This window comes from Lygodium microphyllum, chromosome 4, assembly GCF_053477565.2.
Source record: "Lygodium microphyllum isolate KBCC chromosome 4, Lygodium_microphyllum_v1.1.10, whole genome shotgun sequence".
In the NCBI taxonomy this organism is placed as follows: Eukaryota; Viridiplantae; Streptophyta; class Polypodiopsida; order Schizaeales; family Lygodiaceae; genus Lygodium; species Lygodium microphyllum.
The window spans coordinates 128,369,061-128,513,239 of record NC_141138.1 but is presented as its reverse complement, the minus strand read 5'-3'; the positions used below and the strand labels follow the sequence as shown (position 1 = coordinate 128,513,239).

The 144,179-nt window shown below is 41.5% G+C and overlaps 2 protein-coding genes across 3 annotated transcripts in view; both read left to right on the top strand.

The window, feature by feature from the left end:
* The first annotated feature begins 24,159 nt into the window (after positions 1 to 24,159).
* Positions 24,160 to 101,580, top strand: LOC148037614 (ribosomal RNA small subunit methyltransferase G). The gene is made up of 9 exons (XM_087676568.1): positions 24,160 to 24,351; positions 52,236 to 52,316; positions 52,429 to 52,518; positions 52,678 to 52,847; positions 52,951 to 53,020; positions 60,523 to 60,602; positions 60,734 to 60,796; positions 60,968 to 61,044; positions 101,185 to 101,580. Exons 1-9 carry the CDS (start codon positions 24,220 to 24,222, stop codon positions 101,283 to 101,285), a joined length of 864 nt encoding a protein of 287 aa, XP_087532694.1. The 5' UTR covers positions 24,160 to 24,219; the 3' UTR covers positions 101,286 to 101,580.
* Positions 101,581 to 143,453: 41,873 nt separating this feature from the next.
* Positions 143,454 to 144,179, top strand: part of AAE14 (acyl-activating enzyme 14) — an 18,898-nt gene continuing 18,172 nt past the window's right edge. Inside the window, exons 1-2 of one of the 2 annotated variants that reach the window (XM_087676566.1) lie at positions 143,454 to 143,760; positions 143,926 to 143,998. In XM_087676566.1, the coding sequence (XP_087532692.1) occupies positions 143,552 to 143,760; positions 143,926 to 143,998 (282 nt within the window). In that variant the 5' untranslated portion in view covers positions 143,454 to 143,551. The remainder of the gene's footprint in view (positions 143,761 to 143,925; positions 143,999 to 144,179) is intronic. The other variant, XM_087676567.1, reaches the window with a different exon arrangement.

Here is a 144,179-nt window from a genome sequence, read left to right as displayed (position 1 = left end):
GAGGTAGAAGGAAGTAGAGATAGGAGATGGAAGAGAAAAAAAAGAATAGACAAGAGGTAAACACGACAAAGACAAAGCACAATGAATTGAATCACTATGTATTGGCAGAAATTGAAATCCTTTGTCTAGCACTACTCAGAAGCACTCTCCAAGCATTAGATCTCTTGGAGCTCCTTGATAGACCAAAAAAGTGCATCCAAATAACAACTCCTTCTCTGCTACTTGGAACCTAAATCTGATGGCTTTGTTGGCTTTGAAAGGGGGGTAAAACCTCAGTACGCCTTCTCAGGGATCTCCCAAATCACTTCTTCCTCTTCTTCTTCTTCCAATTCAAAGTGTACTTTTCAGCCTGTCAACAGCGATTGTGACGCACACGATTTCGTCAATCTCAATTTGCCAAAGACCTCTAGGCATCGTGACTAAATCAACCACCCACTTAAAATGAAGAGACAATGGATATGTGGGTTGCAATCCATCCCGATGTCTTGCAATCCATCCCGATGTCTCATGGATGAATACATTTGACATGTCGTACATGTTTTCACAAAGTGAGCAACATCCTTATATATACCCTACCACCAATATCTTTCTTTGATATTTGCAAAAGTACCTCAAACACCTCAATAGTCAGCCCACAATATTTCATGAAATTCTTGCATAACATTTACTTGTGAAGCTCTATCACCCAAAACTCGCAATGGCATACCCTGTTTCTTTTTAGCATGTTTCCATTAGTATCTATGTTTTAAGAAAAACCCATAGGCTTTCCTCTTGATCTTCTTAAACTCCTTATATGACCATTCATCTCTCTTTGTTAATGTACTGAGGTATTGACCAATTCTCAGCCACTCTCCTGCATATTCATCTTCCACAAACACTTCTACACAAGATGCAAAACATCTAAAGTATCTTCTCTTTGTTGTCCAAGATTTTGTTAATGACGTAGCAACACCTTGCATTGCTAAATTTACTCTTGCAATATCATTTTCAGTGGCAAGAAAGTCATCTTCTTCCTGCTCATCCATTATACCATCTTCATTCTCATAGCGTGCTCGAGATAACATGTCTACCATTGGGTTACCTCTTCCTGCAATCTTCTGAAATTCAGGGTTCAAAGATTTGATGTATGCAATCCACCGAACCATAGCAATGTCTGGAGTAGCACAACTAGTAATCATACCCAATATTGGCAGACAATCAGTCTCAATGACTACATGAGCACCCATAAAATACTCCTTATCACATTTCAGAGGTGTCACAATTCCCCATAATTCTCTTTTAGCCCATGGATACCTTCTCTGTCGTTCAGTCAATACTTTAGCACCAAAGAGAATTTCATATATTTGCCCTTCCTCGTCATCTTGCACAATTGCCCATCCAATCCCGATTGGGCTTGTATCAACAGTAATAATGATAGGCTCTCCATGTGAATAGTCAGCCTTTCTCAATGTAGGAGCAGATTTTAAGAGTTGCTTCAATTTCTTCATTGCTTTCTGATGCTTCGTTTCCCAATGAAATCTCTGACATTTCCTCAGAAGCTGATATAGAGCATCGGCTACATGTGCAAAGTGAGGAATCCATATCAAATAGAACACACATGCTCCCAAGAATCTACTCACCTCTGATACATTTGTGCATACATCTTGCATTCTATCAATCCCATTTATTTTTGCTGGTGATGGTCTTCACCCATAGGGCCCACACATATGCCCAACAATCAAAACCTCTTCAACTCCAAAGATAGACTTTTGTCCAGAAAGAGTTAAATGCACCTCTTCTAAATGCGCCAAATTCCTCTTGCAATCCACAATATGGTCTGCAACAAATTGTCTGCGTCCATGAGCATCCATCTCTTCATTCTTTTCATCCACTGTACACCCTTTGATTGGAACATCATCTAAGAAGGGCATTGTCAATTGTGGTATAAAATCCATGAGTACCCTATTCATAGCATTTGTCATGTGTGCCACTAAGTTTGTTACACCCTGTAGGAGAGTACACATCTGAACCAATCCCAAGGGAGTCTTCATGGTTGTGATATCCCTACTTTCAATTGCAAGGTGAAATTGATCATACCCCAAGTAAAGATCACCCAAAGAATAGATCGCTTTGTCTACAAAATCCTCTGCAAATTCATTAATCACAAGACTTACACCCACATTTCTTATGGTCACTTTATTGACCGGTTGCATGTCTTGAATAAATCTCAAACACAGTAAACCAACGATTTGAGTACAAGGCTGAAGAGGGCTCCAGGATCTTCATGCGAATCTTTTCATTTAGCAAATCCATAAGCTTTGGTAAGTAAGCTTTAGGCACTGGAATAGGCCTCAAGTTCCATGGTACATGTGGCACATTAAATATGACCATAGGAGAGACAACATTTGGATCCACACAACCTATTTCAATTGGTTGAAATGCAAATGCCTTTCCATGCCTAGCCAACATATGTATAAAAAAATCTCTCTCAGCAAGGCAAAAGAAACCCTTCTGCACCAACTTTCAATTCCTGTAATGTTTCAAATGTAAACTGATGACCTATATCTTCAGGATCCCATAAGCTTGGCTACCTTGACACTTTTTCATACAAACCCTCACTTTCTGGTGGAAATGGCAAAGCAATTGGTTCACCTTTTTGTCAATTGTCTTATACTTTATCTCCACAAGTGCTTCAACCCATTGTAATCCTTCCTGCTGGAGCAAACAATGTTATAACATCATACATGTCCAAAAAACATACTGACAACACTCTATTTCCAGCCTCATTTTTCCCATGTATAATTGCTGAAATTTCAGCCATAGTGTCATTAATATTCAGCCCATAAAAGATGCCTGAAATGCCTTCATTTTCAGTTAATAGTCCCAATGCTCTCAGTAGCCTGTTTGACAACACTCTATTTCCAACCTCATTTTTTCCATGTATAATTGCTGAAATTTCAGCCATAGTATCATTAATATTTAGCCCATAAAAGATGCCTGAACTGCCTTCATTTTCAGTTAACAATCCCAATGCTCTCAGTTCCTTAGTAGCCCGTTTCATAGATATGCATTCAGCCTTGCACATAGTTTCCATAGGCTTAAACCAACATGAACTGTTTGCTATAAACTGAGAATAACCAATAGTAAGTACATGATTCATTCCATCAAGGGGTGAGTACATCCTCTGAACAATGCTACTGTAGCTCCGCATTACATCAGTGCTTAATGAAAATCTAAGTCTTTGAATTTCCTTGCATTTGGAGGCAAAGGAGACTCTTGAAGTGTATCCCAATTTCTAGGATGATTAACACAAACAGTAAGAAATTGGACTACTTTCCTCCCATCCTTGCTTCTGACTCTTGCATAAGCAAAACCATCATCAAGTACCTTTGTTTCCATATGCACTCCTGTAATATAGGGCTGTCCCAAAATCACTGCATATGAGAAATTATCTTGCACAAATAAGTGTTGCTCTTCTTGTACATCACCAATCCTCACTTTTACATTAGGACATTAGATGTGGTTGTCTCAATGTCAGACTCCAACTTATATATTGGCTGCTTGCCCTTCTTTTTGCCCTCTTGTTTGTTATCCTGTTTTGCTCCTGACTAACCTCTTCCATAACATGCTCGGGAGGTGGCTGATTTGTAGCTTTAGGTTGATCCCCACTTCTTCTTGTCATTCTTTTAGATGTCCCTGAATTATCTTCATCTCTCTTTCATTTTACTTCCACAAGTACATCCGTGTTTTGTACCTTTGCTAAATATGCATACACTGAATATGCATCTATTGGTGATTCCCAACCAGTTATGTCACGAATGTCTTGCCCTACATGAGACATTTCATTATTAGTGACCTTTCTCTTTTCAGCTGCATGCAAAGCATGTATCCATATTTCAGCCTTTAGTCCAACCATCACTTGGCCATGCATTCTATCCAATTGTAGACCAAAAGTAGAAGCATGTATTGCCGCATAAGCATTTCGAACGGCCAAGTCTTGCAACAACTTCTGCATACCTCCCTTTCCAAAATTCAAAGCAAGAGGCAATCCCGTTTCTTGTGCATGGATCTTGATATCTTTTCAAAAGACGAGCTCTCGTGCCAAGGCCTCCTAATAGGTAGCACAATCCTTTCTCTCATGCTGCAAAATATCACACCACATACGTCTTTTTCATGGCTTAGGGGTTGTTGCCTATCCCGTTTCCTCTTGTCCTTTTTCATCCAATTTTGCAACCTTCAATTGAAGATCTCGCATGCCTTTGACTAATTCATCTAAGACATCTTTCCTAACATAGGGAACAATAGTAGGTACAGCCTTAGGGTTAGTCACAGAAGCGCATGGCTTACTGGATCTTCAAACATTTTGCCCATAACAGTGGGCAAGCTAGAGACATGCAATCTTTCTCTTCTTCTATGCTTTTTCACAAGTGCAGTAATAGCTTCCTTGACATGTCTCCACTCTTTTTTCAGACTTATCAAAATAATAGCTCCTTCTCTGCTACTTGGAACCTAAATCTGATGGCTCTGTTGGCTTTGGAAGGGGGGTAAAACCCCAGGACACCTACTCAGGGATCTCCCAGATCACTTCTTCTTCTTCATCCAGTTCAAAGTGTAATTTTTAGCCTCTCAACAGCGATTGCGATGTGCTTGATTTCTTCAATCTCTCTTTTTTATGAAAAATCCCATAACTAGTTGAAAAATCAACTTGCTTTTTGCATGCCATCCTAATCTAAAAGCTTTTCTAAAATTTTTAGATTTTTACAATAAATAATAAAAATAGGCTAAAATTATCCAAAAATCTAGTATTTTTGGACCATTCGTGCCAGTCACACTAATACTAATGACTCATATCACATTGACTCTCTTGATCAATAAGATAGTTGGATGATGATGCATTCCATGCTTTTTCACACTGTGTCTGCATAGCATCATGACAGCGTTTCCCCCAAATTCTCTAGAAGTGTCTTCTCTGATGGGCTCCTTTCCTTTGTGGTGTTTTATAGGGGCCATTGTTCTGGAAAATCTAATAGAGCTTTGAGGTTATGGAAAAGAGAGACAAAGTTGAACAAGTTTTAACAAAGTTTGCATACAATTACAAAAGAGAGAGGAAAATTCAAGTGGATTTTGGTATAGTTTTTGCATATTTATGGAGAAGAGGAAAAAGCTTAGTAGATTTTGACAAAGCTTCCATGCAATTATGGAGAAGAGAGAATAAGTCGGTAGATTTTGGTAGAGCTTCTATGCAACTATGGAAAAGAAAGAAGAAGCTCCACATGAGTGTGGAAATGAAGGGGAAAAGCTCAATGGATTTCAATAGAGCTTCCGCATGAGTGTGGAGAAGAGAGGAAAAGATTTTGTGGGAGTATGGAGAAGAAATAAAAAGCTCAGTGATATGAAGAATAAGAGGAGAATTTGATGGATTTTAATAGAGATTCCATGTGATTGTGGAAAAAAGAGAAAGATCTTAGTAGAATTTGATAGGAGTCCTATGAGATAGCTAAAGAGAACAGAGAACTAAGAGAGAGATCTCCCTCTAGCTTCACTCGCGCCTACAAATTGATGTCTCCTTCAAAAGAATTATATGTATCTAAGAGGCTGACCATGTGTTCTTTATATAGTTAGAGAGGAGGTTATACCTTAAGCTTGAAGTAAGTTGTTTTTATTGCTTTTTGACATATTTAGCTCAAGTAGGCCTATAGACATATTTTACAAAAAAAGGTATTGAAAAAAGTGCAAAAACAACATCCTTAATAACTTTTATTATTGAATGGTACATAACATTTATGGTGCCAAGGTAAGTGCATTACATAAGCTCATGAAGCTACTCTCATTTGATATGTTTCTGAGAGATAGAGCCAAGTGAAGAATGAGTAGATGCATTTTCACTTGTTGCCTTAGTGGTAAAACTTTTCTATGATTAGTAAGTAAATGTTTCAACTTTTCTCACACCCGAGTCCTTAATTTGAAGGGTGGATTTGAATTTTCATTTTGCATATTGATTTTCTAATTAGCTATAGTTTATTGTGTTAGATAGATCATATAACTGAATTTTCTTGCAAATGTCAAAATCTACTTAACCCTTATAGGGAAGGGTAGAAACCCTTTGAAGGGCGTTGCAACCTTCAAACTAGAATGCTCTTAGTAGGTGGGATCCAAGAATATAAGAATGGATGACTGGATGATAGGGTGCATCTCAAGGCGACTTCCATTCAAATCTATCCCATCTTCCTACATATAGGGAGGGGATATTGCAAAGCATCTCCCTCCTAAGGCTACTAACTCCTTGGGAGGATTACAATAAACTGCGAAACCCTGGAGCGAGCAATACAAGAAACCAAGCATGAATGGACTGAGTATGCACATGAATTGATGCAAGGTAGACAATTTTTGTACTAAACTTTTATTAAGAACAACACATTTACTCTCTTATAAATGCCAAAACCAAACACATCAACCCAAACTAGCTAACAAATATTGAGGCCACAATTAGGAGGGCACTGTCATGGCCAAAATTACGAAGAGTCTCTCATGTCGTGCTGAGTCTAAACTCATATCAAAACACTATATGCAAAGCATATTTGATGCAATATTGAATATTTTCATACTATACTTAAATTAAAAAGAGTGCATTTACTCTCATATACCCATCAAAACCAAATACAGTACCTACACTAACTAAGAAATATTCACAACACATTAGGAGGACACTATCCTTTCCAAAATCAAGAAGAGATAATCCCATCATTCTAAGATAAAACTCACATCCAAAGACTAATAGTGTATAAATGAAACATAAAACAATATACTATAGTATTTTCACTCAATATCAATCAATGAGCACAACAAGACAAAAATGTTGAATACGACATCATAGTTGTCAAACCCAAATTCACTTCCAAATACAAACCATCACCTAAACACCACTCACAAAGGGTACATTGTGGCGTCTTGATTGTGCATAGGTGATCTCCAACATTGTCAAAGTTGTTTGATGCATAAATATACGTAATAAGAGCTTTGTCTAAGAACCCTAGTGAACCAAAAACATAGATGCACATAAGGCATGCACATCTTCTTTGATTCTCATAGAGTGAAATCCACGCATGAGCACCTTAGAAACTCGTAGAGATTCAAATCAAAGGCAATCCCTATCTTCTTTGATTCCACTGTTGCAATATGAAAAAAGCGGGACTCACCGTGGATGACTACAAACTCATTGACAATTTCCCTTTGTAAAAGGTGAGCATGGTCAATGCAATCATTATTTGCCTTGCTTGATTTCTTGCTCCACCTAATAATACGATCATCTCTATTGCTCATTGGGTGCACACTACAAGGCATTGTCCGAACATTCAGTACTCTATAATCCATATCCTCTGAAATAAATCTCGAGAAACAAGTTTAGATATCTCCTATATAATTAAGCACGTCCCCTTGGCTACCTTCGACACAAGCATTGAAGTTCATAGAAGCTCTAAATTTTCTTATCAATCCTTGTTAAGTTGATTATACTTAGGGACAAAACCAAAACATTTGCCAACTCTCCTTATCCTTGCATTTTCTTTGGCCCTTAAAGCATGATGCATGGACACCTTTCACCCTCCCACCTCTCATCATGAACAAAGGCCCAGATTGCTTTGCTTTTTCCTCCAACACTCCCCAACATGTGGATTGACAATTTTTTGGTGCATAACCTGAAGGGATGCACCCATAATAGATCATCCATATAATATGTGTTCAAATGGTATTTGAAAGTACCCTTCACTTACATCTCCTAAGGCAATAAAATGATCCCTTTTCCTTAAGAGCTTGTAACTTTGTTTCAAACTATAATAAAGATGTCCATTTGTAAATATAGTCTTGTAACATTATTAAATTAAAATAACCCTTTTGTTAATCACATGTGGTATTGTTATAATTTTTGAGGTGCACCCCTTGAGTGTAAGACAAATAGCCCATTTGTTCACATCCACATCACACTCTTTAGGGATGCCTCCAATAAGTGTTGTCCCTATCCTAGACCTTGGAAGAGGAATAGTGACATTCTCATACTCAGCTTTATGACTATCAACATCTAGCACAACGCTTGTAGGCATATTTATCCTCTCTCACATAATAATTTGCTATTTGGGACCACTCTATACGTCAACTATTATTTCTTGCTACTCCAGTATTGTTGGTGTTAGATCCATAAAATGCTTTCTCACTAACTCCCTCATCCCTTCCCATAAACCTATTGTGTATGTTCTCTAAGACCCAATTTAGAGCCCTCATATTTATAAGGACTTACATAGCAAGGTTCTCAACACAAGAAGACTACAAGCTAACTTGCTGAGCATATTTGCGAGTTGTTCTCGTAAATACATATTTACACTCACAAAGATTTATTGTGGGAAGAAAGTGACCACCTCCTTGACTCAGCATCCACTTTGCCCAATGTAATCCTCTCACTTTCCATGAAGAAAGTCAAGTGTCCAATGTCTACACTTCATTCTCATGTGTATGAATAAATCTCTACAAGCTAATGATTTTGTCACATGTTACCTCAATGTAAACCTCACTTGATGGTACATCCCTCCCTTGATGACATAGCTCCTTGTGTTCCTCTTTGAATTGTGGTTTAAGACATTGTTTTGTATGCTCCAATATATTGTGTTAGAAGGAGGAAGTTGGTGATTAGGGCTTTTACTATAACTCCATATGTGGGTAGGTTCTTTGATGGATAGTGGAAGTCTCATCTTTGTGTTGCACTCTTAACTATCATGGAAAAATCCTTCTTAAACCCCCCCTGATCTTTACTCTCTTTAGCTATATAAGAAGTGGTTAGGAAGCTGCAACACTGAGTTGTATTCCCTTGCAATGTGCTCACATAAGATGGTGAGAAATTTTTCCCAAAATGGATATAAGTCAAGAATTACATGTCATGAGTAAGGAAAGGTTAAGTAGTTTGATTTGCAATGCCCTAGTTGATATGATTGACTAATTAGAGAACCATGGACCTTGAGAGTAGTTTCTTTCAATACACCAAATGTAGGGCATCACAAGCACAATGATGGTGATGAAGTATTGAGCTACTTTAAAACCATGTTATACAATCACCTTGATTTACTTTTGTGAAAGCCAACCATACTCTTAGGAGCTAGAACCAAAACATGCTATGATTGTTAGAAGGGGTTGTTAAAAAGTTACAATTTGTTTCCAATGCATTGGTTGGAGGGATGCCATCTATGAGCTTGCTTTAGATGTAGTAATTGTGTGGCATTGCAAATACCACATGATGGAAATAGAGCATCAGCATTATTCTAAATGGATGCAATACTAGTTGAAAACATGTAACATTTGGTCCTTTTGTGTGAATGTAGAACAATATTATAACAATGATCTCTCTCGATACACATGTATTGATGTTTGAAGAGCTACTCATGTTGGAAGCACCAATGCTTGGGGTTGAAAGTGTCGTGCTATATATATGTTGAGCATACTCCAAGTGCTAGTGCTTGAAATTTTTGAGGTATGTTGATCAGATCATCATGTTGATCAAGTCACTATCATTTTTGAATTTGGTTGCAATGCAAAACTCAATTTTTGTTACAATCACATTAATGGGACTATGCTTGTAATCGAGTCCAAGCACCACCACCACCACAGAGTAAAGGGTAGTCATACTTAGAGCCGACATAGGTGGACATTAACATCATAATCTATAGTTAGTATTTGGAGTATAGAGTTCGACATAGTCAAAGCCATGAGGATAGATACCAAGATACTAATGAGGGAAACACTCAAATGTATATTGCTAGATGAAACAATACAATAGTCTCAAGAGAGACATAAATGATTGTGACCAAAACTCAGAAACAATCTATGAAGGGATAACAATATCTCATAGACTCAAGACAACCAATGATACATACACAAATGGCAGTACTATTGCCAAAAACTGTGGCTTAGGACATACAAGGGAGATAACTTTGCTACTGTGGTAGCACTCAAGATGCTGGTCGAAGAGACACAAGAAAAATCTAGCAGTTGAGCTTTTGATCCCTTGATCCTCTCCCAAACCTTTAGCTTGGACATGTCTCTTTCTTATATAGCATGTTGCTTGCTACAATATTTTCTCCACCCATGTGATATGCCAATGGTCTTTATTGCTCTTGCACTCGTCAAATCATAAATACACTACTAGTGGCCCTTGCTTGAAATACCACTACTACCTTTTCCTTTAATATCGGCATGCATTGTGGACTCTGACCCACATAATTACTCATTGATGTCACTATCATCCTCTATGTTGAGTGCATCATTGTGTTGGATTTGGTATGGTGCAAAGGTTGGGCGAGGAGGGCCAGCAGAGGAGAGATGAAAGATAGTAAGGGATGAGGTGGGTTGGGGTTAGGGGGAGGCCATAGGATGGGGTGCAATTGGGACGGGATGTTAGGGTTGTAGTGGGGGGGAGTGGGTTGTAATGGAGGTGATGCTACTATAGACAAAGATCCATTCAGGTCCAAAGGGGAGGTTGCGGGATGTTGTGGAAGAAGAGTTTAGCAGTGAGCTTCTCCAAGTAGATGGCTTCGAGCCAGATTTTCTATTAAAGCTAGTCACACTCGAAGGTGATCCTGGAGAGGTGGGCTTGTAATCGTTTAATTTCAAGTTTATGCACAAACTCGACATGCAAGAGGGCATGGATGTGGTGCCATCGTTTGAGGGAGAGGGCTTTGGATTTGGTCAAGGTGGGCCTGGAGCTGGTGAATAGTGGCTAACTTCATGAGGGGTCTTCAAAGAGTGGATTATCAGGATTGAGATCTTTGCCTTCATGATCCTTGCTTGGATAATCTAGATTTGGGGATTCTTTTCCCTGATCTGGGCGGAGTTCCTCCTAGACTTTTCCTTTGGGTTGGAGATGAGCACTCTGGCGTCATTTCAGTGGAGGATGGGGATTGACTGAATCTTGAATCTTGATCGAGATAGAGAATTCCTACATTCTTCATGACTTGAGCCACTTTGAACCGCCATTCCTCTAGGATGTGCTGCCACAAAGAAGGTTAGATTCCACCTTCCAATCTTGGTTTAGGTTTAGTACGACCTACTATAGCACTTGAGTTAGTTATTCCTCCTCAGCATTTCGTTACTCTAGCACTTAGTAGCAGTACTTGACCATCATCTACTACTTGGGATCCATAGAGCTAGTGCCAATGGGAAGTCAAAGAAGTCTGGAGTTGAGGATTTGGGTGAAGCATCCTCCTCACTCCAAGGGTTGGCAGGATCCTCCATGGCTATTTACTTTTGTTTTCTTGGGGGAATGGGGGGCTTTGCTCTGCTACTCCTTGCTCCTTGGGAAATTGGTTTGCAAGGATCTAGAGTGTGGGCAATCTAGACCAATTTGGGGTAGGTTGACAAGATTGAACTTGGCCACTGAGCTAGATTCAAAGTGGGAGTGAGATGGGACAACGCTGGTTGGGGCACTCTCACTTTGCCAATGGTGAAGTGATCTTTGAGCATGATTTCGTCATGGTGGCCAGGAGTTTGCATTTAAGCTTCTCCCATTGATCAATCCACTCTTGCTTATAGTTGCATTAGAGTTCCTCAATGATTTCTAAGTAAAGCAGGGTCACATCATTTGATTTCTCTTCTCTTGCTTCACGCCCTTGGAGAAAGACATTCTCCCTCTCCAATTGCTAGGCTTGGCTCCATCAATCAAAGGCCAATTGGGCCTATTCATAGGCCTCCAGTCTTTGTCGATGTTTGCGGAGGATGGCATCTCTCTATTGGAGTTTCTTGGAGAGGCTTGTGTTGGCTTGCTCTTGGGGTGGTCCATCTAGGTGGTGAGTTCTTATTCTTGGTGCTACTACTAGGTTAAGAACCCATTTATGAAGTTCACTGATGATCGGTGAGCCATTTCCTAGCCAGAACTTGGGTGGGATCATCATCACAAGTTGTTAGGATAGATTGGTGGGGAGGGATGTGGTAGTAGAGGAGGTGCTATTTGGGATTGTGAGGGTTTTCAAGTGGGGTTGGGGGGCTTGTTGTCTTCTTGAGGCTCTTCCTCCCATTGGGGCTTTTGGGCCTTAGACTTGAGGAGGCAAGTTTGGTGGAGAGGCTAGTGTGGTAGAGATGGACCTTTTTGGTGATTTGGGGGGCTAGCACTCATGGGGCGACTGGTCTGGTTTAAGGGCTAACTTTTCAATTTGTATCTCTGCTTGGTCCTCCTTTTTGAGGACTTGGTCTTTGGGGCATTGCTCCATAGGGCCCTGGTAAGGTTGGGACTCGGCTCCCAGTCTTAGGCTAAGACTGGGCAACATCCATCACAGGTGTTGAGAGATGTTTGTGTGGGGTAAGGAGAGTAGATAGGAGGAAATATCAAAGTGTTGTCCACACATCACTTTGATGGTTTTAGTGTTGGTTGGATGGTGAGCTATGCATTTCACCTTGACAAAGAGATGGTCATGGAAGAGATGGGCCCATGCAATGGGAGAAGAAGAGATATGCTACATTTTTTGAGACATTGAAGGCCTTGGCTTGCATGTTCAGTGCTTCAACTAGGAACTTCAAGGTGTTGTGCTTAGATTTGGGGGGTTCATCAGGTTGCTGAGCCAATACTCCTTATTTAGTATGGGATTGAAGACTTATTTGATGGCTACAGTGGAGAGTGTTTGTGGGCTAGGGTCGCCATGGCCAGGCAAGCATATTTTCTCTTGCACTCCTTGGTGGATAGGGTATATTTATGACCTTGAATGTGGATTATGGAGCGTAAGAGGTACTCCACGATAGGCTAGGTATCAAGGTGATGCTCTAGGTGAGGTTCACAAATTTTGTAAGTTGCAGGGAGTCGATCCAAGGTTGTGCATCATCGATATTCTCAAGGGCAGAAGGGCAAACTAGAAGGTAGCCAGGGAAGCAAGAATCAAGAAAGACGATAGGCAGAGAATGCAAAAGGGGTGAGAAGATTTGAGAAATAAGGCTATGAGCACAAGTGTTAGATGACAAATAAGGGTGCTAAAAGGGAAAGTATTTCTTAAAAGGACATTGAGTTAATGCAAAGGGACTGTTGCCAATGCATGTATGCCATATTAGCAAAACAAGCCATAAAATGGCATGATGAAAATAGGTTTTACAATATACCATGCTACTATCAAGGGCATGAGTGGGGTTCATAAATGAATGCCATGTCACCATGACTAGTGACTTCTAGATTCAAGCCAATTTGCATGCGAGTAACCAGGGGGACACAATATTTAGAATTCGATCACGAAGGAGTAGTAAGGAAATCCGATTCGATGGGAAACGGGCATTGAAAACATTCAATATGATAATGATGTGGCCAAAATTCATTGACAGGATTTGGCAATAGCTTTTCCTATAAATTGGCACTCCATCTAAATTTGAGCTTGCCCAAAAGCTTTCCCATTTAGGTCTTAAAGACTAGGTCGAGTTGACCCTTCTAAAAAAGTGATTTCTTGGAAAGCCAATCCACTTGATGCTTTTGTCGAGCTTGGACTTTGATAAAATGTAGGCATTACAGAGTCGCGGTCTTCTTCCGGTTTAGTAATGGCTTCCATCTAGAATGGAAGGGATTCCTTTGGAATGAGTCATCCTTATACCACGATTTGTAAACTAGGAACTACATAAACTAGAGGTATAATGGCTTCTAGGCCAAATGCTAATTTATAAGGGGTCATTATGGTTGTAACCTTGAAGGAGGCGTGAAAGGCCCATAGTGTTGTATAAAGATTTGATGTAGGGAAAGATCCAATTTCATTAGTTAAGATTACTGGAGTTGTTGTGGGCAAGAGAATAGTATTTTTTTAATAGGAGGAGCTAAATTTATGTACCAACTATTTGAAGATACTATGGCAATTGTACGCAACATAGGAAAGCTTGATTTCTTTTATTATCATGATATGTAATCCTAACTGGCAAGAGATTACAAATGCTTTGTTGCCTAGGTAATCTGCATATGATTGGCCAAATTTGACTATGTGAGTTTTCCATGAGAAACATAAGGACATGATGCAATTGATAGTGAAGAATGAAATTTTTGGCAAGGTTGTTGGGTACGTATTTGTTATAGAGTTTCAAAGGAGGGGCTTACCTCATTTGGACACACTTCTTGTATTAGAGCCACATTTTAAGTCATTAGAACCACAACATTATGACAAATTTGTGTGTTCCGAGCTTCTTGATAAAGAAAAATCTCATCTTTGTATGAAATCATCACTAAATGCAACATAAATGCTCTATATGGGGTATACATTAGAAGAAGCCCTTACATTGAGGGATGGCTAGTGTACAAAACGGTATCCAAAAAAGTTTATGCACGCAACTATAGTTGATAACAATGGTTATCCTTTATATAAACATTGAGATGTTGGAAAAAAGCATAATGGCAAGGGTAATGTACTAGACAATCAATGGGTTGTGCCTTACAATTCTTACTTGAGTTCCAAGTCAATGCTCATATAAATGTAGGTATGCTCGACAGTAGCAACAATAAAATATATGTAGAAGTATATCTACAAGGGCTATGATCATGTGACTATTACATTTACAACTATGCATGGTCCACATCAAATGGGAATGACATGCATGATAATGACCGACAGAATACTAATGAAATAGAGAGCTATTTAGATGTGCAATGTATATCTGCTTCTGAAGCATATTGGTAGATATTTGAATATATGATGTAATTGCATATACATTTTCCTAGAGAAAATAATGTTTATTTTTGTCGCTCTAATAATATTCACAATGCGGTCCAAAATGAGAATGCTCAAAAGACAACTCTCACAAAATGGTTTACTTGTAATGGACTACATCCTAAGGCTAACACCATTCTATATCAAGACTTTCCAATGTACTGGGTTTGGAATGTGTAAATAAAAAGTGGACAATGAGAAACCAAGGAAATACATGTGGCCTAATATATATTTGTTGCTTCTACATGTGGAGAAAAATATTAATTGTGTGCACTCCTCAGTATATGTGGGAGGTGCGCTTTATTTGAGTCATTGCATATGAATGACAATATGTTGTATTCTATGGTTCATGAGGCTTGCATGGCTAAGGGTTTTTTGCAAACTATGAAGAATGAAAACATGTGCACAATTAAGAGCTCTATTTGTGTCTATTTTGGTATTTTGTTCACCATCCCAACCTAATGTACTTTGGGAAGAGTTCTTGGTGCTGCTAAACAGAGGAATGGTGCATCGATTATCTTGGCAGAAGAGACAAAATTTTCATTTGCAATATATGGCTAATAATCAAGCTTTGATCCATATTCAAGATCTTCTGCATCAGCATGGATATACTTTGGTTGATTATGATGGACTATATGCAGTGAGTATGCAAGCCTATGCAAATCTTCTAATAATTGATAATCAGTTTATGACAGGGTAGAAGAAGAAGGAATATTCTTGGAGATGGAAAGTATGTTGAATGATGGACAAATAAGTTCCTTTGTGGCAACAATGGATGCTATTGAATTTGGATTAGGCAAAATATTTTTCTTGGATAGCCTAGGTGGTTCAGGAAAAACGTTTTTATATAGATGTCTACTTGTAAAGCTTCGTACACTCAAGGCCGCATTGCTATAGCTACAACGTCCTTTTGTATTGTTGCCTTGCTTTTGCCACATGGATGTATTACACACTCAAAATTCAAGTTGCTATTGTAACCTAATAATTTCTCTACTTGCAATTTACATGCTCAAAGTAACCTTGTAGCATTGTTAAAAGAGATAAGTCTTATTTTATGGGATGAAGCTCCAATTATGCACCATTATACTTTTGAAGCACTTGACCAAAACTCTAAGGGATAGAATGCAATGTGATAAGCCATTTGGCAATAACGTTGTCTTGCTTGGTGGGGACTTTAGGTAAATACTACATGTTGTACCAAAGGGCACTCATAAAGGACATTGTTGGTGCGACTCTATGTTGTTCTAATTTGTGGCAATATATCACTATCTTGAAACTTACACAATATATGCAGGAGGGCTATGAATGAAGATTGCTTTGTTGCATAGCAAGATAGTGGTAATGGAAAAGGTTTATCACATACTAATAGCATGTTGTAAATTCCATCTACAAAGGATCAATGTAGGACTTCATTGATCCACCACAGGCTTTCTGAGTAAATCTACTGTAACTTTTGATAGGCTATTTCAAATGGGATGTGCCACATGTCAAAACATAGCTTATGATAAGCACTTTCAATCCATCTATAAAGCTCTTGGTTGTAATAAATGCATATACAAAATTGTTCTAAAATAGAGTGTAGTCTACATGCAATTTGGGGTAAAAACAAGGCATGTCCATATAGTCTTTAGCCTGTTGGCCTCTCTTAAGTCGAGAAACTCTTTCAAGATAGTGGTTGGCCGCAAAGAGGCTTCTTCTAGGGGTAGACCTTGCCATTTGATGAGGCATTCCTTGATGGATTGAGATCGCAAGTATTTATATTGTTTCCCAATGATTGCCTTAGAGATATATTGAATGATGCATTCTTCATCTATGGGAGGCAGCTCTTTCAAATAGTCTAGTGAGGTGCCAATGAAGGGCTTCAGTTGGTTGACATGAAACACATTGTGAATCTTGGTGGTGGGTGGGAGCTCTAACTAGTAAGCCAAGTCACCAATTCTCTTTAGGATCTGATAGGGGCCACATAAATGAGCCATAGAACTCTTGTTTTTTTCCCTTTCATTCTTAAGTCTTCCACTGCATTTACACACCCATACACATTTGCATTATTGCACTTGTTCATTCAATTAATTTTCCATTTCAGTTTTATTGTGTGTGTTTTTAAAAGTATCTCACTACTGACCTCTGTGATTGCAGATATTGCTCTCTTTTGTAGAATTTATTTTCACTACAGGGCTACCATGCAGGTTTGCCTAATATATAGCTGCCCTTTTGTTGTGAATATTCTAGTACTATTATTAATCTTGTGTTTTCTATCCATGCTAGAGTTGACTGACTTGTATTATTGTCTTGCTCTCATCTCAACACATTTCACTATCACTCTTTACTAAATAGTTGATTATGTCAAGGGTGTTTTTGTATCTAAAAAAAAACTTTTGTCTCTATGTAAAAGCATATCTATGTATATCATTGTTTTGCTGATTGATTGAGCCTCATCTCTTCTTCTATTTCTCATCCCCCTTTTTCACATGTTTGACCATCAAAATGTTGAGGCCATCCAAAATTCTCCTTTTGCCTAACATAAAAGAGGGATTTTCTCTATTCTGATCTAGCAGCCCTACTCCACCACATTGCTAATCTCTTTGATCACATATTCCAATGCCAAAATGAAGGACCTCAAAATACTTGGGGCAATGAAATCCTTGAGTTCATGTCTAACATTGCCATCAACATCTATTTGTTGCTCGACTTCAAATATTCATGTTTTGTCCAAGGATAGAGCCTTCTTGCCTAAGACATATGTTAAAGAAGGTTGAAAAGCCCATCATTAGAAGACGTTATCTTCCAAATGAGCCTTGGGCCCACCAAATTTAGAGAGCCCTTTGGGAAGACCTTCCTCCATGATGACAACAAATCTCAGACAAAACCATGATCACACATCTCAATGAGGACTTGAGATAAAAGGACTTTGAGACCCAATTATCAAAAAATTCATTATTCTTGGTGAGTAAGTCCTCCTCTACTATAACACACTAGAGAGTGATTTTCTTGCAACATCTTTTGGGTATCTTTTCTCCCATTGCATCCCTTTCCATCTCAAGCTATTGCAAACACCCCTCTTCAAGATTGCAGTTAAGGTGTTCTATGCCAACAGGACCCAGATACCTTGATTTGCCAAATTTCCCCCCCAAAATAATACCAAGGAGTGAGTCCTAGCTCTTATACAACTTTTGGTTCCAATGTTTCAAGGGCATGAAAAATCTTAAAGCTAGAAAAAACAAATATTTTGAGAATTTTTAGTTTAACGTGAAGGGACCATGCAGTCTATTTCCAATTCATAATCTTCCTTCTTATATTCTCAAACACCCAACCATATTTATTTGATCTATGAGGCTACAGCTTCATGGGGAAACCAAGATACCTAAATATGAATCCTCTACTAACCACTTTGTGAGTCCAACCAAGATCCTACAAAGGGTCCTTAGTGAGACTAATCAAGCAAGATTTATGGGAGTTGATATGAAGCATGCTGCCCTTTTGTACATGTCGAGGAACTACATAGTATTTTCTAAGTTCTTCTTACTTGCTTGCAACATCATAAGAGATCATTTAGCAAACCCTTGTCCAACAAGCTGCTTCCCCCTATATCAAATACTACATTTTATGTGATCTCCTCAATCAAACAAAAAAGTGGATGAGTAGCTAAAGCAAATAGAAAAGGGCTTAAGCATCCCTACCTTACCCCTCTAAGCACATGCTAGGGCTAAACTAAGAAGTCAAGGAGCCACAGAATATTGGTAATCTAATAGGCAAGACCCATCGTAGTCATCACCCATTTTAAAAATAATCCCAATTGCCTTGTCAAAAGCCTTCTCTACATCAATCTACATCCTAAATTATTTCTACATAGGGATTCAGGCCAAAGAGTATCGAGAAAGCCTTCTCTACATATTGAGATATTGTGATCACATTGAGCACATTATCTAAAATATTCCTCCCTTTTATGAAACTTTACTGATGGGGGTCAATGTATCTCTACATTAGTAGAGCCAAACTTCTTACTAAAGTTTTGGTGAAAATCTTGTACAACATCCCCATTAAGGAATTTGGAATTCATTGGCTCAATTGAGTACAATGCTCCTACTTAAAAACAAGGGAGATAATACTTCTAGTCCAAGAATCCTGGAGCACATCTTTGGTCCAATTATCACTAATTAAGGACAAAACATGATGCTTAAGCCTAGGCTAAAAGTGGGATATCATTTCAATGGAGATTCCATCGAATCTGAGAGACTTACTAGCCCCTAAACTTTTCAAGGCCTCCTCTAGCTCCTCTAAGGTGCCTTTTATTCATACAGGGAGTAAAAGTGTTGCTTGCATGCAGGTGCAATTAGCTTTTGAACTCCCATCCCATTTTTGTAGCACCACTAGGCTCTCCCTAATCCTCTTCTTCTTGAGTGCTCATATGAACTCTGTCAAGTAGTATTGCAGGTTCTTAACAAGCCTTCTGTTGTAAATGAGGAAGAGCTTCAGTTAGGCTACATGTTTGATAAGCTAAGCCTATTGCAAGTCATATCTCTCACTCATTGAGACTCCTTGATTTGGTAGGATTTACAAACCAATCCATCAGCCCATTTGAGTTTCATTCTCTCCTTCTTATAGAGCCATATGCCTTGAAGATTAATGCACTATTGCACTTAGGAAGTAAATCTACCCTAAGGATCACGGTCCCTCGTAATAAATCCAACTCCAAAACATTTATTGCTCCCTCAACCATGTAAAGCATTATAGTTGATGTGTCTTGCATTTGCAAGTAACCCTTTTTGGGGGCTTATGAATCTACAAAATTGGAAGGAGCAGAGAATTAGAATGGCATGATATTGATTAGATTGGATACAACTGTAGTCAACCTCCATGGTGACCACCAATGGAAGCCAATCTCCATTTTGAGTGCCATATTAGTGGTCCAATCTTGCCCAATAGCCCCAATGACTCACATAGCTAAAAGTAATTAGGCCATTGCTAGTCTATGCTTTAAATCCACCAATTTTAACTAGTTCTTCAAAAATTTCCCAAGTCTTCACCTCGTCCCCATCAAGTATAGTTGCTTGCATGGAGACATCAACATCGCCAAGGACCATGTTGGTTGAAATGCTTGCCAATAGACTTGTATTGAGATACATATCTTTGAGATTTTCGCTACAGGGTTTTCCTTAGCTTGGAATCATGAAAACCATGAATAATAATTAAATCAACAAAATCCCCATCCAATGCAATTCTCACACTAGGGTCCTCCCATCCAAATTAACATATTTGAATTTAGGAGCTTTAAGAGCCTTAACAAAGGTAGCACAACAGAATTCATTGCCTTGAGCACCTCCAAAAAAAGTAAATATAATCCCCATGTGAGAGAGTGATACCATTGGATGAGTCCAACTTATGCTCTTGAATAAAGACTACATCAAGATTTCCTTGGGTAATCCATCTCCATAGTAAGCTTCTCTTGCCCTTGCCATTAACACCCTTCACATTGAAGGATGCCGGCTTAAGACTGTCTTGAGCACTCATCAATTATCACCTTTCTCCAGATTCTTGTATAGCAATCACTAAATCTTTTGGAATGATTTAATTTGGATTTTTGAGCCATAGCTAAAGAACTATTATTATCTACAAGTGAATGTATATCCTATACAAGATTTGAGCCAAAGATCCATTGCTATACTTGGGTTTCTTTTATTTATTGTGTTCTTGTTGAATCGTGCCTTCATCTTTTGTAGAATTTCTTATCTCTCTAATGCATTCTCTTTTTGTCAGAACCTTGATGGTTTTAGGCTAGACGCAACTAATCTCCTAACATCTTTGGTGAACTTGATGTGAAAGGTCGATAGAAGAGTCTGCAAGGTAACTAATGCTATAGGTCCCTTAGATGATATAAGGTAGTTATTGTAGACATTGCTATATATTTACAGCATCAACAATAACAACACTAGGAGCTAAAATCTTTTTCAAAGCATGAATTTGCATTCCAGGTTGTGGCAAGCTAGATTAAATTGTTTGATGACAAAAATGTTTCCAACTACCTAAAGATCTATGTAGAGAAGATGGGCTTCTTTGGGATCCATCTACACAAGATGAGCTAGCATTTTGTGCAACTTATGGTCCATGAGCTAAAACCACACATAAATGAGATTTATGCAAAAGATGGTACATGGGAAGAGTTTAATAAGGCACTAAAAGAAGAGTTTTTCATTGAAGACATGAGTTTGGTGACTAGGAGGACTTTCGTGGTGTGGGTTACAAAACCCAATAAAGGTCTTGCTACTCTACATAGCTTTTGTGTGAGTTTGGATGCACATTTGACCAATTGGATACTACAAAGGAGTAGGCTCTAAAAATTGTGTGAGTTTGAACGCACATTTGACTAGTTGGATACTACAAAGGAGTAGGCTCTAAAATTTGGGAAGGTAGACTTGTTTCTAGAGGCCACAAATCTTGCTTTGCACTTGAGCTTGGAAGAGGCCCTTGAAGATGAAACCATGGAGCATGGAGTAAAAATAGTGGCAAGATGTCAAGAATGTTGTCTCTATGCTTGTCAAGAGACAAAGGAGGCAGGCCAGGATGCATGTTGGGCCTATGCCTTCAACCTCTAATAAGATCACAAAGCATGTGGGAAAGTAACCAATTTCTACAACTTCTCGAGTAAAAGAGGATGTAATGGATGAATTGGTTAAGTGCATGTGTGATTTGTTTTTAAAGTTTGCAAGGATGGAAGAAAAGGGGGGATCTAAGAGCTTTGATTAGAGAAAGGTTTGTATATCGATATATATGGTGCAACAACATTGAGCATGAGCATAGGGATTGTGAGAATTACAGGGATGCATTGAAAAAAAAAAGATTTTCTTTAAGGATGGCAAGATCCACCTATACAAGATGATTTTAAAACTTAATCCAAATTTATGAAAAGGGTGGGATGCAGAAGTTGGTTTTGATCACATGGTTATACATTTTATTAGGGCACCAGTGATTGTAAAGATTGATTGTTTACCTCTTCTTGGGATGATTACGAGTCGTTCTACTCCTGATATTGCCATGTTGTGATGGATAGCATATATATAATCTATGAATCTTGAATTTGGACACATTGTAAGGAAGGATAACCCAGTTGCAAACATGTTTTCTAGAGCTAGATATGATAATGAGGAGGATGTGATGGGTAATGATGATGAGACTAAAAGTGTAGGTGCCACACTTGGGCATGATTGTCACGTTTTTGCATTAGAAACTTTTCAAAGGAGCTATATGATGGAGGGTAGCTGGCAGATTGGACAATATTTGAGTACCCTGATCAAGAGAGGTGGATGGACTGATGACAAGTTCAAGAAAATTAGGAGAAAGACATATGACTACTTTTTGAAGAAGGGCTTTCTTTGGAAGCACCCAAAGAACAAAAGAGATACCCCATTGTGAGTGGTGTATGACAAGGATACTCAATTGTAAATTATGAAAGAGTTTCATGAGAGCCTAATGGGCTTGTCACAAGGGGAGTATAGGCTATCTTTGAGAAGATGACAAAGAGATACTGGTGGAAAGCCATATATAGGGATGTTTCACAGTTTGTGTAGATTGGCAGGAATGTCAGATGTATTCTTTTAGACACAGAGATGGTTTGCATCCCACATATCCTTTTTGGATGCTTGCCACGGGAAGAAGGGACAAGTATGAAAGATTTGCTAGCTCTCAGGATTCATTAATTAGAAAGAAAACTAGAAGACATAGAGCTTGCAATGAAGAGATTGAAATAAGCTAGATTGAGGAACAAGGATAGATTTGATAAAAGTCACAGACTTAGACTAAGAGCTATAGAGAAGGGGGTTTGGATACTTGTGTATGACAAAAACTTAGATAATCAACACAGTACTATCAGAAAAGTCTCCAAGAGATACTTTGGTCCATATATTATGATGCATGCATACAATAATGCCATATACTCTCTTTTTGAGTTGGATGGAACAGAGTTGAAGATACCTATTGCAAGAAAAAGAATCAAACTATTTAAGAGAAGAGTCTCACACTTAGAGAGAGAGAGAGAGAGAGAGAGAGAGAGAGAGAGAGAGAGAGAGAGAGAGAGAGAGAGAGAGAGAGAGAGAGAGAGAGAGAGAGAGAGAGAGAGAGAGAGATTGGAACTATATAAGACTATATTGAAGAAGAAGAAGAAGAAGAAGAAGAAGAAGAAGAAGAAGAAGAAGAGGAAGAGGAGGAGGAGGAGGAGGAGGAGGAGGAGGAGGAGGAAGAAGAAGACGACATTGTGGATGAGGAAGAAGACCTTGAACTTGCTGAAGAGTAAATATATGTTATACATGCTAGAGAATGTGCAAGTTTAGAGGGGGTGGATATCACGAGGTTTTGTGCTTATAGGTTGAAAACTTACGTGATCTTTGCTAGTATCAATATTTCATATATGTGCCTATGGGAGCTACCTGTCATTGTTTATGTTGAGTTCATACTACATGCCAATATTTGTCATGACGTTGAAAGTGAAATTTATATCTAGTGTGAATGCAAAATATCTAGACTTGCTCCTGGATATGAAAGTGGTCAATCAAGTGACCTTAGGCAAGAATTTGAAGAAGTGATCAAGTGCAAAAGCTTTGGAGGCACCCTTGCTTTTTGTGACAAAATTTATGGGCTGCAAAACAAGGTGCCTTTAGCCAGGGAAAAATAAGCAAGAAAGCTCCATCTTTTGGTTGTCAATCACAAGAAGAAAGCAAGGGTTAGTTGGAAGATATAGGAAGAAGACTTGATGAGGTATATAGATGCATAAAGAGGGACTGATTTGACTATTCCATGATTGTTGTGGACTGATCTGTGCAAATGTAACATGTTATCTGCTACTGTTCACTGCTTTAACATGGAGTTCTACCTTGAATTGGGTGTGATATATATTGCTATTGGTTGTCTTGATTATAGAGATATTGTGGAAAAATTTGAGGTTGGTCTATTGTGCTGCTGTAGGTGAATCAAAATAGGGAAATTGGGCTAAGACAATAGCCTTTTTAAAACTTTAAGACATGTATTTTGATGTTTGCGAGTTGTTTTATGCTTGTTTGGGACCTAATTTTGGGCCATAGATATATTATTTTGTGCTTGGATTCTTGTATAACAATCATTAAATCTTTTGGGTTGATTTAATTTTGGATTTCTTTGAGCCATAGCCTCAGAACTATTGTCTACAAGTGGATGTATATGTTGTACAAGATTTGAGCTAAAACTTTGGTGCTACAGTTGGGTTTCTTCTATTTCTTCCTTATCTTCTTGCAAGAACTGTGTGGTTTAAGGCCAAACAACTAATCTCTCGAGAATGCAAGGCCTTGTATGATGGAGAACCTTGCAAGGTTTCCATGTGGCAAGAAATACAGACGTTTGATTTGAAGGCCACGTTTGCACTATCTATCCTTGTCCTTGGCATATTATTTTCAAACGTTTTAACGTGAATCGCTTGTGATGTCTCTCTCCACCTAATAAAATTCACAATCGCGTGTGACGACGTCTCTTTTACTCTCCACCTAACAAAATTCCCTCTTAGAGACGCCTTTGCCTTTTATGCATGTGGCTAAATAAGCTCGGGCCATCATCGTTCATTGCGGGAAACATGGCGACAGGAGGCCACCTGTATGCGCTCGACTTCGATGGAGTTCTCTGCGATAGCTGCGGTGAAAGCTCTATCTCGGCTCTCAAGGTTCCCTCTCGCGACCCTGTACACATCTACCAGAAATCATAATGACCCAGATTGTTTGATGCACTTGCTAGCACTAGCTTTTCACAGCTGCATTGGGCATGCACAATGGTCCAGCCGTTGACTGTTCAATGTAACATCATAGCACGATAATGGTGCCATTATGGATACATAGCAACAATCGAATCCACAGCATAGTGCTACAATCACATGAATGATTCCAAACTATCCTTCAACAAGCAGCCTTTGTCAAAGCTTATCTAGGCCGGGTATTTTGAGAGCCTTACACTCAACACAATGTGGTGAATCTGTATCCTGTGGACGATTATGCATATGCCTCGTGCTGGCACATGGACAAACCACGTTTGGTTGGGTTCTTAAGGGTGCGCAAATAGTGTACATGCCACATGGCATTCTATGCAGCTTGTATGGCTTGCTCGACTGCTCGGAACTATTGGAAATGACATGACAACTGCATAGAACTGTTTGACCTGATCCAGGAAATTTGTAAATATGCCCAAGAGTACTGACCGTACAATAAGGCATTGCCTGTGCTCATCCAATCCTTTGTCTTGCAATACACCACATCAATAGTCTCATCCAATATAGGGTTTCATACCAAAGCAACATTGTCTCGCATATGCTAGAAGATGCCACTCTATACTCCGTCTCTGTAGATGATGGGCAAGTGCGGGGGCTGCTTCTTACTACTCCAAGAGATAGTATTTGCACCCAAAGTGAAGCCATAACCTGTTGTTGACCTCTTGTGGTCAACAACATCTTGAGCCCAATCTAATTTTTCTAATCCCTGTAGAACAAAGGCTAAAGCTCTTGTACTTACTGGATAATAAATATCGAGGTCGGGGGTCCCCTCAGGAATTGCAAGATCCTCATTGTAGCCTTCCAATGAACCAACTTGGGTCCACTCATGAACCTTGCAAGTAAACCTACAAGAAAATGCAAATCAATTCGAGTATTAGGAGCCATATCAATGACCCGATCAATTGCTTATAGTGGGCAACATCTGTTGTCGGTGAATCTCCATGGGCCTAGCCTTTTAGTTTAGATCCATGGGAGTAAAAATAGCCTTACACCCCTCCATCTCAATAGTAGTCAAAAGCTCTTGCACGTACCAGTGTTGGGAGATAAAAATTCCCCCTTGGATTCTACTAAATCTCATGACCTAGAAAGAAGTGGAGAAGCCCCATATTTGTCATCTTCAACATCTTGTGTAGTGCCTCCTTGTTTTCTTGACCTTTTGAGCATAGTCACCTATCAAAATGAGATCATCCACATGAAGTATGAGCAATGTGTGCCCTCCAACTAAGGTATGGATATACAAGTGGGGATTAATAGAGGAACACTGATACTTTGGTTTTCCTTGGAGAAATGAGTCTATCTTCTCGTTCCAAGCACACAAAGCTTGTTTGAGGCATTAAAGGGCCTTCTTTAACTTGTAAACTTTGCCATTTGATGAGGAAAAGCCAAGAGGTTGCTCAACACAAATCTTCTTCTTCAAATTACCATCAAGGAATGCAAACTTCACATTAAATTGATAAACATGCCATCTCCTATAATTGGCTATGGCAAGAATGGTCCTAATGGTAGCCATCCAAGCTGTAGGTGCAAAGATATCATTGAAATCCACGCCTAGCCACTATGCGACTTTAGCAACGAGCTATCCCTTGTGCTTATCCAGAGTGCCGAGGTATTTGGTTTTAAAAATCCACTTGACTTCAATCACCTTCCTATGGACGGGCTCAATACAAGATCTCAAGTGCCATTTTACTCAATAGCCTCCGACTCTTGCTTCATAGCTTTTTCGTAATGTTGTGATTGCAAAGTCTCCTTCACAGAAGAGTTAGTACAAACAAGCTCGGTGGAGTGTGTTTGGTTTCTTGGAGATTGCCATGGACTATCCTATGGCTACCACTCCTTAGGAGCTCCCTCAATCCTTGCATCATAGAGTGTATTATGTAACCAATGAGAAGGAGGCTAATACTCCGCTCGCCACTCTGTTTGTGATAAAGTCTGTGGAACATCCATTGGTGTTGACTTAATGGGTGAATTTGGTGGTGAAGCAATCTCCTCCTCCATTTATGGTGGAGCCTCAAGAGACAGGCTCCAAAAGCACTAGCTCAGGCACCCAATTGTTACTCGGACCTTCAAGGACATGATAGCTAACAACCCCCTTTGTAGCTAGAAACTCCATGAATCGAATATCTGAACTCATTATACCTCTTGTGAAACGGGATCACAAAGCGTGTATCCTTGGGACTGCAAGCTATAACCCATGAATACTTTTCCTTTGGAAGCCGGCTCAAACTTATCCCTTTGTTTCTTTGGGATGTAAACATAAGCATCACCCCGAACACGGTGAAATAAGACACATTTGGTTTTAGACCAAAGTAAGCCTCAAAAGGTATCATACCAACCATGGTCGACGTAGGTGATTGATTAAGGATGTAAGCAGCAGTGGGTACTACTTTTGCCCATAGACATTAAGGCATTTGTTGATGCTCCATCATAGTTAGTGCCGTCTCAATCACAGTGCAATTCTTCCGCTCCAAAATTCTCTTGAGGTGTGTTTATATTGGCAAACTCCTAGTGAATGCCCACGATTTGCACAAAACTTGGCTAGCTCATTGGAGACAAACTTCCCTCCTTTGTTGGAACACAAGGTCTTGAGTTTCCTACAAGATTTGTTCTCCTTGAAGATCAATCGATCCTTAAAGTGTGAGAATGCTTTAGACTTTAACTCCAAGAAAAATACCCATGTCAACTTGCTAAAGTCATTGACAAATAGCATAAAGTACAAACTCCTCTTTTGCCCTTTGTGAAGCCTTGCTGGGAATTACATCTCTACGCTACTTACCATGAATGCAAGATACACATGGCAGGTGACTCATCTCAATCTCTGGCAATCCACAAATAAGCTAACCATGAGCTACCTTCTTAAGATACTTGTAGTTGAGGTGGCCAAACCGAGTATGCTATAACTTGGTCTGAGTTTGTGAAGAAAGAAGTAAAAAAGTAAAGGCTAATAAAATGTGCATCTTGTAGACTCCATTCTCCTTGTCACTTGCACAAAGAATTTGTTGAGAATTTCCATCAAGAACTTGGAAGGAGTCCTTATCAAACTCGACCATAAGGCCAAGAGCACAAATCTTGCCCATTGAAAGAAGATGATATCATATATATCCCAAACCCGGCACATAGAGAACTTCTAATGTGTGAGCACCACCTTGCCTATCTCGAATTAGTTGCATATCACCTTTGCCTTTGATAGGGATTTAATAGCTATCACCAATGAGAATTTGCCCATGCATCGGACACATACGGGCAATACTATCTGTAGAAAAAATTATGCGGCGGGAAGCACCACTGTTCACAATCCACTCACAAGGTTGTGGGGCTATCATTGCTGCATTAGTAGCTGCTGGTGTGGAATCCTCAATCACCTCCAAATGGAGAAATGTGGTTGATGAAGGGGTAGCCATTGCTCGAGTCCTTGGTAGATTTCTCCTCCTTGGTGTCCTTCTTGTCCTTGTTGGGGCAATCCTTGTTTCAATGGCTTGTCTTGCCACAAATGTAATAAGTAGACTCCTTGGCTTTATCTTGCTTGGTCTTCTCGTTCTTCTTCTTGTTGTTGTTCTTCCTTTTTTGTTGAGAAGATTGTCTTGTCAATGCCACTAACTTGGGAGTGTTTTGACCTTTGAGAGTTGTTCCTCCTGATACAAGACCATCGGAACCAACTCCTCCCACTTAAGGGTATTTGTTTGCCTTGAAGCAATCAAGGCGGAGTGGAATGCACTAAATCGGGGTGGTAACTGCGAGAGAAGGGTTATTGCCATGTCCTTTGAGGTAATCGCCTTTTTTGCGTTTTGGACTTGCATCTACAATTGCCAAAGCTTATTGATATGCTCTTGCATGGAAGCGGACTTGGATGGGTTCAACATCTGCATCTATACCTCTAGTGACACTTGCTTTATCATGGTCATCTGATTGTATAACAAATCCGATTTTAGCCATATTTCTCGAGCAACAGTTAAATGCTCGATGTGAGCTATCATGGCCGGAGTGCAAGAGAGAAATAGGAATGATTGGATGCGGCCATTCAATTTGTCCCAATGTGATTGTACCTTCACCAACTTAGCTTTCTCATTAGAAGAAAGCTTAGATGCATCATAGGGTGTAGGATGGTGTATGGCCTCAGTCATGAACTTCGTCAGATCATAGGACTCCAAGATGGCAAGCATCATTATCCCCGCAAGATGTGGTAATTACAGGGACCTTATGGTCCATAATAGCCTGAAACTCCATGTCAAGCTCCAAGGGCACTTTCACTTGAATAAATTGCACAAAAACAAGGGTAGCTCTCAGTGAACCCGAAAACACAGCTTGTTAGGGCATCCTCCGCTCATCCCAAACTTGTTTCTACTATCGAAGGCGATGAAAACTCAAAATCTGCACACTTGCAAAAAATTGGCAACTTTGCTCCTTGCCTGTGCTTCACCACTTGTCTCAACCTTGTGCGATGTGCAGCCCTCCCATTTGCTCTTTAACGCTGAAAACACAAACTTTTGTTGCACTGGAATCTCCCTTTTTAGGTATGCCCATGATCAATCAGGTCTTCAATACCATGTTAGAGTGCAGCAAATGTGGAAGCGTATGACTAGGGTGAAAGAAAATGAACATGAAGAGAAGAGGGAGAGAGAAAGAGTCAATAGAATGCAGAAATCTGTGTCTTGAGTTTCCTACAAGATTTGTTCTCCTTGAAGATCAATCGATCCTTAAAGTGTGAGAATGCTTTAGACTTTAACTCCAAGAAAAATACCCATGTCAACTTGCTAAAGTCATTGACAAATAGCATAAAGTACAAACTTCTCTTAAGGGACTTCGTCCTCATCGGTTGACATAAGGGCTTCTTTGCCCTTTGTGAAGCCTTGCTGGGAATTGCATCTCTACGCTACTTACCATGAATGCAAGATACACATGGCAGGTGACTCATCTCAATCTCTGGCAATCCACAAATAAGCTGACCATGAGCTGCCTTCCTAAGATACTTGTAGTTGAGGTGGCCAAACCGAGTATGCTATAACTTGGTCTGAGTTTGTGAAGAAAGAAGTAAAAAAGTAAAGGCTAATGAAATGTGCATCTTGTAGACTCCATTCTCCTTGTAACTTGCACAAAGAATCTGTTGAGAATTTCCACCAAGAACTTGGAAGGAGTCCTTATCATCAAACTCGACCATAAGGCCAAGAGCACAAATCTTGCCCATTGAAAGAAGATGATATCATATATATCCCAAACCCGGCACATAGAGAACTTCTAATGTGTGAGCACCACCTTGCCTATCTCGAATTAGCTGCATATCACCTTTGCCTTTGATAGGGATTGAATAGCTATCACCAATGAGAATTTGCCCATGCATCGGACACATACGGGCAATACTATCTGTAGAAACAATTATGCGGTGGGAAGCACCACTGTTCACAATCCACTCACAAGGTTGTGGGGCTATCATTGCTGCATTAGTAGCTGTTGGTGCGGAATCCTCAATCACCTCCAAATGGAGAAAGGTGGTTGATGAAGGGGTAGCCATTGCTCTTGAGTCCTTGGTAGATTTCTCCTGCTTAGTGTCCTTCTTGTCCTTGTTGGGGCAATCCTTGTTTCAATGGCTTGTCTTGCCACAAATGTAATAAGTAGACTCCTTGGCTTTATCTTGCTTGGTCTTCTCGTTCTTCTTGTTGTTGTTGTTCTCCCTTTTTTGTTGAGAAGATTGTCTTGTCAATGCCACTAACTTGGGAGTGTTTTGACCTTTGAGTTGTTCCTCCTGATACAAGACCATCGGAACCAACTCCTCCCACTTAAGGGTATTTGTTTGCCCTGAAGCAATCAAGGCGGAGTAGAATGCACTAAATCGGGGTGGTAACTGCGAGAGAAGGGTTATTGCCATGTCCTTTGAGGTAATCGCCTTTTTTGCGTTCTGGACTTGCATCTACAATTGCCAAAGCTTATTGATATGCTCTTGCATGGAAGCGGACTTGGACGGGTTCAACGTCTGTATCTATATCTCTAGTGACACTTGCTTTATCGTGGTCATTTGATTGTATTGAAAGGTGAGAAGGATCGAAGCTTGCACGCGAGCTATGGCGGGAGAGCAAGAGCAAGAAAGAGAGAGACAAGAAATGGGAACTCCATTAGTCACAATGTGTGACCGGGCCTTCCTTTATTCAAACTGTCACTAAAAGAATAAAGAATAAAGTGACGTGATGGGCGCCCGCCACCTGCAGTGTGCAGTGGCGGGTACTGTCAGTGTAGTAATACACGGGGCGGCACGGCGGAGGCGCCTTTACCCCCAACAACCTCCCACTTAAAGGCGAATCTGTCCTAGTGAGAGAGAAAAGAAAAAGAAAAGACAGTACAAATGTACATAGGTACAAGGGATGAGGAAAGGCGACATCTCATCCAACGCCCATCAACCTCCTGAGGAAGGCAAAGCGCTCAGTAGTGAGGCTCTTCGTGAGCAGATCTGCAGGATTCTCGTCAGTGGAGATCTTGACAAGATCAACAGACTTGTCCTCCACGACACCACGTATGAAGTGATACCTCACCTCAATGTGTTTCGTCTTCGCATGGAAGACCGGATTCTTAGCCAACTGAATGGCACTCATAGAATCCGAATGCAGTGTAGGTGTAGCATCAATCCCAAGGTCAGCAACTAGACGGCCTAACCATATGGCCTCCTTGCAAGCCTCAGTGGCTGCAACATACTCGGCCTCAGTGGTAGACAAAGCCGTACACTTCTGAACCCTGGACATCCAAGAGATAGCCCCTCCAGCATAGGTGAATACATAGCCAGAAGTGGACTTCCTACTATCTGCATGTCCTGCATAATCGGAGTCAGTGTACCCCACGACCCCTGTATCCTGGCTGCCATAGCAAATACACATATCTGTTGTGCCCTTCAGGTACCTCATGATACCCTTCACGGCATCCCAATGTCTGCTGCCAGGTGTAGCCATATAGCGTGCCATAACACCAACTGCATGTGCGATATCTGGACGAGTGGCTATCATGGCATACATCAAACTGCCCACGGCTGATGCATAAGGGATCTTGGCCATCTCGGCCCTCTGCTCATCTGTCTGCGGACAATCGGCCTGTGATACCTTCACATAAGAAGGTAATGGACAGCCAATAGGCTTTGCGTCCTGCATGCGGAAGCGCTCAAGGACTTTATGAATGTACTCCCGCTGTGAGAGATACAAAAGTCCCTGATGCCTATCGCGCTTAATGCGCATCCCAAGTATATGTGAGGCCTGTCCCAAATCCTTCATCTCAAAGCTCTTCTTTAGCTGAGATTTAAGAGCATCTAGCTCATCATGAGCTTTCCCTACTATCAGCATATCATCAACATAGAGTACCAGGATAAGCAAACTGCCATCACGGGCTTTCTTCGTGTAAAGACACGGATCCATAGCACTCCTGCTGTAGCCCTGTGACTGCATAAAGGCATCAAACTTATGATACCATTCCCTAGGTGCCTGCTTCAAGCCATACAAGCTCTTCTTCAACTTGCACACTAGGTGCTCCCTGCCAGGTTCTGCAAAGCCCTTAGGCTGATCCATATAGATCTCATCATGCAAGTCCCCATGTAGAAAAGCCGTCTTGACATCCATCTGATATAGATCTAAGTCAAGCTGTGCAACCAAAGCCAAGACTAAGCGCAGGGTGGTCATCTTAACCACAGGAGAGAAGACCTCATCAAAGTCCACACCATGTTCCTGCTTAAAACCCTTTGCTACCAATCTAGCCTTGTATGCCGGCTTGGGGTGTCCAGGGGTACTTTTCAGCTTGTACACCCACTTGCATGGCAAAGCCTTCTTGCCCTTAGGCAAGGCAACCAAATCCCAAGTCTCATTCTTATGCAAGGAGTCTATCTCAGACTGCATAGCCCTCTCCCAGGAGTGACTGTCACCCCTGCGCATAGCCTCATCATAAGTGAAAGGCTCTCCTGCATCTGTAACCAAAACATAATGCATAGAGGGCTGAAATCTGTCAGGTGGACGTCTATCTCTAGCAGACCGTCTCACCGCAGGCTCTGCTGCCTGTCTAACTACCTGTCCAACATCTTGGCCCTGTGGAGAAACTGCTGCAGGCTGTACTACTGGCTGTGCTGGAGCTTTAGGCTCCTCCTGAAAGATCACTCTGCGGATCTCAACCACCTTCTCAGGCTGCCTGTGCATCTTGTCTTCATGGAAGACGACATCATGGCTGCGTACTATTTTCCGCGCCTGCGGATCCCATAGGCGATAGCCCATCTCTCCTGACTCACCATAGCCAAGGAATATGCATTTAATGCTCTTTGGATCCAATTTACTCCTCTTGTCCTTGGGCACATGGCAGAATGCCTCACATCCAAAGACACGGAGATGCGCATAAGAGGGTGGCTTACCAGCCCAAACTTCCTCTGCAACCTGGAAATCCAATCCACTGGAAGGCGATCGGTTTATGACATGCACTGACGTACTAACTGCCTCAGCCCAAAAACTCGGGGGTAGGCCTGCATGGCTAAGCATAGAGCGCACACGCTTCTGAATAGTCCTGTTCATGCGCTCAGCCAAACCATTCTGGGGTGGGGTGTAAGGGGCGGTCAACTGACGCTTAATACCCCTGTCATCACAAAACTGCTCAAAAGCATGCGAGACATATTCTCCCCCATTATCTGTCCTAAGGCATTTCAGCCTATACCCAGTCTGGTTCTCAACAAGAGCAAGCCATCTCTGAAAAACTGCCAAGACATCGGACTTCTGCTTTATGGGATAAGCCCACACTTTCCTAGAAAAATCATCAATGAAGGTAACGAAGTACTTCGCGCCACCCATAGACATGCAAGGCATAGGCCCACAAACATCGGAATGCACCAATGCCAAGGGCTCACTCATGCGTGGCCTACCCGATTTCTTATGCGTAGACCTATTCTGCTTACCATAAAGACAATGATTACACGAGTCAAAACATGCATAATCCAAAGGCGGAAGATACTGCAAACTAGATAACATTTTCATTCCTTTCAAAGACATATGCCCCAAACGGGCATGCCAAAGTGATACATGTGGGATAGAGCCCACTGCCAAAACATGGTCTACAGAAGACCCAGATACAACAAGAGGATAGAGGCTGCCAGCCTTGGCGCCTCTAGCAAGCACAAGTCTGCCTTTGGTAATCTTCCAGGCAGAATCCCCAAAACAGACATGAAATCCTGCATCATCCAACTGTCCTGCAGACATAAGACTACGCGTAAGCGCAGGTACATGACGTACATCCCTGAGCAAAAAGGAACTGCCAGTGGAAAACTGCAACTGAATATCTCCACAGCCCACAATATCAAGAGACCTGTCATCTCCAAGTCTGACTGATCCAGATACAGTACGGTAAGAGTGAAACCACTCACGGTAAGGCGTCACATGGAAGGACGCACCTGAATCCAATAACCAGCACTGTGCATACATACTAGGTGTCTCTGTCAAGTGTGAAGCATCAGAAGAACTAGCTGCAAGTATAAACTCATCACCACCATCGGACTCTTCAGTCTGCGTGACATTAATTTCCTCAATCTTGACGTTGGACTTCGCAGGTACTATGCTGCGATCAGAGGACTTCTCCTGCACTTTATCTTTCCCCTTATCCTTGCGCTTCTCATTGCGCAACTCATGACACTGTGGTCTAATATGGCCCTTTTTCCCACAATGATGACAAGTGACATTTGCATTGTGTCCACGCGACTTACTACGCGACTTGCCACCACGAGATTTAGACCGACCCTTCTGCGAGTCACGGCCTCGGCCATTACCACGGTCATACCTGTCATTCCTGCCTCTAACTGTCAAAGCATGACTACCACGAGAGGCATCCAAGTTTTTGCGATTCACCTCTTCCTGAAGAAGAGCACTCTCAACATCTGCCAATTTTAGAGTAGCACTAGAGGCACAAAGAGCAGTGCGGAATACATCCCATGACTCATTCAGAGTTCCAAGCAAGAAAAGAGGAGTTACTTCCTCTCCAAAGGTGATATCCTGCGAAGTCAGGTTCTTCAGTATAGCATGGAACTGGCTCAAGTGAGCAGACATAGTCGCATTATCCTTCATGCGCAGATCCATAAGCTGCTTCAACCAGTACATCTGACTCGCCGGACTTTTCTTATCATAAAGATTCTTGATCTTATTCCATAGATCCCATGCACTCTGTGCTTCCTCAAATACATTATAATGTACCTGTTCAGTGAGAGACAATACAATCGTGGACTTGCATAGCTCATCAAGTTCAAGCCAGTCGTCAATGTCCATAGTTTCAGGCTGCTCCCCACTCAACCGAAGTGGCTTAATCTGAGATTTCTGCACCAAAACCTGCCATATTTGACTCTTCCAGTAAGAGTAGTTGGTACCATCCAACTTTGTAATGTTAAAGATGGCACTATCATGCGAAGATGATGCCATTATGCAGGCTGGAAATGCCCAAACAGTCCAAAACTGCTTGCTGTTTTACTGCAGAAACTGCCCAAAAATGACCAAAACGGGGTCCAAAGGGTGAGCAAAGTGTGCCAAAAGTTGCTGCCCACTTAGTACTAGGTGCGGTACACCAAATCAGGATATTTCAGCATGAAAAGTACACCTCAGTCCACCAATAACTGCTTGCTGTAATAAATTGCAGGTATGCAGTCTAGAGAGCAAACTGTCCCAAAATAGGATCCAATGTCAAGCAAACAATGCTAGGTCCAAAGCCGGCATGAAACGGACATAAGCAAGGCCAATGACAGTGAAAAGAACATGAGCTCAACACCAAGCATGTCAAAATAACATCTGCCAGTGAAAGGCACACCCCCAGACACTCTAGGCAAAGTGTTCCTGTAATTGCCAAAACCTGACACAAATAGGTATCTGCTCAAAGAGAAAGATCCAAATATGAGACTCAGCTCATAAGCATCCTGTGAACCAAGAGTACATCAATGCATATCCATAAAGATCGGAGTATGATCCCAAAGTCTCAATGTGTATGTAGCTGCTCAAGACATAAACTGCTCCAAATACATGTAAGTGCTCCAATAGCATGCAACTGTCAAAGGTCAAGAAAGCATGTAAAATGCTCCCACTGGCACAAAAGGCGGACAAAGCGAGCTTAGAAGCTCAAACAACCCAAGAGAAAGCACCAGTGATGAGTGACCCTGTCAATGCATCAAGTGCATCCGAGAGAGCATGACATACATGAAGCACCGGTCGTATTAACCATGAAGCAATACATAAGCCCAAATAAGCTCTCGGTCAACTCAATGACATCCAAATAGCAACCAAGATCAGTGATCAAGTAAGCCGGGAATGCTCAAATACATCCAAATCCAAGCTCCAAATGTCGGTATGGCATACACGAACCAAATAGCATATGTCACGAACCAAAGCATGTAATGCAAAAGCCTAACTGTCAAGCAGAGACATGAGGCATAGGCGGTCCACGAGCATGCCGAGTCGGTCCAAATGCCAGTGAAGACGGAGCTAATGCGAAGCTCAAAAGCATCCCATAATCTCATACATATGCTCCAAGTCGTCCCCAAATGTCAGAGACATCATGCCAAAGCTCAAAGCATACATCCGGTATCGGTAGGTAAGTGCCAAAGCATGTAAAGTACCTTCAGCCCACTGTTATTCCAGCATGTATTTACTGTTCTAAACAGTAGATTTCAGCCCCGAATTCAAGCCAAAATCATGGTCAAACCAAATGCATACATCCCCAATACATTCGGGTAGGAAATAGACCGCATATGGGCATCAAACAAGGTAACCGGAGTAGAGTATAAGCATCAAATGCCAATGCCAAGTGTGGCTGCCCTGTTTCCAGCACTGTATAACAGTAAATAACAGTCCCAAATCAGCCAATATTTCAAGCCAAAATCATGGCATAATCATGTGCATACATTCCCAAGGCACTAGGCATCATGTAGACCGCATACGGGCATCAAATAGCACAACCGGAATGGAGTATAAGCAACAAATGCTAATGCCAATGGTGCTGCCCTGTTTTCAGCCTGTTATGACAGTTTATGACAGTCCCAAATCTGAAGAAATCAGCCCCGAAAGATAAAGACCAATGCCCAAAGCTTGAATGACATCAAACATGAAGTCTATAGCCCTCTTGATCAAGGTAGAGAGCAAGAAGCAATGGCCAAGTGTGGAGCTGAAGTAGATGAGTGCTCACAGCCTGGAAAAAAATGATGCAATCTGCCCTGTTGGTGCTGAACTTGCTGCTGCTCCACATGGGCTGAAAAGGGGGTAATGGGGGGCTCAAGAAGGGCCTATCAAAGGCCTATGACAAGCCTCTTTGAGCCTTGATAGGTGTAAGGCACAATATGAGGGGAATAAGCTTCAAGAGTTTGAAGCCATGGCTGCCCTTGCTGTTTGCAACCTGTAGACTGAAATAAAACCGTGAAAGAATGATCAAATACCTCAGTATCAATGCCTTGAAGGTGCCTCAATAGGCTGGGAAGGTGCTCGGGAAGTCGTGGAGTGACGGGAGCTCGGGGAGATCGGATATGGCTGCCAGGATGGAGACCCAATGCGTGAAGCGAGTCGATGCAAAGGTCGGGAAGCACCGAGTCGAGCTCGAGCAAGAGAATGCCAAGCTCTGATACCAGTTGAAAGGTGAGAAGGATCGAAGCTTGCACGCGAGCTATGGCGGGAGAGCAAGAGCAAGAAAGAGAGAGACAAGAAATGGGAACTCCATTAGTCACAATGTGTGACCGGGCCTTCCTTTATTCAAACTGTCACTAAAAGAATAAAGAATAAAGTGACGTGATGGGCGCCCGCCACCTGCAGTGTGCAGTGGCGGGTACTGTCAGTGTAGTAATACACGGGGCGGCACGGCGGAGGCGCCTTTACCCCCAACATGTATAACAAATCTGATTTTAGCCATATCTCTTGAGCAACAGTTAAGTGCTCGATGTGAGCTATCATGGCCGGAGTGCAAGAGAGAAATAGGAATGATTGGATGCGGCCATTCAATTTGTCCCAATGTGATTGTACCTTCACCAACTTAGCTTTCTCATTAGAAGAAAGCTTAGATGCATCATAGGGTGTAGGATGGTGTATGGCCTCAGTCATGAACTTCGTCAGATCATAGAACTCCAAGATGGCAAGCATCATTATCCCCGCCAGATGTGGTAATTACAGGGACCTTATGGTCCATAATAGCCTGAAACTCTATGTCAAGCTCCAAAGGCATTTTCACCTGAATAAATTGCACAAAAACAAGGGTAGCTCTTTGTGAACCCGAAAACATAACTTGTTAGGGCATCCTTCGCTCATCCCAAACTTGTTTCTACTATCGAAGGCGATGAAAACTCAAAGTCTGCAGCAAAAGGCTGAAAATGCAGTCTTTTCTCCTTCATGAACAACAAAAACTTGCAAAAAATCGGCAACTTTGCTCCTTGCATGTGCTTCACCACTTGTCTCAGCCTTGTGCAATGTGCAGCCCTCCCATTTGCTCTTTAACGCTGAAAACACAAACATTTGTTGCACTGAAATCTCCCTTTTTAGGTATGCCCATGATCAACCAGGTCTTCAATACCATGTCAGAGTGCAGCAAACGTGGAAGCATATGACTAGGGTGAAAAAAATGAACATGAAGAGAAGAGGGAGAGAGAAAGAGTCAATAGAATGCAGAAATCTGTAGTGAATGAACGCTGAAATGAAGAAAGTAGGTTTGTATAACGGGTTGTCAAGTGCATCTCTGCTTGATGATCTCTCTCTACGTGAAAAGACATTTGAAAATGACCGGTTTCGTGCCGTTACTCGCACACTGTGTAAAAAAATCTAGAATGTGGCTTTCTTATTGATTTAGAGAGCCAATGCCATTTTAGACATTAGTGTTAGTATCCATGGTTCAAAAATATTAGGTTTTTGGACAAGTTTTAGCCAATTTTTAATATTTTAGATTTTATCTCTTGTAAAAATCCATAAAACTGTAGACAACTTCTAGATTATGATAACATGTAAAAGAAAGCATGTAGCTTTCAGCTAATTTGAGAGGATTTTATGTAAAAAGAGAGAAATCGCGCGACACGTGATCGCTATTTTCAGGCAGTGAACAACACTCCAAAGTGGGAGATGAAGAAGGAGTGATCTGGCTGAATTCTGGGCAGGTGTCCTTGTATTTTACCCCCCTTTCAGAGCCAATGGAGATATCAGATTGGCGATCTGAGCAGCATAGAGGAAGGTATTATTTTATACACGTTTTTGTCTATTAGAGTTTTATCTTCTCATAATGCAGGAATAAACTGACAGCTTCATCTCTGTTAGTATTCTTCTACATTTTCTAATTCTTTTTGGGAGTATTCTTCTATGTCTTCAATTTCTTCGAACCCCTTCTCTTCCGTCTACTCCTCTCTTTGAATCTACCTTCACCCTGCTGTCTCTTACTCCTGTGGTGGACTCTCGACACCAAACGCACCGACATCGTGTTAGGGGAAGTTTATGCTGTCATTAGAGGTGAATTCCGAAAGATATTTGGGCTGATTTGGGGCTGATATCTTCGGCCATATTCAGAGAATTAGCTACGGCATTGTTCTTTTAATTCATTTCTTACTCTACAGAAGGCATCTTGTCAAAATATGTAAGTACTATGTGCCCCTATGGCAGGGCAATGTTTGTAGATCATTCATAGATGCTTTGAGTTGAATTAAGAGGAGCTTTTTCTCTTGTTTCTTGGCTATGGTAACTTATCCTTATCAGGAACTCAATTTGAAGCTCTCTTGAAGCAAGTCTCTTTGCCCTACAAGCCTTGTAATTGACTCATAAGCTTTTGTCCCTAACAGTCTACATTGAATGTAATCATGCAAAGTTGATTCATGCTATGGCATCATGTATGAATGATGGGATGCAGAGTAGTTTATAATACATGACAGCATATTGTACTTGATTTTATAATTGGTGATTGCTCTTACAGTCAAGAAAACAAGCTTGATTTGAGTTAGAACTTGTGAGATAATACTCTTGTGATCTTTGCTAAGAACATGCAGTTGGAAGCTCTATCAACATTTTCAAGAACTTGGCTTGAAACCTTCAACCCTTCTTTTATCTCTACCATTTCCGGAGTCTAAGCTCTTGAACCCCCATACATTCTTCTCTCTCAAATCCTTGTGATTGACCGTGAAGTACCTCTTGAACCTTTAAACATTTATTGTAATCTACTTATCTCTTGAAGACACATCTCCATCTATCTTGTCCAGTTTTCTTGCCAAACCCCTGTGGTGACCTTCAACCCTACGCGCTGCGACACCAAGTAGCCTAGCTTATAGATAGGCAATAAAATGTAGATAAAAATGATCAAGTCGGCCAGTAAAAACTGGACGACTTTTGCAAAAAACAGTTGCAGCAATATAATAATAGTAAATAATACTGTGCAAATAGTGTACATGCCATGTGGCATTCTATGCAATCTTTATGGCTTGTTGGATTGCTCGAAACTGCTGGAAATGACCTGGCGACTACATAGAAGTATCCGACCTGATCTAAGAAATGCATAAATATGCTCGAGAGTGCTAACTATACAACATGACACTGCATGTGCCCATTTGGGGATGATTGAGTCTCTAACAAATCTATGGTGATGACAAGCTAGCTTAACAAAATGCCTTTTGAATACAAGGTCTTCATTTGGCAAATGTTGATTGGTGCTCTTTCTCTTACCTTTGCACTCTCCAAGGGTCGGATTTCTAATAGTTGATGTTTCTTTTTTTAGGCATTTGTGGAAACCTCTTGCCATTGGTTCCTTTCTTGTCTGGTTGTGAGGTAGGTTTGGTCGTTGCTATTAGCCGATTATTCTCGAGTGGTTGGGCTATTGATGCTTCCAAAAGATTGGACATTCTAAGTTCGTGGGTTCTGTGTAGGTTGATATGAAAGTGCTCTTTCACTTTTTATGCTTTTGGGGTTTTTGGTACATATAGACTATGAGGAATACTAGAGCTATATAGCCTGCTTGAGAGGCCGTTGTCATTGACAGCCTTGTTGCGGAGGTTGTGCGTGAGCTGAGCTAAGAGTGAAGGGAGTTGAGAGCAGTAGAGTGAGAAGAGTGAGTACGACAATTGATGTTTGGCACAAAGACTTGTGTACCCCATTTTAGGTTTTGAATATATATAAAGTATAAAGTGTAAGGATGCATTCACACCCGAACGCGGTAAAAAAGGCACGGTAAGCCTTTATTCCCAATAACCTCACACCTAAAGGCAACGTGCCTGAAGGTAGAGGAAAGAATCAACTAAGTGTATGCATGTACAAAGCTGAAAGACACATATACTATCCAACCCCCATCATCTAGCGGCAATGAGCAAACCGCTTGGTTGGAAGACCTTTCGTGAGAAGGTCTGCAGGATTATTATTTGTATGTACCTTGACAAGCTCAATGCCTTTGCTATCAAGTACATCCCTGATAAAGTGATACTTCACTTGTATGTGTTTTGTCTTTGCATGAAAGACAGGATTTCATGCTAGCATGATAGCACTCTAACTGTCACAGTGGAGGATAGGAACCTTTGTAATCCCAAGCTCTCTCACCAGGCGTGAAAGCCATAAAGCCTCTTTGCATGCCTTTGTGGCAGCCACATATTTTGCCTCTGTAATAGACAGTGCAACACACTTTTGTAGCCTAGATATCCAAGAGATTGCTCCTCCTGTGAACATAAACACATATCCTGAAGTAGACTTTCTGCAGTCAGGATGGCTAGCATAGTCTGCATCCGTGAAACCAACAATAGATGACTTCTGCTTACCAAAGCATATACATAAATCCTTTGTGCCCTTGAGGTATCTCATGATACCCTTCACTGCTTTTTGCCAGGATATGCCATGTATCTGCTAACCACTCCCACTGCAAATGCAATGTCAGGACGTGTAGCAACCATAGCATACATCAAGCTACCAATAACTGAAGCATAAGGTATCTTGGCCATTTCAGCCTTAAGCATGTCATCCACATACAATATCAAGAGAATAGGGCTGCCATCTACTGCCTTCTTGGTATATAAGCCGTGATTAAGTTGAGAACGATAAAATCCTTGAGATTGCATGAATGTATCAAATTTGGGATACCATTTGCGTGGTGCTTGCTTGAGCCTATGTAGACTTTTATTGAGTTTACATACCATGTGCTTTTTTTCCTTTGCAACAAAATTGTTGGGCTGCTGCATATAGATTTCCTCATGCAAATCACCATGTAAGAAGGCAGTTTTTACATCCATGTGTATGAGTTCCATGTCCTCAGATGCAACCAAGCCCAAGATGGTTCGCAAAGTAGTCATTTTGACTACAGGAGAAAAGATTTCATCAAAATCAATTCCATGTTTTTGCTTGTACCCTTCAGCAACCAAGCGTGCCTTGTACTTTGGCAAAGAACTAGAAGTGACTTTCATTTTGTAAACCCATTTGCAGGGAAGCACTTTTTGTCCTTTTGGCAAATGTACCAAATCGCAAGTGCCATTCTTCTGTGAGAGTGCGCTGCGGAAGAAGGAATACGAACACGGAGGGAGAGAGAGAGAGAAAGCAGAAAATAAGGAAGAGAAATCCGCATTGATTGAAATGAATGCTGAATACAAACGGGAAGGCGGAAGGAGACTGATCAGTCCCTGCACGCAGCTCACAGCGTCAGTGAGGGCACCAGATCAGGCTGATGATGATGGCAGCACCACCACGAGGGAGGAGTGTCGGAATCTGCAAGAAGACAAGTGAACAAGTGGGGAGGGGGGACTGCCTATAAGTAGGCAAAAGGACAGCCAAATGGGGGACTAGCCCCAAACCCTAAAAATGCCCTAAAATGGGTGCCCCACATCAGTGACCAAAAAAGTGGTCGGGCAGCCAGTGGCTGCCCACTAAAAGAGGCCAAAAAGAAATGCACATCCTAAGACAGCCAGTCGAGAGTGACTAGCCTCTCCCATCATAACACATGACAGCCATGTTAGAGCTCCTAATGTCCTCGTCTGACTCAGACTGAGGCTCACAGGTAGGAGATGACAAGGCATGACAAACATGACTGCTAACACCCCCTCTCAGATCTTGGATGTGGCTGAAGGCCGAAGAAGAAATAGATCCTGGGGTGGCAAGAGGAATACCAATATCGATGAAGTCTGTCGATGTAGACTGCCGCTGAAGGAGCTTCTCACGATCCTGGGAATCCCCCTCAAACACTAGGGGCCAAGGAATCCACAGCCGCATCACCAAGATCATCCCCCGCTAAAAGGGATGGGGGGTACGAGGAACCACCTGAGGAGAAGGTGGGGGATGGGAAGGAACCTGTGGAATAGAAGGTGCACAAGCGGGAACGGGTGTAGCAATAGACTGCCTCGGAGGACCTTGCATCAAAGAAGGGGAATGGAGCCTGTAAAGCCCGCTCTCCTGCCAACTTGTAGATAAGACAGCTCTTGTAAAAGAATCCTCAATAACAACGGCATGCTCGGTGAAGATCACTTGTGTGCCAAGCCTCGTAAGGCCATAAACTGAGAGGAGGGGAAGGCTCAAATCCGGAACATGTAGGGCTTGTGAAAAGGAGCTTGAAGGTCGGTCGGTAAACAAAGGCAATGTGCCAACACCACTAATAGGCACCGATAAAATGTCACCAACAGTGACTGAACCCTCTGATAGACGGAGATCCTGTAACAAATCACCTCAGGGAGTTATATGACTCGAAGCACCACTGTCCACTAACCAAGGCTGCGCAGAAGACACTGCAGCCACGGAAGAAGGATCCTCCTCCAAAGTATGGATATGAAGGAACACTGACTCATGGGTAACAGCTGGTGTAGAGGTAGAAGAAGGCTCCGATGTAGATCCACCCCTCGCTCCTGGACGAAGGTGAGGGTACTTCTTCCAGCATTTCTCCTCGGGATGTGTCCCTTTCCCACAGTGTGGGCACTTCGGTCTCTCTGAATCTGAGTCAGAGCTTGAAGAACCGTCCTTCTTCTTAGCCTTTGACTTCTTCTTATTCTTCTGTCCTCCCGAACCTGCAACAAAGACTCTAGTGGAGTCGGATCCACTAGCACTGACCTCTCTGAGTCTCTCGTCATGCTCCAAGACAAGCGGGGATAGCTCCTCCCATAGAAGCTTGGCACGGGTCCTCGAAGTAAGAAGGCTGGTGTAGAAGACATCAAACCGAGGTGATGGCAGCTGAGTCAAGAGAATCATAGCCATGTCTTCAGAAGATATCGTCCAACCGAGGGATGCAAGCTCATCCCTCATATTCTGTAATCTGTTGATGTGGTCCTTCATGGAAGGACTATCATCAATAGCGAGCATCCGTAACTTCTTTTCGAGAGATATCCGGTGGGCAAACGTCTTCTATTGATAGAGAGACGCGAGCTTTCTCCACATGTTTGCTGCAGTCTTCAACCTATGAACATGAACAAGGACAGAATCTTGCAAACTCAGATAGAGGAAAGATCTGGCTCTAGAATTGAGCCGATCCCATAAGGCTGCATGATCCATAGATGTCTCATCTGCGGGATCCACCTTAGGCCGGGGAATAGGAACAGAAACAAGCTCCCAAAGATCGAAGGAGTCCAAGATACACTCCACCTTGCAGGACCATAGAGAAAAGTTGGAGCCATCCAACCGGTCCTCTTTGGGCAGCTGAGGAAGTACGGGTACCTGTACAGGGGGTACCAAAGGCTGCATCTTCGGCCCACTGGAAGGGGCTTGCCGAGATACATGAATAGAAGGGGGACGGAAAAGAGGAATAGACTCCAGACGACGGTCCTCGTGATAGAAATCATGCCTCCGTTCAGATGAGTGTTGAGACAAAAGCTCGTCATCTAAGTCATCAAAGCCTGTAAACTGATGATAAGACATCTTCAATATCTGCAAACACCCAAAACACAAGGGAAGGTTGCTGGTGCCGAAACACAAACACCAGAAGCTCCTGAGCTGGCCGCCTTGCACAGAATGCAAGGATGATGTCAAATGCAAGTGCTAACGATGCAATCACCACAAAAAACAACCTCTTGCCTCAAAACGCAAGTAGAAATGAGGTCGCCAGCTTGGAGGAGTGCCACCAGAGGTTGAACGCAGCCACAGAAGCTGAAAACGCGGCTTGGTGGAGTGTCGCCTAGCTAGAGGAGGGCCGCCCAGGCTGAAAACGCAAATTTGGGGATGACGCCAGCAGCAAACACAAGTAGGTTGACACCAAAACAGGCCGCCTTGATCAAGGAGATGGTGCAGAAGGTGACGCCTCAGCTGTTGGAGACGTCTGTTAGCCTGCTCTTTTTCAGTCTCAGTCTGTCATCTCCTGGTTGTGAGCTCTTGTCAGAGTCTGACAGGAAACAGAGGAGCTCTGTCAGTGTGTTTTTATGGCTGCTTTAGTCAGCATGCAGCCTTGGGCATTTTACAGCCCAAACTGGGCTGTTTCTGGGCTGACTGCCCATTATTTTGGGCAGTCGGCCAGATCTGGCCACAGTCGGCCAAATCTGGCCAGGTCGGCCAGTTTGGCTGGTCGGCCAGTTTGCTGACTGGGGGCTATTTATAGCAGCCCCCCCAGTCAGTCCAGCACTTGTACTCTGCAGTTACAGCACTGCTCCCTCCGTCTCCGTCTCCGGCATTGGTGCTGCCTCTGCCTCCAGTCTGTCCTGGTTCCCTCACTGACGCTCCGGGCTGCGTGCAGGGACTGTTCTGTCCATTCCAGTGTATTCAGCATTCATCTCAGTCAGTGCAAACATTCTTCCTTCATTCTCTGCTTTCTCTCTCCTCTCCTCTGTGTTCGTGTTCTTCTTCCGCTGCGCACTCTCACATGGTATCATCGCCTGATTGAGAGCACGGAGGATGACCTTCAGGAGAGAAATACCTTACTGCTGCTGCCAACAGATCCACAACAGCCAGGCGATTGCTTCAGGCGGCTGCCAACAGGTCCATCCCAGCCAGGCGACTGCATCAGGAGGCTGTACAGCCTGCGTTTGCTGTCCACAGGGGCTGCCACGTCATCCAGCGACGCAGCAACCCTGCGTTTGCTGCCAGGCGACCTCTCCTGCTGCTGGGCGACCTCCCTACAGGCTGCGTTTTGCTGCTCTGCAGGTCGCTTCCACCCCAGGCTGCTCCTTTCCTGCTGGCGACCTCTGTCCGCTCTGTTTTCTGGTGCTGGTGTTCTTTTTTCTGGTGTTCGACATCAGATTTCTTTGGTATTTTGCAGATTGGAAGATGTCTTACCAGTTTTCAGGCTTTGAAGACTCAGAGGATGAGCTTCTCTCTCATCATTCCTCTGAGCGGAGGCGGGACTATCGTGAAGTTCGACATCGGGAAGAACCTCCTCGCACTCGTCCTTCTTCAGTCCATGCATCTCAGAGGTTTCCATCTACTGCGAAGGTTTCTTCCGTGAAGACTGCATCAGATGTGCGGATGCCTTCCTTGATTCCCTCTATCCAGGTGCCGATTCTCCCTTCCTTTCCGAAGGAAGACAAGTTGGATGGTTCCAACTACTCCCTATGGTCATGCAAGGTGGCTTGCATCCTTGATACCTTTGACCTTTGGGAGCTTGTTTCTTCGCCCATCAACCGATCCCCCGTGGATTCGTCCGATGGCACCTCTATGGACCGTGCAGCCTTATGGGATAGGCTCAACTCTCGAGCCCGTTCCTTTCTTTTTATGAGTCTCCATGATTCTGTTTTTGTACATGTTCACAGGTTAAAGACCGCGGCGGAAGTATGGACAAAGCTTGCGTCTTTGTATCAGCACAAGACATTTGCCCACAAGATTTCCCTGGAGAAGAAGTTGCGGATGCTCAGTCTTGATGGTTCTTCTTCCATGAAGGAGCACATCACGAAGATGGAGGATATGCGAGGCGAGCTAGCCTCTCTTGGTCGTCTGATATCGTCTGAGGATATGGCGATGATTCTGTTGACTCAGCTGCCATCACCCCATTATGATGTCTTCTACACCAGCCTCATCACTTCGAGGACCCGTGAGACTCTCCTATGGGAGGAACTTTCCCCGCTTGTCTTGGAGCATGACGAGCGACTCAAAGAGGTGGGAGCCAGTGGCTCCACCAAGGCATTTACGGCTGGCACAGGTGGCGGCAAGAAGAAGAAACAAAAGAAGGAGAAGGCCAAGGACAAGAAGGAGGAGGACAAGAAGGATGCGAAGGAGAAGAAGCCCAAGTGTCCCCATTGTGGGAAGGGCACTCATCCCGAGGAGAAGTGTTGGCAGAAGTATCCCCATTTGAAGCCTAATGAGAAGGACTCGAAGGCGGCCCCAGCCACAACAGAATCTGCATTTGTGTATCTCTTTGTTGAGGAAGACACTGCCCTAGCTTCTACCACACAGGAGAAGCCTTGGCTCGTCGACAGTGGAGCATCTTCACATATGACCTTCCGTCAGGATTGGCTTCAGGATCTTCGTTCCAGAGGGGGTACAGTCACCATTGGTGACAATTCTACAGTTCCTGTTCGCGGAGTGGGGACTTTACCTATGTTTTCTGACAGGCAGTCTTCCTCCGCCAAAGTTCTCTATGTCCCTGATCTGGGCTTTAACCTATTATTTGTGCATGGTCTTACTCAGTTGGGTACCCGGGTCATTTTTACTCAGGATGCAGTCACAGTGGAGGATGCTTCTACAGGTGATGCTCTTTGGACAGGTACACAGGAGGGTGGGCTTTATACGCTCACAGCCTTGGCTGCGCGGACTACCCATGAGCTTGGGCTGCTTTGGCATGCTCAGTATGGTCATTTGAACCTCGATTCTCTTCGCCGGGCTTCTAGGAGGAAGATGGTGGAGGGACTTCCTGATTTCCCTCCTCTTCACACATTATGCCCTAGCTGCTTGCGGGGCAAGTAGCACCGGCAGCCTCACCCGCAGGTTGCTTCTAGGCGGGCTACTTCTCCGCTTGAGTTGGTCCATATCGACCTTTGCGGACCTATGGGCACGGCCTCCCTTGTGAAGGCCAAGTATTTGATGCTGATTGTGGACGACTTTAGTCGTTATGTGTGGCCTTATTTCTTGGAGTACAAGAGCGAGGCGTACTCCCGTTTCTGTGAGTGGCAGGTGTTTGTGGAGACCCAAACCACTTCCAAGGTTCGTGGTGTTCGAGCTGATCACGGTGGAGAGTTTACTTCTCATCTTTTCTCTCAGTTTTGCAGGGATCATGGTATTCGGGTGGAGTATTCCCATCCGAACACACCATCAGAGAATGGTGTGGTGGAGCGTGCGAATCGGACCATGATTGAGATGGCCCGATCTATGTTGGAGCATAGGAGTCTTCCTCATTTCCTTTGGGGTGAGGCGGTGGCTACAGCGGTGCATATACGCAACCGCTCTCCGACTTCGGCGTTACAGGACATGACTCCGTATGAGGCTTTCTTTGGCAAGAAGCCTTCCGTGTCCCATTTTCGCATCTTTGGGTGCGATGCTTTTGTCCATGTGGACAAGAAGAAGAGGAAGACGAAGTTCGACTCTAAGTCGCGAAAGCTTATCTTCATTGGTTATAGCACGACCACGAAGGGATATCGGCTCTATGACCCGACGACGCGGACGGTTGAGGTGAGCAGGGATGTGATCTTTGATGAGGCTTCTGCCTCTGAGGATCCGATTGATGGTTCACTTACCGATGTTTCTTCATCATCGACGGACCCCCCCCCCCCCCCACCTTCACTTCCTTCCAGGATGCCTCTTAGCACCCCCCCTGTTCCTCCTCTTCGGCTTCCCTTTCCCCCTTGGTGGATGTGCCTTCGTCTACTACGAGCTCTTCTACCGCCACTTCGGGATCTTCACGGGATATAGAGTCTTCTTCAGATGCGGAGGATCTACCTTCACTCGGTGAGGGGGAGTCCCTCTCCGATTTGGGTGCTTTACAGGTTCCGGAGACCCCACGGTCTCCCTCACAGCCGCAGGAGTCTCTCAGGATTCCTTTATGGTATCGCCGGCTCATGCAGGATTCAGGTGTTACTCACTTTCCTGCTTCTTCTACAGGTCCACGTCGATCAGCACGTTTACAGGCCCAGCGGGACAGTTCACTATGTGTGAACTATGCTCTTATGTCACAGATTCTTCAGGATTTCGAGCCTTCCACAGTAGAGGAGGCTCTTGCACAGGATATTTGGAGACAGGCTATGCAGGCCGAGCTCGATTCCATCGAGCGAAACCATACGTGGGAGCTTGTACCGCGTCCCGCGAAACGGAAGGTGATTGGTGTGAAATGGGTCTTTAAGACCACATATCTTGCAGATGGCTCCTTGGACAAGCATAAAGCTAGGCTTGTTGCCAAGGGTTTTGCTCAGCGTGCAGGGTTGGATTACTTTGAGACTTTTGCTCCTACTGCCAGGATGTCCACCATCCGAGTTCTTTTGGCTCTTGCTGCTCACCACCGTTGGCCTGTCTATCAGATGGACGTCAAGTCTGCTTTTCTGAATGGCGTTCTTGAGGAGGAGATTTATGTTTCCCAGCCTCCTGGTTTTCTTGTGCAGGGGAAGGAGGATCATGTCTACAGGCTGTGGAAGGCTCTTTATGGCCTCAAGCAGGCTCCTCGTGCTTGGTACCAGCGGATTGACCGCTTCTTTCTACAGAGTGGCTTTGCGCGCTCCGCTTATGATCCCAACCTCTACTTCCGGGTTGTGGATTCTCTCTCGGTGTTCCTCATTTTGTATGTGGATGATCTTATCATTACAGGGAGCGACACTCAGCAGGTGGAGCATACACGGTCCATTTTACAGCAGGAGTTTGACATGACGGATCTAGGGATCCTTCACTTCTTTCTAGGTCTGGAGATCTATCAGATTGCACAGGGCATTTTTATCTCGCAGCACAGGTACATCTCCGAGCTTCTTTCGGAGTTTGATATGGCTGATTGTCGGCCTATCTCATGCCCCATGGACCCTGAGTCCAAGCTTTTGACAGCTGGAGTTCCTCTTACCGATCCCACCCGTTACAGGTGCCTTGTCGGCTCTCTTATCTGGCTGCTTCACACTCGGCCGGATATCTCTTTTGTGGTGGCTTTATTGTCTTCTTTTATGCAGACTCCTACCCAGGATCACTGGCAGGCTGCCTTGCGGGTTCTTCGCTATTTACAGGGGACTCGATCCTTTGGGATCATGTATGGAGATGGGATTACTCTTTCTGGATGGAGTGATTCTGATTGGGGAGGTGATGTGGATTCGAGACGATCCACTACCGGTTATGCTTTCACCCTTGGTTCTGGTGCTGTCTCTTGGAGCAGCAAGAAGCAGCCTACTGTGGCACTTTCTTCTACAGAGGCTGAGTATCGGGCCTTATGTTCGACCGCTATGGAGGCAGTTTGGCTCCGTCGCTTACTCGCGGAGATTGGCTTTTCCCAGACCGGACCTACGGCGCTGCGCGTGGATAACCAGAGTGCTCTTGCTCTGGCCAAGAACCCGGTGTTTCATGCTCGCACGAAGCACATTGAGGTTCAGTATCACTATGTTCGAGAGCGGATCGTGGATTCGGAGCTGGTGGTGGTCTATTGTCCTACGGCGGCCAATGCGGTTGATCTCTTTACGAAGCCGTTGTCTCAGGCCTCTTTGCTTCATCACATGCAGTTCTTGGGTCTTCAGACTCTCCCAGGAGTTGAGAGGGGGTGTTAGCCTCCTCTTTTTCAGTCTCAATCTGTCATCTCCTGGTTGTGAGCTCCTGAGAGGAGACAGAGGAGCTCTGTCAGTGTGTTTTTATGGCTGCTTTAGTCAGCATGCAGCCTTGGGCATTTTACAGCCCAAACTGGGCTGTTTCTGGGCTGACTGCCCATTATTTTGGGCAGTCGGCCAGATCTGGCCACAGTCGGCCAGATCTGGCCACAGTCGGCCAGATCTGGCCACAGTCGGCCAGATCTGGCCATAGTCGGCCAAATCTGGCCAGGTCGGCCAGTTTGGCTGGTCGGCCAGTTTGCTGGCTGGGGGCTATTTATAGCAGCCCCCCCAGTCAGTCCAGCACTTGTACTCTGCAGTTACAGCACTGCTCCCTCCGTCTCCGTCTCCGGCATTGGTGCTGCCTCTGCCTCCAGTCTGTCCTGGTTCCCTCTCTGACGCTCCGGGCTGCGTGCAGGGACTGTTCTGTCCATTCCAATGTATTCAGCATTCATCTCAGTCAGTGCAGACATTCTTCCTTCATTCTCTGCTTTCTCTCTCCTCTCCTCTGTGTTCGTGTTCTTCTTCCGCTGCGCACTCTCACAACGTCTTGACCAGCAAACGCAAGGTTGTGGGTGTTCTCCCGCGTAGATCTCAGCTCCGTGTACTCTCCTTTGGCTCTGATACCATGTGAGTGCGCTGCGGAAGAAGGAATACGAACACGGAGGGAGAGAGAGAGAGAGAGAAAGCAGAAAATAAGGAAGAGAAATCTGCACTGACTGAAATGAATGCTGAATACAAACGGGAAGGTGGAAGGAGACTGATCAGTCCTTGCACGCAGCCCACAGCGTCAATGAGGGCACCAGATCAGGCTGATGATGATGGCAGCACCACCACGGGGGAGAAGGAGTGTCGGAATCTGCAAGAAGACAAGTGAACAAGTGGGGAGGGGGGCTGCCTATAAATAGGCAAAAGGACAGCCAAATGGGGGACCAGCCCCAAACCCTAAAAATGCCCTAAAATGGGCGCCCCACATCAATGACCAAAAAAGTGGCCGGGCAGCCAGTGGCTGCCCACTAAAAGAGGCCAAAAAGAAATGCACATCCTAAGACAGCCAGTCGAGAGTGACTAGCCTCCCCCATCATAACACATGACAGACATGCCAGAGCTCCTAATGTCCTCGTCTGACTCAAACTGAGGCTCACAGGCAGGAGATGACAAGGCATGACAAACATGACTGCTAACATCTTCATGAGAGATTCCATTTCTGATAGCATTGCTTTTTGCCATTTCTTACTATCCTATTTGTCCATTGCTTTCTAGAGGCATGACGGTTCACCACAATCTGTTAACATGACATAATCAGCCACATAGTTTACTCTAGGAACAAATCTATTTGGCTGTTTTTGCACTCTGGTCGACCTACGGACCTAGTGGTTAATATATGCTGGCTGTTCATCCTGTAAATCTGCATTAACAACTTGCTGTTATGCAGGAACTTGAGACTGAATTTTTCTAATTCATAGCCCCAGTCTGGCTTTATTTTCAACACTTAACTTGTATCTGAGTGACCTGAGAATAGGTCTACTTCCAACTCACAGCCAATGTCTTGGTTTGTGCTTGTAATTAAGCTGGGCTCTCATAGTGTTTTGTTAGAGCTTAGCACAATATGAATTTATAGGCGGTAAAATACAAGACTCTATACAGATGATTTAATCTCCTTGATCGAATTCTATCACAAAAAGATTTGGTGAAACAAAATTATCAGGGAAACAGAAACAAGTCAACGCATATCCCTTGGTTGCATTTTTATAAGTATGCTTTCATCCAGTTCCATCCATTTTCTTACTCGGTTTTGAAGCTGATTTGTTCTGCTGAATCATAAGCCTAGTTTTAGAAAAATACAGACCTTACTCATCAAACAGAGTTTCATCGCTGATGGTTTGAAGCACAATCTGCTCAGTTATAACTATCAGCTCTCGCTTAATTAGAGCACATTTTTTTCAAGCATAACTATAAGCTTGGGCCTTGCTCAAGTGAGAGTATAGGATCTGCAGAAAAGTTCCTGCAGTTCCAACCACAACAGGAAACATACTGGATTACCGATTTGAAATCAACGAGTACAGTTGGTTACAAAAGGGATGACCACTCTGAAACTCTTCTGAGGCTCCCTTTCAGCTGCAAATTGCATGTGGAAATGTTGCTAACTTAGTTGAATCACTCATGTTTTGCAAATGTGGAGCACACTCTTTGGCTATGAGTTAAACTTTTTCAACTGCATCTCTTGATTGTGAAGGCTGCGAAATTGAGGTGGCCTGATGTCTTCAGTGATATAGATTGTCAGACAGAGGCATGGATCTTAGAAGCAATGCACATGGTGAGTTGAAGCATGCAGGTAGCTCTCTTATTTCATTATGGTGGAATCTGTAGCATTAAGATGCAGCATCTTTCTATACTTGATATATAGACTGTTGATTATGCATCAACAGGTTCGGCCAGTTGTGGAGACTGGCTATGAAAATGTATTACTTGTGCGCTTGTTGTTTGAAACCAAAACATCAGGACCTCATCATGCAACAGTATGTTACTGATCTTTTTCCCTTTGACTCTTGGTTTCAAAAGTCGTTAGGCTAGTTAAGGGTTTGGCAAGTATTGTCAAGGTTCTGTAATTTGTGTATGTTTCTGGTCTCTTTCTCAAATATGTATTTAACCTCCTCATTCTGTGGTGACTGGTTAAGGTAGCAGATGGTCTGACTATTGATAAGATTCTGGAGGATTGGACAAGAATAAAGCCTGTTATTATGAAGGAGTGGGGTGAGACAAGCCGAGATCCTCTAGTTGACCTTTTTGGAAAAGTTAGAGATGATTGGATTTCCGGTGATTTGCATGGTTGGATTCGTGCAAACAGGTGAGCTTGTTTTGGTAACTGAAAATGGTAATAACAGATGCATGCAGTTCATTGATGGATTTTTCTCAAAGAGGCTACTAAAAATGTCTGTGGTTGAGCGCAGGTTTTACCCTGGAGTAATAGATTCTCTCAAATTTGCGACTTCAAAATTATTTATCGTGACTACCAAGCAAGTAATGCATCTACCCGACCATTAAACCCCCCAAAAGGAAAAAGAAAGAAAAAAGAAGACCCCCTGGGCATCTTTTTCCTTCAGGACAATCAACTATGTATTTAAAAGCCTAGAGAAAAGAAAGTGCTACAAAAAAGAGAGACAGAAGAAGAAGAGAGTTTCTAACTTTCTACATGAAGTGGGGGCAGGACGGTGGGTTAGAGAGTGAGCTTATTTAAGGAGACTGAAGTCATATATGAATAATGAGACTTGAGTGTAAAGTACAAGGCAAACACTGTCTCATCATGAAGTAAAAACTGGAGCGAAATAAAAACTAAATAAAATCAGAACTTGTCTGTTAGGCAGATGGACTAAGTCCAACATGTAGATCTGCCTATGTTGTCCCAAAGGTGAAGACCTAGTGGTTGAAACTCAGTCTCATAATCTTGAGGTTGTGGAAAGTCTTGCTAGGTGGATCACTTGGTTGGACACCTAAATTCACTTGGTGTGTTTGCGAAAAACGAGCTTTTACCCACTTGAACACTTGATTGGTCCTCCTTCTTGGCTGGTCACCAAGCAGTAGGGTCCTAGTGCAACCAAGCTGCCCTGTTCATATGGCTTGTGACTTATGAGCTATCCTATCTGTGCATAGGGGCAATGCTAGCGTGGCTTTGCTCACTCTCTCAGCTAATATTTTCAGGGGGACACACCTTGTGGGCATTCTAAGTCTTAGAAAGTGCTGCCATCACACCGCCACAATGTTGTAAGGGGCACATTTGTCATATGGTCTTTCCTCTGCTCCTTCAAATCATCAAGGTCCATGTGTCTGGGTGGATGCCTCTTATGGTGGGTAGTGATGGTCTAGATCTGGCAATAATGTGAAAAGGGTCTTTGGTGGCAGTTGTGGTGAAGAAATCCATGAGCATTCTCTGCATGTGGGCTTGAAGATGCTGTATCTCTCTCTTAGGAGGGTCTCTTTGTGCTGTCTTAGTGCTCTGATCTGGTTACCCATGCCTATGTAGTATTGAACACCATGAGTTTTTTTTTCCCAGGTCATTGAGAGGTCTTCTATGTCTCTGCAAAATGTCTGTAAAGCATCTAAATTCTGCCAAAACCCTTCAGAGAGTTTGAGATGAGCAAAATGTCATCAGATGACAAGATGGGTATCAAGAGTCAAGACTCCAGCAAGGCTTGCATTTGGGCCTCCAATCTGTTTATACAGTATGCAATCACCAATTATGTAGGTGAAAGTGGGCACCCTTGCTTCACCCCAATAGTGCTAGTCACTGTCTTATAGTCCATTTGGTGCACATGCATTCTTGTCACCTGATTCTTTTAACACATATACCCCTAGTGTATATCATGTGGTACCCCAATGCCTTGTAGTCTCCTCATGAGTCATGAGCCTAGCTCGTGGTACAATGTCAAAGGCTTTGTGCAAATTTAGAAACAAGAGTAAATACTCTTCCCATGTGTTCTCCCTCCTCTACGATTGCTTAGAGTGTTAAGTATATGGTCTAGTGTTGTAAATCCTTTCAAACCAGCCTGCCCTACAGATCTTTGCTGGTGTCTCTGAGAAGTGCTTTGCTAGTAAGCCATCATGGTCTTGGCTCTCCCTATCTGCAAGCTATCATTGGATGCTATTGATTGGCCTAGGTATCACATGGTGTGGTGCATGTGGCTGTCTTGTCCATCATACAAAGCTCTAACATGAAAATTGTGCCATGTCTTAGGTGCTACAATTGACATGGTGGCCCTTTGTCCTAAGACATGTTTGAAGATCTCTTGCTATGTTGCTCCAAAATAGTTGATAGATCTCTTTCTCAAGCTTAGCAGATAGTTGCATTACTTACAATAACTCAGGCAGTAATGCACTAAATACAAACCCTAAACGCAAAACACAAAACACATAAATGCAAAACACAAGACACAAAAACACAAACACAAGTAGGGATTGGTTGTGATTACAGACTGAAGGCATGTTTTCCTTTGCATTTACTGCTCCCTTTCTCTGCTTGGCATTGTCTGTTCCATTCCGCATCGGATACTCCCTGTCTACCTTGCCCTAGTCAATTTTCTTCTGTACCGTGGCCAACGAACCCCGATTATCTTGAGGACCCCTCTTATTGGTCACCTTTATTCTAGTGGTAGATCTTCTTTTGTTTTCTTGTAGGTACAAAATTGAAGGACATCTATGGCCGACATGTATGCTATGGGGGATCATGTGGTTTGGGATCATTCGGCGGACCGATTGCCATCCAATCTCTCTTTCCTATTATATTCTTTTGGGGCTTCTAGTCCCCGATTGGCATTGATCGCATCTCCTGAGAAGGTGCCAGTCCTACCCTCTCTCTTTGCATCTGACAAGCTGGATGGGATGAATTACCCTCTATGGTTGTGCCGCATGGAGTGTCTTGTCGACGATTGTGACCTTTGGGATTTTGTTATAGCCCCTATACCTTGACCTATTGTGGGTCCTCATGATGGTATGACCGCGGATTTGGTAACTTTATGGGATCGCAGAGTCTGCTATTCTCTCCTTTTGAGTTGTACAAATTTAGTGCTCACGCATATTTGACATCTTTGCACTAGAGTAGAGATTTGGAGGAGATTGGTATCTCTCTTTTGGATCCAAACATTTGGGCATCATTTATCCCTTGAGTTGAAGCTACAACAGCTCTTTGTCGCAGATTTTCCTACGATGAGGAATCACTTCCACAGGATGGAGGAGACAAGATGAGCTTTCATTCCTTGGTACAGACATTTCTTCGAAGGACCTAGCTGTGATACTTCTCTCACAATTTCTGACCTATGATGTGTTCTACACTAGTCTTCTCACTTCTCGTAGCTGGGAGACATTCACTTGGGAGGAGCTAATTTCATTGGTACTTGAGCATGATGCACATCATAGTGAGATAGATTCTTGCGGAGCCTGTGCACATAGCTTTGTCTATGTGGTTTTATCTACAGGTATAGGACAAGCCATGCAGAAGAAAGGGAAGAGGAAGAAGTTGGAGTCATCTTCTGACTTTGATACAGCTTTTGTAGGGAAGCGTAGAGATCCCACGTGTGCTCATTGTGGGAAGACTTGGCACCCCAAGGAGAAGTGTTGGAGGATATACCCTCAGCTATATTCGGGAGCGAAGGGTGAATCCATATCAGAGTCTTCATTTACCTCTACTTCGTCACTTGCTATTTCCACTGAGTTAGTGTTTCTATACATTTATCAGATGGAGGAGTCTTCTTTGACTATCTTTTCCTCTAAATAGCCTTGGCTCATTGCTAGTGGTACCTTGAGTCCTATGACTCCCCGAGGTGATTTGCTATAAGTTCTTGGTCTGTCCGAGGGTATCGTCATTGATGGTGACATTTCTTCGGTGCGTATTAGTGGTGTTGGCACCTTGCCTCTATTGTTTGACCATCCATCAAGCTCCGTTTTTGAGGCCTTATATGTTCCTAACTCGGCTTTCTCTTTCCTCTTAGTTCATGGCCTTCTTAGACTCGTGACCCATGTTGTCTTCACTGAGCCACCCGGCCGTCTTTATTGAGGATTCTTTTACAGGAGCCATTTTTGTGATAGGTTGGTAATAGCAGGGGCTATCTATGCTCCATTCCCCTTCCTTTGTGCAAGGCCCTCCGAGATAGTCATCTATTGCCGCGCTCATTTCCGATTGTGCACCATCTATTCTAGAGGTTCCATCCCATCCCCCACCTTTTCCTGTGGTGGTACCCTTGTACCTTCCATCCCTTTCAAAGGGGGATGATATTGGTTGATGTTGTTGTGGATTTTCTAGCCCTTTGTGTTTCAAAGGGGGCTTCCCAGGATCATGAGGAGTTTCTTCAAGGTTTCTAGTCTACTTTGGGCTTTTCTTTTATGTGGCTATCTCTTTTTTTTGTCATCGAGCCATTCCTTGCCACTTGACCCTTGGTCCTTGGTGTTTCTATGCAACTTATGGTACCTTTGATAGTTCCTTGCTATCGTCTCCTAGTTGGGTTCGAGGCTTGGGGGTCACCCATCCCCGCTGATTGGAGTTTTCAGGAGTGATCTATTCGAGGCCTCTCCGTTTTCTTTGTCCTTTGGTGGCTTTCTGTTTGATCTGATGTTTATATGGAGAGGGGGTCTTGCTTCTTGACTGATGTCAAGATCTTAGAGGGGGTGTTAGCAATCATGTGTGCCTTGTGTGGTCATCTCCTGCCTATGAGCCCCAGTTTGAGTTAGATGAGGACATTAGGAGCTTTGACATTGTATTTGTTTGTCACTTTATGTGTTTTAGACACTTCAGGTGGAGGGCACGTTAGTGCATTTCTTTTTGTGCACTTTTGGCTATTTTTTAGGGGTTTGACCATATTTGGGATTTTCCCTCTTTTTTGCCTATATATAGATGGTCTGCCCTCCCACTTTTATTATCCATCATTGATCCTTTGTGATCAGCCAGTCCCCCTCATTCTCTCATCCCCTTCCTACCGCCTGGTGCCCACACTGATGTGTAGAGTTGCACGTTGGGGCTGACTGTTGCAGCCTTATACCTTCAGCCATTGCAGTCACATTGTTCCTTCTCTCTTTTGCATTCTCTTTGTCTCCTTCTTCTCTCCGTGTTCACTTTCCTCTTTCCATTGCGCACTCTCATAGCTTCTATGCTTCATTACATGAAATGGTTGGGTCTTGAGACACTCCTAGAATCTAAGAGGGAGTGTTAGCGTGCCTATTTTAGTGTTGTCAGTTTGTCATCTCCCGGTTGTGAGCTCTTGTTAGAGTCTGATAGAGACATGGGAGCTTTGATATTTTAGTATGCATGGTTACGGCACCTTTGATAGCTCCTTGCTCTCTCTTTTAGTGGGGTTAGAGGCTTGCCTTACCCATTCTTGATTGGCATCATTGGATTGATTTGTTTGAGGCCTCTCCACTCCCATTGGCATATTGTGGCCTCCCGTTGGATCAGACTTTCATATATTGAGGAGGTCTTACTTCTTGGAGGACTTTCTCAACAGTGGCACTCTTCTTGCTACCCTCGGATCCATTCCATCTTCTTTGGTCTTCTACCATGTCCAAGATCTGAGAGGGGGTGTTAGTAGTCATGTGTGTCATTTATGGTCATCTTTTGCTTGTGAGTCTTAATTTGAGTTAGATGAGGACATTTGGAGCTTTGGCACTATGTTTGCTTGTCATTTTTTCAGTCCTAGACACTTTAGGTGGAGGTCACACTAGTGCATTTCATTTTTGGCATGGTGGCATTTTATCAATGGGTGGGCTGATTTGGGGCCCATATTTTGGGCCTAGTCTAATATGAACAATGGATGAGAGGAGAGTGAGGGGGGCAAGCTATAAATAGCCAAATTGATGCCACAACTAGAAGTTAGCTCACACTGACGCTCCGAGCTGCGTGTTGGGGCTGATTGTTACATCCTTATATCATTTAGTCTTTTGTCAATCTTGTTCCTTCATTCTACTACATTTCTCTGAGTCTCCTTCTCTACACTGCATGTTTACTTTCTTTTCCATTGTGCTCTCTCACACCTTCGTAGTAGTATCCCTCTCCCTCCCTTTCTATGATATAAGCTTGGTGCCCATATGGATGGACCATAGAATACTATGGGGGTGACCAACGTCTCAAAAACGTTAGAGCTTCTTCCATCTCTTGGACCTGAACATGGGCACAATATCTCTAGTGTTTCTAGGGCAGCATACTCTCTTGTTAGGCTTGCCTCAGTGTCTTCCTTATTGAGAATCAGGGGCCCACAGAAGTAATCTCTAGATAAACATATGTAGTACAATTCACTGGCTCTCCTCTATATCCCATATCTCCCAATCCATTGTAAGGTGTGTGAATGCCATTACCTTGGGTTTTCTGAGGTATGAAGTGAGATCCCTATCCTTGCGGAGTGTGTACAGCATCCAGGTGTCATTGTAGCCTCTTTGGCATAATTTAACAAGGAACATGCCACATGCACAGAGAAACACAGGTATCAATACTCCTGCCAATGGTGCACCAGTCCTCCAAGTTTGTCTACGTGACACCTCGTCAATGTCATTCCAAAGACGGTGGATGATAGAGGGAAGCCTTGCTTCACTCCTGTGGTCCTCGTCAGACCTTCAAGTTCCTTGACATTGACTGCTAATGACTCATACAAAGCAAGGGCTCCCCATATATTCTCCCCTGGTACTCCCTTGTCTTGCAGCCTCCTCATCAATCTAGCTCTAGGGATCAAAGGCTTTTTGGAACTTTACAAAACTGCTATAGATATTGTGGGCATGTGCTCTCCCTCTTGCATAATGCCTACAATGTAAGGACATAATCCAACAAGCAATATCCTCTCTGGAGACCTGTTTGTACTCAGGATTTGGGTCCATGTCTCTCTGCCCAGGGACGCAACTCATACTTCAAGACCGGCCATACATCTTGGCCAAGAAGTGGTTGTTTCAGTAAACCGATACCTGGGACAGTTGTGTTAAGACAACTCTTTTACACTAATCATGGCTTACAGTCTACTAGAATAATTTGCTTATGTTTTCATAAATCTGATTTGTATTTATTTGTAGTTACTGGGTTTCTTCGGATCTCTTGCTTTCAAGCTAGGTATGGTGTTGTTTGCCCAAGTATCTTAGAAGCCCTTACATATGGCTTGATTAACACGTGCCAGTAAAGTTGCCAAGATATCAGGTGCATGGAAAAAATGCTCTTCTACCAAATGATCACGATCTTGTGCTCTCCCACTGTAGAGTCCCTCTATGCTGTCTCGTACCATCTCTGCTGTGAAGAAGTATGATAGACTTGGCCCAAGGAAGTGAGGGAGGGGTGGCCGCATGGGGACATGGCAAAGGCGTGATGCATAGGTATGCTGCCTCTGGTAAGGTAATTCCTGTAGCGGGTGGATGTACGGAAGAGCCCCATACCTCCCTACAGTCCTGGCCCAAAATAATTGGTACAACTCTTGCTTCAACTTCTTCTTCCGCTGTACTAGACACTGGAGGAAAGTGTAAAAGTCATTGTCTATGAAAGGGCCTCAGCTACAGTAGGTGGTGCTGCCGTCTCCTTTCTGACTCCTCACGTGGCACTGATGATTACCCCTGATTATCTAGGAGATTGTCATTAGTAGGGGCCTCTCCTTGTGCTGAGCTTTGTCCCTGGCTGTTGGAATTGTATGCTTGCACATTGGTTCTCCATGGCTCTAAAACACAACCAAGATACAACTTTTGAATCAGTAAAATCTCATGGGCAATCTACTGTCTAATCATCATAACTTGATGTTGAAAACTAAAAGAGCAAGGGATTTCAAATTCATTTTTGTAATGGAGCTGCAATTGGCATGTGAAGTTTTCCATTAGTTCTTAGAATGATTACCCTTTAATGTTTGCATGTTAAGGTGGTGATCTCTGGTCATTTGAGTTTTTTAAATTACAAGAGCTATGATTGCCATGGACTGTTTAAAATTGATCAGAAGTGTTTTTGGTTTGTGTGTATGTGTTTGAGATATTGCTTTTTGACAGCTCGTCTTTCCTCTTCTCCATTTTGTGGCACCTAACAGGCAAGGTTTGCACAGCTACTGTTGAAAGAACTTGGAGGTCTTGACTTTCCCTCTGAACTCATTTATGGGTTGGGCACAGGGTCAGAATCATCCATTTCCATTCCTAGCTGTTCTTAAAGATCAGAGTGGTGTCAACTTTTATCGGAGAGCTGTTTCTATATAGATGTAAACAGTTTAATGTATTGACATAAAGTTTTTGTTGAATGGGTAGACCAAAGGTTGAAGTGTTAAAGCAACTCCAAAGCCAGCCAGAACACAAGGACCTTACATTACAGTGAGCACTTTTTCAAAATTCCCTGTATTAAGGTCATTTTTCTTTAATGCAACTGAATTGCTGACAGGTCAAAATCCAATTAAAATAACTGTTTAAGTGCCAAGTCAAAAGGTCTATAAATCATGCAGATTCACAAACTTCTGTGTTTGGTTGTACTTTTGTGCTGTGCAGTTTTGTTGAGGACAGGTTTGTTACCTTGCAAAACGTTATCAAGGAGCCACTTCTAGACAAGTGGAACTTATACCTTGGTAAGGATCATGAAAACAGAAAGCTTTTTAATTTTGAAGTTAGAAACCATAAGTTTTTGTATGTTTGATAGCTTATATATATATATGCATGCAATATATAGGTGTGGGGCTTGGGTGCGCAAAAGTGAAAAGTAGAGGTTGGAAATGACAAGTGTAGGGACACTTGTCTCTTCAAGATGACACATGTCCTATTCTAAATGCCACGTGCTACTTTTCTAGAGAAAGAAGCTTCTAAACCTTCTCCTCTAAAAATCTTTGAAATGGTTATGAATTTGAGATAGCCATTGAAGACAAATTTATTCCTTGTGAAATCTTAGAGCCTTTGAGGTGAACAAAATTTCCATTTGAGCAACTTTCAAAAATAGTAACTTTCTAAATTTTAGGAGCTGCCAAATTTAGATTCTAGAGAGTTTCATTGATTCATGGTTTATTTATTTAATCATGAGCATTTGGTTTCATTTTTTGAAATCATTCATTGTATAGGCTTCTAGTCGATGTGACTATTCGAGTGTAAGAGTCTTAGTCATCTGAGCTTTTTGGTCAATTAGATCACCCGGCTAAACTTTTAATTTCTCTTAGTCATCTCGTCAATGATGACCTAAGTATAATTATATGGTTTTTTGGCCATTGATCACCCTTAAATAGAAAAATAAACATTTAATAATGTTTTGAAACACTTAAATAATACAAATCGCCTTTCAGAGTATATGAGCATCAAATTAATTTGAATCATTGAGCCAATATGTCTTGGCAACAATTGATATACAAAAGGTTGGTTACATCTCTTCCTTTTGAAATCTGTCTTGTCCTCAAGACGTTGCTTAAAGTATTTCAAATCCTACAGCTTTTTCATAAGCTGCAAGTGTTTTTGGATAGTCTTTAAAATACTTGTTTGTAATCCATTTAGAATCTAAATAAGAGTAATTTTTAATTTCAAAAGGGGTTTTCTAGATACGTTTCTTCCTCGTTTTCTCATCACATGAAAGACTATTCTCTTTGGTTGAAGTATCTTCTTCAGTTCATCTACATCACTTGTATCCTCTATTTCAGGTTCTAATGGTGGAGGCTTTTCATAAGGCTTTCTAGACACGTTTCTTCCTTGTTTTCTTATATAAACGCCTCTACGAACACGAATCAAACCCACGTTCTTTAGGCGTTATAGTTAATTATATATTATTTCTCGTGGAAGAGATAAAAGGATTAGCTACGTGCATGGAACAAGGACGAGTCGTAGGATTTTTGTTTACTTTAAGCGCTAGGTTGCATGCGCGAAATGATAGAGTATAGAGTTTGCATAAGATTATATGCATGAAATGATAGCTTTTACACATATAAAATGATAACGTTTTCGCATTATTTCACATAAAGTAATAGCTTTTAAACCAGTTCAGTGCATGAATAGTCATTTAAAATTCATGCTTCGCGATCATGACTAAAAGAAATACATGAAATGATAGTTTCTGCTCATAGGATGCAATTGCACTGATGGATAGAAACCTAGATCTTCATGAGATCCGGTGCATTAGGAATAAGTATAATTTCCTGCGAATTGTTTTATCGATCATGCTGTCGACTATCGCAAATGGATACGCTCCTAGCTTAATTGAAGCTGGTGACCTAACCCTAAATGGATTGTCGACCCAAGTTATGCTTGGTTATTGAAAAGGTTGTAAAACCCTTGAGTGAGTGTTTTGATACATCCAAGTTAAATTCTGATTGTGCATGCAATGGGATTGCGGTGCCTTGAAGCAAGAGGTTGTGCATTCAACTGTTTGTTAATGTGGCTTTGAATGTTAACCCAAGTGGGGTGTGATTGATGATTGCATGGCCGGGTCTGAGATGACTGATTGCCATGGAAACAAAAAGGATGTTTTCCCTAGTTATTGTTTTTAAGCTGGTTGCTTCAACTGTGGGTGACTTCCTAAAGGGATAATTAAGGAAGGATAGCGTTAGCTACCCCCCACGAACCGCCAAACCCTAACCAAGAGGGTTGTGAATCCGCACCGGGAATGTGGACCGAACCCGCCGCGAGAGGTCTCTTTGTAGAAATTACTTGGCGTAGGAGGACGCTTGGGTGCCAATGGGGCCTCTGGCCGTAAATCCCAATGCCTCCGGGCCCTACACAAGTGTTCTACGTGACTCATGATGGGATCTCGAGGTCGTGATACTAGTTACAAGGCGGAATCTTGGTAGGATAAACCTTCAGGTTTTGTTGCCAGAAGATGGAAGGATTTTTCTGCGGAGGCAAAAAGGAACTCTTAATTCTCCTGTATGGGCGGAAGACAAACATTAATCCAAAGATAAGTTAAGGAAGTGTTTGATCTTGTGTTATCTTGCTTTTGTGTCAGTGCCCTAAATTACGTAAAGGAACTTGTGACTAATGGGATTAATTAAGGAAGCTGCTTTTATGTGTCAAACATAACGTGATAGGTAATTAGATAACTAAAACAATCCCCGAGGGAAGCGTGGTGGATATGACCAATGGGTCTATTCTACGGAAGGGTGGTCTCGATTAGCTGAGAGCTTTCCTAAAAGGAAATGTTAGGAAAAAGTCGGTCTATGATCTTAGACAATGTTGACTAGGAACCCGGACTTTAGGTCGATCCTAGTGGGAATGGCCGGATAAGTTCCGTTGCGGGGTAGACTCGAGAGACCCTAGTTGGCAAACCCCGTGTCATTCTTTGGGAGTGCCGGGCGGCGTCTTGTAGATATATCTCTCGATGGACTGCTAAGACGTGTCCCGCGATTTGAGGAGCGGGCACGTTACATATAGCCAAGATATGGGACTTAAGCTTAATGGAGTACGCCCAGACTTTACACGAAAATCGTCAATGAACGTCACAAAATACTTTGCACTACCCATAGACTGACAGGGCATGGGCCCATAAACATCCGAATGTACCAATGCCAAGGGCTCACTCATGCGTGTCCTACCAGACTTCTTATGTGTATTCCTAGTGTGTCTGCCATAAAGACAATGCTCACATGAATCAAAACATGCGTAGTCAAGGGGCGGTAAGTATTGCAAACCAGAAAGCATTTTCATTCCCTTCAAGGACATATGGCCCAAACGAGCATGCCAAAGAGATACATGTGGGATGGAACCCATTGACAAAACATGGTCAATAGAGAACCCATCAACTACAAGAGGATAGAGGCTGCTAGCTTTGTCACCTCTAGCAAGCATAAGTCTACAATGGGTGATCTTCCAGGCAGAATCCCCAAATGAAACATGAAACCTAGCATCATCAAGTTGTCCTACAGACATAAGACTGCATGTAAGCGCAGGTACATGACGTACATCCTGTAACAGAAAAGTACTGCCAGTAGAGAACTGCAGCCGTACATCCCCAATGCCAACAATAACAAGTGACCTGTCATCACCCAAGTGAACTGAACCAGAGATAGTGCGGTAGGAGTGGAACCACTCACAGCATGGTGTAACATGAAATGAAGCATAAGAATTCAAAAGCTAGCACTGCGCATACATAGAGTGAACATCGGTCAACGACATAGCATCACAAGAAGTAGCTACAAGTATGTATTCCTCATCGGAGTCATCAGTCTGCATGACATTTATCTTCTCGATTTTCACACTGGATTTCGCAAGCATAGTGTTGCGATCAGAGGACTTTTTCTGTACTTTGTCTTTCCCCTTCTCTTTGTGCTTCTCATTGCGCAAAACTCATGACACTGTGGGCGTATATGACTATTTTTGCCTCAATGATGACATGTCACATTAGCATTTCTTCCACGAGACTTGTTGCGCAACTTACCACACGACTTGGACCTAGACTTCTGCGAGTCTCTGTCATGGCCATTCCCACGGTCATTCTTGCCATTACCATCTCTGCCTCTAACAGTCAAAGCATGTGACACACGAGAGGCATCCAAGTTCTTACGGTTGATCTCTTCCTGTAGAAGAGCACTCTCTACATCAGGCAAGTTCAAAATAGTAGCATGAGCACATAAGGCAGTGCGGAATACATCCCATGATTCACTTAGAGTCTCAAGCAAAAATAATGGAGTAACCTCATCATTAAAGATAATACCCTACGAAGTTAAGTTCTTGAGAATAGCATGGAATTGGCTCAAACGAGCAGACATTGTTATATTCTCCTTATGCGCAGGTCTATAAGCTGCTTCAGCCAATACATCTGACTTGCTGGACTTTTCTTGTCATAGAGGTTCTTAATTTTATCCCAAAGTTGCCAAGCACTCTGTGCTTCTTCAACCACATTATAATGCACCTGTTCAATGAGAGACAAGATGAGGGTGGACTTGCATAACTCATCAAGCTCATCCCATTCGTCATCAGTCATAGTTTCAGGCTGCTCGCCATGCATCCTTAGTGGCTTTATCTGCGATTTTTGCACCAATATCTGCCAAACTTGGCTCTTTCAATAGGCATAATTCGTACCATCAAGCTTAATCATGTTGAAGATAGCACTGTCAGTGGAAGAATAACCCATAATACAGTCTAAAAAAGTGCAGACAGTTCAAAACTGCTTGCCGTTTTTTGCTGTAAACAATCAAAAATACCACCGAAACCAAGGCAAAATGACCACGAATTGATAGCTAATGATGCTGCCCACCAAGTACCATCAAAAGTACATAAAATCAAGATGATTCAGCATGAAAATTCCACATCAGTCCATACATAACTGCTTGCTGTAATAAATTACAGCCAGGTACAATGAGGGAAAACTGTAGGCAAAATCAATGCACTAAGTCAACCACTGACTGCCAAAGCATAACCAGCATCAAGCGGGCATTAATCAGCATATGACAGTCATACGGACATCGAGCAAACACCCAAGCATGTCAAACGAATCCGTTAGTAAGCCAGCACACCCCTTGTGTAATAGGGCAAAGTGTACACAACACTGGCAAGACCTGACACAAAGAGGTGTATACTCAGGGAGTACGAAGCCCAAATCAGCCCAAGTATATGTATGTGGACCACGGTATATCAACCATGCAACATCCAAGTGAAGAAGATCCCAATCTCAGAAGACTCAAAGCTCAATAGTATAAACAACCTGCTCAATGTTTGCCAAACATCCAACGATACTCCCATTAGCACAAAAGCCGTATGGATCAAGCCAAGAAGCTCAAGAAGGGCATATGAGAGCACCAGTGACGAAAGATCCAAGATCAGACATCAATAAGACATCATGGGCATATAGGCTTTGTAGCCTCCAATTAGAGCATCCATAGATATCAATGTATCCCAAATACAACTTTGGCAAGCCAAGAAATATCCCAAGTAAGTTCCCGGAAGCCAGATGCAAGCCAAGACAAGGCATAGTAGCAATCGGCTCCAAACAATGTAAGTAGCATGTAGTAGTGGCATAGGCCAAGCATGTTAAGGCCAGTCAGACATAGGTAACATACATGTCATATGTACATCCAAGACGGAGCATCAAATGCATTCCAAAGCCAAGCTCAAGCTCAAATGAAGATCCGGAACCAAAGATAAGCTCGATGTCGTACTCGGAAGGTCAATACTTCATTGCATATCCCAAAGACATAGCCCGAAACCAATAGGCATAACCAAATTGGAGGTAAAATAACCTGTCAACCAAGGTAGCATAAATCCCAACCAACAATCAAGTGTCCGCATCCAAATCAAGACTCAATAGCTCTCAAATAGCATATCCAAGCATAAATCATGATGACCAAACATCAATACATTCAACAGGACACCCAAATGTCAACAAAGAGCATTATGTATAAGCCATCCTTGATAAAACCTTGCTGCCCAAACAATGTACAGTAGTAAATCCCTTCATAAATCGAGCTATGGAAGCTCAAACCAAGTCCCAAAGCATCTCAAAACATTGGGCAAACATCCCCAAAGTATCTGGGCATCAAATACCAAGCCTCGGGAGCATCACATAAGCTAAGAGCATGACATTTTCTTGTTGTAAATTAACTCAGATCTGTTGCAGAAAATGCTGTGATCAGAATTTGGCAGATCTGACATTGCCATCACGTCTGGAGCGTGCCAAAACCCAAAGTTAGACTCTTATCTTGCTTAAATCGGGTTTCGGATGCTCGAGATATGAGAAAAAATGGGATTTTTGAGTCAGATTTTGAAACGGGTGCAAAAAAACGTGAGCTGACTGTGGGGCCTGCTGGTTATGCTGAGGATGAGGGGGCAAATGGGGGCATACAAGGTGCCCAATGAAGCTAAGGAATACTTGCAAAGAGCCTATGAGGGCCGGGGAGAGGCAGGATATGAAATCTTACCTCGGGGGGAAGAAGCCATGGCTGGCATTGAAGCTCCAAGCTCTAGGTCTTCAATCCGGGCTTAAGTAATGCCGGGCCAAGCTCCATGATCAAGCTCTAATCCAAAGCTTTGATACTAGTTCAAAGGTGAGAAGGATTGAAACTTGCTTGGAAGTGAGCTATGGCGGAGAGCAAGAGCAAGAAGAGAGAGAGACACAAATGGGAACTCCAACAGTCACAATGTGTGACCAGGCCTTCTTTTATTCAAACTGTCACTAAAAGAATAAAGAATAAAGTGACGGTGACGGGCGTCCGCCATCTGCAATGTGCAGTGGCGGGAACTGTCAGTGTAGTAATACACGGGCGGCTAGGCAGAGGCGCCTTTACCCCCAACACTTGTTCTTCTTGGATTTGTTGTCCTCCTTATTCTTTTGGTCCTTCTCCTTCTTCCGAGAGGCTTGACCAACCAATGCCTCCGATTTGGAAGCATTCTGTCCCTTCAACTGTTCCTCTTGGTCCAAGACTATAGGAACTAACTCTTCCCACCGAAGAGTCGACTCCCGCCCTGATGCAATAAGGGCGGAATAAAAAGTACTGAATCGTAGCGGCAATTGGGACAGTAATGTGATTGCCATGTCTTTGGAGGAAATAGGCTTTCTCGCATTTTGAACCTGCATCTGAAGCTGTCGAAGCTTGTTGATGTGTTCTCGAAGCGAAGAATACTTATTCATGGACAAGGTCCGCATCTGCACCTCCAAAGAAACCCTCTTCATCAGGGTCATCTGGTTGTACATCTGATCGCGAGCTCTAGCCATATCTCTCGAGCCATCGTCAAGTGCTCGATGTGAGCTATCACGGCTGTAGTGCAAGATAGAAACAAAAAAGATCGAATCCTGGCATTCAGTTTGTCCCAATGAGACCGAGCCTTGGTCAACTCCACACGAGCATTGGAAGAGAGTTTGGACTCATCCCTTACCGAGGGTCTGTTAATCTCCTCCATCACCAGTTTCGCCAAATCATAAGACTCCAAAATGGCCGACATCATCACCCGCCAGATGCGGTAATTGTCACCATCAAGCTTTTGATCCGATGGAAGAGCTGGTAGGACAGACACCTTCTTGTCCATGATCGCCCGGAACTCCAAATCAGTCTCTGTAGACATGTTAACCTGCAATACTTGCAGTAAATTCACCGATTAGACTCCTTTCCCGCACTCCCACGCTCGCTTCAGCCTTGATTAGATGCGCAACCCTCCTGCTCGCCCTTGAATCCTGGAAACGCAGCCTTGTGTCGCGCTGAAATCTCCTCTTTAGATACGTTCAGCCCTCAGTCAGTCCATCTTCACTGCTCTGATACCATGTTAGAGTGTAGCGATGCGGAAGCGTAGGACAAAGACTGAGAGAGAGTGAACACAGAGAGAAGAGAGAGAGAGAGAAAAGGAGAGTGTAAACACAGAAAATCTGCAGTGCAGTATGCTGTATAAAAGTGCAGAAATATACAAGGGGGTAGAGGAAATATCTGCGTATGTCTCCGACTTGATGACTTCGATCTCTGTCAGCCCGAGCACAGTCTGTCTCAGCCAACAGATCTCAAGATCAGAATCTGAAAATGAATGAATGAATGCTGGAGTGTGCCACAAACAGGCTATAAATAGCCAAAAAATAGGAAATAACTGGACAAAGTCGGCTGCCGGCTGCCGGCTGCATTAAATGCAGCAGCATTTACTGCAGTCTTGCATTAAATGCAGCCGACTGCAGTAAACTGGCCGACTGTGCAGTAAAACTGTTCGATTGCAGGCTGCCACATGGCACCTGTGCAGTCTGCTGGGTGGCAGCCTGCTGACGTGGCACTACCGTACTCTGCTGTCCACCAACTGTCCACTGTCTAACAAACTCTCCTAGATGATTTTAAAGTCTTCGTCAGAAGCATACATGTTCCTCATACTAATGAAATTTGTATGATGAATCATGGACATTGCATGAATTTGAGGTCTTTTTGATAAGATATCAAGTACCTTGTTTTCCTTCCTAGGAATATATAGTATTTGAAGGTCAAATTCAGCTAAATAATTGGCCTATCAAATATGCTTCTCAGAAATCTTTGATTGGTTGAGAAAATGTCTTAGACTATCATGGTCCATCTTGATGAGAAATTCTCAACCTAAAAGACAGTGTCTCCAATGTTTTAAATCTCTAATAATGGCCATTAACTTCTTTTCATAGTAGGTAGCAGCATTCTTTTTTGCATTTTACAATCTTTGTTTGCATAAGTAATTGCATGTTCTTCCTGGTTTAAGATTGCTCCAATGCAGTCTCTTAAACCATCACATTCTACAAAGAGATATTTTGAGAAATTAGGTACAATCAAAACAGGTTCTTTGTTGATATTGAACTTTAGAGCTTCAAAAGCTTCCTTCTCTAGTTTGATCCAATGAAATACCAGTGCTTTCTTGGTTAAATCATGCAATGGTTTAGCAATCACAGCAAACCATTTAATGAATCTCATGTAATAAGAGCATAATCCCAAGGAACTTTGAACTTCATGAAGACTAGTCATTTTGACCATTGTACAATAGCCTTGACTTTTTCTGGATCCATCTGAATCCCATCTTTGGATACAATATGGCCCAAGTAGTGAATCTCTTCTAGAAAAAATTTACTCTTTTTGCCATTCACATAAAGTGTGTGTTTGCGGAGCTCTTAAAATACTATTTTCAAGTGTTTCTTATACTCTTCTTCATATTTAAAATGAACCAAAAAATCATCAAGAAAGTACTTGTAAACTTTCGATGTGCTCTAAAGATTCTTTTCATCATTCTATTAAAGATTGTAGGAACGTTGGTGAGACCAAATGGTAACACAAGAAACTCATACGAACCAAAAGTTGTCCTGAATGTTATTTTATGAATATCTCGAGGAGCAATCATTATCTAATGGCAGGCGCTCTTCAAGTCAATCCGACTGAATACTTTGGATCCATTAAATCTATCTAAGATATCATCAATTTTTGAAATGGGAAACCTATTCTGAATTGTACTTTTGTTGAGGGCCTTGTAGTCCACACATATGTGCGAAGATTTATCTTTTTTTTGCACTAAGAGGATTGGAGAGCAAAAAGGTGAGGAACTAGATCTTATTAGACTCTTCTCCAATAGCTCATTCATTTGCTTTGCAGGGTATTCCTAATATAATATCACTATGACCAAGATCTCCCATGACAAAACTCTCATGATTCACATAACGTACTATCTCAATTTGTAGTTTCCCAAGAATGGGAGTAACTTTTGACTTTATTCCTTGAAAAGTAGCACGTGACATTTCTAGTGTTCCAAACCTCTTCTTTGGTAGATATAGATCTTCAACAATTTGATGATGGATATAATGATATTTAGCCCTTGTATCAAAATGAATGAGAACAGGTTAATTAGCAATCTTATCCTAAGCCATAAAAAGTTTCATTTTCTCTGACAAAGTTTCATCCTGTTGTAAGGATTCCTTAGGTACAGCATTCGCTTGAGGTGTCTTTTGGGTTGGTTTTCCTTCTTTGTCTTATTAGGGCATTGATCAGCCATGTATTGTTTTTCTCCATAAGAGAAACATTGTTATTCTCTTGTATGTTCTGCTAATTGCTAATATTTTAGCTTCTTTTTGGATGGCAAAGGTGATGTATCTCTATCCTTATGCTTTAATTCTTGTTTATCTAACTTTTTTTGTCAAATATCTTGGTTTTTTTCCTTCGTGGTTCTTCTTTTGAGGCTTTACTAAGCATCCATGGTATATGGAGTTCTTCAGCTTCTAAGGCCATATCTGTCAGAGTGAAGCAATGCGGAAGCGAATGATCGTGACAAAGAGTGAACAGAGAGAGAAGAGAGAGAGAAAGAGACAGTGAAACGCAGAAAATCTGGAGTGAAGAATGCTGTATAAGGATGTAGAACTATACATGGGTGAAGAGAGAATATCAGTGTATGTCTCCACCTTGAAGATCTCGGTCTCCGTCAAACCTGGGAGCAATCTCTGCAGTCTGCAGCTTGAAATGTGTGAGACACAATTGACTGAGGCTGCTGAATACAAAGCCTATTTACAGGCTGAAAATAATGGCAGGAAATAATCAGGTTGGCTGTAATTAATGCAGCCAATTGCTGCAATCCGACTACTGCCACATGGCAGTTGGCCGACTGCCTACCACGTGGCACCTGCCTGCATGGCCCTGCCTATCCAGGTGATGACTCTAACACCCCCTCTCCGATCTTGGATAAGGCAGCAGACGGAGGGATTTGGAATGTCGGCGAAGTAGAGCCTGGGGAAGTGCCTTCGTAAACAAACGTGCAAGGTTGTCTTCAATCTTACAGTATTCCAATCGATGGTCTCATCCAGAAGCTTCTCTTTGATGAAGTGGTATTGGATCTCTATGTGCTTCATCCGGGCATGAAATGCAGGACCGTGCCAAGGCAATGCAACTCTCATTATCACATCGCAGAATAGTAGGACGAGTCTTGGGGCAACCAAGCTCCTCCAACAATTGCCGAAGCCACATAGTCTCACATGTGGTAGAAGATGCGGCTTGATACTCTGCCTCAATCGAAGATAGGGCTATTGTGGGCTGCTTCTTGCTACTCCAAGAGATAGCACCAGCACCCAAGGTACAACAATAACCTGTAGTAGACCGCCTTTGGTCCACATCGCCAACCCAATCCAAATCACTTCAACCTGCAAGAACAAGATTGGAAGTACCAGTATCTATTGGATAGGAAATCCCTAGATTGGAGGTTCCCCTCAGAAACCATAGTATCCTTTGAGCAGCCTGCCAATGCACCTGTTGAGGTGCACTCATGAACCCAGCCAAGAGACCAACAAAACATAGATCAACCCGTGGTGTGGAGCCAAATCAATGATCCAATCGGTTGACGATAGCGGGTAGCATTCACCAAAGGAGAATTTGAGTGTGAAGTGGCCTTCCAGTTCGGATCCATAGGAGTAGAAATGGACCGACAATCCTCCATCTCAAAAGTCATCAAGAGCGCTTGTATATATCTTTGCTAAGAGATGAAAATCCCCCTCTGAGTTTGATAAATCTTGTGGCCCAAAAAGAAATGGAGAAGTCCTAAGTCTGTCATCTCAAACTTCTGATGTAAAGCTGCCTTCGTCTCTTCGACCTTTTGGGCATGGTCATTTGTAACATCAAGTCATCAACATAGAAAACAAACAACACATAATCACCCTCGAAAGTGTGCACATAAAGTTGCGGATTGACCTAGAGTGAGAAATCACTCAATCTTCTTGTTTTAAGCACGTGAAGCCTGCTTCAGGCCATACGACCTGTAGTAGACCGCCTTTGGTCCACATCGCCAGCCTAATCGGAATCACTTCAACCTGCAAGAACAAGATCGGAAGTACCAGTACTTGTTGGATAAGAAATCCCTAGGTTGGAGGTTCCCCTCAGAAACCATAGTATCCTCTGAGCAGCCTGCCAATGCACCTGTTGAGGTGCACTCATGAACCTAGCCAAGAGACCAACAAAACATAGATCAACCCGTGGTGTGGAGCCAAATCAATGATCCAATTGATTGAGGATAGCGGGTAGCATTCACCAAAGGAGAATCTGAGTGTGAAGTGGCCTTCCGGTTCGGATCCATAGGAGTAGAAATGGACCGATAATCCTCCATCTCAAAAGTCACCAAGAGCGCTTGTACATATCTTTGCTAAGAGATGAAAATCCTCCTTTGAGTTTGGTAAATCTCCTGGCCCAAAAAGAAATGGAGAAGTCCTAAGTCTGTCATCTCAAACTTCTGATGTAAAGCTGTCTTCGTCTTTTCAACCTTTTGGGCATGGTCACATGTAACAATCAAGTCATCAACATATAAAACAAACAACACATAATCACCCTTGAAAGTGTGCACATAAAGTTGCGGATTGACCTAGAGTGAGACATCACTTAATCTTCTTGTTTTAAGCACGTGAAGCCTGCTTCAGGCCTTACGACTTGTAGTAGACCGCCTTTGGTCCACATCGCAAGCCCAATCGGAATCACTTCAACCTACAAGAACAAGATCGGAAGTACCAGTACTTGTTGGATAGGAAATCCCTAGGTTGGAGGTTCCCCTCAGAAACGGTAGTATTCTCTGAGCAACCTGCCAATGCACCTGTTGAGGTGCACTCATGAACCTAGCCAAGAGACCAACAAAACATAGATCAACTCGTGTGTTGAGGAGCCAAATCAATGATCCAGTTAGTTGACGATAGCAGGTAGCATTCACCAAAGGAGAATCTGAGTGTGAAGTGGCCTTCCAGTTTGAATCCATAGGAGTAGAAATGGACCGACAATCCTCCATCTCAAAAGTCACCAAGAGGGCTTGTACATATCTTTGCTAAGAGATGAAAATCCCCCTCTGAGTTTGATGAATCTCGTGGCCCAAAAAGAAATGGAGAAGTCCTAAGTGTGTCATCTCAAACTTTTGATGTAAAGCTGCCTTCATCTCTTCAACCTTTTGGGCATGGTCACGTGTAACAATCAACTCATAAACATACAAAACAAACAACACATAATCACCCTCGAAAGTGTGCACATAAAGTTGCGGATTGACCTAGAGTGAGAAATCACTCAATCTTCTTGTTTTAAGCACGTGAAGCCTGCTTCAGGCCATACGACCTGTTGTAGACCGCCTTTGGTCCACATCGCCAGCCCAATCAGAATCACTTCAACCTGCAAGAACAAGATCGCAAGTACTAGTACCTGTTGGATAGAAAATCCCTAGGTTGGAGGTTCCCCTCAGAAACCGTAGTATCCTCTGAGCAGCCTGCCAATGCACCTGTTGAGGTGCACTCATGAACCCAGCCAAGATACCAACAAAACATAGATCAACCCATGTGTTGAGGAGCCAAATCAATGATCCAATCAGTTGACGATAGCGGGTAGCATTCACCAAAGGAGAATTTGAGTGTGAAGTGGCCTTCGAGTTTGGATCCATAGGAGTAGAAATGGACCGACAATCCTCCATCTCAAAAGTCACCAAGAGCGCTTGTACGTATCTTTGCTAAGAGATGAAAATCCCCCTTTGAGTTTGATAAATCTCGTGGCCCAAAAAGAAATGGAGAAGTCCTAAGTTTGTCATCTCAAACTTCTGATGTAAAGCTGCCTTCGTCTCTTTGACCTTTTGGGCATGGTCACGTGTAACAATCAAGTCATCAACATACAAAACAAACAACACATAATCACCCTCGAAAGTGTACACATAAAGTTGCGGATTGACCTAGAGTGAGAAATCACTTAATCTTCTTGTTTTAAGCACGTGAAGCCTACTTGTTATGGGCCATCTCGATCACACTGCGATTCTTGTGCTCCAAGATGCCATTCTTCTGAGGGGTGTTTGTATTGGCAACCTCTTGGAGAATACCATGATTTGCACAAAACCGAGAAAACTCATTAGAAACAAATTCTCCGCCATTATCTGATCATAAGTTATTCAGCTTCCGCTCCGATTGGTTCTCCTCAAAGAGCAACCAATCCTTAAAGTTGGAGAAAGCCTCCGACTTCAACTTCAAGAAATAGGCCCATGTCATCCTGCTGTAATCATCTACAATGGGCATGAAATACAAGCTCCCTCGAAGGGATTCCGTCCTCATCGGTCCACAAAGATCGGTAGAAATAAGCTCCAATGGTGCTAAAGACCGCCTTGAAGCCTTACTGGGAACAACATTACGAGTCTGCTTCCCAAGGATGCAGGATACACAAGGCTGCTGACTCACCATAATATTCGGCAAACCTTGAACAAGGTGGTTCTTAGATGCCTTCTGAAGGTAATCATAATTGAGGTGACCAAATCAAGCATGGCAAAGCTCGGACTGAGTTTGAGAGATAAGAAGAAGAGAAGTCAAGGTAGAAGAAAACCGCAACTTGCAGACTCCATTCTCCTCATAACTTGAAGAAAGAACTTGTCTCGATCCTCAATCAAGAATCCAAAAAGAATCCACATCAAATTCTACCAAAAGGCCGAGGGCACAAATCTTGTGCACCAAGATAAGATGATATTTGAAAGCCGGCACATAAAGTACCTCAGATGCATAGGCACCACCACGCTCGTTTGGAATAAGATGCATGTTGCCTCGTCCCTGAATAGGAATAGACGAACTATCTCCAATGAGAATTTGACCATGAGAAGGCTCCAAATGAGTAACACCTGCGGAAGAAATAGTCACGTGCCTAGAGGCATCATTGTCAACAATCCACTCCCGAGTAAATGGGGCCATCAACGCAACATCAGAAGCTAGCAAGGTCGAATCCTCAACCACCTCCAAATGGAGGAAAGCATTTGACGAGGGAGCTGCTGGCGCTCCGGAATCCTTTGAGTTATTCTCCTTCTTCTCCTTGTCGGGGCAACCAGTGACATGTTTTGCCACAAATGTGACAAGTAGACTCCTTCTCTTTGTTTTTCTTAGATTTGTTGTTGTTCTTCTTCTTTTGGTCCTTTCCCTTCTTTTGAGAGGATTGACCAACCAAACCCTTAGATTTCGAAGCATTGATTCCTTTCAGTTGCTCCTCTTGGTCCAAGACCATAGGAACCAATTGTTTCCTCCGAAGAGATTGAGACCGCCCTGAATTAATCAAGGCAGAATAAAAACCACCGAAGCGAGGTGGTAATTGGGAAAGGAGAGTTATCACCATGTCTTCAGAAGTGATCACCTTTCCTGCGTTTTGAACCTGCATCTGAAGCTGCTTTAGCTTGTTGATATACTCCTGCATGCATGATGACTTGTTGACACTCATGGTCCTCATTTGCATTTCCAAAGAGACTCGCTTCTCGACGGTCATCCGATTATACATTTGATCCAACTCCAGCCATATCTCTCTAGCCACCGTCAAATGCTTTATATAAGAGAGAACAACTGCAGTACATGAGATAAAAATGAGTGAATGCGAGTATTGAGTTTATCCCAATGTGCTTGAGCCTTTGCCAACTTCGCCTTCTCACTGGAAGAGAGTCTGGACTCGTCTTGCGAAGAAGAACGATTGATAGCCTTCGTAATAAGCTCCACCAAACCATAGGACTCCAATATGGCAAGCATCATGACCCGCCGGATGCAGTAGTTCTCACCATCGAGCTTTTGATCTGAAGGAAGAGCCAGTAGGATGGGCACCTTTTGGTCCATGATCGCTTGAAACTCTGTCTTGGCCTTAGAATACATATTCACCTACAATGCTTGCACAAAACACAAAGAGCAGCTCCCTGTGACTGTGAAAATACAGCCTACTAGGGCTATGGTTCACTTGTCCCGCTCCTTCTTCACCCGTCGGAGGCAATGAAAAGGTAAAATCTGCACTTGAAGGCCCAAAACGCAGTCTTCTTCCTTCTCTGACAGCAAAAAAACAGCAGCAGCTTCAGCAAATCTTCTCTTTTTTCACATGCCCACGCTCGCCTCAGCCTTTTTCTGATGCGAAGCTCACCTATGCACACTTGAACGCTGAAAATGCAGCCTTGTGTCGCGCTGAAATTTCCTCTTCGGATGGGTCCTTCAATGCTCTGATACCATGTTAGAGTGAAGCAATGTGGAAGCGAATGACCGTGACAAAGAGTGAACAGAGACACAGAGAGAGAGAGAGAGAGAGAGAGAGAGAGAGAGAGAGAGAGAGAGAGAGAGAGAGAGAGAGAGAGAGAGAGAGAGAGAGAGAGAGAGAGAATCTGCAGTGAAGAATGTGTATAAGGATGCAAGAATTATACACGAGTGCAGAGAGAATATCTGTGTATGTCTCCATCTCGAAGATCTCCGTCTCCGTCAGCTTTGAGAGCAATCTCCGCAGTCTGCAGCCTGAAATCTATGAGACACAACTGACCGAGGCTGTTGAATACAAAGCCTATTTATAGGCTGAAAATAATGGTAGGAAATAATTAGGTCGGCTGCAATTAATGCAGCCAACTGCTGTAGTCCAACTACTGTTATGTGGCCAGCTGGCCGACTGCCTGCCATGTGGCACCTGCCTGTCCAGGTGATGACTCTAACAGTATCTTGGGTTGCTTTCAAAGCATCAAGCTTTGTCATCTTGACATCTCGTCGTATTGGTGGATGTAATCCATAGATAAACTTTCTCATTTTCATATTGAAAGAAACTTCATTAAGAGATATAGATTAAAGAGAAACAACTGCAAACTTGTTGATATATGTTTCAGCATTGTCTCCATAGCTTTGCTTCAGCTTGTCCCATTCTTAGTGCATATCAGCTTCAAAGGATGAAGGTAGAAACTTCTTGTTAAACATCTCAAACTCTTTTCAAGACTTGGGTTTCTTTCCCTTTTGAATAACTTTGAGCCATCAATTTAAAGCGACATCCTTTAGATGCATTTAACCATCCTAATCTTTGATTTTTCTATATAATCTTCACCACCAAAAGCAACATCAAGTTGTCTAGTAAAAGATAGCTTTTTGAGAATCTCTCGTACTATAGATAACGTCAAACTCGACGCTCTTTTCTCTAGGCTTGAAGTTTCTTTCAGTATCGTTTTCCTTTGCTAAAAGCATCTTTGGAGATTTAGCTACCATGGAAATAGCCAGTTCTTTGACTTTCTCATTGCCCTTCTCCATGGAGGGATTCTTGGGACAAGAGGAGGCAGCTTGTGTATGATGAGACTTTGAAGTCATTGTTTGGGTACGTCCTCGAATGATAGGTGATGTATTGCCTTTCATAGACTTAGTTGCATCAATAACATTGACATCTTTCATACTAAGATAGGCCTTGATAGTTGTAATACCATATGTCTCAAGAGCCTTCTCTTTAAGGAAATCTTCAAAGACCTTCGCTTTAGCACGTACTTTAGCCCTTCTCTCTATCAAATCTTGAATTATTGGATCGGCTTCCAGCTCCTTGTATCTTTGTATCTTCTCATGATTAGAGAAGCATACAAATACAGAGTGTTGGGAGCCTTCCAGTTGTTCACAAAAATTCTTCTCTTCGTCTCTTGACATGGTGAAAAAGTTGAGCCCAAAGATCTTGTCACCCCAGAAAAGTTCTCGCAATGACGAAGTCTTGGCATTGATACCAATATAAGTGCGGGGAAGAATATGAGAATGACAATACTTTGAACTTAAGTAACTCGATCAATTATCACCAAGAGAGAGAGAGAGAGAGAGAGAGAGAGAGAGAGAGAGAGAGAGAGAGTTTATTGAAACAAACCATGGGCACCAAGTATCTGAACAATATACAAAAGGGTTGTTTTTTTTGTTGCAAATTAGGGTTTTGAAACCCTAATTTTTGCATACTCCGAGCAGCAAGTTGATTTTCTTCTTTAGTGCTTGGATTAGATCAAGCTAAGTTGAAAGTGTCAAAAAAACATGTATGCTCTGATACCATGTCAAAAAATGACCGAGCAACTAGAGAGACAGTAGGGTTTGCAAGGAGGAACATTGAGCATGTGCGGCAAACATTGAGAGGAGAAAATAAGAGAAACTCAGATGAATGAATGAAATAGTGAAGTGAATCTGATACAAGGGTGTCGTAGCATGAAGGATGCCCTGGAGCAGGGAGACTGTCAAAGAAGCCTTTGAGTTTACAAACACAAGAATGATGAGGTGTCACCTGGAGCAGGGAGACCGCCGTTAAAGAGGAGCCTTGGAATCCACAATGTAGGGATGATGATTGGTGATGCTTGGAGCATGATGATTGCCATTGGAGGATAAGGAGCCTTTGACTCTGCAAATGCAGGCTTGATGAACATTGATGCGAGCTACTGGGGAGTGACGTCGGAGAAGAAGAAAGAGCCAGAAACTGAAAATGCAAATGTAGCAGCCTCTAATGATGAAAGTGCTAGTTGTGATGTGACGTCAGATGAAGAAGGATGAACCAGGCTGCCTAAACCCAAGCAATAGTGGTCTTTGGAGTTGTCTCCAACTGGAGGGGGAGATTTCCTATTGTAGAGGAACCACTAGGAAGTCAAAATGCAAGTAGGGCTTGGAGATTATGTGGCTTGCAAGAGGTGGAGTTGATGCCAAGAGGTGGAGTGTTGTCGCCAAGGTGTGAATGGTCGCCAGATGGAGAGGAGAAGCTACTGCCACCATAAATGCAGCCTAGGAAAGTTGGAGATAAGCACCTAGCAATAGGGATGGAAGCCGTGGAAGGAGAGAGAGAAAGGTGACAATCTCACGAAGTGAGTGAAAGAAGTGGTTGTGTTCAAGAATGAATGGAAGGTACCATATATATAGGCACGAACAGTCTCGAGTCTCGCCCACTGAAGTCTCTCGTATGGTGCTCCGACACTCTTGGAAGACCCTAGAAAGCCTTTTTGGGGTTGGAAATTGAAACCAAAAAATGGGAGTGAAGAAGGCAAACTATGCGGAATGATGTGGTTTCTCAACACCTCCCCTCAAGCCCAAAAAGAAGCACAAAAGAGGAGTGAGATGAAGAGAATAAGATCCATCCTATAATCCAAGACCACCTGAAAGGAAGCCTGTGAAGATAGTTGGGAGACGAGATGAGCAGTAGAACTTGAAACATAACCTCAGGTGAGAAGCCACTAGCTCCATTCCACCATGCCGAAAGGAAACAAAGGCCTATATAAAGTCGCACTGAAAATCCAAGGACCTCGATCAAAGATAGATCCTTTAGAGATTGGATAGAAGTAGAGGAAAGGACTGCTCAAAAGAAAGCTACTCCTCGAAAGTAAATGATGGTGGGTGAGGAACTTCGAGAGTACCAGGGTCCCCCTTTGAAACGGGAGGAGTAGGAGTCTCCTTGGAAGCCGAAGAAAAGGGAGATACCCCCTCTGAGGGCAAAGGAAAAAGATCCCCCTCTGTGAGAGAGAGGGATTCCAACTCATGGATCATGGACTTTGAGGTATTTGAGGATGAAGGAAGTATTGTTGGTTGTGCCGAAGAAGTTAGCTAGGGCTTGGAAGGAGGAGAAGCTAGAGAGTGCCTAGAGGTGTCTTCTTGAATCTAAGGAGAAGAGGGTGGAAAAGGAGAAGGCTCAGGGTGAGCCAAGGGTGGGGAACAGTTGTGGGCTCGCAATGGAGTGGACTATGCAGGAGATGCGGGACGTGGTAGCCGCTGGATCCGAAAATGGGTGGGAGAAGCCTCTACGTAAGGTGGTGGTCTCCAAGACTTTTTACCACGTGATATCTTAAGCCTCCGTTTGCTCGTGAGGACTTAGTATGAGTCGGATGCGTCTTATTGCCTTGAGCATAGTAAGCTAAGATCTGATATAGAACAATCTTGGTGGCCCAAAAAGGAGAGGCAACACAAGGAGTGCTTGGTGGAAGATGCATATACTTCGATGGGATAGGGGGCAAAAGTCGATGTCGATAATCTTCGGGGGTGTGTCTGTTCTTGTTACAAGAGGAGCATTGAGGGGATGTGCAATCTAACAGTGGAGAAGCCATGATACCATAGTGGCAACTCGTAAAAGGGGGGGTGGAAGGGAGAAGAAGGACGTCTCCCAATAACACAACGGAAGTGGAGTGATAATTAGATGTTGATGCCGATCTTGCAACCTGTCTTTGCCTTCATTAATGCAAAGGATCTTCGTAGCTCACTAAGCACCTTTGGCTCTGATACCATGTTAAGAAAGCATGTATGATCTGATACTATGTCAAGAAATGATTGAACAACCAGAGAGAGAGTAGGGTTTGTAGGGAGAAACATAGTGTGTATGGCAAACATTGAGAGGAGAAAAGAAGAGAAACTCAAATGAATGAATGAAATAATGAAGTGGATCTAATACAAGGGTGCCATAGCACGAAGGATGTCTTGGAGTAGGGAGACTACCGAAGAAGTCTCTGAGTCTACAAATATAGGGATGATGAGGTGTTTCCTGGAGTAGAGAGACTATTGTCGAAGAGGAGTCTTTGAATCTGCAATGTTAGGGATGATGACTGGTGATGCTTAGAGCAGGGAGACTGTTGTTGGAGGACGAGAAGCCTCTAAGTCTACAAACATAGGCTTGTAGACTAATGTCAGCCGCCAGGGAGTGACGTTGAAGAAAACTGAAGAGCCAGAAACTGAAAACACAAATGTAGCAGCCTTTGATGATGGAAATGCCAATTGTGATGTGACGCCAAATGAAGGAGGATGAGCTAGGCTGCCTAAACATAAGCAACAGTGGTCTCTGGGGCTGTTGCTAACTAGAGGAGCAGATAGCCTACTGTAGAGGAACCACCAGGAAGTCAAAACACAAATAGGGCCTGGAGATGATGTGGCTTGGAAGAGGTGGAATTGACACTAGGGGGTGGAGTGCTGTTGCCAAGGTGTGGATGGTCGCCAGTTGGAGAGGAGAAGCCGCTGCCACCATAAAGGTAGCCCAGGGAAGCTGGAGACTAGCGCTTGGCAACAGGGATTGAGATAGTGGAAGGAGAGGAGAGAGAGATGACGGTCTCACGAAGTGAGTGAAAGAAGTGGGTATATTCAAGAATTAATGGAAGGTGCCACATAGATAGTCTCAAGTCTCGCCCACTGAAGTCTCTCGTATGGCACTCCGACACTCTCAGAAGACCCTAGAAAACCTTTTTAGGGCTGGAAACTGAAACTAAAAAATGGGAATGAAGAAGGCAAACTGTACGGAATGATGTGGTTTCTCAACAGAAAGTGCTTCTTGGATGAGAGATAGATAGGAGAGTGGAAAGCATGTGGCTGAAATTTCAATATCAAAGCTTACTTGAAATGAAGAGAGAGACCTTCAATATATAGATATGGGGCTTGGGTGCTCAAAAGTGAAAAGTAGAGGTTACAAATGGCAAGTGTTTGCTGAAAATGACAAGTATAGAGACACTTGTCTCTTCAAAATGACATGTGCTATTCTAGATGCCACACGTCACTTTTCTAGAGAAAGAAACTTCTAAACCTTCTACTTTAAAAATCTCTCAAATGGTTAAGAATTTGAGATAGCGGCTAAAGATAAAATTGTTCCTTGTGAAATTCAAAGCCTTTGATGCGAACATAATTTCCATTTGAGCAACTTTCAAAAATCGTAATGTCCTAAATTTTGAAGTTGCTAGATTTAGATACTAGAGAGCTTCATTATATAGGTTCACAGGTTTATGGTTTGTTTATTTTATCATGAGCATTTGGTTTCACATTCTAAAACCACTCATTATATGGGTTTCTAGTCAATGTGACTATCGAGTGTTAAAGTCTTAGTCATATGAGCTTTCTAGTCAATCTGACTACCTGACTAAACTTTTAATTTCTCTTAGGCATCTCATCAATGATGACCCAAGTATACCTATAGGGCGTTTTGGCCATTGGCCACCCTTACATAGAAAGATGAATATTTAATCGTATGTTGAAACGCTTAAATAATACAAATCGCCTTTCAAAGTATATGAGCATCAAATTAATTTGAATCATTGAGCCAATATGTCTTGGTAACAATCAGGCACACACAAAACAGGCTTGCAAACTGGCAGGTAGACTTGCAAACAGACATAATCCCAGGGAGAGAAGTTTGCAGGCCTGTGAGACACAGTCACAGTGAAGCAGAAACAACTGACCTGAGAGAGAGAGAGAGAGAGAGAGAGAGAGAGAGAGAGAGAGAGAGGGGGCAGTGCAGGTCATAACTGCAGCACAGCAGGTTCCGACTGCAGCTTGTCAGGGTTCCTGAGCAGTCAGAGAAGAACATAACTGCAGCACATAAGGGCTGCATATCGGCCTACGCTATTGCTGGACTGAACACTGTATTTATTGATCAGGTAGTGGAGGCTCAAGGACTGGATTCTGATGAGGAAAAGGAAATGGTTCTGTGCACAGCGGAAATGGTATCGTATTCTGATGTGCAGCCACCTGTTAAATGCAGCAAACATTCTGTAGATGATTCCATGGTGGGTTCTAAGGGTCCTTTCCCTTCAGAGCCTCCTGTGCGCTCGTATGCGCAGGTTGCTACCCAATTTGGTGATTCCTAGGACTTGGATTGGGACCACCTGCTGGAATTTTGCCAACACTTTGCTCGGTGAATATGTTGAACATAATCATTGCAATCTCCCAAAATGTGATGCAAAGGATATTTTGGATACACATGTGGACATGTAGAAAGTGTTTTGCTCCTTGTGTGCATTTTATGAGTGTGGAGTCATTCTATTTTTCACTAGCCGAACTCCAGTACTTTCTTGGATTTGTCGGTGATTGACCTCCATATTGCACAGGGATTGTGAAAGAGATATTTGTGGGTTCCTGGGGCTTCTATGAGGTATGCTGAAATCGGTGCAGAACCGAGATGATCTATTGGGCACTTGCCTCTTTTCTCTGATAGACAGCTGGTGCATGTGCTGCCATGGAGACCCATGGCTGATTTTCAATGTTTACTCAAACAGGATTGTCCAATATGGATTACGGTGGAAAACTGCCCTGCTGTTTATTGGCCTCTCTTAACAGATGCAATGGCAGCCATTGGTACTGTTTTGGTATCTCCAAGTATGAGGGCAGCAAACTGAAATTGACTGTGCATGTTGTGGGGCAGTGAACGAAAGAGGGCCAATTGGTTAAGACTTAATTGCTTTGGTATGCATCCATTATGGTTCAAACTTAAATGGCACACTTTTGCTGGTCACTCTTTCTCCAATGGCAAACCTGGCTACTTCATGGATGAGTGCCCAGAGAAGAAGGGTGCAAGTGCTGATCACAATATGGACACAGCATGATGGTTGATGCATCGAGCATAGATGACCGACCTAGACAAATAGATTTGACTAAGGGCAAGCAGCCCATGTTACCTTTGGTTCATGATGAATCAAGATGGCTTGATGTTCAAAATAAAGAAGGCAAGAAGGTTGTTATTGAGCAGTCAACCAGTCCATTGGTAGGAGGCCAGGATTCCTTACATATGTATGTGTGTCAAAAGGATAAGTCCCGAGATGTGCCAAATGCTCCTATTATGGCTTCTTTTGGTTCTAAGTTGCTTGCACATTTGCAATTGCATACTGAGTGATTGTGGGATCCACTTGCCCATCTAGCATTTGATAAGCAGGGTAAGGTAATTACGCCATGGGATTGCATATACCTATGCTTAGCTTGATAAGCCCTCTTTATCCAGGACTGAGCATCATGGATAGAATGCTTTTGTAGTGTTAGTTGATTTTTTGAACGATGGGATACTTGGGGTGTTGGTAGAAAAAGTTAAATCGAGGTAGGATCAGCCTTGAAATTGACTTTCTTTTTGCTAATTTATGGTCACCACTTGGAATGTTCATGGGATTTGCTCTCACAGCAAAGAATATGACATGTGGCGTATTTTGCATGAGAATAAATGGAATGCATTATGTGCTATTGAGCACAAGTGTCACAATGAAGTAGGTAGAATTGTCGAATGTCATGGATTTCGATTGTTTGATGTTGGGGATGTTGAAATGTATTACTTTGGTATCCTCATGGTTGTTCATGAGAGATATCACTCGGTGCTTATGAAAAATGATATGTTTGGCCATTTTTCAATATTTGAAATTATGTTTGAAGGTGAGGTTTTATGGCTGGTTGGCGTCTATGCATTGAATGATTCCTCGCACTGATGTGACTTATGGGGTTGTTTGAAAGCAAGCTTGTCCCTTGGTAGACTGAGCTTGGTGATGTGTGACTTTAATATGTGTATTGACCTTCGCAGTCTACCTTTGAGTACTCAGCAATGGATGCACCAAAGGGCCATGCTTAGGATGATTTTGCTTTGGCCATTGTCAAATATGATCTATGGTCTTGGATTTGCCCATTAGCTTCTAGATTTACCTTTCATTCAATGGAGCCCCCTTTTCAGCCATTGTCTACCCTCTCCAGTAGGTCGTCTTTAATTGTCTGGACCCATTGATCCTAGAGCACAACTCTTGGTGGCTATAGCAAGTTATTTTTAACCTTCGGAGACTACTAAAGTCAAAACATGGCAGTGAGAAGAGTGCCATCTACTTTGGGAGGCAGCCACATCAAAATGCAACATCTTTTCTTGTTTTTTTACAGGTCTTTTGAGGGATATAGATGGTAGACTGGTAGGATTGGCAAGTTTGGATGAAGAGGGATGCCCATAGAGACTACGATGATCATCGAAGTGATGACCAAGACTGTGAAGACCCGTGTTTTGACTGCTATGACTATGAGGATCAATTCATAAGACCATCAAGAATGGCATGATCATTGTAATCGTGTAGATTGCATGGATTGATGCAAAGGCCCTAGATCTTGTGATGTAGATCGAGATGCAGACTATGATCGGTCTCCCTTCCATCCACCATCCCTTCGTATTTTCTATTACGAGGATGTGAAATTTTGATGCTTTGCTTAACATTAATTAGGTCATTACTCAAATGTGCAAAAGTGAGGTGCACATGTGATATGCAAGTTAGTTATTTCACAATGACGGGCCAAGGACCCTGAGAAGTTAGTGTGAGTGCCAAAGGGAAAAGTTGTAATAAGTTATTCTTGACAGGTCTTACCTAGTGTCAAATTTTGGCCTATAAGATTTTATTAGCCATTAATAGTAGTGGTGGTGAGATTAGGAACTAGGCATTAATTAATTAATTAATTAATGTGAGTTCAGGGGCTAATAAATGCTTAGGATTGCTTGGATGACAAATTGGCTCTTAAACATTAAAATGAAGTTTCTTAGCTAAGGCCTTTTCGATGTAACTTTATTGACATTTATTAGTTATGAGCTTATAGGCTTAAAAGATACTAAGCTTGGTCATAGCAACAAATATTGGATTATTACTTTTATGGCTATAGTAGCCCAAAAGTTGTGGCAAAAAAGGTAGGCTGCTCATGGGCCATTCACACTACCTTGATTCCCTTGTCACTTATCAAGGGTCACTTAAATGACCACTCACTTGTCTCAGAAAAAGTCTCAACTACTTGGGGTACAAGCAGAGGTGTGAACTAACATAAACATATTGACAGGTAGTTGCAGACAATTCAAAGTTCAGCATGAACACTAATAGTCAAGTCCCACAGGCATGTAGATGAAATCCTAGCACTATCAGATATTCCTTAAGTTTTAACCTGTAGACATGGAACCACATGACAATACCCACAATTTGCATAGGGTCTACTCTATTTAGAAGAGCATTTCGATGAGAGATGATCGCCATCGCAATGTATGTACTACACATTAGGATTGTTTAAAGGACTTAATTATGTCTCGATAATGTTTAGGAATTCATGTTGCTACTTCCACATTTGCCATGAATTTTGTATTTGTTGATCAATCCCAAGGTTAAGTTTTCCCCTACTAGATTGGATTCATGACTTGGCATTCTTGCCTTTTTTATTGCTACTCCTCTCTTTATGCAAGCCCTCAAATAGCTCTTCCAATCTTGGATCCCTTTTCTTTGTAGAAGAAGATGGCTGATTTGATGATTACTCTTCATCTATTTTTGCAAGCAAAAGGGTGAAGATGTATGACTTTGCATTGATTTCTTTTCTCAATTTCTTCATGGAGACGAGTTCTATATATTTTATTGAGATATTGGCAATCACACCCAGCTTAGCCTCTTTGTATGGAGCAATTGTGGGCTCAGGATGTAGAATCCCATATGCAAAGTGGTAGAAAGTGCAGCCCAATCTATCCCTATAAAGCATTGTACTTGCTCTCTTTTTTAATGTAATGTCATAGTATTTTTGTCCTTCCAGTAAAGTATCTGTGTCATTGTCAACACACAAGATTGTGTTTATGAGTCCAAGTCTCAATCTTGGAACCTAATTCACTTATGTGGCAATCAGTCTTAATGTCTATGTCCTCATGAGCTTACTCTTCCTCTTTCAACCTCCATAGCCATGTCCTAGATCCATGCATTTCAACATGGTATCAGCCCAATTAAGCATGGCCTAGCTCATCTCAGCTTCCTTCTTTGCTCTTCTAGCTCTTCTTCATCATTGCTCCAACTGAAGGTCTCATCTTCCACCTCTATTTCCACTTGACCTTCTTGGCAGCCATAGCCACCAGCATGTGCTTACCTTGCTTGGAGCTTTCATATCACTCAAACCAAGCCATATCTCACTGATTTTCCTTCTGGATAATTGTTCCCCTACTTCCTAAGATTCTCTTCACACTTCAATGTAGTGAATCGGTGGACTATACTTCCAACATTGCAAATTCACCATCGTTGCCTTGTTTGTGCCTGTTCCTGTTTGTATTGATGGCGTGTTGCGCGTAGGTTGTAATCTTGATATCTACCATAGGGCAATTAAAGAACTACACCCAAGCCCTCTCCCACTCAGAGGGTTTCCCAAATAGGCATCTCTATAAGGTGCAATAAGCAAGAAGAGCCAATAAAGGAGAAAAATGAGGATAAAGAAAAAAGTAACACTCAAAATAGAGAGTGTGACCACCTTAACAAAGGAAAAGTAGGTTATTGATGCAAAAGAAAAAATGTCTACTCTTAAGATGAGGGAGAAGGGAACTACTAAGGTTGGAGAGTACCCAAACCCCAACCAGCAACTAAAGGTTGTGGATAAGGTCAAGGAATGGATAAAGGAAGCATAATCTCACTTACAAGATATTAAACATATAATTGAGGATGAGATCAATGAACTCTCAACCATGAGCCTACCAATCTCTCTCCCATGTACTTAAGAGCAGGAGAGCCAACATCATCACACGCATAGCCGCATAGGCAAAGCATGCATACCATGAATAGGCAAGCCATCCAAGAGCATTGGTAGGAAGCCCATGAAGCAGAGGAGGGAAAGATGATTGGCAATTTTCTAACTACACTTTTCAAGGATGTTGTTTGCTGTTCCTCCCTTCCCCACATTTACAAGAATATTCCAGATCCCATCTAGCTCTACTTGCATAGCTATCAACTCTTGTTGAGTATCCCATGTGTGGTCAAGAAACTTGCTAAAGGAACTAGTGCCTTGAGCTTTTAATGCTTGGAGTTTCTCTTCCATTCCCTCATTTGTAAATTGAGTGTCGAAATGTCAAATGCACAATCTTGTTGAAGTTCTCCAAGGAGTCTCAAAATTCCTTTAGGACAGCTGGTTAGGTAGATAGGGTTATCCATGGGGCTTGAGCGGAAATGTATTCTTTCTTGATTTGTTAGAGCTATCACTTGATTAATGAGCTCATGTAGTAGAGTTCTTTCAATGATTGATCTTCCAGTTGGTCTCTCAAGGCTAGGGTTTCCATCCTCCTTTGGGTTTAGAACTAGGCAACCACTTCTCAAGTGCATGCACTTGTAGTGTCCCTTTTTCTAAATACCTGTGTCATGATGGGGTTCGGATTCCTTACGGGATCGGTTTCTAGTTTTTCTTTTATTCTAGTTTCTTTTTGCATTTCTTTGTGTCATTCCTTGTTGTTCTCAGTTCTTAGTGTGAGGTAGGTTATCAATCAATTGCTTAAAGATAAAACAATTTCTTCTTAGCTATGCAACCTAGTGCAATCATATCCTTGTGTGCGATCGAGATTTCTCCTTTTTTTACAATGAAATTGTGATTACATGTGCTGAAGGTGATTACTGTGCTCAATTAGGCTTTCACTTTTCCAAACACAAGGTGTGCGATTTTCAACAAATTCCTTAAAAGTGCAATGGGCTCTTTTAAGGTTTCAATAACATGTTCCCTTGGCCTCAACTTTGCTTGCACTTTTGTTGTGACAATGTGATTTTTTTGTGCAACTAAGTTACCCTAATCCTAAGGCATGCACTAATCCCTTGTGCAAGATTTTCCTAAGCTACATGTGCAAATATCTAATTAGGGTACCCCAAAGGATGTGCCTTAAATGTGCAAGGCTAAAACTTGCCTATTGTTAGAGACTGTCATCCCTTGGAGGACAGGCATTCTTCAAAGATAGGTTGTGTATATATGTGTTTCCTGTCAATCAGGCATTCAAGAGCAGTTTCATCAGTTGTATGTGCTGTGGGTGACACATGGCAGTTGTGTACAGTCCGTACAGTCAGTTGTATTTACTGTAGGTATGCCACGTGGCAGCGCTGGGACAGGTCGCATGTGTGATGCCACATCAGCAGTTTCCTACGCCAAGGTGCAGTCAGACATGCTGCTGGTACAGTCGGCTGCAGCCAACAGCATATTTTTTGTCATTTCTTTTCAGGCTATTTATTGCCTGCTGCCTTCAGCACACAGAAATACACATTCTGATTGCAGGATTCCAGATTTCCGATTGTGGAGATTGCTGCACATACTTAGAGGTTCATAGCTCGTGAAATCTTCAAGGTGGAGACATACGCAGACATACACTCCACCCGTGTACACATCTGCTTCCTTATTCAGCATTCTTCATTGCAGATTTTCTGTGTTCTACTGTTTCTTTCTCTCCTCTCTCTGTTTACTCTATCTCTTAGTCTTGGTCATACGCTTCCGCACCGCTACACTCTGACATTGTAAAAAACCCTGAAATAATAAACATATGGCTTAGATCCAAAATATGCCTCATAAGGTGTCATACCAACAACAACGGAAGTAGGAGATCAATCAAGGATGTGGACTGCAATAGCCATAGCCTCAGCCCATAGACATTGAGGTGTCTGTCTATGCTCCTTTATCGTATGGGCCATCTCGATCACACTATGATTCTTCTGCTCCAATATGCCATTCTCCTGAGGGGTGTTTGTGTTGGCAAACTCCTAGTGGATACCACAATATGCATAAAAATGAGCAAGCTCATTAGAAACAAGTTCTCTGGCCGTATTTGATTGTAAGCTCTTCAGTTTCCAGCCCAATTGGTTCTCCTCAAAGAGTAACCAATCCGTGAAGTTGGAGAAAGCCTCCGACTTCAGCTTCAAAAAATAAGCCCGTATCATCCTGTTGTAATCATCCACAATCAGCATGAAATACAAGCTCCCCTTAAGAGGCTTCATGCACGTTGGTCCACAAAGATCGGTAGAGACAAGCTCCAAGGGTACTAAAGACCGCCTCGAAGCCTTGTTGGGAATAGCATCACGAGTTTGCGCTCGGATTGAGTTTGAGAGGTAAGAAGAAGAGAAGTCAAGGCAGAAGAAGACCTTAACTTATAGACTACATTCTCCTCATAACTTGAAGAAAGAACCTGTCTCGATCCACGATCAAGAATCCACATCAAATTCAACCAAGAGACTGAGGGTACAAATCTTATGCATCGAAAGTAGACGGTATCCCGAGGCTAGCACATAAAGCACCTTAGATGTAAGGGCACCATCTCGCCCATCTGGAATAAGCTATATGTTACCCTATCCTTGAATAGGGATAGAAGAACTATCGCTAATGAGAATTTGCCCATGCAAAGGCCGCAAATGAGCAGCACCTGCTGTAGAAGGAGTGATGTGCGGGGATGCACCACTGTCAACAATCCACTTCCGAGTGTATGGGGCCATGAACATATTATCAGAGGCCTTCGGGATCGATGCTTCAACCACCTCCAAGTGGAGGAAAGTAGGTGATGATAGAGCAGCTACCATTCCGGAATCCTTTGAAGGTTTCTCATTCTTCTTCTTGTCAAGGCAATCCTTCTTCTAGTGACCTGTCTTGCCACAAATGTAATAGGTGAACTCCTTTTCCTTGTCCTTCTTCTTCTTTTAGTCCTTCCCCTTCTTTTGAGAGGACTGACCAGCCAAGGCCTCAGATTTAGAAGTATTGGTCCCTTTCAACTGCTCCTCTTGGTCCAAGACCATAGGAACCAACTCCTTCCACCGAAGAGTCTTAGACTGCCTTGAAGCAATCAAGGCGTAATAAAAGCCATTGAAATGGGGCAGTAACTCTGAAAGAAGAGTTATTGCCATATCTTCAGAAGTGATCACCTTCCTTGTATTTTGGACCTGCATCTGAAGTTGCCTCGGCTTGTTAATATGCTCTCGCATAGAAGATGACTTGTTGACACTTGTAGTCCTCATCTGCACTTCCAAAGAAACTCGTTTCATGACGGTCATACGATTATACATCTGATTAAGCTTCAGCCATATCTCCCGAGCCAGTGTCAAATGCTCAATATGAGAGAACAACTGTAATGCATGAGAGAAATAAAAACGAGCGAATGTGAGCATTGAGTTTGTCTCAATGTGCCTGAGCCTTTGCCAACTCCAACTTATCATTGTAAGAGAGTCTAGACACACAAAGAAGGATGATGAATAGCTTGCATAACAAGCTCTATCAAATCATAGGACTCCAAAATTGCAAGCATCATAACCTGCCAGATGCGGTAGTTCTTGCCATCGAGCTTTTGATATGATAGAAGAGCTGGTAACACAGGCATCTTCCGGTCCATGATCGCTTGAAACTTTGTCTCGGCCTTAGAAGGCATCTTCACCTACAATGCCTATACAAAACACAAAAAGCAGCCCCCTTTGACTGTGTGAAAGCAGCCTGCTAGGGCTCTTCGCCGTTCGTCCTGCTCCTTCTTCACCCACCAGAGGTGATGAAAATGTAAAATCTGCACTTGGAAGGCCCAAAATGCAGCCTCCTTCCTTCTCTAACAGAAAAAATCAGCAGTAGCTTCAACAAATCTACTCCTTTCTCACATGCCCACACTTAGTTTTGTTTTGATGCAGAGCCCTCTTGCTCGCACGTGAATGCTGAAAATGCAGCCTTGTGTCGCGCTGAAATCTCCTCTTCAGGTAGGTCCACCCTTGGTTAGTTGTGTGTGCAGTTGTAGTAAGTTTGCCACGTGGCAAGTGATCGTATAACTCGAGATGCCACGTCAACAGTTGGGACACGTGGCAGCTGTGCAGTCGACAGTTTTTTTTGCAGTCAATTTGTTTGGCACGGTCGTGTGCAGATTTATTCATTTTCTAAAAATGGGTGTTATGTTCCAGCCAGCCCTCACACATTCACACAATTCTGATCGCAGATTTTAGGCAGAGATCATGTAGACAGCAGCAGACTTCGAGGTGTATAGTAGGGTGACATCATCATGGAGACCTTGACTCCTGACGTCGTAATAACCTTCTTCGGATCTAGAACATCTTGAGTCTGCTTTTGCAACAGCTTCAAATCCTCCTCATTGGAAAACAACTGATGGGCAGTAGGGAGAGACTCCCCACGATATGGCAGACAAAGAGCCTTGCCCAGACTTTTAGGCGTCAGAAGAATAGCAGTACCACAAACAGAACCAGACCTCTTACTGTAAGAGCAATCACAATAAATGCGTGCAAAACAATAGGATAACCATAAATAAGAGATCGACCGGAATAGACACACACACTCTTTGTCTTGGTCATTTGGTTTCGCACTGCTTCACTTTGACATGGTATCAGGAATGTAATGAGTGATTAGACTGCCACGTGGCATATCCAATCTGCTCTCAACACACAAAAACTGCCCTCGAATGCTTGTTTGGCAGGGAATGCATGTACACAGCCCATGTCTGATGAATGTCTATCCAAGGAATGACCATATCTCTAACACCCCCTCTCTAATTTTGGATGCGGCATGAGGTTAAGGGATCTAGAATGCTGTCGAAGTAGTTGGTGGAAGCGCCTTTGTAAACAAGTCTACTAGGTTATCCTTTGTCTTGTAGTAAACCACATTGATAGACTCATCTAGAAGCTTCTCCTGAATGAAATGGTATTGGGTCTCGATGTGCTTCATCCTAGCATGAAACACTGGTTTCCGGGCCAAGGCAATGCAACTTTCAAGGTCGCAATGAAGGGTAGTAGGACATGTTTGCTGGTACTAGGTAGCTAAGCTCCTCCAATAATCTCCGAAGCCATACCGTCTCGCATATAGTAGAAGACACCGCTCAATACTTTACCTTAGTCGAATATAAGGCAATCGTGGGTTGCTTCTTACTGCTCCATGAAACAGCACCTACACCTAAGGTAAAGCAAAAACCTATGCAAAGTGTTTAAGTCTCAATTGTGGTGCCCAATGCTATTCCACAATGTAGCTAAATTCATGAAGCATTGTGATGAGTACCAATAGACCAAAGTCCCTACTCGTGAAGACAAAATGGAGTTGACCCCGATAATCACATACCAACTATTCGAGAAATGGAGAATTGACTCCATTGGTCCAATCAGCCCTGTAGCACAATATTTATAAGCCAAGTACATCATGTTGCCACAAACTACCTTACCAAGTGGGCAAAAGATTGAGCAACTCACAAAAATGATGCTAGGCCCACAGCTAAGTTCCTTTTTGCAGCAAGTAATCTCATGGTTTGGTTGTCCCATAGAGTTGGTTAGTGACCAAGACACAAATTTCATCAATGAAGTGATCGCTCACTTGTCATCCACTTTCTTAATAATCCATAGAAAATCCTCACCATATTATCCTCAAGCCAATGGTCAAGCCAAGTGTACAAACAAGATCTTGGTGAGTGTCCTAACAAAAGTAGTTTCTACCTCATGCAATGACTGGGATAACAAGCTCATGGCATCTTTGTGGGCATGTAGGATAGCCTAAAAAATAGCCATGGGATAGACTCCATTCAAATTGATCTACGGAATTAAATCTATTCTACCAGGAGAGTTCTTTGTTTCTAGCTTGAGAATAGCAATCCAAGAGAGATGGGGGGACCAAGAAGCATGAGCAAATCGGTTAGTAGAGCTAGAGTGCCTATTTGAGACTCGTCTTATTGCAACCCATACTCTAATCTATGAAAAGGAACAATGCAAGAGTTGGTTTAACAAATAGATCAAAAAATGAGACTTTGGCTAAGGAGACCTAGTCTTGCTATGCTATGTTAAGGGACACAAGCAAAAAATGAAATTCAAGGGATTGCGACCTTTCAAGGTTTGCAATATCAATAGAACAAGGAATGTAGAACTTAAAACCCTAGAAGAAGAGGGCATAGGTTTTTTCAATGGAAGTTGCATTAAAAAATGTTACTCTCCCTCACATTGACATCACCAGCCCAATCTAAATAGCTCCAATCTGTAAGCACAAGATCTAAATTATCTATACCGCATGAATACAAGATCCCTAAGGTCCCCCTCAGGAATGGCAAAATCCTCATAGCAGCTTACCAATGTACCTTCCTAGGTTCAATCATGAACTCGGCAAACAAACCTACAATATAACGTAAATCCATATGAGTATTCAAAAGCCAAATCAGGGACCCAATAAGCTACTTGTAATAGGTAGCATCTGCCAAAGGTGAATTAACATGGGCTGTGGCCTTCCAGTTTGGATCCATAGGAGTTGATATGGATGAAACCAGCCTTCCTTCTTGGAATGGGTGGTGATAACGTGATTTAAGAGTTAATTACAGCAATAAATAAATACACATAAAACGAAATACACACTTTACCATAACATTCTTGGACAGTAGACTCCCTGTTGGCCCCAAAGCTGGTGCCCCTTGCGGTATTTCTTTAGCTTTCATTCAATTGGAAGGAGTACAACTCGAGATTCTTCAATCTCCTCCTGCCAACCAATTACTCTTGCTGTCATAAATGACCAGCAAGCCTTTTGGGTCATTTGCCCCTTGATTCACCCAGGACTTCTTTTCCAATTTGACCCTTGGTTGGCCAAATGTTGCCCCGAATCAATTCGGGATGGGCTGGCTCTTGAAATCCCTTGATAATCTTCAATTATCAGCTGCTGATTTCAGTCCCTTGAGCCTTTAATCTCTTGCACGGATCCCAAGTTGGCTGCTAAACCCTAATTTCTGCTGTAAATTAGGGTTTACTGCAGAAATTACAGATCAGCCTACCAAAAATGGCTAAGATCTCCGAATGGCTAAGAATTGCTGAGAATGGCTGAGCATAGGCTGAAGGAGATGAGAGAATGCTGTAAAGAGAGAAAATTTTGAGATTTGTCGCGAAGAACTGATCAAAATCAGCTGCTGCCCTGTTGTACTAGCCCCAAACGGATGCACCAATAAGAATAGGAGCATCAGAGACTGTGATCTTTAGGAGAAAGTGCATCAATAGCAATTGCCAGCTTCCCAAGGTCGGGAATATGTAATCTCCATCACCAAAATGGTCTCCAATGGCTGGGAAATGGCTCCAAAAGCTGGCAACAACAGTCCAATACCTCTTTCCAATAGATCCAAAATGAAAAACCGAGATTTCCCTCTTTCTTCAGCCCTATTTAGCCTTTCCCCCACTTGCACGGGAAAGTTTTGCCAAGTGGCAGCTTTCTTAATCCATCAATTTTCAGCCATTTAATTAATTCAGCCCTTAATCCATGCCGAGAAAATTGACCTTGCCCATCCAAAAATTAATTGGCTAGGCCATTTGCAACCCAAAGTGGTCCCATGCATTAATTGACCCTTGGACAAACATTAATCCATTAATTAATGCCTAGTCCCTAGTGTCACCATTGACACTTAATGACCAATTAATGGTCCTAGGGGCAAACTAACACCAAAATTCACCTAGATTCTAACAATTGTAACTTGTTACAACTTTTGCCTTTGACACCCATCTTTTTCATAGGGTCCTTCGGCCTTCAACTGTGAAAAAGTAGCTTGCAGCTCACATGTGCATCTTTTAATTGCACATTTGATTAATCCTTTAATCAAATGTCAATTAAACATAAGCAAAGCATCAAATTTTCACGTCCTCGTGACAATGGACTTGCATCCCTCCATCTCAAACGTAGTCAAGAGCTCTTGGACGTATTGCTGTTGGGAGATAAAGATCCCCATCTGAGTCTAATAGATCTCATGTCCTAAGAAGAAATGGAAAAGTCCCATGTCCGTCATCTTGAACTGCTCGTGAAGTGTTGCCTTTGTTTCTTGGACCATTTCTACATGATGACTTGTCAAAATCAAATCATCCACATAGAGCGCAAGCAAGGCTCATGCCCCCTCGAAAGTTTGTCGTGGAGTGCCAATACCTCAATCTTTGTTGAAGAAACGAGCCTATCTTCTCGTTCCAAGTACGTGGAATCTGTTCGAGGCAATAGAGGCCCTTCTTAAACCTGTATACCCTACCATCCGATGAACCAAAGCTAGGAGGCTGCTCAATATAGATCTTCTCCTTTAAATCTCCATTCAAGAAGGCAGTTCACATCTAGTTGATAAACTGTCCATCCCCTATGGGTAGCCAAGGCAAGAATGGCGCTAATGGTCGCCATCTGAGCTCTAGGTGCAAAGGTATCATGGAAGTCGATTCTTGGGCACTATGCAAAACCTTAAGCAACAAGGTAAGCCTGGTGCTTATCCAAAGTGCCGTCACCACGGTATTTGGACTTGAAGACCCATTTGATGCCAATAACCTTCTGATAAGAAGGCCATGGCACAAGAAACCTAGTGCCATTCCTCTCAATCGCCTCCAACTCTTACTCCATGGCCTTTTGCCAATGATTAGATTGCAAAACCTCCATGGAGATTGGCTCCCTATTCTGCAAAGCACGAGTCATCAAACAGTAATTAGTGCAAATAAGCTCGGTGGAATGTATTTGGGTCCTTTGAGAACGTTGCGAGCCATCCTGTGGCTGCAACTCCTCAGGGATCCCTTCAATCTCAGCATCATGGGTGTATCATGGAGGAAGCCGGATCTCTCCTCATCACTCACCATTTGTTGAAGTCTCTGGAACATTGTAGTATTGAAGCACTAGGGGAAGGCAATGCTGAAGCAAACTCCTCATCCACTGAGGAAGGATCCTTGACAGGCACGGTCTTTGAAGAACAATTGTTGGCGCCCAACGGTGCTCCTCACGTCCCTCTGAGCTAACACCTCCACAAATCAAATATCTCAACTCGTGTAAGCATCTCGCTTGACATGATCATATAATCGATAGCCTTGGGATTGTGAGCTATAGCCCACAAACAATTGTCTTCAGGAAGCCACTTCAAACTTGTCTCATTGCATCTTTGGGATGTGAACATAAGCATCACACCCAAAAACTCTGAAATAAGAAACATCAGGCTTAGACCCAAAATATGCCTCATAGAATGTCATACCAGCAATGGCTGAAGTACGGGATCGATTAAGGATGTGGATAGTAGTAGCCACAGCATCGGCCCATAGAAATGGGGTGTCTCTTGATGCACCATCATGGTGCGAGCCATCTTGATTACACTTCGATTCCTCCGCTCCAATATGCCGTTCTCTTGAGGAGCGTTGGTGTTTGCAAACTCTTGGTGGATACCACGATCTACACAAAATCTAGTAAGCTTATTAGAGACAAATGCTCCTTCCTTTTCTGACCGTAAGGTCTTTAGCTTCCTTCCTGATCAGTTCTCTTCAAAGAGCAACCAATCCTTGAAGTTGGAGGCATCCGAGTTTAGCTCCAAGAAGTAAGCATGAAATACAAACTCCCCTTAAGAGACTCTGTCCTCATAGGTCCACAAAGATCTATAAAAACAAGCTCTAAGGGTGCTAAAGTCCTCCTCAAAGCCTTGCTGGGAATGGCATCATGATGTTGTTTTCTAGGAATGCAGGAAATACAAGGTTGCTAGCTCACCACTATGTTCTAGTGGCCAAATCGAGCATACCAAAGCTTGGACTAAGCTTCAAAAGTAAGAATAAGAGAGGTCAAGGTAGAAGGAGACCTCAACTTGTAGACTCCATTCTCCTCGTAACCTATAGAAAGCACCTTTCTCAATCCACGATCAAGAATTTGGAAAGAATGTGCATCAAACTCAACCAACAAGCCAAGAGCACAATTCTTATGCACTAAAAGCAAATGGTAATCCAAGCCAGGCACATAAAGCACCTTTGAAGTATAAGTACCACCTGGTTTATCTGGAATAAGCTACATGTCACCCCTATTGTGTATGGAAACAAAATAGCTATCTCCAATGAGAATCTTGCCATGTGAAGGCCGCAAATGGGTAACACTTGCAGAAGAGGGAGTCATGTGCTGGGAGGAATCATTGTTAACAATCCAATCGTGGGGTTGTCAATGCAGCATCAGAAGCCTTTGGGGTCGATGCCTCTGACCTCAACCACCTCCAAATGGAGGAAAGCATTTGATAAGGGAGTAGTCACCGCTCAAGAATCCTGTGAAGCCTTCTCCTTCTTAGTATCCTTCTTATCCTTGGCAGGGCAATCCTTCTTCCAGTGACTTGTCTTGTCACAAATGTGACAAGTAGATTTCTTCTCTTTGTCCTTCTTTGGTTTGTCCTCCTCCTTCTTGGTATCCTTCTTATCCTTGGCGGAGCAATCCTTCTTCCGTCCTTAACTTTCTTCTAAGAGGATGAACCTGTCAATACCTTGGACTTGGAAGCATTTTTCCCTTTAAATTGTTCCTCCTAGTCCAAGACCATAGGTACTTAGTAGCTACTAGAGTCTAGTATCCAATGCTTAGTGCTCACCGGACTATGGGGTTTGGACAGATTATTCACACGACATAGTTACATGTATCATTGTATCTTGATTTTACTTATAGATTATTATGCATCTTGGTTCCACTATTCTTGATGTCAGTCTTTAGATCATAGATGATTCATGAGTCATAAATTATAATTCATTTTGTTGTCTTCAGTTTTGAAAACTGAGTCTTAGCTGTGTTAAGTTGTCTTAAGTTTTAACCATTGAGTCTTGACTCTTCGTGACACGTGTAATGAATCGTGATTTTAATCATATGACATAAAGACTCAAAGTTTTGTACGAAAGTTTTTACATATCCACGTAATACCGTATTTATTTTAGTGTACAGTCCAAAACATTTTTTCCCCTTTCCAAAATTTGGTTGAAACTCCGAAACTCTGGTTTTTCCCATTTTTGTTTCCCCTGTTTCTGAAACTCCCCCATACTATGATAGTTGCGACTCTTTTGTTGCATCTACCATCTCTTGAGTATGATGTGTTTTACACCGACCATCTAACCTCTCCTGTTTGGGACACCATTGCATGAGAGGAGTTATTCCCTACGGTATTGGTGTAGGATGTGCAACATAAAGAGAGAGGATCAAGAGGAGCAATATCCATTAGTCGTGCTTTTGTGGTTGGCATATCATCCAAGAAAGGACAAAAGAAGAAGAAGAAAGGGCAAAGTCTTCTTTTAACTTTGATTCAAAGAGAACGAGTGCAAAAGATTTCCAAAGTTTCCACACTAAGGAAAGATCCCATATCTCTAGAGAAGTGCTCAAAGAAGCACCCTCACCTTTGTCCTAGTGCGAAGGAGTCTGTCTTTTCATCCAAATCCACTCCTGCCATTATGACCAAGTCAGTCTTCCTTCTTATCCATTAGGTGGAGGACTCTTACTCACCTTTCTCAACTTCAGAGAGATCTTGGCTCATGGATTATGGTGCTTTTAGTCATATGACCTACATATGTGATCAGCTCTAGGATCTCCTTTGCCAAGGGGACATCATCACTATATGTGACGTATCATCAATGCCTATCAATGGTGTTGGCATCATGCCTATTTTACCGGACCGTCCATCTACAAGTTCCGAAGTAGAGATCTCCCATGTTCTAGATTTGGACTTCTATCTCCTCTTAGCCTATGGCCTTACCAATCTTGATACTTGGGTTATCCTCATTGGCTTAGCCATCTTTGTTAGGTCATCTTCACTAGCTCGGCCATCTTTGTTAAGGTTGCTACCTCCCGAGCTATTCTTTGGGCAGGTTGTGCAGAGCATGGGCTTTATCGATTCCATTCCCCTTCTTTTGTGTCCTCCTTGGCATCTCCTCATTTGCTTGACCTAGGAAACTACCTTCTCTTCCACAGATTCCTATCCATCCTCCACCTTCTCCTCTAATGGTTCTGGATCTGTTTCAAAGGGGGATTCCTAGGATCATGAGAAACTCTTTCAAGGATGCACATCTTCTCAAGGTCTCTATATTGTGCAACGACTACTTTTCCTCTTCTTTGAGCCACTGTTGCTTGCTGCTAGCATGCCCCTCCACAGCCTTTGGTTCTTGGTCTATTCTGGCAGGAGTGCTTGATAGCTCCTTGCTATTGTCTTTTGGCTGGATTAGAGACCGTCATGCTATTGGGCCGGTGATCTTCATTGACGGTCTATATTGATATTCACATGGTCAGATCTTCCATCGAATATGCTACTTCTCTCACTTTTGGCTACATCCAAGATCTGAGACGGGATGTTAGGAGACATATTCTTTATGGCTTGTACAATGTTCTGTGTACATCTCCAACTTGCAAGCCTTAGTTTGAGGCAGATGAGGACATATTCGGTTACTGTTTTAGTCTGCTCGTTCATCTTGTGTCTTAGATTCCTCCAATTCGGGCATAGCAAATGGAGATTAGAGCTTCTAGACCTTGATCATCTCATCCACTGGTTCATCTAGCTTGTTCACACCACACCTAATTCATTAGTGGAGTGCATTTCTCATTCTAGCTACATGGACAGCTAGGCGGCATCTTCCACAATCTCGGTGGCTAGTTTGAGGTGCCATTTTTGTGGCATCCATTAGATTGGCATGTTCTTGCCTTCATTGCCTATATATAGGCAGCCCAGCCCATGCCTCCACAGATGCATTAGATCGTCATCTAGCCATCATCATTCTTACTCATTTTCCTTGGCCAGATTTCCATATTCTGCCATCAATGTGGTGCCCTCAGTGTGGCACCTCTATAGGATGCAGGGACTGATTGTGTGCAGCCTTGTAGCAATGTTTTCCTTCAGTTTCTTTTGCATTTCATCTGCTTTGCTCCTCTTTGTGTGTTCTTGCACTTTAACAGAGTCACACTAGAATGGGCAAACAAACCGCAATAGACCACAATATTATTATAGGAACATTGGGGGACTACATGAAAGGACTTGAAACACAAATTGATGTATGAGCTCTACTCTGCTCGAGGCCAATGCTTCACGAAAAACATTTTTGAGGGCCGATACAAGAAACCTTGAGCTTGAAAATTTGCACGTTCGCTACCAAGGCTTTGAATGGCACTCTGCCAAAATATAAGAATCGGGCACAACTTCATCAATTTTGAAACTTTCTATTGCAAAATTTTGGGGTTCGTGATTGGAACACTACTCGCAGACATTTTAAGCTGTTACTATGGGGGCTACATTCTTTGGTGTCAAGCTAGACCTGCTGCTTGTCAATGATCTTAGTAAAGAGGGGTTTTTCCTGCTTCAAATGCTACTGTTGGGAATTGCATTGCTTAGCTTAGCTTAGCTTTTTCTGAAGTTGACGGGTATTTGGTCTCGGTGAAATGACAGGTACATGGGGTTACAACACTTCTTCCGAGAGAGAAGCAGCGTCCCAAGTTTCACGAGTGCATGTGTTGGACTTGCCAGACTTCTGCGCAAAATTGAAATAGTAATGCGGATTCACCTCAGGATGTAAAATGCTGAACCGTGGCTTTGAGATGCAGCGGCCTACAGCACCAGCTGTTTCGGGAGACTGGCATGATTGAATCATCAACCTCATTCATCATGGAATATCACATGACTAACGTTTTTCTCAAAACCCTAGCTCCAACAGATCTCTTGTACCTCATACTCCACCATTTTATCGACGTCTATAGAGAGAACTTGATAAGCAACATACCAGTCAATTTGAACCATACATTTTAAGCATTTGTAGATGATCTAGCAGTAAAACTTTGTCTTCAATATTTCAGTATGTCCTCATAGTTAATAGTGTAGTATTAGAATAGATAAACAATGTTCTGGGATATCCAAGAAATTACATCAAGCTAACCAATGCTCTTGTTACTCGTAGGGTAGTGCTGTTGTAATGCTCTCACTATTGGTAGGGTAGTGTTGAATAAAGACCAATTTAGGATATCCAAGAAATGTTATTGACAATATGAGCCATGTAACTAAGCTTTGTTACTATTGTTATAGTTGATGTGCACTCTTGGGTAGCATAATTGACAAACCAAGACATGTAACTAAGCTTTGTTAGCCTTGCTAGTAATAAGGAAAGCTATTGTAAGAGTTGATGTGCACCCTTGGGTAGTGTAATTCAAATTACATCAAGCTAACCAATGATCGCTACTTGTCCAATTACATTGTGCACTTTGAAGCAAACAAACATCATGCATAGTTTTTGTTGGTCACTTTGCAAGTAATATTTAGACTAATTTGTTTTGTTCAATACCCACATTCACGCCACACACCCTTTGTTCATCCCATATATTGAAATATGTAGTTTTAATACATAGATGTATATCTTGTTTGAACAAGTGAATTGGTTCTAAAAATGTTGTGTGAGGCTTGTGTGACAAAATTACAATAGGTTCAAACAATTAATTTTGATTTGTCTTTTGAATCTTGATTTACTTTCATGTGCATGAGAGAGAGAGAGAGAGGTTAATGTCTATTGAGGTTGAAAATGGCTTATGAGATAAAACTATGTACAATGGTAATGGTTATTGGATCTAAATGTGATGTGCTAAGTGGTAATTAGTGATATATAATGCAGAGCAAAGTGTATAATGATGTACAATACAATGCTTATATAGATACTCCATTGAAAAGGACGGGGGTGATGGGTGGAGATATGTAACTAAGTAATGATGTAGTAACATTGTGTGGCACCATCTTGGCTAGCTCCATTTAGTGAGGATTGGTGGGTATAGTATGCCATACATTCTTGAAGAGAGAGTAGATGGGTAGCATTTGGACTAGACCCTCAAATTATTGTGTGTTGCTTGTGTCATCGGTAGATCTTCATCATGTTTGTGTGGTGGTCTATGTGTTTGGTTCCCCTCCACCCTCGATGGGCATGCTACTCTAATCTACTCTCTTTGGACTGTCGCCCCTCTTTATGTAGGTGCAATGTGTATGGTCGTTGTTTGAGAAAAATTAGTGCATTGTGACTTTCTTCCTCTTTCCATAGTGCTCGACATGAGTGATGTTGTGTAGAGCCTTTGGATCTCACATTGGAACTAGCCCAAGTATCGCTAGTTTGGGGATCCTATGACAAGTTGCAAGGAGTTGTCATATCTTAATTGAATGGGGTATTTTGCTCGAATTATACTGCAGACCCTACATCTACAAATGTGCTTCTCACTCTCCATGTCCTTCGAACATTGTTTGTAAGTCCTCTGGACTCTAAGAATGTGGGTTACTCCCCTTGTCTTGATCTCGAGCTAGTGAGAGGAGACATTGAGCTAACTAATTGTTGCTCACATCTCAAGTGTCATGTATACATCCATATATCAAAGTCTCTCAATGAAACCATCTATTATGGTCATGATGAAGTGATCCCTATAGTATGACATTTTTCGGGGAGAGGTTGCTCGAGTGAGATCCATGTATGCCATATATACAACCGATAGAGATCATGTCTCATGATCGTGTTTCTCTCTGTATGAGAGATGTGGATGTATAGAGAGTTGATGCCGAACTGGAAAGGGGGTAGGTGGTCCATATCAATTCCATATTATGTGAGCCATTGATCTACTTATGCATATAATGAGTTCTCATGTCATACATGTGCTAACTATGTAGAAGCCTCGAGGATTGTTGGGGAAAAAGTTGCCTAATCCTACGCTACCCGTGTATTACTATACTGACAATACTTGCACATTTATACATTGTAGGTGACAAGTGGCCATCATTGTCACTTCATTCTTTATTCTTTCAGTGACATTTTAAAAGGAGAGCCGGTCACACATTGTGACTGTTGGAGTTCCTACATCTTGAGTCTTTTTCTCTACTCTCTTGCTCCATTCGTCATAGCTCACTCCTTCATTGCTTTTGTTTGCTCTTGCTCTCACTTGAGCTTCTCCCTTCAACCGGTATCATAATATTATTTTGGGGAGCTTCTCCTTCAATTTACTTCAGTTTGAGACAAAGCTTCAGCTTGAAGGTTCCATAGCAATTCATCACTCTTCTTCTCAAGGTATGAATCTTGCTTCCGTTTCATCCCCGATTGTTTGATCCAAGGGTTAGAGACACTTTGTTTGCCATTGCCTAGGGCTCAATGAAGAGTAGCGAGACCGGCAAACACATGAACATATTCAACATGATTTGGGCCTATTTTCAAGCTCTTCTCCCTTGTCCTCCTACAATCATTGGTAGCTCTTGTGGCCTTTGACAAAGCTTTGATACCTCTCTTGGCATTGTTTGGGACATTATTGGAGCATCCTTTGCATGTGTATACCTCAGCTCCATTGTCTACACATTTAGGACAATTTGTTGTAATACAAATAGGGACAACCATTACTTCATTGTTTGAGCTCCACTGATACTCATACACCTATGCATTGATGTTGGGATGTTTGGTATATGTCTTGAGGTGCTACTTACATAGATTTAAGCTTGCTTTGCTCAATTTGAAGCAAGGTTCTTTGTTGTATACATTGTGGACAACAAGTATTTAACTTGAAAGACTTATGCATTTAAGGCTTATGTGCTTCTTGGCTATGACATATGCTTACATGACTACTTGGCACTGAATATGGGCTTAGACATGTTTATGGTGACATTTGAGGCTCCATTTTGAGCCACATTGGATACTTTGGCACTTTGTTTTTATGATTCAGTTACTCCTATCACTTACACAGTTATGGGCTTGAAGACTCTATTGGGTTTTATGCTCCTAGCTTATGTTTCATGTATCTTGAATGCTCGAATATCATGTCTATGATCTATTGAGCTTGTCTTGCTCACTTGGCATTTAATTTTATTCCAATGGGAGTCACTTGAGCTGCTTGGCTTATTTTACATTTGAGTAGAGCTTTGGGTTCATGTAGTTGAGCTTACTTAGGTGAGACTGTGGGACTCAATTGAGTTATGTCTATACTCCCCGAATGCTACTTGGATGTAGTTGCTGTCTAGTGGATTGATTTGATTCATGCGTTGAGCCGGCACCTATCATTGTGAGGTTGTTAGCAGTGATGTATTCATCCTACTTAGCTATGTATTGAGCCCCTTTATACTTGCTCAATCAGTTGTGTATTCGGTAATTCTCTTCCGTTATACTTGAGACCTACTATATACATGACGGATATGCCTCTTGGATATATCTCTCTTTGACACATTGAGTTCGGTACCAGTTGCATGCTCAGTATTGCTAGTGGTTTGTACATATCCCACTTGTCGCAAGATATACTTGGTAGTTACAAATTGGATTCTATCAATTGATTGCTCACACTTAGTTTTGGATTTACTATTGTCATTATTTTTAGCATGTTGTAATTGTAGTTTTATGCATCGTTTTATCAAGGTAGATGCTTTGAATTGACCATCATTCTTTGGTAGTTATTAGTGGATACCTCTACTCTTTTTAGTTTTCCTATGTCATGCACTATTTTGACTATGATTTTGGCCTATTTTGCTATCATTTATAGCAACCTGTTTGTCTTAGATTGTGCATTATTGCATTATGGCAAGTGGGTCAAATGATAGTGTTATCTTCAACATTGACAAGTTGGATGGCACAAATTACATCTATTAAAAGCCACAAATTTGGCAGATTCTAGTGTAGAAATTGCAAATTAAGACATTGAGACGTAAGGGTGTAAAGCCCAAACGCTTTCATGCAAAGGATTGGGCTAAACTGGATGAGTTATGTAAATCTATGATCATTTTGTCACTCTTTAAGCAAGTCTTCTATAATGTTGTCTTTTAAAGGGCAGATCACCTCACAGTTATGGGAGAAGATTCATGATATCTATGGCAAGGCAAAGTCCGACTTCCCAAATGTATTGGTTGAAGCAACTCATGGACCTTCGTATACGGAGGGGACTTCTATGTCTGCTAACTTAGATGAGTTTCATTCTATTTTCAGCCACTTATCTTCCCAAGGGATTCACTTTAAGGAGAATCTTCCTTCATTGTTCCTGTTGGTTACATTGACTGACTCATGGGATACATTCAGTACTGTTATGTGTACAAATATGCATATGCAAATGGGTTGAAATTGCAGGATGTAGAGGGTGCACTCTTGAATGAAGTGGCCATAAGTCCGCATTCACTTGATATTACTGTGGGAAGCAATGTTATATTCAGCCATAATACCATAAAATGCACGGTAACGAGTGCAAGGAAAAAGGAATGGGCAAAGCGTAGAAAAAAAACGATGATTGCAACATGTAGACTTATTGCAACACTTTTGGGCTAGGCAGTTACTACTGCTGTGATTCCCATGCATTGCTCTTGACTACTATTAGGTTATAAAGAAGGTATGGTCTAGAAAACCTCCATCATATGCTCATTTGCATATCTTTAGTTATGAGGCTTTATGCCATGTTTCCAAGGATAAGCATAATGAGCATGATCCTAAGTTTGTGAAATGCATCTTTCTTGATTATGGGGATGCACGTGAGATGGGCCATATCGCCTATGGGATCTGTAGGCTTAGAAGGTTATCCACAGTCACGATATTGTATTCCATAAGGGGAAAATGCATAAGTAGTCCAAGCAGGTCATTGAAGTATGTAGGGTGATATTTTGAGGAGGAGCCTCTTGTTACTATATAGCCAACTAGACAGCCTACAGTAGTTGATGCTTCAGTGGCATAGAACCATGATGTTGGATAAGAGGTACATGCCCCATAGCCTATTTTGAGGCAGTCTACTAGAGATAGATGTAAGCTTGAATGGTTTGTACCCTCTATGGATTATGTTATAGTAACATATGATGGTGAGCCTCTTACCTATGATGAGGCCATGCATAGAGGTGATAGTCACTCTTGGGAGAGGGTCATGTAGTTAGAGTATGGCTCATTGCAAAAAAAATCATACGTGGAATTTGGTTTTGTTGCCTAGTGGAGAGTATGCTTTGCCATGCAAGTGGGTATACGAGTTGAAGAGTACCTCTTAATTTCCCAAGCCAACTTATAAGGCAAGATTGGATGCTAAGGGTTTTAAGCAGGAGCATGGTGTTGACTTCAATAAATTCTTCTCCCCTATAGTTAAGATGACTATCCTACACTTGGTATTGGCTTTGGTTGCATAGCTAGATTTGGACCTCTATCAGATGGATGCTGAGGCAACTTTATTATACGGGACTTGCATGATGAGATTTATATACAACAATCTCATAGCTTTGATGAAAAATGTAGGGAACACCCAATGTGCACGTTGAGAAAGAGCCTTTATGGCCATAAGTAGACACCTAGGGAATGGTACCACAAATTCGATGCTTTTCATGCATTCACAAGGATATATACGCAATGATATGGATCCGTGTTTATACATGAAGAAGGCATGTGATGCAGTCGTATGATTTTGATGCTCAATGTGGATGATATGTTGATTACTAGGAGTGCTCATGATGAGTTGAACGGCTTCAAAAGTTAGCTCAAGAAACGTCATATTCTTGGGATGTATATCACCCGCTATTGCTCTAAAGGGCTCCTTTACTTGTTGTAGAAGAAGCATATCCAAAAGATCCTTGATCAATTTCATATGCAAGATATTACACCTATTGGTTGTCCTTTACCTTCTCATGCAAAGGTTAATCGGATTGATTGTCCACAATCTAATGAGCAAAAGCTCGAGATGGCCAAGATTCTTATACATTTGTAGTGGGGGCAATTTAATGTATGCCATAATAACCACTCGTTCTGATATAGCATTTGTGGTGGGAGTTGTGGTATGCCATATGGCTACACTTGGAAGATAACATTGGGATACTATGAAGAGTATTATGAGGTACCTTAAAGGCACAACAGATATGTGCATATATTATAGTACCTCTGGCTATGTCTTCATCTTTGTTGGAGATTCTGTTTCTTGGATGTCTAGGGTGCAGAAATGCATGACCCTATCCACTACAAGGGCAGAGTATATTGCAGCAGCTTGAGGCTTGTAGGGAGGCTCTTTGGTTAAGTTGTTTGGTCATAGACCTTGGCATTATCGATGTGGTCCCTACACTGCATTTAAATTCTATAAGTGCTATTCAGTTGGCCAAGAATCTAGCCTTTCATGCGAAGACAAAGCACATTGAGGTGCATTACCACTTGCTGAGAGAGATTGTTAAGGACAAGTCTATCAAGCTTGTCAAGATCTCAACTAACCAAAATCCTACAAATCTACTCACTAAAAGTATCTCAACAAAGTGCTTTGCCTTCCTTAGGAAGTTGATGGTATACTAGCTATGATTATGCGGGACATACAAACAGTAAAAAGTCCACCTCTGGCTATGTCTTCGTCTTTGTTGGAGCTATTGTTTCTTGGATGTCTAGGGTGCAAAAATACATGGCCCTATCCACTACAACGGCAGAGTATGTTGCAACCACTGAGGCCTGCAAGGAGGCTCTTTGATTAGGTTGTTTTTTCACAGACCTTGGTATTATTGATGTGATCCCTATGTTGCATTCAGATTCTATGAGTGCTATTTAGTTGGCTAAGAATCTAGTCTTCCATGCGAAGACAAAGCACATTGACGTGCATTACTACTTTATCAGAGAGATTGTTGAGGACAAGTCCATCGAGCTTGTCAAGATCTTGTCAAGATCTCAACTGACCAAAATCCTGCAGATCTACTCACCAAAAGTCTTTTACTAAAGTGTTTTACATTCCTATGGATGAGATCCCGTTTTTCCTCATCCTCTTATACTTTATGTATATTTATACTTTATCATTTTTTCTTGTTCTCTTCTTACTATTAGGAGCACATTCACCTTTAAGTGGAAGGTTGTTGGGGATAAAGACACGTGTGCCTACACCACCCGTGTATTACTACACTGACAATATCCACACACATATACATTACAAGTGGCGGTTACCCCATCAATATAACTTCACTCTTTATTCTTTTAGTAACATTTGAATAAGGGAGGACCAGTCACACATTGTGACTATTGGAGTTTCCACATCTTAAGTCTTTCTCTCTTGCTCCATCCACCATAGCTCACTCCTCCATTGCTTCCACTTGCTCATGCTCTCACTCGGCTTTCTCCCTTTAAAGACTCTATTAGGTATTCTATTTGGGTGCATGCCTCATACTTTGTGTTTTAAGATGATGATCTAGAAGAGAGCCTTCGTCATCATGGAGGGTACTGCAAACTCTACTCTAAGAATTTGACATGGTATTGCCAATTTTCTATAGATAATCTGTGAGAGCATAATGATCCATGATCTCTCAATCTATGCCCACATGTATGTAACTAGGCGAGGGTTTCAAAATTGGTGGTCCATACATCAAGATTGGTGTGATCAATGTGTCAAATAACCATCTTTTTGTGTGGGGCTCATGAAAATATGCCTAATGTCATTATCTCTCTAGCATGGCTAGTGTAGCATATCCTCATGTGAGTTCTCTAGCTACCGATGTCATGATGGATCTCCTAGTGGACATGGTAAATGTGACTCCCAAGTAGATATATGAATCCACTATCTCCACCTCTGTCCTACTCCTAGAGTAAAGATTTATCTACAAATTGGGATATGATGTGTAGAAGATCAAGATCTTGGTTTTCCAAAGTTTAACGCTCAATCCACGCTATGTAGTATAAAAGTCATGTAGGGCATGGAGATGACAATGCAGACCCTCCTATGACTCACAGACCAAGACAATATCATCGATGTAATGCATAATACAGATCAATGTACCTTATGTGTCCGCCCTATCTACTCATGTGATATGCTCCTCTATCTTGTCGATATAGAGGCAAGATCAACGAGTATAGGAGAGAGAGTGCACCCTTGCTTCATGCCAATGGTGCTAGAGATCACACCTAAAAGTCCTCTTAGGCATCTAACTTAGCCTATCACCCTCTCTATATTGCATAGATAACCTAGGTCATGTTTCGATGGGATTCCAAGTGTCTGTAGTCTCTCTAATAGTCTATCTCATGGGACTGTGTCCAATGCTTTGCAAAAATCCACAAAGCAATAGTAGAGTCTCTTCTTCTTGGTTTTTACTTGCTTGATCATACCTCTCAAGGTGATGTGGTCTTGTACAAGAACCCTTCTCTGAATCCAACCTATTCTACGACTTTCAGTCCCCCCCTCTTAGCATAAGCACTCAACTCGGTCTCCATCATTGCTCCATCAATCTTGGCTAATATGTGCCCCACCATAAAGGTCTTGTAGTTGTTTGGGTTTAGATGGTCTCCAGATTTGTGGATAGGCACAATGGTGTGCATAGTCCACTCCTATGTAAAGCCTTTTATCGATTCCCTATTCAACATAAATGCAAGGAGGGGGACCAATATATCCATTGCATAAATAAAGTATTCACCTTGTATACTTGTATGATCCATCGATTATCCATGTCATAGATGCTTGATGGTCTTCCTTACCATGTCTTGTATGAAGGAGGTGGATGTGGTGGAGCCCTACGGGCATGGGATCGATGCAAATGTTGTGGTACATCATATAGTCTCTCTACACATGAGTGTCAAATCTCTAGATCTTATATGGGTTTGGGTTGGTGTGGCTCTCATAATTTGTGCCATACAATAGCTGCATCCCTACTCATGAATAAATGGTACAAATCTCAATACTATGTCTACTCACATAATTGCCTCTTATGATAAAGGTCCTCATCTATCTACGAGCATGCCTCTCTATGATCTACCCTAGTCCTCTTTGGGTATAAAGATGTTTGCAGAGCTCTCTACACTTATTATTTTACCATATACTCTAGGGCATGTCCCCTAAAGTGTATGGTATGTGGCATGTGGAAGCTCTAGATGTGGTTGAATGTAGGATGGAAGTCAACTAGAAGGTAAGTGTTGCCAAGGAGCAATGTGCTCAAACTAGGTAAGACCTCTATGAACATGGTGACTATCTATGTCAACTAGCTTATGTGTGGACTAAAATTGTGCATGCGTGCGTGCGTGCGTGCGTGCGTGCGTGCGTGCGTGCGTGCGTGCGTGCGTGCGTGCGTGCGTGCGTGTGTGTGTGTGTGTGTGTGTGTGTGTGTGTGTGTGTGTGTGTGTGATATTGTTTTATGAATTTGAATTCATGTCTACAATTGTTCTAGGTTTTAATTTCATGCGCAAACCTATTTTTAGGATTTTGCAGGTTGCTCAATAGTTGTTTTCAGATGATCTGAGAACCTCTTTTAGGGTTTTGGATTCTTGTCCAACTTCTTTTAGGTTTCCTTTTTATGTAGAACAAAATTTTTAGGGATTTGCAAAGTGTTATAATGCTGATTTCAAATAGAACCTATTTTAGGATCTTTTTCCCCATATTTGCAAATTTGATTTTAGGGTTTTGGAAGTTATTGCAATCTAAAATCTCTTAATTCAAATAGAGTACATATGATGAATCTTGAATTTTTTTTATTAAACAAGTAGTGGTAGCCTTGGGTCCTAACATGGATGAAGAATCTGCAATTCAAATAGAGTGTGTATGATGAATCTTGAGATTTCTTTTATTGAACAAGTAGTGGTAGCTTTGGGTCCTAACACAGATGAAGAAGAGGCGATAGAGCACATTGATTCTAGGCATGTAATAAAACATAGTCAAGATGTTGAGGATGCTCCTATGTGTGTATTTGATAGGTTGTCATCGCAAATGCCCTAGATATGTCATGCTCAAGTTTCTAGTCAATCAAATGTGTCATAGGTTGGAAACATTTGTGGGAATTTGCAAACACCTGCTTTGTAAATATGTGGAACACAATCAAAATAACCTTGCAGACTTAAATGAGGATGAGTTCTTGATATGCATGTGAGCATGAAAATGGTGTTGAAATCCTTTGCTTCCTTTCATGAATAGATGTTACATTGTTCTTCATTACTCATACCCCTTGTTGTCATGGATATATAATGCAAGATGAATGTGTGGAAGAAATTTTTGTAGGCCCAACAAGTTTTAATGAGATCATGTTACTATCAGTTGACCATCATACAATGCTCTTGAGAAAGCTTCATTGTTCTTTGATAGACAATTTCCATGGAGACCCATTGTTGACTTTTAGTATTGCTTAATAAGCAAGAATGTCCTATTTGGGTGGAGGTTTAAGGTTGCCCAGATGTGTATTAGTCACTCTTAACATATGCATGGTTGCAACTGGAAGGTTTTAGTCCCCCTAATGTGCATGCAACTAATAGGAATCAAATATGCATTATTTGGGACACAACAAAGAAGCATCCTAATTGGTTTTATTGACTCCACTAACATATATCCTTTAATGCTCAAGCTCAAATGAGACTTATTTGTTGACCACCACTTCTCTTTTTGGAAAACGGGTCACTTCATAATGGAATGTCCTGACAACATTTGAATGCAAAAGTGGAGTACAACATGCTAGTTCTCACGTGTGCATCTTGCCTTTAACAAACAAAAGAGAGTAACTACACAGTAGGATAGAAGATTCCTACGTCAAAATAGTAAGAATGTGGATCAACGATCTACTTCAAATATGGATAGTTGAGGGTGAAATGTGTTTGTTTTATTGGGTAATTCCTTTGATGATGATGACATACTTGCATCATTGGAAACTAAGGCAAATGGGAGGTAGCAACAACCTCATAATTGATCATGTCACTATTGTCTCTATTGATATAGCTATCTTGAATGTTCATATCATTTGCTCTTATAGTAAATAACATGATATGTGGATAATGTTTCATGTTAATTCTTGGGATGTTTCTAAATCCCATTGAGCATAAAAGTCATAAAGAAGTAGAAAGGATAGTTCACTATCATGGTTTCAAATTGTTTTATGTAGGGGTCCCATAAATGCAATATTTAGGTGTGTTGATGATTATGCATGAGAAACTTCACTCAATTTTTATCCAATGGGATGTGTATAGTAGATTCCTTGTCATTGAGATTAAATATGATGGTGAGATCTTGTGGCTAGTCAGGGTCCATGCATCAAATGATGTCACATAGCATTGTGACTTATGGCAGCAATTACAATTATGCCTTAGACTTGGTAGGCTTGATTTGCTATTGATAGGGGGATTTTTACATGTGTGTGGATCCCTCTCAATATAATTCAATACATGGTTTCATGGACATGCCCAAAAGCCATGATTGGAATGCACCATAGGTAGCAGACCACATAAGCCAACTCGAAATTTGCACCACATTTTCCATTGATCAGGCTGGCCTCTCTACTACTTCTTCAGCATTGGTTCTCCTCTTTAATGCTTCTCCATGGCCTCAAGCAACCTTCTTCCACTTCTTGCTCAGCATTTTTACCTCCCTTCTTTAGCATCAGGATCTCTCATACTCTGAAACCCTAAATCACAATAGGCAACCATAGCTCACAGCTTGGAGCTCTCTTGAACTTCAAGATTCATCCATCCCCAATTCGAGAACTCAAAGCTGGCCAATGTATCAAATGTATGTTATGAATGATGATTCTTTATGATAGTTTATCAATAATATATTCTTTCTAATCGCTTATTGATAGAGTTTGTAATGCTTAAATAACTAATTCACCTTTTGTGATACCACTTGGGTAGGTTGCCATTGTGTTCCAACTCTTATTTTCTTAGGAATGATAAAACTTGATGATATATGAGGCATCTTTTCAATCAAATTTTGCTTGACCTCCCAATTAAGGGACCTATTTCCTTTGACCAATTAGTACAAAATGTGCAAGGGCACGTTAGAGAATATGAAATCCATTATGCTTTGCTTTGAGGATAGAGATTGGATGCTACTAAGCAGGCCCTTGCATTGATGCATTTGCTTTTAGTTGCTAACATCTCAAATGATCATCTTTTGATATCTATCTCTATGCTCTTACCAAATCTCATTAAAGATTTTGAGCTGTAATTTTATCAACATGCCAAATTGTAGCTATGATAGAGGTCTTGCATGATAACAATTCTTAAACACATGGTTTATCGCAACTTGCATGCCTATTTTGTAAGGGAGAATGTAGTATGGTAACAAAAATCTTTTACTCAAATGGTTAATGATCCAAAACTATGGGTTAGATGTGCTAGGACTACTTTATGTATTTACTTGGACTGCAAGCATTACAACATCCCAATCTATGTTTTATTATTTGATCAAGGATCATGTCTCCTACGGTATTGTTGTGAATGGAGGTGAAGATATAAGCAATGGTCAAGTGGCTAACATTTTAGCACACTTCTCAATGACAAAGCCCTAGTTGGGATGGCCTCACCAATGAGTTCTTTGCAAATATGTAGATTTGTTGGCCTCTCCCTTGACCAACGTGTGTGCCAAGAAGTTTGGACAACCAAGATTATGCTTACTTCTTGAAAAGAGGATATTATTAAATTGTTAGCAATGTGCATTCGCGCCTTCTTCTCTTAAATAGTGGCAATATATTATCTTAATGGGAAGCTTATATAAGATTTTCACACAGATGTTAACTAATAGACTACATAAACACCTTCCGAATATAGTGTGTCTTGCTCAACATGGGTTTATAATTGCATAATATTTTGAACGTGAAAATGGGAAGATTATGAACAACATAACAAAACATGAGATAATAAGGATTCAACTCATGAGAAAATTTTGAATGGTCTTTTATAGCAAAACTCATGCAAAGATGGGATTTGGGCTTAGAATATCTCATTTAATATACACTACTTTTGCAAGGGCTCTTCTTCAAGAGTTATGCTCAATGGAGATATTATTGAGCCATTTATCCTCTCCAATTCTATCTAACAAATATGTTCTCTCAATTTCTATGTTCTTTCTTCTTGCAAAATATCCTATTTTAACTATGTTATCCCTTTTCACTGCTGAAAATGGCGATGTGTGGTAGGCTTGTCTCTCAACAACAACTAGTTGCTCAAGACTTGGCAAATGATAAATTTTTGTTTTTGAAAATTGTTAAGAACAACACTCACATAGTTGTGGACATATGGGACTCATTTGCACTATCTTTAGAGCTACATATTAACACCACCAAATCAACTCTGATTAGTTGCATAAAGTAGGACTTGTACATTATGGGTTTGTAGGGGAAGGTGTGCTAACACATGGTAGTATTATGATACACTTGGAATATCCCTTTGGGGTGTAAGTCTTATCTAAGAAATTGCTTAACTAGATATCCACTTGCATTGTTGACAAATTTGTCTATTGGAAATTACAAGCATGACCTGTCCATGTGCATGTAGATGTTAATCATACAATCATGGTGCCCATGATTTTGTATTATTTTTTGTTGTTGCTACCTCAATTGAAGAGTAGCTTGCAAGAAATCACACAATCTATTCATTTCATGCTTTGGAAAAAGGACTCTACACATTTGGATTTCCTGGGATCGTATCTATATACCTAAAAGAATGGGGGAGGAGCAATTTTAGATGTGGAGACACACATGATAGCACTCTAATAGTCTTTATTTAAGATGGATGTTGGTTAGCACATTTGTTTTCGTAGTAGGATTCTTTCTAGAAGACATGAGTATTTTGCATGGAAATAACTAAATTCGATCCTCATAGTGGCATGTTACCAATGTTGATTAACCTCCTATAAGCCTCAAATATTTGATATTATTGATTGATCTATTGTATTCATGGAATGTAGTGCTTGAGAAGTCCTCTTGGAATCCAAGCAATGATCAATGTAAAGACAATTCTCTAGAAGTTGAAATGTTGGTTGTCTCTAAAATTGTTTCATGGAAAGGAAAATAGTAAGCTCATCCCAAGTTGATGAACATAATGGTGAGGCTCAAGCTAGTTTCTATTATTGATTTTTTATGTACCCAGAAGGTAATCTAATTTAGTGCAAATGATTTTTTATGTACCCAGAAGGTAATCTAATTTATTGGAAACCATTTCAACATCCTTGCTTCTTTGGCAACCCTTCCCTAGTGTGGAGAATGTCGGTGAATGGAATCTTTCTTGCAACTACCCTTTCAAGGTGCAAAATTTCCAATGGTTCTTGCTTTTTTCTATTACAACTAAGGAGACCTATCAGCATAGGTTCCTTATATTGACTAGTGGCAAGATACATATGATCTCTATTATCTAAGGTTTGGTGCCATCAAGCCATCCATGTATTCATGAGATTAGGTTTTTGGCAAAACAAAATTGATAGACTTTGTGTAGTCACATTTGGTGCTTTAACTTGAAGACATTCATTTTATATTCCCATTTCGGAGGGCACAATCTCGTACATTGGTGATTTGGCACCATATAGTATATGAGCCTCATTTTTAGGCATGATTTGGCTTCTTGATAGGTTGTGATATCTTCAATATCTTTGCCATACATATAGTTTTTTTGTGGCTCTTGTATTTTATGTTCATAATAAGTAACAATTGGCCGAGAGAGAGAGAGAGAGAGAGAGAGAGAGAGAGAGAGAGAGAGAGAGAGAGAGAGAGAGAGAGAGAGAGAGAGAGAGAGAGAGAGAGAGAGAGAGAGAGAGAGAGAGAGAGAGAGCTACATGTCAAAAAGATACATTGATTTCAAATGGCTAGGTGCCCTTGAGGAAGGTCATTTCTCTTTAGAAAAAATCAAAATGATAGTTGGCCTACTAGCATGATTTTATCACCAAACAATCAAACTTAATTGATGGCTCCTACTCGATTCATACCTACTAGTTGCAATGAGACAATGGTGTAGACATATAGCAATATCATAATCCAGTTTTTTTTAGTCCCTTCTCAATGTGGCTAATTGAGAGTAATATCACAATGTGTAGGCAGCTCTACTATTGCTTAGGTCTATTGTACAAGTTTGTTTTCGCAGAGCAAAATCTCTCCAAGTAGATTGATGGACATTCAACCTTCTCACATCTATTGCATATTATATATACACTTAACAATGCCAATAGTTTTATTTAGGAGGTCAATTTTGGGATAGTACTACATTTGATGGAATTTTTCTTTAAGAAATGTAAGATTAGACCCACCACATTACATGAGTATTGAGGCTACATGCACTCATGAGTGTGATGTGTTAGGCTTTGTTCAATCCTCTGATGTCTATTGCTTACTATATGTATACTCAACAATGCCAATAGATATATTTAGGAAGTTAAATTTGGGATAGTACTACATTTGATGGAATTTTTCTTTAAGGAATGTAAGATTAGACCCACCATGTTACATGAGGATAAATACTACATGCACTCATCAATGTGATGTGTTAGGTTAAAATTTATCAAGCATTGTTTAATGACAAGTAATAGTAGCAATGATAGGTCTCAATCATCACATATGTTTAAATGTCTCCAAGAAAAGACAACCTATCTTGTCTTGGAAACTTATTGTGGCTCGGTGGATGAACAAAACAATTAAAACCTAACTAGCATTGTTTATTACAACTAATAACAACAATAATAACCCTCAATCATCACATCAGTTTAAAGGCCTCTAAGAAAAGACAACCTATCTTGGCTTGGTAACATTGTGGTGGGTGGATGACCCAAAGGTGTAGACAATTTTGGTATTATCACTATCACATGGTTTATCCAATAAAGAATAGTATATTTCTACTAAGAATCATTTATTGATAAATGCAAGTTACGTTGTGCTTTGAGTGATGACACGTACAAGTCTATGTGAATCCAAGCTTCATGATCTTGGAAGTCAAGTCCATTATTTTTGGATGATGAAAGCATGTAAGTCTTGCAGCAATGATATCCCCTTGGGATTAAATAGACCAAGGTGCCAAGTACCACTCAAGTAGTGAAAGATCCCCTTCACTCCTTGCCAATGCTTAGTGCTTGGGCTATGCATAAATTTACTCATCTATGAGATTATAAACTAAACATTGGGCCTCATAATGCATACATAGATGAAGCATCTAATAGCCTTTTGATGGAGGAAGACATTAAAGCTATCTCAAGCATCATGAAGGCTCAACTTAAAACATGTCTCCATAGTAGTAGCAATAAGCTTGCAATCCAGACCAAATCTATATAGTAATGTCTCAACATTTTTTGTTTAACACAAAACAATACCTCCATCACACTGCTTAAATTGAATACTCAAATAATGATGTAGTGGATCCAAATTTGACATGTCAACAGTTGAATTCAACTTATCATTAAATTTAGTAATATGTTTTTCATTGGGACCAATGAGAAACATGTCATCAACATAAACTACAATGATCAAAGGCACATCACGCTCATGTCTAACATTTAATGTGCTCTCAATGGAACTATTCTAGAAACCATGTGCAATCAACTATTCATGTATCTTCTCATACCAAGCCCGAGGTGCTTATGTCAGACCATACAAAACCTCTTTCAATTTGGATACTTTGTTTTCTTGCCCCTCCTATAGAAAACCATGAGGCTGAAAATATACACATCCTCATGTAAATTACCATTCAAAAATGTAGTTTTGATGTTTAACTGATGTATATTCAAACCATTATGAGATACAATGTGCAAATGCTATGAATAGTTTTCATATAGTAAGCGAGAGCAAAGATCTCATCAAAATCAATGCCTTATTGTAGAACATAAATATTTTCCACAAGTGTAGCTTTGTAGAAATCAACACTACCATTGGCTTGCAATTTAACTTGTAAAACCAATTATAGGATTGACCATTTTTCCATGAGGCAAATTGCACAAGAACCAAGTACCATTTTTGATAATAGCATCATACTCAGATTGCCTAGTAGCTTTCCAATTTTTGGAATTTTGTGCCTCTTCAAAAGTCACAGGCTCATCCTCATTACATAAACTACAAACAATCAATACATAACAATTTAATGCATAAGACGCACAATGAGAGCCCAACAAGTATGACTAGCCAACATTGCATCCAACTTACTATCACACAATGTTTGCACCAACCATTTTGGCATAGTCCTAGATTGCTCAATCTTGTTCTCTCATCAAGAAGTACATTATTCACATCTATATAAAAATTAGGCTTATCTACATTATCATGAGAAACCTACGTAGGCTAAAAAGCTACCTCATTTGGCATTACATGTGACTATACATCATTGAAAAGAGGTAACAAAGTGTCATAGATATCCTACAAGTGTACATGTGTCTCTTTTGTATATGAAAATAAAGGTTAACAATATCTTCCACAAAGATAACATCATGGCTAGCCAGGATACACTTACTTTGTGGATGGTCTAACTTACAACATTTTCTTTCATTATTCCTAGCACCAAAGAATAAGCTAAGTAGCCAAAAACATGCAAGTGAGCCATAGATGGTTGTTTACCATGCCAAGCCTCATATGGAGTGATAGACTGCAAAGCCTTAGCAGAACACATATTGAGTACATAGGCTGCACATAAAATAGCTTCAAGCTAGAAATTGTGGCAAAGCTCAACTCTTAATCATGCATTGTGCCATCTCCATGAGTGATTTGTTTTTCCTCTCAACTATAGCATTTTTCTATGGTGTATATGGAAATGTATATTGGGGTTTTATCCTAGATTTAGCCAAATTTGCTTTAAATTCCTTAGACATATACTTCCCACTCGATCAAAACAAAGTATCCACTTTACATCCTAACAAATTTTCAATCATGCAAGCAAACTTCTTGAAGAATTAAAACACTTCGAGCTTAGATTTTGAATTATATACCCATACATGTCTAAAGTAATCTCATTGATGAAAGTTACAAAGTACAAGTAGTTGCTAAAAGATGTTGTTTGCATTAGACCACAAATATCACTGTGTACAAGTTGTAATTTGCAAATAGATCTCATTAAACCATCTTAAAAATGAATCATGATGCATATTACCCAATATACAACCTTCACAAATGTGTTTTCTAGGTGCCTTGAGAGTAGGCAATGAAGACAACATATCCAATTTCTACAGAGGTAGTAAACTAGCTAAATTTAGATGACCGAAACATGCATGCTAAAGTTTACACCTAAAACTTCTTGTGAATTTGTGATAGAATATGTCATTTCTTTCACATATTTCCCATATCTGTGAGCTTATACATGCCATGATATAATGTAACAATTGTAACAACTATATCATAGCAAGAGAGATCATGAATTGTACACCTACCATCAATAAAATTTACAATGAAGTCAATCTTGGGAATAATAGTACATTATTTTTTATCTTTGGTATATACAAAGAATCCATAAGTGTGAAAATACTATCATTAACAATAGTTAACACTATTTTTCCAACTTCTTGGATAGAATAAGAGGAGTTATTAGCACATATCATAGTACTCCCCTTAAGGATGGGCTCAAAAGAAGTGAATAGATTGTGTGGAGAAGTAATATGCTTCATAGTACCACTTGTCAAAGTACCATATATTTGAAACTACAATAGACATGCAAGAATCATATGACGAAGGTTCATAAGGCATTGTGTACTAAACTTTCATTATGTATCTTGTATAGCATTTGCAAATTCTAACTTAGAAGGAGAGGTGTTTGCAACAGCCACATTAGCTCTTTCCTCTTAGCCTCTTTTGTAACCAATTTAGGATAGTTCTTTATAACATAATCTTTTACCTTATAATACTTACAAAATATCTTACTCTCTTTTTTCTTCTTATCCTTAACAATCTTCTTTGTCTAAGCAGCATTATAGATTTTATTTTACTAGTAGAAGAGGAAGCTTTACCTTTACCTTTCTAACTAGCTATAAAGGATTGGTCTACAACATGCATAATGGACTTGTTTTACCTAGATCGTTCTTCTTACAACCAAAAAAAAAAACAACTTATCAAATGATAAAGCATTTGGATTATCTTTCATCATCAAAGGAAGAGTAGATGCAAAACTCTAATAAGAATTAAGAAGACCATTTCCATTCACTATCTAGCAAAATCTTGTGTGTAGCAATCAACTTTTCCATATGATCTTTGATCTTTGTCAAGCATTCATACACTTGAAACCTCTAAATACTTTACTCAATTATTATGAATGCCTTTAGGTTTGTTAGTTTGGAAATTGAGACTAATGTGTGCCTTTTTTCCAATTTTCTTGAGCTACAAATATGTATGATTAGGTTTGGTACATACATTCACTTTGAATTGGAGATTTAAATGCCATTGTTGTGAAATGATTAGGAATCATTGAGTCTTTTTTCCCCTACACAATGTTAGATTCAAGAGGTCTTCTTGTAATGAATGAAGCTGAGAGGAGAGAGGAGAAGAGCTGAAGACAGAGAAAGAGAACAAGAAGAGAAACAAATAAGACTAGAAGAGGAGAGAGAAAGATAGAAAAGAGGAGAGAAGGAAGGAGGAAGCCATGGAAGTTGAAGATGAAGGTGAAGAGTATGTTCTTGATAATAATTGGTTTCCCTAATATGGAACTCTTACACCTTATATACCCTGGTTAGTGTGACTGGGTGTCTAACCCCTAGTTTCTATGCATCTCGCTTGTTACAATCAATCGCCACCCTAAAGGTTTTTTCCCTCAAAAACAAAGAGAACTAGAGGGGAGAGATGGGCCGTCTTAGGGAGGGGTGTAGAGTACTACTCTAAGAGCCATATTACAATGAAAATGGGTGGGTAAAGACTAGGGATAGCATGTTGTCCATGACTGGCCTGTTGAGGTAAATTTGTCATAACTTTTGGTAGGTTGCTCTAAATGGGACGTGCTGCATGTTGAAATGGAGCTTATGACAAGTACTTTAAAGTTAGGTAGGATGCACATGCTTGAGATTTGGGTAAGTACAAAATTGCTCTAAAATAGTGTGCAGTCTACAGGTAGAGGGTGGTCAAACGAGGGCATAACCGGCTAGTCTTTAGTCCATTGGCCTCTTGGAGGTGAGGAAATTCATTGACAATGGTGGTTGGGTGCCAAGAGGCTTCTTCCAGGGGTAGGCCTTGCCATTTGATGAGGTACTCCTTAATGGATTGAGACCTTAAGTGCTTATCTCATTTCTCAATGATTGCTTAGGGTTATACTGAATGATGCCTTCTTCATCTATGGAGGGAAGTTATTCCACATAGTCCACTGAGGTGCCCATGAAGGGTTTCAAATGGCTAACATGAAACACATTATGGATTTTGGTGGTAGGGGGGTAAGCTCTAATCGGTAGGCCAAGTCACCAACTCTCTCCAGGATCCAGTAAGGGCCATAGAAGTGGTGGGCCAGCTTGTTACTACTGCCCTCTTTAAGAGTGGAGTAGTGAGACATATGCACTTTCAAGAGGACCAATTCCCCTTTCTGGAATTCCAAATACCTTATTTTCTCATTAGCATAGAGTTTCATGTGTGTTTGCACCTTTTGAATATTCACGTTGCATTGCTGAAGTAGGGCTTGCACGCGATCCAACTCGGCCTAACTCTGAGGGTTTATCTTATCATTGAATAAGACTATGGGAGGGGAACCTTACATCCATATAAGGCCTCAGAAGAGGAGACTCCAATGCTAGAGTGGATGGAGTTATTATAGGCAAACCTAGCCAAATGGAGTCACACATCCCAACTGTGTTGTAACATCATGACAAAAGTGCCTCAAATATATCTCAAGCCATTTGGTCACTCTTTCAATCTGGCCATTAGTTTGAGGGTGGTATGTAGTGGATGGGGTGATCTTGGTACCCATGGAGGTGAAAATTGTCTGCCAAAAGTTGCTCATAAACTTAGAATCCCAATCATGTACAATGACTTGTGGTAATCCATGCAACTTGAAGACATATTCCCTAAACTGAGTGGCCACTTGAGAGGCAGTGTATTGTGTAAGTGGGGATAAAGTGGGCAACTTTGGTGAGACGATCAACTACCACATATATATTGTTCCACCCTTTCTTGGTCACGGGAAGGCCAGTGATGAAGTCAATTTCCCTTCAGGAATAGGGAGGAGCTACAAGAGGCCAACGGGTCTGAGTGTACTATCCTTGTTATATTGGCATGGAACACATTTGTTCACAAAGTCCTTGACATCCCTCCATCAGCCTTTCCAATGAAAGTTCTTAGCAATCTTGTCATATGTTTTGAAAACACCCAAGTGACCAACAATGGGGCAAGAATGCATCTCTTTCGTGATCTTTTGTGTGAAGGGGGAAGTGTGTGGGATGAAAATCTTGCCACAAGACTAAATAAGGCCATGCTTGAGCTAATATTGGGAGTTTGTAGCCATGACCCCATGCTGTAATTTTTGGAAGATGTGGCTAAAGTGATCGTCTAACAAATAAGCTTCTCGAAGCTCTTTAATCCAATCACTGTGCAACTCTAAAATAGAGGATACTTTGCATGCCCACATTCGAGAGAGTGAATCAATCACAATATTATCTTTGCCCTGAGTGTAAGAAATATCAAAGTCATATTTCTTGATAGCATGGAGGATGGCCAACATCTCCTGGTCATACATATTCATTTGCATCTCCTTCTCATCAAGTTTGTGGCTCTCAAATGCAATCACACCATGCTCTTGTAGCAATACTACACCAATACCCTTGCCACTGGCATCACAATGAATGGTAAACAGCTTAGAGAAGTTAGGTAAGACAAGGATAGGGGTGGAAGTAAGCACGCCCTTTAATTGCTTGAAGCTATGATCAACAGTGGCATCCCAAAATAATGATTCTTTTTTTAATCGATCAGTCAAAGGTGTTGCAATGGTGGAATAGTGCTTAATAGTAGGCTAGTTCCTAACACATTGCACCTTCTTCGGGTCAGCAGCCTATATGCCATTTTTGCTCACAATGTGTCCCAAGTACTCCACGGATGTCTACATGAAGGTACATTTTCTCTCCTTAGCAAAGAGTTGAGGATGCTCTCTCAATATGTCAAACACCCTTCTGACGTGTGCCAAGTGCTCCTTTGGTGACTTGCTATAAATGAGGATGTCGTCAAAGAAAACAAGCATAAACTTGAATAGAAAGGGTTGAAGGATTTTGTTCATGAGGCTGTGAAATGTGGCGGGGGCATTAGTCAACCCAAAAGGCATCACTAGAAAATGATAAAGCCCACGATCAATCTTGAAGACCGTTTAGATCTCATCCCCCTCCCTCATAAAAATCTGATGGTAGCTAGAGCGTAAGTCAATCTTAGTGAAAGAGCATGCCCCTTTCAACTCATCCAGCAAGTCGTCAATCCATGGGATGGGGTAGCAATTCTTCACTGTGATTTTGTTCAAGTCTCTGTAGTTGATGCACATGTAGAAAGAGCTATCTTTCTTCTTGACTAACACGACAAGGAATGCATAAGGGGAAGAACTTGGTTCAATGAAACCCATCTCCAATAGCTCCTTGACTTGCTTTGCAACCTCTTCACGTTCACACTTGGAAAGTCTATAAGGTGGCTTGTTTACAGGCTTGGAACAGGGCTCTAAATCAAGTGGGTGGTCCACTTGTCTCTCAGGGGGAAGGGATGTAGACATCTGAAATAGATCACTATGCTCCTCAAGTAGGGCCTGCAAAGTTGAATCATTAGATAGTTTAGAGGGATAAGCTAAATTGTCCTTATTCAATTGCAAGACAAAGATTTGTGAGCATTTCTTAAACTCCCGTTTGAGTTTCTTTGATGTAATGAGCTCAAAATCAGCATGATCTTGAACTCCCTCTAGGCAGATAGGCTGTCCATGCATCAAAAACTCCATGTAGAGCTGAGAGAAGTCCATAGCAATTTTCCCCTATTGTTTCAACCAATCACAACCCAAGACAACACCAATGGGGCCCATATCTAGGGCAATTAGATCAACCAATGCCACATAATTTTCAGCCAAGCATAAGGGGACTATAGGACATACATGTGTGCTAACTTCTTCTTCTCCATATGCTTCTTGGACCTTCAAGGGGTGGTGTAATTCCATAGAGGTGCATTTCAACCAATCAGTGTGATTGATTTATTGACAAAACTGTGAGTGCTACCACTATTCAAGGATGAAGACATGCTTCCCATTGATACTTCTATGAATGTCCAGGGTACTGGGGCTCCAAGAACCCGTCCAAGCATCCAAGGAGATGGAGCAAAGGGAAGTGGTAGGCGAGTGGGATGTTAGATCAAGTATCTATGATGGACAACTGCTTGGGTCAAAAGAAAACCCATCCTCCAGGTCATAAAATTGCTCATGATCCATATCCTCAACATGCTCATCATGGTTGGTGGGTAGGTCATCCTCATCATTGTGCCAATCTTCCATGACATACATGCTATGGACCTTGACCTTAGTTGTCTTGTAAGGGCACTTGGAGGCATGGTCAGCACTGTACTTATCCCCGCATTTAAAGCATAATCCTTTTTCCTTTTGTTTCTTCACAACATTCGAAGAAATGAAGCATTGGCCATTGGAGCTATAGAAAGGTGTCGCGATGGACTGTTTATTTTCAGCATACTTATTCTTAGCATTAGAGCCAAATGCTATCCCAAAAGTGCCATATTTTCTTCAACATGGTAGATGGGTAGGTAGGTATTCTAGGGCTACTAGTAGGCATAGGAGATTGCCTCAGAAACCACCACAATATGGGGCTGATCTTGAAGGGGTGCAAGGCTGTCTAGAACCTTGCTAAAAAATGTTCATTCTTGCAGTAATCCCTTGCATATCTCTATGCCAGTTCAATTGCTTCAAATAATGTGGTAGGCTTTTGGGCCATGACATCTGTCGATAGGCTCCATTCCAACCCATAGATATACTTGTGCAATTTAGCATCATCGCTAATGCTCTCCACATACATAGTTAAGTTCATAAACTAATTTGTGTACTCACGTATAGTTACGTTTGTCAAGAGTGTACCACCGTCTTGCCAACCGCCCTTTTTCCATGGGGGACACAAATATTTGGACCATATGCATTTTAAAATCTTCCAGTCAATGAACTAATGATTCTCTCAATTGATATAGCACCACCATGTGTGGGAAAATCCTTCCAAGTGGAGAGAAGAAAAGATAATTTTCTGATCATCAGTGCAGGGATAGATATTAAAGTAGGACTCCAACTTGAACGTCCATTCCTCTAAGTCTAATGGTGAGGGAGATTGGCCATTGTACTTAGTGAGGATAATCTTGTCACGTAGATCATAAGGGCCATGCTACCCATGAAACCCTTGTTGTTCATACATCCCATGATGTCCATGCATACCTTGATGCCCGTGATTGCCATGCTATCCATTTGTACAATATTGTCCATGATGGGGTTGATTCATATAGGTTGCATGGGGGCTTCCTAGGAAGAGTGGGGGAGTTCCTACCAAGGGTGGGAGAGGGCCTCAGGTGGGTGTTGGCTACATGGTTGATGGGGGAGCTCGATAGAGGCTCATCATGCGCATGAGAGGGTTCACCAATCTCATAAGTAGAGGAGGGGATTCCCTTAGCGCCAAGTATGCCCTATGGACCATGCAATGGCTCCTAAGGTGGTGGACATCTAGATTCATGCCTAGAGTCATTTGTCTTCTCTTGGGATGAAGCTGTAGCTAATTGAGAAACAAGAGTAGTGAGCTAATTCAAGGTTTGTTGAGTCCTCGAGTTTGAGAGAGCCATTTGCTCAATTGTTTCATCAAACTTGGACGTCATTTGGCAGTGGTTGGTGACCATGTCATTATGTTGTTCCATGTGATGAAGCTCATGCTAACATAGGGTGTGGTTGAGCAGGTTGTAGGGATCCATATCGGACATTTCCTCCTGCATATCACCATGGTAATCTTGTGCCAAGCTTGGTTCATCATTCATGGAGGTCCTAGAGTCTCTAATATCCCTCTAGAGTTCCTAATGGGCCTTACTTTTGCCTTTTTGGTCAGCCATCTAGATGCAATCCACAGGACCTCCTGTCAGTAAATGGGGTGTAACTTTTGGTAGGAAACTCTAATTGGTGAGAATTTGTATTCAGATCGGAGGTAACAAAGCTCTCTTTGAGATGAGCTATGAATCTTTGTGATAGAAAATGATCAGAATATTCTACAAAGGGATTTCTATGTATGTCCTAAAGCGGTTGCACCCTGTCCATTGTGACCACTCTAGTGCATAAAAATGGGCATAACTTTCAAACCATAGCTCCAATTGGGAAGATTTTTTATTCAAACCAGAGGGGATAGAGCCCTCTTTGAGATGAGCTATAGGATTTACTCCCAAATGCAATACATAATTTTTTGTAATAGGATCTTTATGACTGTCATGCTTGACTGTGACCAAAAACAATGTTTGTCCCTTAGTGCAAAAGCATTATGTGGATGAGTCATATGCTGAGAGGCCTGACCAACAACATGAATAGTATCCTGATCATATTGATCACTATCCCAAGCATCATTGCATATCCATCTACTCTATCATCAATGCATAAGTGAAGTTTAGTGCTATACATCTCTTCTGACTACATGCACTTCAAGTGTCATACGTGTGTGCCATTAGCACTGAAAGGGTGTCCAAGGGGGATCATTGCATCAGGAGAGGGGGTGATCATGGGAGAGTACTTACACTTGCATACAAGTATCATGCTTTGCATCACCGAGAGGTGGGCAAAGTTCCCCCCGAACCGGGTTGTGCATCCCTTTAGGGTCTTAAGTGGTAAGAGAGGGTCACCTCTCTTTTGTCTTACCACCTCACCTGGCATCGGCCTTTTTCCTCAGCCAGAGTATATATGGTAGACATTTTTATTAATCAATCAACATGATATGCATCAGAAAGGAAACATTGGGTTGTTTCATGAGATGAAAGGATGAACAAAGGCTTGGATAGGGGTTACCTTGGCAGTCCAGTGACTCACTAGGTGCTACTTACCCATTTACAAAGGCTATTACTCACTTTGAGGCTTATCCAAGGCACACAAGACAAAGATGAGGGTTAATGTTAGTCAATACAATTGATTCAGGATTATTTATGATGCATTGGGAAGCAAATGGGAATATTGACTTTCAGTAGATGCATGCATACAAGAGGGATTGAACTAATAAAGCCTATGCAATCTTTAATCTTTCCAAAAAAGGGATTAAGCTCAGCAAGTGGATAAATATGAGAGATTAAGATCATATTGACATACCTCTCAGTGCTTTGGGAGACAATTGAAGCATAGCCCATCATGATGCTCATTTGCTCCATCAAGCAAGCCCGATTGGTTGGGGCATTCCCATTTAAGAAAGTTCAGCATTCAAATGCTTCCACTAATGATGAGGGCTCCCATGCTTGTTCCCGATATTGAACTTCAAGGGTGGAAAGCTTCAAATGGAACTTTCATGGCTGCCCACAAAGTTCTCTGCATGTTGAGCTCCATGTCTTCAATCCGGATAAGAGAGGTAATTCAGGGGCAGCAACCCCCCCACTCCGCTGCTTGATCTGGAGCTAGTGGGGTGAAGAAGAAGGTTCCACGGCTGGCTAATGCTAGGAAGAAGCCTCAAGCAAGATCTTTAAGGTTTTTGGGGCAGGCAGCCATGGCAACTTGCGAGAGAGAAGGAGGGCTAAGGCAAAAAGTAATTGGGGTTTTTGCCCTCTTCCAACTCTTGGTCTCTAAACTTGGTCATCAGGAACCCCTAAATTTTGCATGAAAAGAAGTGATGACCTGGTAATTTAGCCATTTTACCTCCAGATATGTCTGAGTCTCTAGCCATAGCTCATGCTTGCTCCAAAAAGTTGAGATTAATTGTAGTCCTTCTTGTTGTACCTGTACTTGTAACTTGAGTAACCAGGGTTTTTGAAATTTGAAAAGGGAGAAAGGGGAAAGAAGAAAAGGACCAAAGCATGAAGCTTTGGTACCACTTATAATGTGAATGAAGTTGAAAGGAGAGAGGAGAAGAGCTGAAGAGAGAGAAAGAGAACAAGAAGAAGAGAAAAGAAGACTAGAAGAGGAGAGAGAAAGACAGAAAAGAGGAGAGAAGGAAGGAGGAAGCCATGGAAGCTGAAGATGAAGGTGAATAGTATGTTCTTGATAGTAACTGGTTGCCCTAATCTAGGACTCTTATACCTTATATACCCTAATCAGTGTGATTGGGTGTCTAACCCCTAGTTTCTATATATCCCACTTGTTACACTTCTTACTAGGAAGATAAAGGTATATGCCCTTTTTATTTTGACTTTCTGGGATTGATCAAGCCTCATGTGTGGTTGTTCACCATACACCAAGCTTTCAAGGCACTTTTGTGCATAGCAACAAATATAGAACTTTATGATGCTTTGAAGAAGCTAGAGGATCTTGGCTAGTTGTTTATGCATGTCCTAAGTAGGTGGTCATTAAACCAATAACATTAACTATGTATACTATATCATGGTCTATGTGAAGTTTCTGATCCACTAATGCACTACAATATGAGGCATCTAGAACATGGGTAAGTGATTGGAACATCTAACATTACCTTAATGTACTATCGAAATTGATATTTTCTTCCAATTTTAATAAATTAATAGCATTTGGCAAGAGCAAAAAAAGGAGCAACCAAAGTTAAGGAGGAAGCTTCATAGCAAAGCACAAAGGGCAAAGAAAGACTTCAACTACTTAAAAAATAGTTTCTAAAAATAGTGATTGAAAAAATCACAATTGAAGTTCAAAATGTTAAAGAAGTTGCCAAAAGCACCATACACAACCAAAGCCGCTATTTTAAATGTTTTCAAAAATAGAAGCTACCAAAATAGTAACTATCAAAAATAGCAAATGAGATTTGAAATGTTAAAGATACAGACGACCAAGGTGAAGTTGCAAAAATAATGGAATGATTTTTAGAGTTATTTTAGGCTTTAGCAATACCAAAGTTCCACATTTAATTCATGTGTATTGTAAATTTAGCGGTAGCTTTAAAGATTCTCATAGCATATGGAGAATGTTCAATGCAAAATTAGAGAAAAGTTGCATGATTGTTTGAAGTCATAATTGCTTGAAGACATCAATCTTGTTTGTGATTTTCTAGATTAGATCCTGATTCCTCTTCTTCTTCTTCTTCTTATCCTCTTTCACTTTTACGAGTATAAAGGAATGGATTGAGGATAAGTAGAAGCAAGAAGAGCTTCCATTGTTTGTGCACCTTTAATCAAGTAACCATCAAGGCTTCATCTACAACAAAGAAGGAGAACTATCAATGAGCATTTATTGTGTCCTCTTGTTTTTTTCCTTGTTTTATTGCATTTATGGGAGAATAGAGGACTAGGCAAGAGATAGACAATGAGGGTAGGAGATGGAGGCGTCCATGTGAGCAATGGATCCACCAAGAGTGAGTGATGATTTTGAATCAATAACAATATTGTGTCAATGCCCCATTGTTGAGCTCATAGAGCACAACATTTTGGTTCCATTGGTTAGACCAATAAAAATACTTACTCAATGTGCTCTATTTCCTTAGGAATTGGATTGGGAAATGAACATTGATTAGAAGGTTTGAGAGAGGATTTTTTCTCCTTTCAAGAAGAGATGGCTTGTGAAACCCATCTGAGTAGAATAGGAAGGCTAAACTACAATGAACAAATTTGATAGAAGAGGTAGAGTAGGAAGAAATTAGAGAACTAGATTAGGGACCCAAAAACCCATAAAAACCTAAACATCATCATCTCTCACATATGAGCATTTGTCTTCGATTTTCTTTGGATCTCATATGCATCATATGCATTTCAAGCTTAATGAAATATGTGAGAATCTAGAAAATTAAAAAATATACCTCTTTCTAGAGATAAAAATAGGTATTTATCTCCTAAGAGTAGCCTAAACCCATTCCATGCATTCATGCTTATGAGAGATTCTTGTGCATGCTCAAGAATATCGAGCAACAATCTGAATAGTGGCATAAGCTAATCAAACACATCTTTAGGGCTAACTATTACATGTTTATCGCAAATGTATTTTTGAATTTTTAGTGAAGATAATGTCTCTACTGAACAAGCACTTTGCCTATAACCATTCGATACAATCGATATCCTTTCCTCTTGATATTATACCCAATAAAAATACATCTTATTGCTTTTCCTTACAACTTAAGTGTGAACCCGCTAAGGATAGATGAAGTGGCACAATGAATGTGCCATTACCAAAATTGGACTACATGTCTATAGTCTAACTATAGAATCACTAGCATATCCTCCACGTCAATCACCTAACATGCCAATGATGAGTAAAGTTATGCCACATCACCAAGCCATGTAGGGATGCAAGCTCATGAGGAGCTCAACATCTCAACATTCTTCCTCAAGTTCAACATGATCTTATGCACTCCAAGTATAGTCGTGAAGCAATGTAGCTTCTCAGCTCCCAAGGCCTTGGTGTGATCTTATGCACTCCAAGTATAGTCATGAAGCAATGTAGCTTCTCAGCTCCCGAGGCCTTGGTGAAAATATTTGTAGCTTGATCCTCTATACTGACATAAACCAAGTCAGTATCACTTGCTAGGACCACTCTCAAATGAAGTGGTAATGGACCTCTATGTGTTTGGTCCACACACGATACATTGGATTCTTGGCTAATTAAATGCTACTACAGTTATCACAATAGATGATAACCTTCTTTTCCACCAACAACCCCAAATCACTAAGTAGCTTGCATAGCCAAGTTACCTCACAAATGCTACAAGTGCAACACCCGTGTACTCTATCTCAATAATACATAGTGCAAATGTAGGCTTCTTCTTAAAGTAGTAGGACCACTCCCAAAGGAAAACATTAATCCACTAGTAGACCTCTTATATGAAATAATATAAGCCCAATTTGTATCTCTATGCAAGTCTAATGGTACACTTATAGCATAGAATAAGGTACAGTCAAGTGTCGACTTGATGTAGCACAATTTATACCACATTGTATCCAAATTTGACTTATGTGGAAGTTGCATAAACTCATATATCCTTTGGCAACCAACCTTGACTTACAATACTCAATAGATTCATCAGACTTATAGTTCACCTTAAAAACCCATTTGCAACCAATAGCTTTATTGTCTTCTAATAAAGGCACCAAATGCCATGTGTCATTTTCCTTAAGTGTAGCCATTTCATCATCCATAGCAATATCCCAATACTCATTATCCACTACACCCTTAAAACTAGTGGACTCTATATCCTCCACAATCTTAGCCATATAGCTATCATACATCAACACATGGGCTTTCTTACTCTGGTTGACATGCATGGACATCAATCAGTACCAGGTGCCTTAGCATCCTCTTGTGACTTCCTCACATAAGGTATCTTAAAAGATGAATTCCTAAACTCTTCATTTAAGCTTTACAGAACCATCTAAATCTACATTAACATGAGAGAAACTTGATGATATATAAGTCATAATAACAAGTGAGTCCCCGACCTTCTTCTTGCCTTTTCTTAAGACCTATGATGTACTTGTTGGAGTAACTTATGATAGTAATCTACCACTCCAAGGTCTATCACGAGACCCATGACCAAGTGACTCGTGTGATCCACTCAATGTCTATGACTATTCACTTGTTTTTTGCACAACCATAATCGGATGCACATCAACCCCAATTGTGCTCTATATATTATGATACTAGTTGTTCATTTCATCAAAGACAATATTCCTACTAACTCTTAGCTCTCTGTAATAGGATTATAGTATCTCTATCCCTTTTTCTAAAGAGAATATTCCACAAATACACATTTTTTTGCTTTAGGATCCAATTTACTATGTAACTCATTAGGAATATGTAGATAAGCAATACATAGATCATAATGAAGGAGACATAATACTTGCAACCACTCATAGTTGCAATCTTTGTAGAATTCCACACATCAAAATGTTTCACCTCAAGTGGTTTCTTGTGTACATGCTTTTCATGTGGAAATGTCTGCCTTGCTTGCTTTTCAAATTTATATGGTGCATACACTTTATGCATCCCATCAAATATCAACTTTGGTAATCCATCCACAATTTATTTTGACTATATATTTTCCAAATGCTACACATTGACATAACCAATCTACTTATACCAAATTTCAATGCCACCCACAACATGTGGACCTTGTGCAAACATAAGAGTATCCATTTCAGGTAAACCTCTATCAAGAGTAAACACTCTACTAGTATGCTTACCTTTTGCAATCAACTTACAATCATTTTTAAGATCCTCTACATAATAATTATCAATTGCGAACCGAGCATACAATCCTTCTTCCACCATTTGACCAATAGAAACCAAATTCTTAGTTATATTTAGAACATGCAGCACATCAAACAAGTACTTTGTTTCACCATCATGCATACTCAAGGGAACATTTCTAAGGGTGGGCTATATTATCTCCTAACCTAGAGACTTTGGACTACACATTTCTCTAAATCACTCTCCATAAGAAGCCATGTTATTAGAGACACCTAGGCCTACATTCAATTTATCATTCTTAGATGAACCATCAATAGTCATAGTATTCATAAGATATTGTTCTATCATCATTGTTTTTGCTAGTGAAAGCATAATTATCTTGCTGCTTATTTTCATTTCTAATTTTTACATATTTTTAAAAACAATTATTAGACATGTGGCCTTTCTCACCACAATGCCAACATTCCCTACTATCACCAAAATTTTGTTGTCAATTAAATTCTGCAACTTATCCTCTTTGGCTCCTCCTTACTCAAGATTGTCATGCCCTAGCAATGCTGGTGTTTTTCACTAGGAAACCCCCCAAAGACATGAAAGCAACGATATGGTTTGATACAAAACTCAATGGCATGAGATCGATTTATCAAATATACTATGGCGGCCATTGCTTCTTTGAAGTGGTTTTCAACTTGTTTGAGGTAGCAAAGAAAGTTCTTATATAATGTATTTACTTTTGGGGTTTGGATCTTGTATATATTATGGAAAGGCAATCTATTGAGATTGGGAGACACACCATCAAAAATTATTTTTCTATGTGGGTGGAGCTTGCCAAGGTCATCGAAGCCTATCTTTGGAATCTTTGGAAAGGCAATCTATTGAGATTGGGAGAGATACCATCAAAAATGATTTTTCTATGTGGGTGGAGCTTGCCAAGGTCATCGAAGCCTATCTTTGGGATCTTTTGCCAAAAATTACCAAGGAGTTAGGCAAACCATTGTACATACCCCGATTACATGTCCATTCCATAATTGAGCATGCTTGCTATGGGACACAAGAGAAACCAATAATGTGGATTTGAACATACTTCACATGGAGAATATCAAACTCAAATTGATATGGAGTTGTTTGTAGTCACATGCTGCATATGTGGCATGTGGGGACACTATTATAGAGAATGTTCACAAAATAATGAAGCAAATGATGAAGGCAAGCAGAATCACAAGAAAGCCACTTGACTTGAAATGGTCAAGGAGAAGGCAAATACTCGCAAGTGTAAGGTAAGAGGAGTGCAGCAAGGAAAAGAGGATGATGGGGGCTGGGCTACAGTTAGAAATGGTAAAAAAAGGATTATGCAAACAAAGATGTCCATGAATTCGTGTCGAGTATAAGTGAGGCCACCTCCAATTAGGAACATGTCGTCTAAGGCTACCATTCCCAAAGGGAGTAGAAGTCGAGCAAGTTCATTTGGTAACCTTGATAAGATATCATTGGACCATTTGGATAAAGAATATCTAGGTATCAATGAGAAGATTTGGATGGCGATATCAATAGAATACAACCAACTTCAGAATGCAAGATGTGCAACTTAGTTTGACACGTGTCTTAGCACAGAAGATAAGAGTAAAGTGGAAACAAGATCAACTAGTGGTTCAAAGAGTAAGAAACACTTTGTAGGGGGGAACAAGGATTTGAAGGCACCTCAACTCCAAATAACACAAATGGCACCAAAACCAAAGGAGCTTGGATTACCAACTCTAAATGTACAAGGCTTGAATGGAGATGCCAAATATAGGAACCCCATGACTAAATATGATGCTTGAAATGGCAAACTATTGGTACTGAGTCTTGAGAATAAGAAAGACTAAACATAGCTAATGTTTATGGATAGAAGGATCCTAGGGGCATGTTTGAAGTTTTGAAGGAACTTAGCAATATTGCTAACTTCATGGGCCTTGTTTTAGGGGGGGGGGGCTTTCATATGGTGCAAAAGGAAGAGGATGCATCAAGTAAGTTTCCAATACTATGTGGGGAGGAACTTGAAGCATGGGACCAAGTAGAGCAAGCGCACAACATCATATATGTCAAAGACTATCTGTAAAATAATGTTGAAATGTATTCTTTTCACTCAATGAGTCACACCAGGTATTGGGTCTGCTGACTCAATAGATGCTATTCCTCCCAACTAGGAGAGTTATTACCTTCATTCGTGTCCTTGCAAGTAAATTATGGCGATTTAATTTCTAACCACTCCTTGGTAATTTTAACACTCAAGTCTTTTGAATCATATAGGATGATTAGTATACACAAATTGTTAGTAATGAATGCTAGGCACTATAAGCACAAGGCTTTTAATTACATGATAGAGGGTCAATTAAAATTCTTAAGCTACAACTAGACAAAGGATAGGATAATGTTAGGGAGGATTTCCTAAGGAGCCTACAGCAAAGTATTAAGCTCCAAGGGAATTGGTTATGCAGTAAGGAGTGGAAGGAATTGGAATGGGCTCAAAAAACAATTTTGAATATCGCGTAGTTGGCCAGAGAATGCAAGCTCAATGATGTAGAAATGGAATTATGGCACAAGATAGAACTAATTAAAAAGCAAGCAATTGATAGAGAAATTGAAATTTTTTTCTCTACAATAGAAATTTGATGGGAGATCTTTACTACTCCTTAAAAGAATTCATCAAGGTCATCTCAATGAGAAGGATGAGACAGAGTCTTACATCACTTTAGAAAGAGGATGGCTTGTGGCTTTATGATCCTAAACTAATTGTGGAAGAATGCAAGGATTACTTTGTATCTTTATGTAGTCAAGCTAGGGACTATGATTAGGTAGTTCTTGAATATATCTTGACTATTGTACTCCATTTGGTGAATCAGTCATAATCAATAGTTGATTCAACCTTTCATAGAAGATGAACTATTAGTAGTGCTAAGAAGGATTGGGTAGAGGCAAGTCGCGAAGACTTGATAGTTGATGACCTAATGATGGCATTAAAGGCTAGCACACAAAACTTGGAAAAGGCGTTGTAGGTTTTGGAGATTTTTGAAAAAGCTACAGAACTGAGAATCAACTTGGGAAAGCCAAAAAACATTAGCATCACAAAAGAGTCCCTCTATAATTTAGGTTGGAGATTGGGTTGACCTCTACATGTAAACAATACTTGGACTTTTTAATACGAACCTTCCTTTGGGGGGAAGCAAGGTAAATCAAGGTATTCACCTCTGATTAGGTTAAGCCAACCCAATAATACCAACAAGCATGGTTGTTTGAACTTGCTAGATTAGAATTGTAAGTGGATGCCATGAGCATGAAATTAGTGGGAAAATGCTAGGAAATGAATAACCCATGATGTTGGAAGATTTTCTAAAGGTGAAGAACAATAGACTATGTAGAATTTGGAAGATAGATTCTTCCAAGCTACCCTCCTCAAAAGTGATATATGAAATCAAAGAAAAAGGACTACAAGTAGATTTGTTGGAGTCTTGGAAAGAAATTCTTTCTAAGGCAAAGCTTGATTGGAGCATTGATGCAATGAATTTGAAAAAAAGTGTTGACTAAATGTGGGAATTAGAGGTACATATAGCAGTACAACTTGGGAAGAGAGCACAACATATGACAAAAAGAAAATTGTATAAACTTAATCATTGGCGTGATCAAACAATGGGGCAAATAGCTAAAGAAAATGGCCACATGGGTGTTGGAGGTAAAGGCACCTGTGCCTAGCTACCCATGTATTAGCTACACTAAAAAGAGTACCCTCATACCCACACACATGTATGCTGCAAGTGGCAGGCGCCCATTACTGTCACTTCATTCTTTGTTCTTTTAGTGATATTTGAATACAGGAAAGGCCAATCACACATTGTGATTGTTGGAGTTCCCACATTGTATGTGTGTCACTCTCTCTTGCTCTTGCTCTTCCACCATAGCTCTTGTTTCTACTCCTGCTTCCACTTTAGGGTTCACTTCCTTCAACTAGTATCACATCCATTGCACCAGCATTAAGGAACTCTTTCCCTTCAGTTTATTTTAGCCCAAGAAAACCTGCAACCTAAAGGTTCCATGGTAGTTCTTAGCCCTCTTCTTCCTAAGCTATGAATCTTTCTCTTGGTTCTTTCCCAGTTGCTCCCTTTGCTTGAGGCTTATTTCGGAGCTTCAACACCATATCTTGAGCTTCAATAAGTGCTCAGTAGCACTCAATACCATTACCAAAGATAGCAAGAGTGGCTAGCAATTCAGCGTGAATTGTGCCTATTTACTGCCCCTCATCCCTAAAATAGTCTTAGCTCCATCCTCCAACTCCTAGCACTCCTCCCGACACTTGGCAATCTTTGGAATCTTCCTCGACATCAATCTTGTCATCTTACATCTCATTTGAAGCTCCTAGGATCAGCCATTGATTCATAGTTTGTGACAATTTTCTCTCATACATTTCAGGATACTCATTGTTTAGAGGTCACTTATGCTTCTTGAGATGTCTATTTGATGTCGGATCATCTAGGGACCTTACATCAATTTATTGGAACATTATGGGATTGATTTCAGTACTCTTTTGCTCAATTTATAGAGGCTTTTTACTATTGTAATAAGTAGGGCTAAATACTATTTTATCAGCAAAAGCATATACCTATTACTCTTGGGTGCTTACCGACTATTCAAGGTGATGTACCAATGCTTATGGTCCATGTTACATGCTTTGTTATGCTCCAAGATTGTTTTTGAGCTTAGATTCGAGGCTTGAATCTTGGCATTGGCTTTCATTCACTGTTATATATGGTTATTTGAGGCTATAGTAAGTGCTTTGCAAGCTACTTGGATCAAATGCTCCCGGCTATATGCTACTTGGATCTTAGATGTATGGTTACCTTCCACATGATATTTTGAGCTTTGTTTGCTCGTTTGGAATTTGACTTTTGTTTCAATGGGAGCCATTTCTTGACATTTGGATATTACATTGAGTTTTTTGGTTACATAGTTGAGCTTGAGGGTCTTACACTGAGGCTGTGGGACTTGATGACACGTACACACTTTTGTCACGCTTTATGTATGTAATTGATGCTTAGTGGGCTGATCTGACATTACTTTTGGGCCGGCACCTATCTTCATATGATATTGTTAGTTATATATGCATCTTAATTGGTTATGTATTGAGCTTCTATTACATTGCTCAGTCAATTGTGCCTTCAATTGGTCACTTCTATTATCAGTGAGACCCACTCTATACATGATGGTTATACTTATGGGATGTATCTCAGTCTGACACATTGATTCTTTGACAGTTCTCGGTGCTAGTCACATATTCACTCATCATTGCTAGTTGAAGCTATTCCATGGCAGTTGCAATTTGTCTTATCTCAGTGATTGCCCATCTTTAGCATTGATTTCTTACTGTTGTACTTCATTTTTAGCATGTTGTAATTGTAGTTTACTGCACTGTTTATGTGAGCAGTCACTTCATTTCACAATTCTTTGCATTGAGTTTATGGATGGTTCATTACTTGGTCAATACTCCTTGTTTTTAGCTTGATCTGGTAGTGGTTTTAGGGCTGTTTGCACTAATTACAATAGCCTGTTTTGACAATTTACGTATTTGTTTGTCTTCTTTTTGGGGCTGGTGGCTCGAGTGATAGTGCTATCTTTAATATTGACAAGTTAGATGGTGCCAAAAATGTAGGTTAGGCCTTTGAAACATGAGGGTGTCAAGCCTGAACTCATTGACCCAAATGATTAGGCTGAATTAGATGATATATGTAAGTCCACTTTCATATTATCCCTCTCTAAGAAGGTTTTTTATAATGTTGTCATCGATTGGTAGTCCCCATGGGAACTATGGGAAAAGATTCGCAATGTCTATGACAAACAAAGCCCCACTTCTCAGATGTATTGGTGGCTGAAGCAACTCATGGACCTTTGCATGAAGGAGGGCACTTCTATGTCAGCCCACTTAAATGAGTTTCATTCCATTATGAATCATTTGTTTTCACAGGGGATTGAATTCAAGGGCACTATTCTCCCCTTGTTCCTCTTAGTTACATAGTTGAATCATCGGATACCTTTCGTACTACTATGTGTGCCAACATACCTACTGATGGGTTACAATTGTAGGATGTAGAGGGTGTACTCTTGACTAAAGAGGTTAACAAAAAGAATATTGATGCTTCCCACACCTCTCATGCTTTGACAGTTAGAGGAAATAATGGTAGTAGTAATGAATACCGCGGGAGAGATTCTCAATAGTCTCGCTCTCAGTCACGTGGACAGTCTTGCAATAAGTCCCATGGCTATAGGTCCTCATTGACCTGTCATTACTTGGGAAAGCATGACATATTCAATTGTAGTTCTATAAAATGTGCAAAGAAAAAGGCAAGGGTAAAGTACAGAAAAAAAAAAGATCACAGCATTGTCCCTAGCAAGTCCAGCATTAAGATCCAAGAGATTAATGTTGTGCAATCTAATGATGATTTTATACTTACTTCTTCTCTTGATACTTCATGATGGTTTGGCAAGATATACTCCGTGTTGGCTAATAGATTTAGGGGCTTTCGTTCATGTGATCCCTCACAGAGAATGGTTTCACTCCTATAACAGTATGACTCGATCTATCTGTTTGGGTAATGACCTAGGCATTAGAGATAGTTGGTATTGGTGGTGTCCAGCTGCAATTTGGTTCATGTTGCATGTTTACTCTTCATGATGTACACCACGTAAGTACTGGCTCTCATGAAGAGCCTTATCTCTGCGGTGGGCACTTTGGATAATGCAGGTTATGTAGTTTCTTTTGGTGATTCCTCATGGAAGATTACCCGTGAGAATCTTATCATTGCGCTTGGTGCTAAGTCCAATACTCTCTACCCCTTGCTTGTATCTGCTAGGTCAATTGACCATTTTTTGGCAGTGGATGCAATTCCACATGTATCTTTGTGGCATCGTCACCTTAGGCACATTTGCAATATCTTTCTCCCCTTGACTACAAATGTTTTGAGTCTTGTGATCATTATTTATATGGTAGGTAGACACAGAATACGCATAAAAATTTTGGTATGACATGCATGGGCAGCCTTTGGCTCTCGTTCATTTGGACGTAGTCTTGGCTACATTTTAGCATTGGCTTATTTTGGTTGAGAACCAGTCTTGGTATAGGATGAAATGCCTAAGGTCAGATAATGGGGGTGAGTATGTTTCTAAAGCCTTTGAGCAATTTTGTGATGAGAGGGGTGTTATGCATCGATTGACCGCTCCATACACCCCACCCTAGAATAGTATGGGGCTGAGCGCATGAATAGAATAATTCATGAGCAAGTTTGCAGCATGCTTAGCTAGGCAGGCTTACCACAACATTTTTGGATTGAAACAGCCACTACTTTTGTACAATTGATAAATTGGTCCCCATATACTCAGTTGCATGTCTTTGGTTGTGAGGCTTTCTACTCCCTCATATACTCAGTTGCATGTCTTTGGTTGTGAGGCTTTCTACCATGTACCCAAGAACAAGTGCAATAAGCTAAATCCTAAGTTTAGGAAATGCATATTTCTACCATGTATCCAAGGACAAGTGCAATAAGCTAAATCTTAAGTCTAGGAAATGCATCTTCCTTGGTTATGGGGGGATACAAGTGAGATGGGCTATTGCCTATGGGATCCACAAACTCGAAATATTATTTGTAGCCATGATGTTATTTTCCATGAGGAGAAAATGCATAAGCAGCTTGAGCCTATCATTGAGGTACGCAAGGTGATATTTTAGGAGGAGCCTCCTACTACTGTACAGCCTGCTAGATAGCTTGCAAGCATCAGTGACAGCCAATGCCCCCGTGGCCTAGGTCCTTGATGCTCCACAAGATGTATAGGACCCATAGCCATCGGTCTACTAATGATAGATGACAACCTGTACAGTTTGAGCCCTCCATGGATTATGTTATGGTGAGAAATGCCAGTGAACCTCTTATTTATGATGAGGCCATGCACAGAGGTGATAAACACTCTTGGGAGATGGCCACACAGTCAAAGTATGACTCACCATAGAAAAATCATGTGTGGGATTTGGTTCCTTTGCCTAATGGCAAGCATGCTTTGCCATGCAAGTGGGTGTACAAGTTGAAAAGTACCCATGGACTCCCCCAACTGAGATACAAGGCCAAATTGGTTGCTGAGGGCTTCAAGTAGGAACATAGAATGGACTTTGATGAAGTATTTTCTCCTGTTGTGAAGATGGCTACCCTATGCTTAGCATTGGCTTTGGTTGCTAAGCTTGACTTAGATCTTTCTTAGATGGATGTCAAGACGGATTTTCTTCATGGGGACCTGCATGATGGGATTTACATGGAGCAACCAAAGGGCTTTGTAGAAACCTAGTAAGGATCATCTAGTGTGCAGATTGAGAAAGAGTCTTTATGGCCTTAAGTAGGCACCTAGGGAATGGTATCACAAGTTTGATGCCTTTATGCATTCACATGGATATCCTCCCAGTGATATGGATCCGTATTTACACATAAAAAGGCTTGTGATGGCAGCCTTATGATTTTGATCCTCTATGTGGATAATATGTTGATTGTTGGGAGTACTCATGATGAGTTGGATGCCTTGAAAGGTTAGCTCAAGAAGAGCTTTGAGATGAAGGACATGGGATAGGCCTCACATATTCTTGGGATGCACATTACATGCGATAGCTCTAAGGAGTTCCTTTACTTATCACAAAAGGAGTACATCCATAAGGTCCTTGAGTGATTCCATTTACAGCATGTTAAGCCTATTGGCTATCCTTTACCTTTTCAAGTGAAGGTTAGTCGGGCTGATTGTCCATAATCTGATGAGCAGAAGGCTGAGATGGCCAGGATCCCTTATGCATCTACACTAGCTAGTTTGATGTATGTCATGATAGCCACTCATTGTAACATAGCATTTGCAATGGGAGTTGTGGCACACTATATGACTACATGTGGCAGATGGCATTGGGATGCCATCAAGGGTATCATGAGGTACCTGAAGGGCACATCAACTATGTGCATATGTTATGGTGGCTACGATATAGGAATCGTGGGGTATACTAACTTTGATTATGCAGGACATGCAGATAATATGAAGTCCACCTCTGGCTGTGTTTTCACCTTTGCTAGAGGTGCTCCTTCCACCATAGCTCTTGTGTCTGCTCCGTGCTTTCACTTTAGGGCTCACTCCCTTCAAGGGGAAGGAGGCTATAATCAAGAGCTAGTAAGCTTGCTTGGGAGTTTGTAAGAAATGCAATTTGTAAATTGAAGCAAAAAAGGCCATTAGCAAAGCATGATACTTTTCCTTCACTTTGCATTAAAGGCAAAAGGATTCATAGTAGTCTTGTCCCATAGGTAATAAGAAGGCTTTTGAGTAAGAGTGATAGGAATTTCCAAAATTTTTAGAGAAGACTGGGAAGCAAAGTTCTCAGATGCGGAGCTAGAGAATTTATTTGCAACAATTTGGTCATTGCAAATCCCCTTGAAGGATAGGCTATTTTGCTTGGAGAGTTGCTACCATAGCCATGTTCATTGGTAAGAAATGTAAAAGAGGTGCCTCTGATGGCAGATGTGAGTGTGGCACTGAGAGGAAGCTTTAAAGCACATGTTTTGGAATGGATGCACTACTTCACATACCTGGAATAAAGTGTTGGCAAAACTAAGAATTAATGCAAGAAGGGTGGATTGTATGAAGGTATGTATTCTTGGGAGTATGAACCATGCTAGCGGGGTACAGTCCTTGGTGATCAATGTTGTTAGAATTCCAATTCTACAAGATAGCTAGAATTCCACTTCTTCAAGACAGCTAGAAATAAGCATTTTTTTGGCAGTGGCAATCACCACATTATTTGGAGAGGAATCCGTCCCCAGAGCTTGATGGTATATAAACATGCTTAGTCTCAATGGTAAGATAAACTAAAGGGAGCTAGGTAAGCTAAGTACTTGGCTTAGTTATTGACTTTTCTATTGATATATATTAATTAATCTCTTATCATATAATATATTGTTGTATCTAAGAAGATATCTTAGTGCTATGCAAAAAGTTATGATAATACAACATTTCTACGCATCTAAAAAGATATCTTATTGCTTTGTAAAAAGCTTAAAGGATAGAGTTTTCCTTTGGAGGGTCATGGTAGGAGCAATGCTCCATGGCCTTAAACTTAAGAAAAGAGGCATGATGAAGGGCTTGTGCAACTCTGGGCAAGAAGAATCCCTCAAACACATTTTTTGGGATGGATGCTCTGCACACCATGCTAGGTCTCAAGTTCAGCCGAATTTCACTGCAATAGGAAACCACTCTTAGTGCATGGAGGCTTGGATTTTTGGCATAGTCTCTAGCATGGATAAGCAAGAGCTAATAGCATTTCATGTAATTGGGCTTGTATGTAACCCTTATTAGATCAATTTGGAAGAATAGAAATGAAAGAGTGTTCAAAGGTGAAAATGTAAAGCGTGTCGGAGGGAAATAGCCCTTAAAGCATCATGGTTTTTGGGAAACGTTATGTAATCTTGGCAATATGGGAAAACCGAGATAAGGTCCAAATGCTTGGTGACGTCCACATCGTGGAACCCCAGCAATATTGTAACGTGAGATACTTACTAATTCAACTATCTATCTTTTCGCGTTCATCTGGTTGAATACAGGCCACATTGCCCCCTTCCCCCGCAGAAAAAAGAAAAAAAAACCGAAAAAAAACACATTTACGTCACAAAGGAAAAGTTTGACCTGATAATCTCGAGAAGCAGGAAGAGTGGTGAATCTCTGATATCCAATTGGTTGATATATCTTCACAGGATCAGGCAGTACATTTGTGTACATAGATATGGTCAAACTCTGGCACGCTGGCAGTGGGGAGAGGCATCATCGACTCATCATAGAGAAGGGGGGTGGTGGGGAGCGGTGGAGGGCTCTTCTCGGAGTAGCAGGTATTCCATGGCCTCTACTCCGCCTGCCGCAGCGCACATTGGTCATGCCCTCTTGGCCACGGCCGAGGCGAGAGCCTCCTCCCTCCCCGCCATCATATGCGGCGCCAGGCTCAGAAGCGGGCCGGAGTTCCTTCAGCGCGTGGCCGCCTTGGCTTCTGGCCTGCGTGCCTTGGGCTTGAAATGCGGACAAAGAGTCGCCATAGCTGCGCTCAACAGGCAAATTTTTCCCTCTTTGGGGATCCCCCAACATAAAAAGCACTAGAGCATGAAACACTTCTTGCTCTTTCATTAATTTTCGTCTACAGAATCCTCGCCGCTTTCTTCTCTCTCTCTCTCTCTCTCTCTCTCTCTCTCTCTCACAGAAACAGCTTATTCTTGCAGTGATTGGTATTTGGAGTGGCTCTTGGCTGTTCCTTGTGCTGGAGGCATCATTGCACCCTTGAATTACCGATGGGTCTCTCTCTCTCTCTCTCTCTCTCTCTCTCTCTCTCTCTCTCTCTCATCTTGTTACTGCCATCTCTGGCTCTGCCTTAGTCACAAATCCCATCAATTAAGACTAATGCTTTTTAAACTCCGGTGGGTTGGGCCACTCCTCAAATTAATGGGAAATACGTTTTAGCTCATCTGCTTCCCTT

Coding starts and splice junctions, on each gene's coding strand:
- LOC148037614 (XM_087676568.1), top strand. CDS start 24,220: ATGTGGCTAAATAAGCTCGGGCCATCATCGTTCATTGCGGGAAACATG. Junction 52,519..52,677: donor CAGGACCTCATCATGCAACA/GTATGTTACTGA, acceptor TGACTGGTTAAG/GTAGCAGATGGTCTGACTAT. Junction 53,021..60,522: donor TTATCGTGACTACCAAGCAA/GTAATGCATCTA, acceptor GGCACCTAACAG/GCAAGGTTTGCACAGCTACT.